Source organism: Zootoca vivipara, chromosome 6, assembly GCF_963506605.1.
Source record: "Zootoca vivipara chromosome 6, rZooViv1.1, whole genome shotgun sequence".
In the NCBI taxonomy this organism is placed as follows: domain Eukaryota; kingdom Metazoa; phylum Chordata; class Lepidosauria; order Squamata; family Lacertidae; genus Zootoca; species Zootoca vivipara.
This window is the reverse complement of record NC_083281.1, coordinates 7,362,624-7,470,865: the sequence shown is the minus strand read 5'-3', so window position 1 is coordinate 7,470,865 and position 108,242 is coordinate 7,362,624. Positions and strand designations below refer to the sequence as shown.

The 108,242-nt window shown below is 48.2% G+C and overlaps 4 protein-coding genes across 6 annotated transcripts; all 4 read left to right on the top strand.

Annotated features, from left to right (window-relative positions):
• Positions 1-12,008: 12,008 nt before the first annotated feature.
• On the top strand, positions 12,009-20,707 carry LRG1 (leucine rich alpha-2-glycoprotein 1). Its single transcript, XM_035120683.2, has 2 exons — positions 12,009-12,206; positions 15,584-20,707. The coding sequence occupies exon 2, from the start codon at positions 15,590-15,592 to the stop codon at positions 16,586-16,588; it is 999 nt and encodes a 332-aa protein (XP_034976574.2). The 5' UTR covers positions 12,009-12,206; positions 15,584-15,589; the 3' UTR covers positions 16,589-20,707.
• Positions 20,708-25,046: 4,339 nt separating this feature from the next.
• On the top strand, positions 25,047-47,767 carry LOC118086455 (perilipin-3). Of its 2 annotated transcripts, XM_035118069.2 has the most exons (8): positions 25,052-25,739; positions 31,559-31,628; positions 32,496-32,691; positions 34,691-34,773; positions 37,408-37,705; positions 38,993-39,192; positions 41,161-41,292; positions 45,771-47,767. In XM_035118069.2, the coding sequence occupies exons 2-8, from the start codon at positions 31,569-31,571 to the stop codon at positions 46,212-46,214; spliced, it is 1,413 nt and encodes a 470-aa protein (XP_034973960.2). In that variant the 5' UTR covers positions 25,052-25,739; positions 31,559-31,568; the 3' UTR covers positions 46,215-47,767. The 2 variants fall into 2 exon arrangements, with proteins under 2 accessions (XP_034973961.2, XP_034973960.2); XM_035118070.2 differs by lacking the exon at positions 41,161-41,292 and having other exon boundaries at positions 25,047-25,739.
• Positions 47,768-51,759: 3,992 nt separating this feature from the next.
• On the top strand, positions 51,760-71,329 carry LOC118086456 (perilipin-3). 2 transcript variants are annotated; one of them, XM_035118073.2, is made up of 8 exons: positions 51,760-51,908; positions 56,072-56,139; positions 60,573-60,768; positions 63,016-63,098; positions 64,531-64,828; positions 67,255-67,454; positions 69,364-69,492; positions 70,427-71,329. In XM_035118073.2, the coding sequence occupies exons 2-8, from the start codon at positions 56,080-56,082 to the stop codon at positions 70,769-70,771; spliced, it is 1,311 nt and encodes a 436-aa protein (XP_034973964.1). In that variant the 5' UTR covers positions 51,760-51,908; positions 56,072-56,079; the 3' UTR covers positions 70,772-71,329. The 2 variants fall into 2 exon arrangements, with proteins under 2 accessions (XP_034973964.1, XP_034973962.1); XM_035118071.2 differs by having other exon boundaries at positions 70,424-71,329.
• A 1,529-nt stretch (positions 71,330-72,858) lies between these two features.
• LOC118087724 (protein Shroom2-like) lies at positions 72,859-102,926 on the top strand. Its single transcript, XM_060275369.1, has 10 exons — positions 72,859-76,756; positions 79,293-79,458; positions 79,569-79,810; positions 81,492-82,040; positions 85,155-85,307; positions 89,227-89,334; positions 91,980-92,259; positions 99,637-99,830; positions 101,254-101,406; positions 102,276-102,926. The coding sequence occupies exons 1-10, from the start codon at positions 76,736-76,738 to the stop codon at positions 102,708-102,710; spliced, it is 2,301 nt and encodes a 766-aa protein (XP_060131352.1). The 5' UTR covers positions 72,859-76,735; the 3' UTR covers positions 102,711-102,926.
• The last annotated feature ends 5,316 nt before the right edge of the window (positions 102,927-108,242 follow it).

The following is a 108,242-nucleotide window of genomic DNA, read 5'->3' as shown; positions in this document are numbered from 1 at the left end:
CAGCATGGCAGGAATAAATTAAGTTGCCGGCGTCCCCAGGTGTCTCTTGGAATCCGGCATTAAAAGGCGATGTAATAAATAGGCCGAACACGGTCGCGATGAGCCTTGTGTACAATAAACATCGCAGAGCGTCTGGCTGCTATTACTCCATATTTAAATTGCAAACATTACAGCCTATTAGGGCACAATGAGGCTGCAGTTTTCGCCTCTCGCCAGCCTCGAAGGACAGGCACTTATACCTTTGGAGAATAGCGCGGGTTGTCGTCGCTTTTGCGCATTTAAGAAATGGTCTGCGGCAGCCATCCTGCTGCCACCCCTGTTCACCGCAACCGCACAAAACTGAGGAGCTCCTCCAAGCAAGGTGTCAAGGACTGGCTGGAGGAAGTGGAGTGGAGGGGGGCATCAGATGGGGAACCCCCAAGGGATGATAGCTCAGAGCCAGGGGAGTGGTGGTGGGATGACGGCAAATGGTCAGAGGGAGAAGACTTGGAGGTGTCGGAAGCTGGAGGGGCAACAGGGTTTAATGAGCAGGGAGTGTCTGTGGCAGAGGGCAGTGCGGGCTCAGAGGCAGCAGAGGAGGAATCATAGAATCATAGAGTTGGAAGAGACCACAAGGGCCATGCAGTCCAACCCCCTGCCAAGCAGGAAACACCATCGAAGCATTCTTGACATATGCCTGTCAAGCCTCTGCTTAAAGACCTCCAAAGAAGGAGACTCCACCACACTCCTTGGTAGCAAATTCCACTGCCGAACAGCTCTTACTGTCAGGAAGTTCTTCCTAATGTTTAGGTGGAATCTTCTTTCTTGAAGTTTGAATCCATTGCTCCGTGTCCGCTTCTCTGGAGCAGCAGAAAACAATCTTTCTCCCTCCTCCATATGACATCCTTTCATATATTTGAACATGGCTATCATATCACCCCTTAACCTTCTCTTCTCCAGGCTAAACATACCCAGCTCCCTAAGCCGTTCCTCATAAGGCATCGTTTAAGGAGGACCAGGAGGCAGAGATGAGGCAGGCTGGTAAAGAAACCAGGGTGTCTCCCTCTCCTGCTGCGACCAGCTCCCCTCCTGCCTGGTCCCCTCAAAGTCAAAGAGGTATGAAGGAGGAAGAGCATAGATAGACAATATGGAGGAGCCTCAGATCGCTTGGGGGAGGAGGAGCCTTGGACAGCAGGGAAAGTCCTTGCATCTGCCAAAAAAAGAGATGCGGGTGGCACTGTGGTCTAAACCACTGAGCCTCTTGGGCTTGCCAATCGGAAGGTCAGCGGTTCAAATCCCCGCCACGGGGTGAGCTCCCATTGCTCGGTCCCAGCTCCTGCCAACCTAGCAGTTCAAAAGCACACCAGCGCAAATAGATAAATAGGTACCGCTGCAGTGGGAAGGTAAATGTCGTTTCCATGCGCTCTGGTTTCCTTCACGGTGTCCTGTTGCGCCAGAAGCGGTTTAGTCCTGCTGGCCACATGACCCGGATAGCTGTCTGCAGACAAACGCCAGCTTCCTCGGCCTGAAAGCGGGATGAGCGCCACAACCCCAGAGTCACCTTTGACTGGACTTAACCGTCCAGGGGTCTTTTACCTTTGCATCTTCCACTTTGGGGCAAGACCTACTGGGATGACCAAGCCTGAACTGTTTCAGTTTCTTTGGATAGAGAGTTATCTTCACCGACACTGGTGTTTTTATTGCTGACCCACATTCCTGACTCCAGCTCCTGGCACAAGTGTGGGGGGATGTGTCCTGAGGTCTAGGAGCCAACTGTGGCCCTCCGCTGGACACTGCCCAGCCCCTCAGACTGTCCGCAGGCCACGTCTCTTTTTTAGTTCACTACCTTCCAAGGTAGGCTGCTCCACTGTCAATCAGTTCTCACCACTAGAAAGTCCTTCCTAGTTGGAATCTCCTCCCCTTTCCCCCCTTTTTTTCCCTCCATTTGAACCCATCAGTTTGGGTCCCACCCTCTGAAGCAGTAACAGCAGCAGCAGCGAAAAAGCTTGCTCCATCTACCAAGCGACAGACAGCCTTTCAGGTATTTGCAGGGGGCCAACGCATCACCTTCTTTTGTCCAGGCTGAGCAGACTTAACTCCCTCAACTCTTCCTCATAGGGCATAATTTCATATATATATATATATATATATATATATATATATATATATATATGGATATATGGTTTTCAATTAAAAATTTACAGTCACATATCCAACATACAACACAGAAACAAAATTCCAAGGAATCTCCTGGACTCCCCCACACACACACACACACCTTTGTGGGTCTTATTGTTCATCATTTCCTCCATCTTTTATAATAATCCCAATCTTTTACCTCTGCATTGCATCAAAAATTCACCGTTAAACTACAAGTGTTATTCCAATCCTACTAATGATTTTAACTGTTTACAATGGTTTTTAAGAGAAGTTATAAATTCCCCCCATTCTTTATTAAAAATTTGGTCGTCCCGGTTTCTGATTCTTCCGGTCATTTTAGCCATTTTGGCATAAATCCATCGAATTGATCTGCCGTTCTTCTCCACCATAGGGCTCAATTTCCAGGCAAGCTCGCATTTAAGAACAAAATGAAAATGAAACGAATGTGATGTAGCACATAACAGTATAATTTAAAAGCAACAACATGAAAAGCTGTGTGGCATACGAATAGTAACCGTCGATGGCAACTGAAGCAGGGGACTCAGCTACACAACTGCAAATATGACATTTTAAGTAAGTTTTCAATGAATTATATAAATGTGACACTAGATGGCGCTAGCGAGCTCATGACAAATTCAATATATTTTTCAAAACTTTTTTTAAAAGCATTTTCACAGCGTTTTTTTTTTTAATATGTGTCTAGATTCCACCAGGCTAGGCCTTTGGAATCGGATTTGCTTGCCCGCGAACTAGCAACATTTGAGCCCTACTTGTATGACCCTTCAACCGTTCAAAGTGTTACAATAACAAGAGACTCAAAACAGACGAAAGCTCGCACCCACTTTCTAAACATCTGGAAAGGCTTGCCTAAACAAACAAACAAAAATGTCTTAAGCAGGTGCCAGGAGAGTACAGTGAAGGCACCTGGCTGATATCAAGTGGCAGGGAGTTCCAAAGTTTATGGGCTGCCACACTTTTTTTAAAAAATGAGCCAAATGTGGAACCGGTGTTTTGCAGCACTGGTGGCAGTACCGGTTGATCGAAGTGGTCGAATGGGCCTCATCCTTTCAAGCGTAATCTGTTGGGGGCGCAAGTGCCAGCGGGGGGGGGCGGCGGCTGGAGCCAAAAGTGGGTGAGGCATCCCACACACACACACACACCTCCCACTTCCGACTCTATTTCTTCCCTGCTAAAGGCTGCCCACCCGCCCTGCCTGATCCGCTGGCTTTATGGCGCACCACCCCCGGTTGACAAACCAGTTTAAAGAAATCCGAGCGACCCGTCGCCAAGTATGCCGGTTTGTCTGTGCGTAACGCTGCACTAGCAACCCGCCCCCCCCCAAAAAAAAACCCCGCACACATCCATTGCTCTGTATCAAGGTCAGAAGGAGAAGGAGACAAAACACTCTGCTACCCGGGCAGCTGTCTGCATGAAATGGATTTGCTCCGTAGCCAGGCGAGATTGAATTTGTGTTTCGTTTGGTGTGGGGCGAGGGAAAGGGGGGGGACGGTTCGTCCCTGATCACAGACTATATGGATGGCTCACTTAAGAATGGAAGGTGATTTTAGCCGAGCTATAAATCTCCAGCTGGATTGCTCCCTCGGAGCTAGTAAAGAAGAAAACAATATTGCTAACACAGTGAAATGCTTAATAGAGGAGCCCGCCAGAGAAGGAGGATGGAGGAAACAGGGCCCTGTGTGGGATGGAGATGCAGCAGCCATGGGGGGGGGGAACTGGGAGAAGGGACCTCTCTGTTTCCCCGCACACCAGATTGCTGCCGGGGGGGGCAGGGGGACTGTGCCCTGAAATGGATCCTTTTATTGGGACTCCTTTTCTGGAACTGTCGTGCGGCACGTGGTTTGGGCTCTATTCAACGAGTCCTTTTTCCCTTAAGAAGCTCTCTCTCTTCCTGAATTTCTCTTTCTCCCCCCCCCCTTCCCGTTTTGTTCTGTTTACTTTCATATTTTTTGAAATAAATTTTAAAAATTTAAAAAATTGTCCAGTAGCACCTTAAAAGGTAAAGGACCCCTGGATGGTTAAGTCCAATCGCAGACAACTCTGGGGTTGCGGTGCTCATCTCGCTTTACAGGCCGAAGGAGCCAGCGTTTGTCCGCAGACAGTTTTTCCGGGTCATGTGGCCAGCAGGACTAAGCCGCTTCTGGCACAACGGAACACCAAAACCAGAGCAGCGCATGGAAACGCCATTTACCTTCCCGCTGGAGCGATACCTATTTATCTACTTGCACTTGACGTGCTTTCGGACTGCTAGGTTGGCAGGAGCTGGGACAGGGCAAAGGGAGCTCACCCGGCCATGGGGATTCGAACGGCCGACCTTCTGATCGGCAAGCCGAAGAGGCTCAGTGGTTTAGACCACAGCGCCACCCGCGTCCCTCACCAGGTTTAGTCCTGCTGGCCACATGACCCAGAAAGCTGTCTGCGGACAAACGCCGGCTCCCTCGGCCTGAAAGCGATCAGTGCCACAACCCCATAGTCACCTTTGACTGGTCTTAACCATCCAGGGGTCCTTTGCCTTTACCTTTTTACCTCTTGCATCCTTAAGCTGGTTTGACACACTGAACAAGTATCTAATAACAAAGGCTGCATTTTGCATAGCGTCGTAGGAACGTGGGTCGCAAAGCCTGCGCTGCAACTAGTAAACGAGTAAATAGACGTGTGAACACAGCCTTAGAAATACTGCAAGATTCAGTAGGACTTAGGGAGTGTGTTTTGAAGAAAACTGCAAGGGGGCCACCTTGTGGCCAAGGATGAATATCGACCAGTCCCCTATGTGTTAGGTATGAATGAATGAATCCTTATTTGCGTCAGCCATCGGCCATAGCAATAAAACAACAATACGATACACAAAGAATAGAAATAAAAAGTCAATTATATAAAATACATTTTAGGGTTTTGAATCAATAGTCAAATAGTGGATGTTGTTCTGATTGCCCCAGCTAAAAACCTTGCCACCTTTGCTGTCACCTGCTCATCTTGATCCGCCAAGAGAAAGGACGCTATAGCAGTGGGTGGGCACAGGGGCCCAGCAAGGGGGGAGATGGGGCGGGGCGCCCTGGGTTCCATTCTGGGGAGGGTGACACTCGCTCCCGCCCCCCCGTGAGCGAGCAGCCAGCCGCCCCCCGGTAAAAGCCTCGCTCGGCAGCTGGCTGCTCACTCACTTCCTCGGCGCACGCTTTGCTTCTTCCTGCTGGGGCGGAGGCGAGGGTCAGGCCAGGGAGGGGGGGCGGCGGCGGCTGACGCTACTCCCTGGCCCACCCCTCACCCAGGAACAAGCAAAGCGCGCACCGAGCCAGTGAGTGAGCAAGCTGCAGAGCGAGGCTTTTTTAAAAACCTCGCTCCACGGCTTGCTCGTGGCTTTCCAGCGCAACCGCTCTAGCGCCGCGATCCTCTGCTCGTGGTTCCGCAAGCGGAGGATCCAGGGCAGCAGCATCCCCATATGGCGCTGGGGCAGTTTGCGGGCGGCTCCGGAGCCGCGACGCCATGCATACGTGCTGCAAGGCAATGCCCCATCCCCGGGGGCACGCCCATGGGTGCCAGAACGCCTTCATCTGTCCCTGGCTGGGCGACCCGGAATGGGCAATAAAAGAGGGGCGATAATCTCATTCCTCAAGTCTTTATAAAGAGTGCAAGCCAGAAGGGCATGTGCCACCGATTCGCGACTGCCACTCCACAGGGACATGTGTGTGTTAGGTAGTTTGGACAACATCTACTGTAATCTTTTTCTTTCTATAATTTTTATTTACCATAATTTTCTGTTTTACATTCATTTAGACAACCTTAAAATATCAACGACTTCCCTTGTTCTCTTTCCATGGTTCATTTCGCATATCATAAATCCCTGCATATTTTACAAAAACTAAACCATCCAGTATTCAATCATTACATCCATCAAAACTTATTTACACTGTTGAATTTATCTTAATGCTGCCAGCGTTTTCAGCTGTACACGATTCACCCCCATATATCCAATAAACATTTTCCAATCTTCTCTAAATGTATGTTCATCTTGTTCTCTTATTCTATATGTTAGGACTGCAAGCTGGACATATTCCATCAGTTTTTGTTGCCATTCTTCTTTAGTTGTGATTTTGCTCGTTTTCCATTTGGGGGCTAACAAAACACGGGCCGCTGTAGTGGCATACGTAAATAAATATGTAGTGGCATATATAAGAAAGGACAACATCTAATCTTTTCTCTCCTTCCACTCTTGCCTCCAGAATTATCCTTTCTAGGATCAGAGTGCACAGGGACACAGGTGGCGCTGTGGGTTAAACCACAGAGCCTAGGACTTGCCGATCAGAAGGTCGGCGGTTCGAATCCCCGCGACAGGGTGAGCTCCCGTTGCTCAGTCCCTGCTCCTGCCAACCTAGCAGTTCAAAAGCACATCAAGTGCAAGTAGATAAATAGGTACCGCTCCGGCGGGAAGGTAAACGGTGTCTCCGTGCGCTGCTCTGGTTCGCCAGAAGCGGCTTAGTCATGCTGGTCCCATAACCTGGAAGCTGTACACCGACTCCCTCGGCCAGTAAAGCGAGATGAGCGCCGCAACCCCAGAGTCATCCGGGACTGGACCTAATGGTCAAGGGTCCCTTTACCTTTACCTTTAGGATCAGAGTGCAGTTAGGTGCAGCTAAGAAAGGACAAAGGGTGATGGTGTCCATCAGGGACATGGGTAGGCAAACTAAGGCCTGGGGGCCGGATCGAGCCCAATTGCCTTCTCAATCTGGCCCGCGGACAGTCCGGGAATCAGCATGTTTTTACATGAGTAGAATGTGTCCTTTTATTTACAATGCATCTCTGGGTTATTTGTGGGGCCTGCCTGGTGTTTTCACATGAGTAGAATGTGTGCTTTTATTTAAAATGCATCCCTGGGTTATTTGTGGGGCATAGGAATTCGATCATTTTCTCCCCCAAAATATAGTCTGGCCCCCCACAAGGTCTGATGCACAGTGGACCAGCCCCCTGCTGAAAAAGTTTGCTTACCCCTGATCAGCTGCAGCAGTATTTGGGGTGCCCCCAGGGGGTCCCCCATCCCTGACTCACAAGACAGTTTATACAATAAACACAGCCAAACAAACAATGTCAGGCAAAACCCACAGGGGTCAAAAACATACCGGTCAAACTTGCAGGATTGTAGCCCACTTGAGCAGTTTAGCAAACCTAGATTTATTCGCAACGACCCCAGGATTTAACTCCAGGAGGCCCAGCTGGTCTTGCTCTGCTTTCCTTTGGACCCCCACCAGCGAGGCCGAGAGGGGGGGGTCTTGGTCATCTGGGCAGCCCAGGACCTCCAGACACCCTGCCCAGGCTTGCACTTAGGGAGGTCACTTAGTCGCTGCTCACGGAGTGGTTTGACTTCACCCCATTGTGTCTCGAGACAGACAGATCCTGAGACGGAGACTGCAAAAAAAACATGTACAGAGTGCTAAGACTGTTAGGCCAAAACTGAGGGTTTCTCCCTTCACCAATGAAGTTTGCTGGCTGACCTCAGGCCAGCTGCTGTTCCTTAGAATCATAGAATTGTAAAGTTGGAAGAGACCCCCCAGGCATCATCTAGTCCAGCCCTCCAGAGCAGCAGGAAACAAGCGTGCTCCCTCCTCCGTGTGGCAGCCCAGCAGATATTTGAAGTTGACTGTCTCCTCACAGGCTCCTCTTTTCCAGGCTATACATACCCAGCTCCTTCAACCCTTCCTCATCACCAGGCTCGGTTTCCAGACTCTTGGTCAGGGGTCAGCAAACTTTTTCAGCGGGGGGCCGGTCAACTGTCCCTAAGACCTTGTGGGGGGGCTGGGCTATATTTTGGAAACAAAATATGAACAAATTCCTATGCCCCACAAATAACCCAGAGATGCATTTTTTAAAAAAAGGACACATTCTACTCATGTAAAAACACCAGGCAGGCCCCACAAATAACCCAGAGATGCATTTTAAATAAAAGGCATAGCTGCCAAGTACCCCGTTTTCCCCGGGAAACCCCCGTTTTTACTTACCTTTTCCCGGTGGTCCCCCATATCACTTCGTCTCCCGTTTTTCTCTGTTATTTTCTCCTGCCGGCGGTCATTTTTTTCTTTCTGATTTGCCCTTCTATGGGCACCAAAAATGCCCTCCGCTGGCTTCAAAAGTCGCATCTACGCATGTCCGGAAGTGTGTAGATGCGACTTCCGGTGTTGGCGGCGGCCATTTTTGGTGCCCATAGATGGGCGGAGCGACACCGGAAGTTGCGTCGACGCACTTCCGGTCATGCGTAGAAGCGACTTTTGAAGCCGGCAGCGGCCATTTTTTGTGCCCGTAGAGGGCAAAGCGACACCGGAAGTTACGTCGACGCAACTTCCGGTGTCACACGGCTGCCGGTCCCGGATTCTGCAGTCCGGGACTTGGAAGATGTTATGTACTGAGCTGAATCATAGAACAATAGGATCCAGAATCAGCAGTCTTATTGGTCCGCAGGAGCCACCCAATCCAACTCCAGGTGGAAGTGAATCCGCAACCTGATTGGCCTGCAGGAGCAGCCAATCAGGCGGCTGGCAGAAGTGAATCCGCAACCTGATTGGCCTGCAGGAGCAGCCAATCCGGCTGCTGGCAGAAGTCAATCCACAAACTGATTGGCCCACAGGTGTAGCCCTGAAGTAGCCAATCACGCAAAGCCCATTGTGTAAATAATGTATATAAGCAGATAGTTTTGGGGAAAGGGCATTCTTCTTCTCTTCTTCTCCTTGATGACTACGAGCTGAATAAAGAGCATGAAATTCACTCTCGACTCCGAGTATATTTCAGAAGGTAAGATAAAAGGACACATTCTACTCATGTAAAAACATGCTAGAAGGCGATTGGGCCGCATCCGGCTCCTGGGCCTTAGTTTGGGGACCCCTGCTCTTGATCATCTCAGTCGCCCTCCTCTGCTGCACACCTTCCAGCTTGTCAACATCCTTCTTAAATTGTGGGGCCCAAAATTGGACACAGGACTCCAGGCAGAATAGAGCGGGACTGTGACTTCCCTTGATCTGGACACTAGACTTCTGTTGATGTATCTTGGTGTGTGCGACCAGGTCGCTGGACTCCAGGGGGCTGCTTCAGTGCTCACCTGTTCCCACATGCCCCCCCTTTCCCACTCAGGTGTGGTTGCTGGGTGTCAGATTCTGGTAAGGAGCACAGTCGACTCCCCTCGCCTCAATCCTGGCCCTCTTCCAAGAGATCAGAGACTATTTATGTATGCCACAACCGCAGCTAGGACTTTATTAGCCCCAAAATGGAAATTACAAGAGATACCGACGATCGAGGAGTGGCAGACGGAAATGATAGACTATGCAGAGTTAGCAAAGTTGGCCTGCGGGATCCGTGACCAGGGAGAGACAAAGTACCAAAGGGAATGGAGTAAATTCATTGAATATATGGAGAAGAACTGTAGAAGTTTAAAGACACTTGCAGGACTGAAATACAGTGGTACCTCGACTTACAAATTTAATGCGTACCCAACGCACATTCGTAAGTCGAAAAAATTCGTAAGTCGAATCCCATAGGAATGCATTGGGAGAAAAAATTCATAAGTCGAAGCAACCCTATCTAAAAATTCGTAAGTCGAAAAAAATCCTATCTAAACCGCATCCAAGATGGCGGGCGGAGCTCCGTTCATAAGTCGAAACATTTGTAAGTCGAGTCATTCGTAAGTAGAGATACCACTGTAAATTCTACGAACAGGTTTAAAATGTGGGTAAAAAGGAACTGCGAGATGTTGTTGTTTAGTCGTTTAGTCGTGTCCGACTCTTTGTGACCCCATGGACCAGAGCACGCCAGGCACTCCTGTCTTCCACTGCCTCCCGCAGTTTGGTCAAACTCATGTTCGTAGCTTCGAGGACACTGTCCAACCATCTTGTCCTCTGTCGTCCCCTTCTCTTGGGGCCCTCAATCTTTCCCAACATCAGGGTCTTTTCCAGGGAGTCTTCTCTTCTCATGAGGTGGCCAAAGTATTGGAGCCTCAGCTTCACGATCTGTCCTTCCAGTGAGCACTCAGGGCTGATTTCCTTCAGAATGGATAGGTTTGATCTTCTTGCAGTCCATGGGACTCTCAAGAGTCTCCTCCAGCACCATAATTCAAAAGCATCAATTCTTCGGCGATCGGCCTTCTTTATGGTCCAGCTCTCACTTCCATACATCACTACTGGGAAAACCATAGCTTTAACTAGACAGACCTTTGTCGGCAAGGTGATGTCTCTGCTTTTTAAGATGAACTGCGAGGAAAGAGTGAGTAATAAAGACGAATGGCGGGAGGGAGGGAAGTCACAGCTCGGCAGAGCGAACTGAACTGAGATGAGGGTATATAAGAGGAATTGTAATTGTGTTTTTATGTTTTTTGTTTATGTGTTGTTTGTTTATTTGGAAAATTGAATGAAAATTATTTATTTGGGGGGGGGGAACGAATCCTGGCCCTCTTCCCTTGTGTTACAGCAGTTGCCGGAGGCGAGCAGGTTAACAAGCCATGTGGAGACCAATCACAAAAGCGCCCATTCAGTCCATGCAGCTGCTCAAACTTGGCCCAGCCACTGCGTCCATCAGAGGCAAAAAGATTCTGATCTCAGCTAGAACAAACTCACTGGAGGGACGAAGGCACAGCTCTGAGCAGCTTAAAGCAAAGGGCTGGAGGAATCTGTGGACATGCGATCGTGGGATTTCAGAGATGGGAGATCCCTTAGCCCAAATCTTTGCTGAATGCCGGAACCTTGCAGCGGGGTGAACTAAGCGACCCTCCTCCAACTCTGCAATTTTTTGGTTCTGTGATTAAGGGTTTGGTGTGTGCTTTTTTAAGAGGGATGGCTCGGTTGGTAGAGTAAGAGCCTCTTCATCCCAGGGTTGTGGGTTTGAGCCCCGCTTTGGGTGAAAGATTCCCGAGTTGCAGGGGGTTGGACTAGATCAGACATCCCCAAACTGCGGCCCTCCAGATGTTTTGGCCTACAACTCCCATGATCCCTAGCTAACAGGACCAGTGGTTGGGGAAGATGGGAATTGTAGTCCAAAACATCTGGAGGGCCGAAGTTTGGGGATGCCTGGACTAGATGATTCCCCGGGTTCCCACCTAGAAATCTGAGGTTCCGTATCGTGAATGTGTGGAATTAGCTGCCAAATGATGCGGTGGTGACATTAATGTGTAAGGCAGGCATCCCCAAACTGTGGCCCTCCAGATGTTTTGGCCTACAACTCCCGTGATCCCTAGCTAACAGGACCAGTGGTCAGGGATGATGGGAATTGTAGGCCAAAACATCTGGAGGGCCGAAGTTTGGGGATGCCTGGTGTAAGGGGTCTAGGCATGCAGAGAAAAAGGACAAGAAAGGGTTAAGTCAGGTGTGCCGGTTAATTTTGGGGGGGGGGGTGTCCTGCACCTGCAACTACTTGAGCATGTGCGAGTGAGTCAGAAAGCCTGTGACAGTGTCTCAGCACAAACTAAAGCAGGGGTCAGCAAACTTTTTCAGCAGGGGGCCGGTCCACTGTCCCTCAGACCTTGTGGGGGGCCGGACTATATTTTTTGGGGAAAATAAGGAACGAATTCCTATGCCCCACAAATAACCCAGAGATGCATTTTAAATAAAAGCACACATTCTACTCAGGTAAAAAAACACTGATTCCTGGACCGTCCGCGGGCTGGATTGAGAAGGCGGTTGGCCGGAACCAGTAATGAGGTCCAGTATATGCTAAATATTATTTTTGTTGTATGAGAGTTTGGGCCTCTTTCCTAAAGGTTTCACTTTTCTTCGTAGCCACTGGTTTCAGGTCATTGCAATACCAGTTTCTGCGTCCTGAAACTCATTTGAGCTCTGCCCCTTTCAGATTTCAACAGAGTGTTTCCCAACCAGATGATGCAACCCAAACCACAAGGGCCGTCGTGTGCTATTTCTGAGAAGGCTCTTGTTCCCTCCCTTCCTCTTCAACTTCCCAGGGGTGGAGAACCTTTTGGGGGACCGGAGACCTCCTTGCGTCAATCCCTTGCTTCCACGATAAGGCAAAAGTAGAACAGGTCCACTGTGGAAGGGTTAGTTTGCTGGGCGAAAGCGACCAAGCTGCAGGTAAGAGACCCTCGACCTTTCTTCTCCCTGTCCTTCGTCCTGCACCAATGTCCCCTGGCTCATCTCAGCTTCCAAGAATCTGAATTGTGGAGGCTTCAGAACAGGGAGAACGCTATGTCAAAGCGAAGCTGCGGATGTGGGAAGAGGGAGGAACAACAACTACATGCAAGAGATTTGAAGGGTCTGGACATATTCTTCCTTCCTGTGGCTGCAAAATGCAGTACTTCTTGTTGTTTCCCCAAGTTTCTGGTTTTTACGGTTCTCCGGGGTATACAAGTGTCTTTCCCAACCTGGTGCCCGCCAGATGTTTTTGACTGCAGCGGGGCATGTTGTATTCATAGTAGGACTGAACCCTCTGGACCAGAGTTTCCCAAACTTGAGTCCCCAGCTGTTTTTAGACTACAACTCCCATCATCAGGTCAGGGATCATGGGCCTTGTAGTCCAATGGAGACCTAATTGGACTGGAGACCTAAGTTTGGGAACCGCTGCTCAGACTGTCCTTATGACAGTGATGGGCAACCTTTTGAGCTTGGTGTGTCAAAATTCGCCAAAAAAACGAGCATAACTCAGGTGGTGTGTCACTTCGAGAAAAAAAACATAATTTCACGATATTTATAGTTTAAATAACAAAAAATGTATAATTGTAATATATAACTGCATTTAATAAACCAAAAACTAATTATTTAACCTAACCAAACCAAAAACCCCTTATTTATCACAAAGTGCCCAGAGTTGTTGAGCTTTTTTGGGGGAGCTGCTGACCAAAGTTTTGGAGGGGTTTTTGAGGGGGTGCAAAAGTTGCTTTGCTTTGGGGGGGTGCCCCAAAGCTGCTGTGCTTTTTTGAGGGAAAGAGAACAGAAATAAATGATGAATAATACCTTCACTGGAACTAACACGCAGCACCGACATAGTCTGCCAAAGCGCCAAAAAACCCAGCACAGAACGGGTTAAAAAATGAACGTTGTTACACCCAATCATAGTCTGCCAAAGCACCAAAAAAACCCAGCACAGAATGGGTTAAAAAACCAATCTCTGGCTACCAGCAACAGCGGAGACAAGCTGTAGGAGGAGCGGAAGAACAAATGGGGGGGAAACAACAACAACAGCGCGAATGGGCCGATGGGGCGCGTGCCAGCAGTGAGGGCTCTACGTGTCACGTCTGACACGCGTGTCATAGGTTCGCCATCACTGCCTTATGAGGTTCTTTCAGCCACTCAGTGGGGATACATCATGCCTCCCAGATCGAGCACAATAGCAAACATCCTTTTAATACTGAGTCCTCATCCTGAATAGTGAGATTTTCTACCAAGTCAGACCATTGGGTCTCTCTACCCTGACTGACTCTCCAGGATTTCAGGCACCGTTTCTCCAGCCCTGCCTTGGATTGAACCTGCGACCTTCTTCCTGCATTGCTGGGGGTTGGGCTAGATGACCGCCGGGGACCCCTTCCAACTCTGCGGTTCTAGGATTCTAGGATTCGTGCAAGGCATGCGATCTAACCCTGAGCCAATCAACAGAAATTGGCGGACAATGTTTCCAAAGGTATTTGGTGCTCCGTACAAGCTCCTGCCACCCCCGCCCACTCGCCTCCGGTCAACAAAGACAGAATAAATGAACAAAAAACTAGAGATGTGATGCAAAAGCACTCAGCTGGCACAAGTCCTCCGAGCTGGAGAATTTGCAATCAGCTGGCCACAGAACATTGCGGAATTTTACAAGTGGGAGGGAGAAGCAGAGGAGGAGGAAGAGCCTTTTTTTTTAGAAAGAACAAGAGGGAAGAAGTTCATTTGCCAGCCAGCCAGCCATTCCCTTCTCTAGAGAGCTCCATTCCCTCCTCACACACACCCTGGCTGCCACATTCTGTTCCCGCACTCAACACTCAGCATTCTGCGGTCACCACTACTGTGATCGTCGTGACTTGTGGCCAATGCAAATATCACAGGATATATCCTGGGAACTGTAGCTTAGTGCTTAGTCCCAGAGGGTCTGGTTGGGCCCTTATACCTCTGTTATGCTTAGGACTAACACAGGAACACCACAGGGATGTGTGCTTAGTCCGCTCCTTTATACTCTTTATACATATGATTGTGTCGCTGCCCACCCTAGAAATAGGGTTATCAAATTTGCAGATGACACAGCCGTGATCAGGCTCATCTCTGATAAGGAGGGTGACTATAGAGATGAGGTAGAGCAGCTGACAGAGTGGTGCAGAGTTAATAACTTGCTCATAATGTACTTTTTGAGAATTTTAAGGAAGAACCATCTTCCACAAAAGCTGCTGCTTGCCTTCTATCACTGTGCCATACAGAGCGTGCTCACGTACGGTTTATGTGTGTGGTACGGAAGCTGTACTTCTCAGGATAGAGCAGGGCTGTGTAGAATTATTAAAACAGCAGAGAGCATTATTGGCTGCTCACTCTCCACCTTAGAACAAATCTACACCACCAGGTGCCATAGAAAAGCACTAGACATATCAAGAGATCCAACGCACCCTGGTCACCATTTCTTTGAGCTCCTGCCATCGGGACGGAGATATAGAACAATGCAGGCAAGAACGAGCCGTCTCAGGAACAGTTTCTTCTCTAGAGCGATTTTGGCCTTAAATGGAAAGCCTGGACTTTGAAGTCATCTTATTTTACTTTTTATTTTGTATCATATTTACTGTTTTTAATTAGGTTTTGTAGTAATTTTGGATGATGCGGAATGCTTTATCTGAGTGGATGTAGCAACCGAGTAATTCCGTTGTTCCCGCAAGGGGACAATGACAATAAAGATATCTTCTCTTACCCCTCTAAGAATGACAATTCCCAGCACCCTTAACAAATGACACTCCCACAGTGTGCTTTAAATGTGCAATGTGCTTTACATGTACGATGTGGATGTTGTTGTCTGTCTTGCTATGTTTCTCATCCTAGAATTGCAGAGGTGGGAGGGGCCGCCGGGGTCCAACCCCCTGCAATGCAGGAATCTTTTGCCCAACACAGGGCTCGAACCCACAGCCCTGAGATTTAAGGGTCTCATCCCAGCTTCATCCACTTTATCCACTCTGCCCAAATGATAAGTTTTGCTTTCTCAAGCTGGGCAGGGGACCATGCAGGTATTTACAGGGATGCGAATGAATGAATGGAATCTTTATTGCTAAAAGCTATAAGGCGTCACAACCGGTCACAATGCATAGAATACAAATAATTGATTTAAAACTGAACAACAACAACAGCACAGCAAAGCAAACACACAAAAATGCAAAAATCAAGAGCTCCACATCTCACACTCCCCCTTATGATACTTGTCTTGGTGCCTAGCTCTCAACTTACTTGCAGCCAAGGCAAATTCTCAGGGATGCAAATAAACTCTCTCTCTCTCCCCATCCATACAGAGTCACATGATGGATTCCTCAGTCCTGATCTTTATTGTTTGCGTGGTGTTATCCCTCCACTGCTGCTGCCTCCAGGCTCTCCAGTGCCCCCCTGTGGCCACCCCAAGCAACATCACCGAGTTTTCCTGCACCTCCCCGTTCCTTAGCCATTTCCCAGCTGGCTTCCCTGAGCAGACGACCCTGATCTCCGTCGAGTTCACGAACATCTCCAGCATCGGCGAGGATGCACTGCTGGGGTTGCCCAAGCTTCAGGAGCTTCACCTTTCCAACAACAGGCTGAAAGGCCTTCCCAGCGGCATATTCTGTGACCTCCCGGAGCTGCACACCTTGGACCTCACAAGCAACCTCCTGGAAGATCTGCCTCCGTCTATATTTGAGAATTCCAGCTCGTTGAACCACCTGTTTCTCAAGATGAACCAGTTGGCCAACTTGCGGCCACAGTGGTTCCAGCCGTTAAGGCGGCTTGAGACCCTGGATCTCTCCAACAACCAGCTGAAGGACGTTCCCCCCTCCTGCTTCAGCAAACTGGAGAATTTGACAGCTCTGGACCTCTCCTTCAACTTCCTCCGCCAGCTTTCTCCGCAAATCCTGGAAGGGATGCCTCTCCTGGAGAGGTTGGACCTAGGAGCCAACCAACTCCACTCCATCGCAGACAAGACCTTCCAGGAAGTCCCACGCCTGGGTTTCCTCTTCCTCCTAAACAACAGCTTAACCCATCTCCCACCAGGAATCTTCGAGCCTTTGAGGAATCTGGATACCCTGTTCATCTCTGACAACCAGATCGCTTCCTGGGACCCTCGGTTCTCAGGCCAGCTCACAAAGCTCAGCCTTGACCTCGCCAGAAACCCATGGGCGTGTGATTGCCTCATGCGCGCCTTCGTGAACTGGGTGGTGCGTCATTCTGCCGTCCTGTACTCCAGGGAAGAAGTGGTTTGTGCCTCCCCCAAGAGCCTCGAAGGCCGGGTGGTGATGTCTCTCGGCGAGGCCGAATTTGGTGTCTGCTGAATCCTTACTACATAGCCAGGGGTTTGCAAGAGCCAGGCCCTGTCCCAAAGGAGGAGGTCAGGATGAATCTCCAAAATCATGTATTAGACTATTTGTCCCAGGATTCAGCTATCTGCTCAGGCAGTGAGAAGGGTCTATTCCCCCGCCACCAACTGTGCTACCTGATCTTTTTAAACTGAGAGATGCTAGAAATCGAACTCAAGACCTTGCACAGGCAACGCTGGGGTTCTGCCGCAGAGCTACCCTATGGTTCCTCTCCCCAAATTGCTGCCATGCCCTCATCCGCAATCTGCATTTAAAACAGTACAGTCAAACCTCGGCTCCCGGATGCCTCTGTTTTGGAACGTTTCGGCTCCCCAATGCCAAAAACCCGGAAGTAAATGCTCTGGTTTCCAAATGTTTTTCAGAAGCCGGACGTCCGACTCAGCTTCCGCTTGAGTACAGGAAGCTCCTGCAACCAGTCGGAAGCTGCGCCTCGCTTGTCGAACATTTCAGACGCTGAATGGGCTTCTGGAACGGATTACGTTCGACAACCAAGGTTTGACTGTATCCATACAGTCATGGCTTCCTCCGAAGGCTCTTGGGAACTGTAGTTTGTTACAGGTGCATAAGAGCTGCTGGGAAGTGCCTACTTGTCTCCCCAAGCTGCAGGGCCTCGAGTGGTTTAACTATCAATCCCCCTTCTAAGGGAACTCCAGGAATCATTGAGCTCTCTGAGGGAAATGGAGGGGGGGTCACCCGGACAACTCTCTGAACCTTTAGCAAACTACAGTATCCTTTGAGGGAAGCTAGGGCCATTTAAAGTGGTATGATACAGACAGTGGTACCTTGGTTCTCAAACTTAATCCATTCCGGACGTCTGTTCCAAAACCAAAGCTTTCCAAAAAAAACCAAGGTGCACTTTCCCATAGAAAGTAATGCAAAATGAATTAATCCGTTCCAGACTTTTAAAAACGACCCCTAAAACAGCAACTGAACATGAATTTTACTATCTAGCGAGGCCACCGATCCATAAAATGAAAGCAATAAACAATGTACTGCAGTCACACAATCAATCAATCAATCAATCAGTAGCTGAACTGGGTTCCACACAGTCACAAAAACGAAACGAAAAAGAGCTGCGAAAACAAAAACGGCAAAATAAATTGCAAAAAACAGACAGACCTCAGCGTAATACTCAAAACGGACGTGTGGCACTCAAATGGGAAGTGTAACACTCAAAACGGAGCACGTTCGGCTTCCGAAAAATGTTCGCAAACCGGAACACTTACTTCCGGGTTTGCAGTATTTGGGTTCCAAGTTGTTTGAGTACCAAGGCGTTTGAGAACCAAGGTACCACTGTACTGCTCTCAATGGAGACTTAAAGTGCAGAAGGAGTGTGACTTGGAGAAGCTCAGAACTCTCCCAGTGACACCCACCCTCCCCTCCTCAAAAGCCCTCAAAGCTTGTCTACAGGGGCAATGCTCCCATGCACAGAGTGTGCCACAGGTGGGGGAAAGTTCCATGCTCCTCACTCGCCAACCCCTCTTGCAGTTAAAAGCAGATCCCTCCTTCCACCTCCCAGGGGCAGTTTTAAGTCAGCGCAACTGGGTGCCAGCACCCCAAGGGCAGTGCCGGATTTACGTGTAAGCTAAACAAGCTGTAAAAAAAACTTAAAGGGAAAAAACTGGATGTACGTTTCCAAAATATAAGATAAAAAACAAATAAAATAAAACCTCCATCCAGCAACTCCTGCCAACCTAGCAGTTCGAAAGCACGTCAAAATGCAAGTAGATAAATAGGAACCGCTACAGCGGGAAGGTAAACGGCGTTTCCATGTGCTGCTCTGGTTCGCCAGAAGCGGCTTTGTCATGCTGGCCACATGACCTGGAAGCTGTACGCCGGCTCCCTCGGCCAATAATGCGAGATGAGCGCGCAACCCCAGAGTCGGTCACGACTGGACCTAATGGTCAGGGGTCCCCTTTACCTTTACATCCAGCAACAGTGTTTTGTGTTGTGTAGGCTCCTAGGATGTAAGTCAGGCATCCCCCCCAAACTTCGGCCCTCCAGATGTTTTGGACTCCAATTCCCATCATCCCTGACCACTGGTCCTGTTAGCTAGGGATCATGGGAGTTGTAGGCCAAAACATCTGGAGGGCCACAGTTTAGGGATGCCTGATGTAAGTAACGGACCCCGTCTGCTAGCCTGCTCCCTAAAACATCACTGGTTTGCTCACTTCTATATAATACAGTGTCTACATTCTACGTCGACTGGTCACATGGCAACATGTGCAAATGGCTTGAGATACCTATTAGGTCCATCAATTACCATCTAGCATAGATTCAACACAAAAAACAGCGGCCATTTGTTGTCAACGAAGGACAGCTGGACATATAAAGGGTCCCATTACCTTCAGTAGCTGAGGGCCTCATCAAACCTAAATCCGGCCCTGCCCAGGTGGCACCGTAACGATGATGTGTAACGGAGTGCGAGAGGCAGGGGGCGCTATGTTATTAGCGCCACGCAGGACGCCCCCAAAATCTGACAGCTCCAAATCTGCCGTTGCACCTCCCTCTCTCTACCACAGTTTAAGGCAGCACCATGTTTGAAAATTAGAGAGCATTCACACAATTAGCCATTGCATGGCCTTCCCAAATACATGCAGCCAGCTTTCCGACATCCTGCTGGCACTCGGCAGCTGAGTTTGCAATTAGAGGGAGCAAGAGTAATGGTATATTTATTTGCCTCCTCAGTTAGTGTGGTTCCCCCCCTCCCTCATTCTCCTTTTCTTTTCCTCTCCTTGGCCCTCTCCCCATTAAAAAAAGAAAAAGAAAGAAATGCTGTTAATTGGGAACAAAACGCACCATCTTATCCACGAATCTCTCTCGCCCGGAAATTTATTGTGAAGCTGCGCTCCCGTGGAAGTTTTAAATTAAACCCAATTGCTTAAGATGCTGGGCAATTTGCTGTGATTTAGCTGTGCAATAAAACCAGAGCGTCAAAGTGTATTCGCCAACCCAAAGGAGGCTGAGTGCTTTGTCCTGTGTCGGTCTGGTCTTTCGTCCCCCCCCCTTTCTTTCCTTAAATAAGAATAAACAGAACTGTTTGTGCACACAGGAAAGAATAAAATTAAGAATCAGACTTGGGCGAAGAATCCTCTTCAGCCCGAGGGCCGCATTCGCTTGCAATGAACCTTCTGGGGGCCGAATGCAAGTGTCAGGGTGGGGCCAAGGGCAAAATGGGGTGGAATTCTTATGCTTATGTGCACATTTGTGCCTCGAAACACTGCAAGGTCGTTTCAAGCTGCCTTTTTAGGTGGAGAGTGTGGGATGTGATACATAAGTAGCAGTCAAATACAACATTCCTTGTTTTCCTAGAGTGGACATGCGGAGGAATGTTTGGTCCAGCCAGTCGAGAACTTCCTGTTTCCTCCTAGCTGGGACCTACTTCCTTTTGCATGTGACTTGAGGCTTACTTTTGAGTAAACTTGGATAGTGTCGCACTGTGCGTTAGCAATAATTTTGAGGACCGCTCCCCCCCCAAAGAACCAGTCTTGCCTATCAGATATTAATATTAAAGATATTGGGCTGTAGCCAAATAAATCCTACTCAGAGCAATTAATGAAGTTAATGGATCTTAGTTAATTGTGTCCTTTATGGCTCTGCCCCTAGGAGGACTAACATTGGGTATGAGCCATGCAGACAAATTCTTTTCTATTATAAAGTTGCAATAGTGTACATTGTTGGAAAATTGAGATTAATTTTGAAATAATGTAGGGAAATGGATTTAGTGCGCTTTAATGATTTTGAGCAATGTTTGCATCAGCGTCTTTTGTAGAGTAAAACAAAATGGAAGCTATTTTGAGCATTACCCGGTATTAAAGGGAAAACAGGTCCAGTTCGTTGCTGTGTTGTTGTTTATAAAGTACTATTTTATTGATTTACAAAGCAGCATCCTATATGGGTCTGTTTGGAAACTGAGCCCTATAAATTCAATGGGGATTGCTCCCAGAGAAGTGGGCACAAGGGTAAGGAATTTGGGGCATACCCAGCTAAGTCCTACTCTGAGTAAACCTATTGGAATGGATAGATCAATGCGAGCCAGGCCATAGCTGCCAAGTCTCCCGTTTTCCCCGGGAAATCCCCGTTTTTCCAGCTGTTCCTATTTTTTTGTTTTTTCCCGGTTTATTCTGGCGTGGTGGCCATTTTGGAACTGGGCGGAGCATGCTCAGAAGCGACTTTTGATGCTGCTCTGCCCAGTTCCAAAATGGCTGCAGTGCGACTTCTGGCGTGGCGGCCATTTTGGAACTGGGCAAAGCAGCATCAAAAGTCACTTCTGAGCATGCTCCACCCAGTTCCAAAATGGCGGCAGCGCTACTTCTGGTCTGCTATTTCCGGCCCGCTCCCTTATTTCTCTGACAGCAACTTGGCAGGTATGGAGCCAGGCCCATTAATTTCAACAGGCCAATTCTGAGTAGGGCTTCAAGTGCATTAGAATGAAAGGGAAATATCAAAAACAATGCAGAAAATAATGTAATTGATTGTGTAACATTCACAAGACCAAAACACACACCGTTTATGTTTCGCCTGCACTTCTGTTCCTAAGGTCTGGCGATGCTGCCCATTTTGGCAGCTTCCATTTCTGACAGAATTCCCCACCTTGTGCCTGAAGGTATGTTGTGCCAGAGCTGTTTCTTCCAAAACAACTCCCTTTTGTCCAAAATGGGACTCTGTACCCTCCTGCAGATGGTGACAGCAGTCACGAAATTAAAGGACACCTGCTTCTCGGGAGAAAAGCGATGACAAACCTAGAAAGCATCTTAAAAAGCAGAGACATCACCTTGCCGACAAAGGTCCGTAGAGTTAAAGCTATGGTTTTCCCAGTAGTGATGTATGGAAGTGAGAGCTGGACCATAAAGAAGGCTGATCGCCAAAGAATGGATGCTTTTGAATTCTGGTGCTGGGGGAGACTCTTGAGCAGGGGCCAGCAAACTTTTTCAGCAGGGGGGCGGTCCACTGTCCCTCAGACCTTGTGGGGGGCCAGACTATATTTTGAAGAAAAAAAATATGAATGAATTCCTATGCCCCACAAATAACCCAGAGGTGCATTTTAAATAAAAGGACACATTCAACTCATGTAAAAACATGCTGATTCCCGGACCATCCGCGGGCCAGATTTAGAAGGTGATTGGGCCGTATCTGGGCGCCGGGCCTTAGTTTGGGGACCCTGCTCTTGAGAGTCCCATGGACTGCAAGAAGATCAAACCTCTCCATCCTGAAGGAAATCAGCCCTGAGTGCTCCCTGGAAGGACAGATCGTGAAGCTGAGGCTCCAATACTTTGGCCACCTCATGAGAAGAGAAGACTCCCTGGAAAAGACCCTGATGTTGGGAAAGATGGAGGGCACAAGGAGAAGGAGACGACAGAGGACGAGATGGTTGGACAGTGTTCTCGAAGCTACGAACATGAGTTTGACCAAACTGCGGGAGGCAGTGCAAGACAGGAGTGCCTGGCGTGCTCTGGTCCATGGGGTCATGAAGAGTCGGACAGACTAAACCACTAAACAACAACAACACCCTCCTTGCAGAGAGAGCTTCAGCAGAACAGAGGCAGAGGGGTTGCCATGGTAACTCGGGCCAGCAACACAAATGGAAACTGGTGGTTGAAGGCAGCGCCCTGCAGTTGTCATAGTCACAACTCCCAGGCTGCATCCATTTGGACCAGAAGAGCAGGGAACTCTTCCAGGTTTCAAATCAGTATTTGCTGGTGGGGCAGTGTGGGTGGGTGGGGAGTTCCCCCTGCGAAGAACCCACAGAGTCATGAGGTCTTGCAAACTGCAGCCCTCCAGATGTTTTGGCCTACAACTCCCATGATCCCTAGCTAGCAGGACCAATGGTCAGGGAAGATGGGAATTGTAGTCCAAAACATCTGGAGGGCCGAAGTTTGGGGATGCCTGCTGTAGTTCATCAGGAACCCCCCCCTCCTTCCCCTGTTTGTTTCTTACAACAGCCCTGGGGTGTAGGGCAGACTGAGGGGGGTCAACTGGGTCAAAGTCACCTGGCAACACAGCATCATGGCTTAATAAGGAATGAGTGGCAGACTTAATAATAATAATAATAATAATAATTTATTATTTATACCCCCACCCATCTGGCTGGGTTGCCCCAGCAACTCTCATGGAAAGCTTCCCTAAACAGGGCTGCCTTCAAATGTCTTCTAAAAGTCAGGTAGTTGTTTATTTCCTTGACATCTTATGGGAGGGGGTGCCACCACCGAATAGGCCCTCTACCTGGCTCCTCACTTCTCGCAGGGAGGGAACCGCCAGAAGACCCTTGGAGCTGGACCTCAGTGTCCGGCTCTCCAATTTCAGTGGCACCCTATACGATGCTAACATCCAGCACGTGTGCCCCCCCCCCAACACCTCTCACGCTCCATTCTATGGCATTTTGTAATGGTGCCCCCTGCAGCGCAGTGAGGCCAAACCGGTCGCACTACCCCAAAACCGCCTCTGAAGGAATCAAGCCCAGATCTCCCTTGTCCTAGACCTAGAGCATTATATTAAGCATGGTTCTTGCAGAGACATACTTCCAGCTTGACAAACATCCAGGATTTGATCATGTGAAGGAGTAATCGGAGACGGGAACTTGGCTCTCCAGAAGACCATGGGGGATTCCCACAGGGAGCGGGCTTCTTCCTGTGAAGAGGAGCATGTGGTTTAGGGGTCAGGCACTTGCTTTCATGCACAGAAGGTCCTTGTTTTAATTCGCATCCTCCTCCAAGGAGGTCTGGGAAAGGTCTCTCTTTCTCTCTCTCTTTCTGCCAGACATCCTTTTTTTTAATTGCGCGTTCATGTCAAATTGTGCACCTAAACATTCATGTCAAATTGTGCACCTAAACATTAGAAAGAACTTCCTGACAGTAAGAGCTGTTCAGCAGTGGAATTTGCTGCCAAGGAGTGTGGTGGAGTCTCCTTCTTTGGAGGTCTTTAAGCAGAGGCTTGACAGGCATATGTCAAGAATGCTTTGATGGTGTTTCCTGCTCGGCAGGGGGTTGGACTGGATGGCCCTTGTGGTCTCTTCCAACTCTACGATTCTATGATTCTATGATTCTATCAGGGTGGTCAGACGCGGTCCCAATTTCAACTCTGTTTTCGTCTGCAAATGTTTCATTTCCAGTCAAGCTCATGCTCGCGGGATCTTCTTGCTAAAGTCCGGTAACTGGTTTCTACCCCGCAAATGTTCTGGTACATTTACGCCCTGCTTTTGTCAAGCTGTAGCAGCCCACTCCAGACAGCAATAATCTGTGAGCCTAATTGGGAAGCGCCAAAGAACAACTATATCCACCAATAACACACCATTTGTTCTGTGAAGAACATGTTATATAAGAGAGAGAGAGAGAAATCTTGGCCTGTCTCAAGAGACAATGGAGCGTGCCTTCAGGGGCGGCATTTGTAGTACTGAAGTGACCTCCCCAGACAGTTGTGTCCAGAGGTCTTGTCCTCGCTGATGTGGTCCAAAGGAAAGCTGAGCAAGTTGTCTGGCATAGATGGGGATTCGAACTCTGGTCTCCCAGGTACTAGCCTGACATGTTTGTTTGGGCAAGCCTATCCAGGCATCTGTGGGACAGGGTGTGCTCCCGTCTCCTGCCAACCTAGCAGTTCGAAAGCACGTCAAAGTGCAAGTAGATAAATAGGTACTGCTCCGGCGGGAAGGTAAACAGCATTTCCGTGTGCTGCTCTGGTTTGCCAGAAGCGGCTTAGTCCTGCTGGCCACATGACCCGGAAAAACTGTCTGCGGACAAACGCTGGCTCCCTCAGCCTGTAAAGCGAGATGAGCGCCACAACCCCAGAATTGTCTGCGACTGGACTTAACCATCCAGGAGTCCTTTACCTTTTAAGGTGCTACTGGACAATATTTTCAATTTTTTAATTTATAGAGCGAGATGAGCGCGCAACCCCAGAGTCGTCCACGACTGGACCTAACGGTCAAGGGTACCTTTACCTATCCAGGCACCTAGGAACGCGGATGGCACTGTGAGTTAAACCACTTCGCCGCTTGGGCTTGCCAATCGAAAGGACGGCAGTTCGAGGCCCTGCGACGGGGTGAGCTCCCGTTGCTCCATCCCAGCTCCTGCCAACCTAACAGTTCGAAAGCATGCCAGTGCAAGTAGATAAATAGGTACCGCTCTGGCGGGAAGGTAAACAGCGTTTCCATGCGCTGCTCTGGCTTCGCCAGAAGCAGCTTAGTCCTGCTGGCCACATGACCCGGAAACCTGTCTGTGGCCAAACGCCGGCTCCCTCGGCCTGTAAAGCAAGATGAGCGCCACAACCCCAGAGTCGTTCGTGACTGGACTTAACTGTCAGGGGCCCTTTACCTTTACCTTTTTATCCAGGCATCTAGAATGTTGACATTAATTTGCTTCAACTTGCTTTTAAAGCTTATTGTTGGTTTCAATTATTTTTGAATGTTTTAAGTAGTTTGGGGTGTTTTTAACCGACATTTTGATTACTTTATTCTTTTTGCAAAAAGCTTTGAGGTTTGATTACGATCAAGCAAGAGCTAGGGTTGTAAAATAAACAGATACAGTAAATCGGGCTCGGTGTCCGATTAGACACTACGGCCCTTAACGAAGCGGGACCACATAAAAGTGATCTGCAATTTACCTGGAAAGGAAACCATATGCAGAGAGGGCTCCGGATGTTTTGCCTTCTAATGTGAAATGTGACCAGTGTCTCTTTAAAAAATACCCAAAACAAATGAAAACAAAACCACTATACTGTACTAATTCCAGCGCCATGTTACAGAAGCAGAAAACATTCAGACTAGCTACTGGTGACCATGCATTAATACCAGGTCCCTGCTCCTCCCACGCCCACCTGCGACCCACGTGCAAGACGAAGCTCTTTTAAGTGTATTATTGATTTCCTTTGTAACAAGTTCGCGACGCCACGTTCGGTTCCCCGCCGCGTTCCGCCGCTCCCCATTGGCTGGGCGTCGATTCCACCCCTCGCCCGATTGGTTCCGACGCGCCGCAATGTAGCAAAGCTGGCGGGCCCACGTTCTGTCCCCACCCACGCCGGTGAGTAGCGAGTCGAGTCACCTCCCCGTTTAGCTGCGTGCCGATCGTTGCTGGAAGACCTTCGTTGTTGCTTTGGATCCGGGGGTAGTTGAAAGGTATGGTCGTGGTTTAATTGTTTCAAGGTTAAAAAAGCAGTTTCTTGGGGGGAGGGGGGGTAAATGAAATTCCTGGGTTTAACGGGTCCCAGATTTGTTAGGGAACGATTTTAAAAACTGGGTGGGTGAGATTTCTTAATTTTAATGGGTGCTGATGCGTTGGGACTTGCTGGTCTACGGCTTCATACCGCGCGTTTAAAATACCCCATAGACTCCCTCCAACTCCCTCTTCCCCCTCCCCATCTCACAGTCCTGTAAAAAACTTGCGCCGCGGTTTTACGGTATACCTGCTTACCTGGGAGCAAACTCCATTGAAAACTGAGTTGGCATGCCTAGGATTGTACTGTTAGGAACTTGGGATCGTAAAAAAAACCCCAAACCCTCCTAATTCCTAGAAAAATTGATTGTATGATACAGTATCTCCTTTAATTATGCGTACATAAATTTGGCTAAATGTTTTGGGATTCAAAACTAGCAAATGAAAGATTCCAAAATGCAAATAGTATTGTTTTCTTTTTAAATGCAAAAATGGGATCAAAATATGCCTCAAAACTCCCCGTTTGGATATTTCTGGAATGCTTTTGTTTAAAAGTGGAGCGGGTTGGGGGCAGTTCACCCCCCTCCCCCTCCATCCTTCTAGGGTTTGCTTCCGGAGAAGAGGTCTTTTTTTTTTTTAAAGGAACTTCAGCGTGTTGTGAGGATGTATTTGCATGTAAAAGTGTTTTCTGTGTGGCTTCAATAAAAGGAGATCTTGGCTTCACTGCAAAGCAATTCAGAGTTTCCCAAAAGACACACACACCCCGCCCCTAGCTAATAACAAAAGAACCCATGGGGTTTTAACTTCCAAGGCAAGGAAGTTCGGCATTGGCAAGTTAATGAGTAGGCCTACCGTAAATAACATCTTGGTGATCCTGGTGAGAACTTCTAGCTTTCTTAAGCAACTTGGACTTCCTAAGAGGGCGATTTGGTCCTGGTGTTCAGCTGCAGTCTTAACAACCTTCTCTGCTCTCATTCAAGAGGTCAAGCGAAGGCATGTGCATTTAAGGAGAATTGAAAAAGCTCATGTGCTATTTAAAACACTTTTTTAAAAAATAAAAGGGAACCCTTTTCAATCTAAGGGGGCTGCACTACATGCAAAAGCAGGCAGAGCAGTTAATGCAAATCTTAACTTTGTAAAGTGTAGAGCAGGCATCCCCAAACTGCGGCCCTCCAGATGTTTTGGCCTACAACTCCCATGATCCCTAGCTAACAGGACCAGTGGTTGGGGAAGATGGGAATTGTAGTCCAAAACATCTGGAGGGCCGAAGTTTGGGGGTGCCTGGTGTAGAGACACTCCTTTGCTCTATACAGGCAAGAAGCAGATTTAGATCAGGGTATCGGCAACGTTTTTTGAGGCCGGGCCGGCAGATGTCTCGGAGCGTGCGTGCCCATGTGTGCACTCAAGCTATTTCCAGTGCTCTTCTGACTCGGAAGTCTGTCTCCGCGGTGCTGTGAGAAAAGAAAGCATGGAAACCCCACGCCGATCCACAGAACGGCCATGGGCTGGTTCCAAGAAGCTTGTGGGCCAGAATCGACCCACGGGCCTTAGGTCGCCGACCTCTGGTTTAGATCTTTAGATCAGGGTTGCCCATACTTGGGTCTCCAGCTGTTTTTGGATGGCAACTCCCATCATCCACACTGTGGTCAGGGACGATGGGCATTCCAAAACAGTTGGAAACCCAAGTTTGTGAAACCCTGTTTGGGGATGTGGGCTTATTGCAGGTGTGAGGGAGCTGTGGCTGAAATACAACTCCCATCATCACTAGCTAGCATGGCCAATGGCCAAGGGGTGATGGGCATTGGAATCGAGGGGCAAAGGCTTCCCACACCTGGTTTATAAGGACCCAAGTTAAAGTAGCTGTGATGAGTGAGTCTTAACTGCATATAATTAGCCGCCAAAGCAGGCATATACAAAGTCCAGTCCAGGGGTAAAATCATAAAGAAAGAAAAAAGCTCAACAACTTTGGTCAGCCCTCATGCATGTTCACTTCATCAAACCTGGCCCTCTTTGAAAAAAGTTTGGACACCCCTACAAGGGTGTGATCCTATGCATGCTTTTAAGTGGGACTTACTCCTGTGAGAGGGACGCGGGTGGCGCTGTGGTCTAAACCAATGATCCTCTTGGGCTTGCAGATTGGAAGGTCGGTGGTTCGAATCCCTGCAACGGGGTGAGCTCCCGTTGCTCTGTCCCAGCTCCTGCCAACCTAGCAATTCTCCCGGTCGGTGAATTTTGATGGGGAAGGAGGCAGTTGTGGTGTGCAAATTGCAATGCACAAGCATGCTCCGAGGTTGCAAGGCTGGGCCTGTACGTGCTCTGAGTCATCAAAGGCTGACCTTCCAGGCAGGAGGTTGTAAGCTGCAGGCTGTGTTCTCAAATGAGTAAGGCCCTTCTCTGCCAGAGGCAGGCAGCCCACTAGGGCAAAGTTGACTCTGAACGGTACCTGAGCGCATTCGGCTGACATGCCCAGGCGGGTCTGCGCTTGATCACACTTGTCACTTCTTGCCTCTGTAGCTCAGTGCTGGCATGCAGGCAATTTGTGCAGAATGGTCAAGTTTCAATTCCCTGTATCTTCAAAGTCAGACTGGGGCTCTATTGATAGAGCATGGGACTCTTAAACTCAGGAAGGTGTCCCCTCCCAACATTTCTATGATTTTATGATTCTAATACAGTGGAACCTCGGTTTACGAATTTTCGGTTTACGAATGCCGCGGACCCATCTGGAATGGATTAATTCACTTTCAATGGGAAAGTTCGCTTCAGTTTATGAACGCTTCAGTTTATGAACAGACCTCCGGAATCAATTGTGTTCATAAACCGAGGTACCACTGTAATAATAATTATTATTATAATTATAATAAATAGTTTATTATTATTATTGTTGTTGTTGTTGTTTAATAATAATATTATATTTATTATAATAAATATTATTATTATTAATAATAATAAATAGTAGTGGCACCCACCCTATGGAACACCCTCCCATCAGAGGTCAGAGAGATAAACAACTACCTGACATTTAGAAAATACCTAAAGGCAGCCCTGTTTAGGGAACTTTTTAATCTGTGATATTGGATGTATCTTAATGTTTGTTGGAAGCCGCCCAGAGTGGCAGGAGAAGCCCAGGGTATAAATAATAAATTATTATTATTATTATTATTATTAAATTTATTATTTATATCCTGCCCATCTGGCTGGGTTTCCCCAGCCACTATGGGCAGCTCCCAACAGGATCTTGGGGCAGGTGATTCACACTCACACACACACACCCTTGCTATAATAATAATAATAATAATAATAATAATAATAATAATAATAATAATTTATTATTTATACCCCGCCCATCTGGCTGGGTTTCCCCAGCCACTCTGGGCGGCTTCCAACAGAAATATTAAAATACACTAATTTATTAAACATTAAAAGCTTCCCTAAACAGGGCTGCCTTCAGGTGTCCTCTAAAAGTCTGGTAGTTGTTTTTCTCCTTTGACATCTGGTGAGAGGGTTCTTCCACAGGGCGGGTGCCAGTACCGAGAAGGCCCTCTGCCTGGTTCCCTGTAACCTCGCTTCTCGCAGGGAGGGAACTGCCAGAAGGCCCTCGGAGCGGGACCTCAGGGTCCGGGCAGAACGATGGAGGTGGAGACGCTCCTTCAGGTATACTGGACCAAGACCGTTTAAGGCTTTCAAGGTCAGCACCAACACTTTGAATTGTGCTCGGAAACAATGGGATTGTTAGTGTGGTGGGGAGAGCTGGATTGCACGCGCTGCAGCAGCAGCGGCCGATCGCGGGCCCGATCCGCTCTGGGGAGAGTGCGATTGCACGTGCAGCGGCAGCCGATCGCGGGCCCGATCCGCGCTGGGGAGAGTGCGATCATGCACGCGGCGGCAGCCAATCGCGGGGTCAATCCGCGGCGGGGAGAGCGCAATCGCGCACGCAGCAGCCGATTGCGGGCCTGATCCCCCGAGGCCGGCAGAAGGCCGGCCTTGCAGCGGCGGAGAGAGCCTGATCGCGCACGCAGTAGTAGCAGCGGCTGATCGCGCAAGGCCGGCAGAGCAGCAGTGGTGGCGAGCGCGGGGCAGCGTAAGTCGAAGAAATTCGTAAACGTGCGGTCATTTCCCCCCTTCGTAAGTAGAAAATTTCGTTTGTAGAGTCGTTCGGAAGTCGAGGTACCACTGTAGTTGTTTATTCCCTTGACATTAGATGGGAGGGCGTTCCACAGGGAGGGCGCCACCACCGAGAAGGCCCTCTGTTTGGTTCCCTGCAACCTCACTTCTCGCAGGGAGGGAACCACCAGAAGGCCCTTGGAGCTGGACCTCAGTGTCCGGGCTGGACGATGGGGTGGAGATGCTCCTTCAGGTATTCTGGGCCGAGGCTGTTTAGGGTAGGGATCAGCAACCTTTTTCAGCCGTTATATGGGGGGGGGGAATGAACGAATTCCTATGCCCCACAAATAACCCAGAGATGCATTTTAAATAAAAGGACACATTCTACTCATGTAAAAACACGCTGATTCCCAAACCATCTGCGGGCCGGAATGAGAAGGCAATTGGGCCGGATCCGGCCCATGGGCCTTACCGTAGGTTGCCTACCCCTGGTTTAGGGCTTTCAAAGTTTCTCAGAGTTGTTTAACAATTGATACCTATTCACAAGGAACTTCTCCTAACAACTCAGTTGTCGCCTCCCTTCCCACAATTGGCCTGCAGCTGTCAAGTTCCTGGACCACTTGTGACGTTTTCCTTGGAACCATGTCCAAGCTTTCAGTTTTTTGCATTTCAAAATAAACATTTTACAAACTTTATAAAATATCCAATGACTTCCCTTCTTCTCCCTCCATGGTTCATATTACATATCATACATTCCTGCATATTTTGCTAGAAACATTCAAATCAATTTTCTGCTTTTACATCAATCAAACTGTCGGATTTGTTTCAATGCTGCCAGCGTTTTCAGCTGTGTACAATTATTTCCGACATTCAATAGATATTTTCCACTCTTCTTTAAATATATGTTCTTCTTGCTCTCTTACTCTGTGTTTTAAGCCTGCAACTTCTGCATATTCTAACGTCTTAAGTTGCACACATAAATAAACTTTTCTGGCACCTGGGAATTTCTGTCTGGGTTATTCCCAACAATAAGGACTCTGTTTTTGGGGGGGAGGGAGCTAAATTTAAATATATATTTTTTCAATTCATTAAAAATCATTTCCCAATAATGTACTGTTTGAACCCCATAACGGAAGAAACCTGAGTTTCAAGTCTGGAAAATGGGTCAGGTTGGGCTTAGGTTTGCCAGGAATTAGAGAGCAATTTCCATTGCCACAGAGCTTGTTGGTTTGCTTAAGCAAAAAATACAGCGTGACCCATCAAACTTGGACGCACTGGTTTCTGTTCACACTGTAACTTGGGAACCATTGTTTCTTGTCCACTTACTGGGATTTGAAACAGTGGAAGGTTTCGCTTATCTGCCAAGCATCCAGGGAGCAATGCAGGCTTAAATTTTTAGACACAGCGACAGCCACCCGCTTGGATGACTTTAAAAGAGGATTGCACAAATTTGTGGAAGCTGTCTTAATTCAGTTTCCATTTCAGTAAATCAGAGCTGTCGATAGAACCATCTTCCATGAATTTGTACAGCCCTTAAAAAACAAAAAACAACAACGAAGGCCTGCTCAGCGATCGTCCTTCAGCGTATCATGTGTTGGGGAGTTAACTGGCCATTGTGGGGCAGAAGCGGGGTCCCTCCCCCTCCTGCCTCTCCTGCCAACTTCTTCCTCCTCTCTTTTAGCCGTGCCATCATGTCGGAAGGATGTCCCGTGAGCGACACGGCTCCCGAAAACCAAGAGCCTGATCAGCAGGTATGTGGGGTTGAGTCGTACCCACCCCACCCCACCCCCCGCAAGCTGGGTTTTGGCTTTTTCATTTTTGGAGAGAGGGTGGAACATTTTATACAGTGACTAGCTGCCCCTGCACGCATTGCTGTGTGTTAGTCTGTGAGATGGAGGGTAATAGACCCCCTTCAGATCCCCCTGAGCCTCAGAGTCCCCCTGAGCCGAGGCGAGATACTGTGGAGAGGGCAGGTTTCATCCCTGTGTCTCCCCCCACCCTGTTCTGACCCATTATCTATCCCTGCCCCCTATTCGGACCCCCACCCCCAGACAGGGCCCTACCTCCACTTGGCAATGTTGGGCCTTGTTGCTGCAAAAGGCCTGTTGGTTTGGCCTTCATGGATCTATGTGAGTGGTGGATCTCGTGGTGGAGGCAGGGTTTGTGGGTGTGGTGTAGATTTCACAGGAAGGGAGGGGTGTGGGAGGAGGAGCTGAGGGAATAAGGCCTCTTGAGGGCGCTGTTTTAGTTTGTGGAAAAGCAGGTGTGTACCTGCGCAGGTATGAGATGTGAGGCATCCGAGGTTCTGCGAACACTTTGGATCGTTGTGTCCAAATTTCAGGGGGATCGGTCAAGCGGTTACCGAGAAAAGTGGAGCCCACAGTTTCACCATTTTTACATTTTTATATATAGAGATACTAAAATCCGTTTTGTCAGCTAGGAATAGCTGGGAAAACGGGGATTTCCCAGGGAAAACGGGAGACTTGGCAGCTATGTCGGACATTCCGCTTCCAACGGAACACTTACTTCCGGGTTTTCGGTGTTTGAGAACCAAGGTACCACTGTAAATGAGCTACCCGAGTGATAATAATTCTTCTCTTTCTCTCCTGCCCTGGTAGAATGTGGTCAGTCGAGTGGTCAGCCTCCCGCTGGTCAGCTCAACCTTCGACATGGTCTCCTCGGCTTACGCCTCCACAAAAGAGACCCACCCCTACCTCAAGTCCGTTTGCGACGTGGCAGAGAAGAGCGTGAAGACCCTCACGGCGGCGGCTGTTGGCGGCGCCCAGCCTCTCCTGACCAAGCTGGAGCCTCAGAGTGGGTGGCACTGTCAAACTGCTGCTTTTTTTGCGTGCGCCGAGGTTGAGAAACGGCGGCCTCCTCGCTGTATGCTTAAAGCGCTGGACTTTCCCCCCAGAGGATCCTGGGAACTGTAGTTTGCACCTCACCACTGGCAAACCATGGTTCCCAGGATTCTTTGGCGGGGGAAGGGAGTCGCATGCTTTGAATATGTTCCTGGTTCATGGCGTGACATAAAAAGCAGGATCTCGTAGATCACACCCATACTGTGCATTTTGTAAAAAAAATAAGAACTTTCCCAAAAAATAAGTCCGGGAACTGTAGTTTGCTTCTCGCATCACGCCCCTGGCAAACTACAGTTCCCAAGATTCCTTGGTTGGTGGTGGTGGGGAGAACAAGAAGCAACTATCCTCCATTTCTGGATCGCTCATTTGGTAGAGCATGAGACTCTTTATCCCAGGGGCGTGGGTTCGAGCCCCACGTAGGGTGTTGCAGTGGGTCAGGCTAGATGGCACTTGTGGCCCCACCCAACTCTCCATATCTGCGATTCTGCAGATATATGGTGTGGATGTGACTTTAAAAAACAGGGTCTCGGAGAAATGTAAAATGTAAAGTACTACACTTGGGCAAAGAAAATGAAAGGGACAAATACAGGATGGGTGACACCTGGCTTGAGAGCAGTACATGTGAAAAGGATCTAGGAGTCTTGGTAGACCACAAACTTGACATGAGTCAACAGTGTGATGCAGCAGCTAAAAAAGCCAATGCAATTCTGGGCTGCATCAATAGGAGTATAGCATCTAGATCAAGGGAAGTAATAGTACCACTGTATTCTGCTCTGGTCAGACCTCACCTGGAGTACTGTGTCCAATTCTGGGCACCACAGTTGAAGAAGGATACTGACAAGCTGGAACGTGTCCAGAGGAGGGCAACCAAAATGGTCAAAGGCCTGGAAACGATGCCTTAAGAGGAACGGCTGAGGGAGCTGGGCACGTTTAGCCTGGAGAAGAGAAGGTTAAGGGGAGATATGATAGCCATTTTCAAATATATAAAAGGATGTCATAGAGAGGAGGGAGAAAGGTTGTTTTCTGCTGCTCCAGAGAAGCGGACACGGAGCAATAGATTCAAGCTACAAGAAAGAAGATTCCACCTAAACATTAGGAAGAACTTCCTGACAGTAAGAGCTGTTTGACAGTGGAATTTGCTGCCAAGGAGTGTGGTGAAGTCTCCTTTGGAGGGAGGTTTTTAAGTGGAGGCTTGACAGCCATCTGTCAGGAATGCTTTGGTGGACTTTCCTGCTTGGCAGGGGGTTGGATTGGATGGCCCTTGTGGTCTCTTCCAACTCTATGATTCTATGACCTCCAAACCGTGCATTTTAAGCGCAGGAGACTCTCCTCCCTGAACCATGGGAACTGTAGTTTGCCCTCACAGGGCACGAGCCACAGCACCCTTAACAAACTACAGTTCACAGGGTTCTCAGGAGTGGGAGCTGCGGGCACTGAATTTGTGACCGCCGCCTGCAGAAAAAGCAAGACAATCGCTAAGACGAAGGAATTCCAAAACCCTCCAAATTCCAAAGCGCCTCTGTTGCTGCTAAACTACAACTCCCATTCTCCCTGGCCATTGGGGGCTCATGGGAGTTGGAGTCTCACAACTTCTGGAGGGTCCACCCTGCTTTATTGGGGCCAACCCTATTGGGGGCAAGCCTTTGCATTCTTCAGGTGTTGAACAAAGCAGGGGTGCCGGGGTGGGGGGCTGACAAAGACTGTCCTCTCCCAGCAGGCCCCCAGTTCCAGACCAAAACCTTATTCAGCCAACTCTCCAGCTTCTCGGCTTTCACTAGGCATTGGGCACCCATGAGGACTAGCAGCTTGGCAAGGCATACCTTTACTGGAAATAAAAAAAAAATAGTTCCCTAGCCACTGCTGCCAAGATGGCCGGCATGCTTTCCCGAGTTGTCCTGTTCCCACATTGCTGGTTTTCGGAAGCTAGCAATATAATCTCTTTGTCTGTTTAGTTGCAACAGCCAATGAGTATGCATGCAAAGGGTTGGACAAATTGGAAGAGAGACTGCCTATTTTGCAACAGCCGTCGGAGAAGGTCAGTATTTTTTTCTTCTTCTTTCGTGGCATGCTCTGCTCAGTGGTACATTATCTCTGTTGAATGCAGAAAGCTCAATCCCAAGTTCCCTAAAACCATGGAGGGTTGCTGCCAATCAGTGTAGACAGTGCTGAAATCAGTGGACCTCTGGTCTGACTTTTCCTATGTATTTAAATCTGCCCTTTTTATACACAGTGGTACCTTGGTTCTCAAACTTAATCTGTTCCGGAAGTCCATTCCAAAAACCAAAGCATTCCAAAAACGAGGCGCCCTTTCCCATAGAAAGTAATGCAAGACGGATTAATCCGTTCCAGACTTTTAAAAACAACCCCTAAAACAGCAATTGAACATGAATTTTACTCTCTGAGACCATTGATCCATAAAATGAAAGCAATAATGTACTGCAGCCACACAATCAATCAATCAATCAATCAATCAGTAGCTGGACTGGGTTCCACACAGTCACAAAAACAAAACAAAAAACACACAAAACCGCAAAATAAATAGCAAAAACAGACACTCAAAATGGAAGCGTAACACTCAAAACGGAGCATGTTTGGCTTCCGAAAAATGTTCGCAAACCGGAACACTTATTTCCGGATTTGCAGTGTTCGGGCTCCAAGTTGTTTGAATACAAAGGCATTTGAGAACCAAGGTACCACTGTAATCATGGGGACTAGAATCCTGCATTGTTTTTTTAGAAGAACCACAGCTCATTGGAAGGCCATCTGCTCTGAATGGCGAAGTTGCCAAGTTCAGTCTTCGCTGCCTGAAACCCTGGAGAGATGTTGCCAGCCAGTGTAGGAAAAACTGAACCAGGTGTTTTTAGGCGATATGCAGAATAAAAACAACATTGCAATAAAAACGGCAAACACGTCAGTTGGCTGGCTGAGAACATCTGATTTGGAAGGCCTGCCTGAATAACGCAGGTTGGGGAAGACATCTTGAAAAATCAGCAGCGATGGCTCTTGCTGAACCTCTATTGGCAAGGAGTTCCGCGGGGCAGGGCCTGCCCCACTCAAGGTTCAGCCCTTGATATGGGTCGGCTGAACTTCAGAGCTGCGGGGACACCCAAAGTGCCCCAACAGGCAACCTTACCAATCAAGGAGCATAAGGGAAATTTGGGTGCCATTTTTTCTTTTTTGCCATATGACATATTCTGGACTTTGATCAGGAGGAATGCCCTTTGGAAGCTACTAAAACAGTGGATTAAGGGCCGTTTCCAGTGTTCTCTGCCTGCCAGCACAAGGGCTCTTTGCACTAGTGGACGGCTGAGGGTTTTTTTTTGCCTTTGTGCGACAGAGGAATGCAACACAACAGTTGCACCGGCAGAAGCACATTGTGCCACATGTTGCAGCTCTGGATCAGGCACCCCCAAACTTCGGCCCTCCAGATGTTTTGGACTACAATTCCCATCTTCCCCGACCACTGGTCCTGTTAGCTAGGGATCATGGGAGTTGTAGGCCAAAACATCTGGAGGGCCGCAGTTTGGGGGTGCCTGCTCTAGATTTAGGCCATGCAGACGGTTTGCCCACACTGAACCAAGGGGAGCGGGGACACAAAATGGTAAGAGATCCATTTGGGGGTAACCAAATTTCCTGTTGTGCCGTGATGTATGTGGGAATGTTTAGGGTGGCAGGAGAGGATATATTGTTTATTAATATCCTACCTAACTTGCGCTAGCAAGTTCCTTTATGTAGCAGAATTACATTCCCCCTTTTTTTAATATGCACAGCAGATAGCTGGTTGCTGGCTCGTGTAAGCCTCTCTCTACTATACAATTCAATCTGTCTCAGATAGAATTGTACTTTCCTGGTAAGTTCCCTTGAATCCCTCTTAAAAGAATAAAGAGGCCACAATCTTATTCAAAGTCAATAAAAGACGTTTACTCACATCAGTTCACAGTTGGATTCCTGAAGGCAGACCTAGTTACAAATACCGGTATGTACACGTGGTTCTACCCCATATGCGGGAATAATCTCAGTGCTTCTGCTAGCTGAGAGCTAGCAGAGCAGTCCTTTCTAAAAGCTGGTCAAACGAAGAAGGAAGTCAAAAAGAGAGAAGGGTGCTGTGTGACTTGTCCTTTTGTTACCTGGACAGGTAAGGCCACGCCCACCTTCTATCACATGCAAAAGGTAGGATGCTTCAGCCAGGAGAAACGGGAAGTTTTGACTGGCTGGACCAAACATTCCCTCGCATGTCTTCTCTAGCAATACCAGGAATGTTATACTTGACTGCCTCTGATGGATCAAATCCCACAATGTAAACAGCAACCTGCTTTATGTGCTCTTTTGCACAGCAAGATTCTGCTGGTGCAAAACTCTTAACTCGTCACTGCATTCAAGAATACCCTTGCAGCTGAAACGTCAGGAACATCCCATCGTATTTTATCTTGCAGAGTAGAGACTGACTCTCGCATGATGGGAACTTATCCCTGTCTGTGACGTAGGATTGCTTCTCCCCACAGGTTAGGGAGAGACAATACTTGCCTTACCCTGGACGCTAGCAACCCATGCTGCGCCACTGCTAAAGATTGAAATGGAAACATCCAACCATTTCTGCTGCATTTGCCAGAGTGAAACCTCCTGTCTGGCGCAAACTTCGGTGCATAGCATTTTGCTCACCATTTTCCAGGTGGTCGCAGACACGAAGGCGCTGGTCTCTACCAAAGTGACCGGAGCCCGGGACACTGTCTCTGGAACCCTCAATGGGGCGAAGGATGCTGTGGCCGGAGGCGTGAGCGGGGTGGTGGAAATGGCCAAGGGGGCCGTACACGGCGGCATGGAGATGACCAGATCCGTGGTGGCTGGCAGTGTGAACACCGTCCTGGGGTCCAGAGTGGGTCAGATGGTCGCCACTGGCATGGATGTGGTGCTGGGGAAGTCCGAAGAGCTGGTGGACCATTATCTCCCGATGACGGACAAAGAACTTGGTAGGTATCATCCTCATTAAGGGGATTCCTTCCTTCCTTCATTCATTCATTCATTAAATTTATAGGCCACCCTTCCTCCCAGAGTTGCTCAGGGCAGCAAACACACAAGCAGTAAAGCAATGAAAACATATTAGAAACCAATTCCTGGACAAATGCAGACTGGGAAAGATATCTGCTTTCGTGTTTTCTTTTCTTTTTTGGTTGCCAATTTTTATTGCAACACCAAATTAATTCAGATTAAGTTGACTTCCCACCTTGAGGTTTCAGTTCCCTCCCATACTTGCTGCTCAATGTTACATGCATTTCCAAATTACAGTGGTGCCTCGCTAGACGAATTTAATTCGTTCCATGGGTGTTTTCTTATAACGAAAAATTCGTCTAGCGAATCCCATAGGAATGCATTGAAATTTTTTTGAATATTTTTTTTTTGCCCATAGGAACGCATTAATTGAATTTCAATGCATTCCTATGGGAAACCGCGATTCGCTAGACGAATTTTTCGTAAAATGAATTCGTCTAGCGAGGCAACCTCCTCTCGAAAAAACCTTTCGTTAAGCAGGGCATTCGTTAAGCGAGGCACCACTGTACATTTCAAGAACTTAAAATATTTGAGCATTTTATCCTTATTTTCTTCGATTTTCCTCTACTGCTTCCATTTTCTTGATAGACCGCTGTGCTCGCCCGTTATCTGCATATTGTTTTTACATACGCCGCTCAGAAAGTTAGATGTTTTAAATAAATATTTAGAAGATGAGAGAGAGAGAGAGAGAGAGAGAGAGAGAGAGAGAGAGAGAGAGAGAGAGAGAGAGAAAGCACCTGCCTGATATTTAACAGGAGGGGATTATGTTTATCATACTATATTTATTTATAAGCTAAAGTAGCCCTCCTGTCTGAACGGGTAATCTGTGCTCACCATGAACCGTGATGTCAGCAGTTGGTCCTAGATGTCCCAAGTCCCTGATGTGCATGGTGGGAACTTTCCCCTGAACTTTCCCTTGTCTGTGACAAAGGATTGCTTCTCCGCACAGGTTAGGGGCCACAGTAATTTCCTTACCCTGGACGCTGGCAACCCACGCTGTACCACCGCTAATGATTAAAATGGAAACATCCAACCATTTTTGCCGCATTTGCCAGAGTGAAACCTCCTGTCTGGTGCAAACTTCTGTGCATGGCATTTTAAGTACTAGGCATTCAAACAAGCTTTTTATGCATATTTAACTTATACCTTTTACATATCTGTGGTGCCCTTGAAGCCGTAACCACCACCCCCCTCTCTCTCATTCCCAGCTGAACTCGCTACCTCTGTGGAGGGTTTTGAAATCGCCACCGTGGAGCAGCAGAAGGAGCAGAGGAGCTACTTTGTGCGCCTGGGGTCTCTCTCAGCCAAACTCCGTCACCGAGCCTACCAACACTCTCTGGGCAAGTTGAGGAATGCCAAGCAGGGCACCCAAGATGCCCTCACCCAGCTGCACCAAACCATTGAGCTGGTAAGAATGCCCCGAGAGCAGATCCAGAGCCTTTTATTCCTAATCTATGCTCTTCACACTCCTTAACTGGGCTGGGGGTGCTTATGTCTGGGGTGGCGGGCATGTGGTTTATTGGGATATTTTGCTATTGTGTATGAACTTAATAAATAATAGTGATTTACAGCTTGAGAATAATAGTGATTTACAGCTTGAGAAGTGTCCTTTTGCCTGCCATTGGCTGAGCTGCTATGACGTCACGTAAGGCACATTTCAGCTGCCCAGGGTGAAGGTTCCGGCGATGGAATGTTGGCAAACAATTAGGGAGGGGTTGGATTGAATGGGTAGGAGACACAAGGGATCTAGGGCATAAAGGAGAGTTTGCCAGAACAGGCCAGTGGTCTAGTGATCACCCAGATTCTTCTGGGAATCCAGCAAGCAGGGAACAAGCACAACAGCCGTTTCTGATTCCCAGAAAGCGGTATTCTGAGCCCCTACCACATCCGATGGTGGAGGTGGAACACAGCCATCGTCCCTAGGATCTGCCGATAGCCTTCTGGTCCGTGAATTTGTCCCATCCTGTCCCCAACCCTCTTTTAAAGCCACCCAAGTTGCTGGCTGTCGCGGCCTCCTGTGGCAGGGAGTTCCGCAGTTCAGCTGTGAGAATAAGGACTTTCTTTTGCCTGCCCTTCCTCTTCCAACACCCAGCTTCGTGGGATGCCCACCACCCTCCAATGTTGCGAGAGAGGGAGAAGAGCCAGTGTGGTGTAGTGGTTAAGAGCGGTAGACTCGTAATCTGGGGGACCGGGTTCGCTTCCCCGCTCCTCCACATGCAGCTGCTGGGTGACCTTGGGCTAGTCACACTTCTCTGAAGTCTCTCAGCCCCACTCACCTCGCAGAGTGTTTGTTGTAGCGGAGGAAGGGAAAGGGGAATGTTAGCCGCTTTGAGACTCCTTCGGGTGGGGATAAAGCGGGATATCAAATCCAAACTCTTCTTCTTCTTCTTCCTCTGTCCACTGTCAGGGGGCATCATGGTGGGTTGGGGATGGAGGTTCAGGACTTGGGGTGGTATATGCAGAGGGGGGACCGGAGTGAGATTTAAGAAGGCAATGTTTGAGGACCCTGGGGAGAACAACCACATGGACCGCAGAGGCGGCGTTGGAGTTGGTAAGCAATGGCCGTTTTGCATGGAGGCACAAAACAACCCTCCGTCCACATCGGGCCTTGTCTACACATAACTCAGAGCGCAGTGCTGGTTACGCCAAGGTTGCAGGTCCATTTGCCAGAGTGAAACCTTTTGAAAGGGATGATCTTTGGGGGTTCCGTCCAACTCCATGATTCTATAAGAGGTGAGGCTAATGGGAGTTGCCGTCCCACGCCATCTCCAGAGCCCAAAGGCTTCTTCTTGACCTATAAGCTATAGCAGGTTATGGGAGAACTGTAAGAGAGAGGGCTTGCAGAGAGCAGCCCACTCTGCTTACTTCCATCAGAGGGGAGAGCAGCAGCAAGAGCAGCAAGCCTGGGAGGGAAAACCAGGAACAGGAAGTGGTAAAGACGGGTCCAGGGCTCTGCAGGGACCTGGAGGCTCAGCTCCAGGTTGGAAGCAGGCGAGGAGCTAGCTTCAGCAGGGGCTGGAAAGGAGGGAGGAGGTAGAACGGCACCTCAGGAGCCTGGTTTGGGACCACGGAGGACCCGTAGAGCAAGGAGGAGGGGCGTTTGGATGCCCAGTCTTAAAAGGGGGGGTCAGAGCCCACGAGACACCATTGCGGGCTTCTGCCCCATGCAGAGCAGACATGATTTGAGACATCTCACCACTGTATATAGCATGCACAATAAAACTCTGAAAATCCAGAGGATGTGTGGAGTGCTTACTCGGGAGTAGCCAACACCCTTCTGTGACAAGAACGATCAGATTTTTATTTTATTTTTTATTTTTTTAAAAAGCAAGCTTCTGGTGCCGTTCCCCTCTGACCCTCTCTTGTCCCTTGTCAGGTGGAACATGTCAAACAGGGCGTGGACCACAAGCTACAGGGCGGCCAGGAGAAGCTGCATCAGATGTGGCTGGATTGGAACCAGAAGCAAGCTCAAAGTGATGAGCCGCAGAACTCCTTGGTACAGCCAGAGGTAGCTCCTCCCTTTCTCTCGGCGGGGTGGGGCGGGGGGGAGACCAGCCCCTTCTAAAAAAAACCCCCCAAAATCCCTTGAGACACAAACCTGCAATAAAGAATCTGATGCTCTACAGATTGACCTAGTCCACTATCAATATACAGGTGAAACTCAGAAAATTTGAATATCGTCGGAAAGTGCATTTATTTCAGCAATGCAACTTACTGGTTTTTTTTTATTTTAATTTTTACAAATACTTTCCTTTGGAAATTCCACAGTAATAAAACAAATAGTTACAATAATACAAAACTAACATTGCTATTACTGTACATTTCATTAATTACATTCCATTTATAATTGATCCGCCTAACAACAAATAATTACAATCACAACAAATAAAGGCTTGACATATCTTGCTATGCATGTCATGCATCTATCTCAATATTGGTTTCACCATTTAAGTTGCATTACTGAAATAAATGCACTTTTCGACGATATTCTTATTCACCTGTATGTGTATATTAGGGTTATAACTTTTTTATTTAAAAAGAAATGATGGAGAATGAATTTTAAGGAATTGTATTTATTCATTCATTCATTTCATTTATTTCATTTCATTTCTATACCACTTCATATTTTAAAGAAAAATCTCAAAGCAGTTTACAGCATATTAAAACATCAATAAAACAATTCAGGATCAAACATTTCTGAAGAAAGTCAAATATCGAGTATACCGTCAAAGCAACATAATTAACAGAAAACTAAAATATTATCTTAAAGATTTCAAAACATTACAAAGGAGGTCAGCTACAGAATACATATTTAACACAAACAAAGTTAACAAAAGAAATCGTAAACATTTTTTTAAAAAAACACCCATCGCTAAGTGGTCAAATAATGCACATTTAAAACAGCAATAAAAACTAACAAATTAATAAAACAATTACATTTGAGGAACAAGGCATATGTCGTAGTGAATGATGGTATTAAACAGGCACCCCCAAACCTTGGCCCTCCAGATGTTTTGGGCTACAATTCCCACCATCCCTGACCGCTGGTCCTGTTAGCTAGGGATGATGGGAGATGTAGGCCAAAACATCTGGAGGGCCGCAGTTTGGGGATGCCTGGTATAACAGAACAAATACCACTAGCCCAGGGCACAAGAAAAGGATGCCACCATATCCCAATTTTATTTGTATTGGTCTTGTTTGAAACCCTGGCCGATTTAATTAGAGACGATGGAAATATACAGCCGAACCGCTACTTATCACAGCCTCTTCTTACGGTACAGTAGTTCCAAGTCGCGACCGCGGCAAACCCAGAAGTAACCGGCGGGTTTGCCGCCGTTCGCACATGCGCAGAAGCAGGCAATCGCTGTTCGCACATGCGCACAACAGCGCCTCTCCCAGTGACCCGTTTCATCCTCCGGACAGACCTCCGGAACGGATTATGGTCACAAATAGAGGTTCCACTGTAAAAGGAATAAGCAATAAAGGAAAAGAGAAAATATGCTTATTTGCCAATGACACCTTGCTAACAGTCGAGAATCCGTTGGAAAATATGCAGGTAATAGAGGCACATTTGGGGGGAAAATTTGGAGAAATAACAAGGTTGCAATTTAATTGGTCCAAATCAGAGATGATGATATTTAACTTCGATGCAAAGTTGGAATCACTGTACAGTATATGAAATGTTACTACTCACAAGTATTAGCCAGGGCCGTCTCAACCAGGTCGGGCGCTGAGGCACGGAGATCGCTCTGGCGCCCTTGCAGCGTGCATCACGGCTTCCGCACGGCTTTGTCGTGCAGCGCCCCCCCTGCCGGCCTGGCACCCTGGCGCCCCGCACCACCAGGACTACACCTAGAGCCGGGCCTGTTATTAGCACTTTCAAAAAAAAACTTTATGGAGCTGTTTAGAACTTTCACTGGTGTCTGAAACTACCTAAAACTGTTTAGAACATTCTAGAGCAGGGGTCAGCAAACTTTTTCAGCAGGGGGCCGTTCCATTGTCCCTCAGACCTTGTGGGGGGCTGGACTATATTTTGAAAAAAATATATGAACGAATTCCTATGCCCCACAAATAACCCAGAGGTGCATTTTAAATAAAAGGACACATTCTACTCATGTAAAAACACCAGGCAGGTCCCACAAATAACCCAGAGATGCATTTTAAATAAAAGGGCACATTCTACTCATGTTAAAACTTGCGGATTCCCGGACCGTCCGCGGGACGGATTTAGAAGGTCATTGGGCCACATCCGGCCCCCGGGCCTTAGTTTGGGGACCCCTGTTCTAGAGGAATCCAACTGTTGGTCTGTATAAGAAAGAACAGGCAGTCAACGTGACGCGGGAACTTTATGGTGCTTGCCGCAGAAACAAAAGACAAACTACAACCTTGATTTACTCTTAAGCGGTAAGAAGTGGTGCACAATGTGCAAAACATTGTACCAGTATTAGAAAATTTGCAAGCACAGTTTTTCCTGTATTATATAATACACGCTATGCAAATTACAGAATTCATTATACAGCTACATCTACAAAAATCTATTTATTGATTTCAGGGTGAACGGCAGTTCATTCCTTTGTTTTTAAGGCCAAAGTTCATCTAACTAAGCTACGGGAACATGAGGTTGTAGAAAAAAAGTTATAACCCTAGTGTATCTAGGGATGCACAATGGTATCAGTTTTGGTATCATTTTCTCCTTCCCCCTCCCCAATCTGGATTTCCACATCAGCTTGCAGGTTTATTTATTCTTAAAGTCCTCCTGAATTTTTGCCAGAGTTTTAGTCCAAATGCCTCTTAATATGTTTGTACTACTGTACATCTTTTTTGCGTGGTTTTGTAGATTTCGTACAGCACTTTCCCCTAACGTTATGTATTTTAATTTGTTGCTTGCAAGAATGTGTGACTTTTTCTGCTACAGTTTACCCCAGTACACAGTATACACATTACTTGTTACTTGGGGGGGGGGGGGTCTGTGGCTGGGGGCTTCAACGCTACTTGCAGATTCCAACTACCTCCCTATTTGTTTTTCAAAATACAGTGGTACCTTGGTTCTCAAACTTAATCTGTTCCGGAAGTCCCTTCCGAAAACAAAGCATTTCCAAACCAAGTCACGCTTTCCCATAGAAAGTAATGAAAAACATTTTCCCATAGAAAGTACATGTGAAAAGGATCTAAGAGTCTTGGTAGACCACAAACTTGACATGAGTCAACAGTGTGATGCAGCAGCTAAAAAAGCCAATGCAATTCTGGGCTGCATCAATAGGAGTATAGCATCTAGATCAAGGGAAGTAATAGTACCACTGTATTCTGCTCTGGTCAGACCTCACCTGGAGTACTGTGTCCAGTTCTGGGCACCACAGTTCAAGAAGGATACTGACAAGCTGGAACGTGTCCAGAGGAGGGCAACCAAAATGGTCAAAGGCCTGGAAACGATGCCTTATGAGGAACAGCTTAGGAAGCTGGGTATGTTTAGCCTGGAGAAGAGAAGGTTAAGGGGTGATATGATAGCCATGTTCAAATATATAAAAGGATGTCATAGAGAGGAGGGAGAAAGGTTGTTTTCTGCTGCTCCAGAGAAGCGGACACAGAGCAATGGATTCAAACTACAAGAAAGAAGATTCCACCTGAACATTAGGAAGAACTTCCTGACAGTAAGAGCTGTTCAGCAGTGGAATTTGCTACCAAGGAGTGTGGTGGAGTCTCCTTCTTTGGAGGTCTTTAAGCAGAGGCTTGACAGGCATATGTCAAGAATGCTTTGATGGTGTTTCCTGCTTGGCAGGGGGTTGGACTGGATGGCCCTTGTGGTCTCTTCCAACTATGATTCTATGATTCTAATGCATAGAAAGTAATGCAAAACAGTCCGTTCCAGACTTTTAAAAACCCCTAAAACAGCAATTTAAAGATGAATTTTACTATCTAATGAGACCATTGATCCATAAAATGAAAGCAATAAACAATGTTCTGTACTATAAAATAAATAAGACAGTATTGTAGATGATAAAAATTAAAATTATTTTCCCCCCTTACCTGCACTAATTATAAGTCATTGTTTGGATGGGGAGCTTTTATCCATTTCCGCAGTCACACAATCAATCAATCAGTAACTGAACTGGGTTCCACACAATCACAAAAATAAACTCAAACCGAAAAAGCCTCAAAAAACAAAAACGCAAAATAAATAGCAAGAATAAAAGTTTGACTTCTGAAATGTTTGAAAACCAAGGCGCAGCTTCCGATTGATGCAGGTGCCCCGGAAACAATAGCCGACAGCCGCATCGGATATTTGGCTTCTGACAATTGTTCAAAACCCGGATCACTTACTTTCGGCGTTTGAGAATCAAGACATTTGAGAACCAAGGTACCACTGTACAGGTAGATTTTGGTCAAAGGCCAAGCTTCTAGTCCTTCTTGAGGTGGAGCAACACCGGTTTCTAGAAGGGGGGGGGGACGTTGTGCAAGGTTGCCAACGTGGTTCCTTGTGTCTCCTAGGTGGAATCCCACTCTCTTGCCATGCTCCGGGGCCTTACCCAGCAGCTGGAGCTCTCCTGCGTCACCCTCATGTCCAGCGTTCAAGGCCTTCCTGCCGGCATCCAGGACAAAGTCCAACAGGTCCGCCACACCGTGGAGGGTCTCCACTCGTCCTTCTCCGGGGCTCGCTCATTCCAAGACGTGCCGACCGCCCTCCTGAGCCAGAGCCGCGAGAGGATCGCCAAGGCGCGCAGCTCGATGGATGAGATGTTGGACTACGTGGTGCAAAACGTCCCCCTCCCGTGGCTGGTGGGGCCCTTTGCCCCCAACCTGGTGGAGCTTCCAGATGTGCCGCGAGCCGATGGCGAGGAGGCAGAGGGAGTTGGCTCCCAGGCCCAGGAAGAACCCGTCGAAAAGCCTAAGAGCCTGCAAAAGGAGCCCTCCGAGCCGGAGAAGGAACTTTAGAGCTTCTGTGCCGTGCGTTTGTGCGTTCGAAAGTCTGCGGTGCCCGCAGAGAATCCTTGGGAACCGTAGTATTGCAGGAAAGTCGAGAATACAGAACCAAATGTTGTGGCTCTCAGCTCCCAGCAGCCCAGGAACATCTGGAGGCCCATAAGGTTCCTTGTTTCCCGTCTCAAAGACCTGGTGCTTTTTTTTGTTTACTTTTTGCAGAACTACAGTTCCCAGGGGTTTCTGGGTGAGCAGAGGTTCAAACAGCACCTGTTGTAATTTAGATGTGCCTTTTTGGAATGCTGAGTGGTGGCAGCGGCAACGGGGGAAAATGGTCTAAACAGTGAGCTGCTTTGTGTGTTTGACAAACACATCCCCCATCCTCTAGAAAGAGAATATTGTCCTATTCCCCCACTGCCCCTCCACTTAGGAGCATTTAAAGTCCCGCACAAATTGCTCAGAATTCTGAATTTTTGAAATGGATTACTTACCCAATCTGGGGGCCACTAGAATTTTTGGGAATTTACTATTTAAAAAAAGGGAGAGAAAAATGGTTTTCTCAAGCTAAGTTCTACTCAACAGTTGACCAATTTAAATTTACGGTCCAAAGCATGTCATGGTTCTACTTCTGAGTAGGACTGACAGTGGCTGCAAACCTGTTGAAACGACTGGAGCCAAGTGAGCCATGGGTGCATGATTTTCAGCTAGTCTGCTCTTGAGTAAGACTAACGGCCATGATCTAACACGGAATCATAGAATTGTAGAGTTGGAAGGGACCCACAGGGGTCCTCTAGTCCAGCCCCCAATGTGGGACTCGAACCCACGACCCCTGGGATTAGGGGGTCTTATGCCCTATCGAGTGAGCTATCCATGTGTGTGCCTTAGCTGCCCTGTAAATCTTGGTTTTCTAGGACCTTGAAAGGTAACATTCAGGCAATCCCAATGCTTTCAACGTAGGTTTGAACTGCTGTTTTAACTATTAGCGAAATGTCTTCTTCCTTCACTCTTGCCAACCCTGTTGTGGCTTTCAGTTTTTGACAATATTTCTCTTCCCTACCCCCCTCCTCAATTTCTCAAGTTTCTTCCCAATGCCATGGGGGTGTCGGTAGAGGTCTGACTCTCTTCGCATGCTGCAGAAAAAAAGACAACACCACATCAGCTCTTAATGTGGCTCCAGCATGAATCTTGCCTAGCAGCCTCAGTTGGTGGCCTTTCTTTTGTAACTGAGGGCTTCGTCACAATTCCTCTAGTCCTGCTGCTGCCCTCCAGGGTGGGAAACCGCTCTTTAGTGCTCATTCAGAGCAAACAGCCATTCAGGTTTCCAGTGGGCTGCTGTTTGTTCCTATTTTGAGCTAAAGAACAGGTTTTGTTTTTCTTCCTGGGTAAGGAAAAAGGCAAGGAGGCAAACCACTTGGAACTGTCCGAGTGCAGGTCAAGAGGAACTTTGGATGAGCCCTGAATCAGTGCCAGTCCCGAGAAATCCAGCCTGACTTCTGAAGTGCCGCTAACGTTTTTGTACCTCCGTAGAATTGTTTTACTTCCAGAATAAAGAAATGACTTCTTTTGAACTGTGGATCTCTCAGCGGTTTTTGATACCATCGACCAAGGTCTCCTCCTGGACTGTCCAGAGGAGTTGGGGGGGGAAACTGTTACGCAGTGGTTCCTCTCCTTCCTCCTGGGCCGTGTCCAGAAAGTGGTGTTAAAGGATGAGTGTTCAGACTGCTGGCCTCTCATTTGTGGGGTGCCTCGGGGCTCCATCCTCTACCCCGTGCTTTTTAACATCTATATCAGGCATAGGCAAACTCCAGCCTGCCAGATGTTTGGGATTACAATTCCCATCATACCTAGCTAACAGGACCAGTAATCAGGGATGATGGGAATTGTAGTCCCAAACATCTGGAGAGCCGGAGTTTATGCCTGATCTATATGAAGCCACTGGGAGAGATCATCAGGGGGTTTGGGCTGGGCGTTCATCAGTATGCGGATGATACCCAGCTTTGCCTCTCTTTCAAATCAGAACCAGTGAAGGTCCTGTGAGAGTGTCTGGAGACGGTTGAAGGACGGATGGTGGCTAACGGGTTGAGATTGAATCATGACAAGACAGAAGTACTGTTTTGAGAGGACAGGGCGGGGGGTGGTGGTGGAGGACTCCCTGGTCCTGAATGGGGTAACTGTGCCCCTGAAGGACCAGATGCGCAGCCTGGGAGTCATTCTGGACTCACAGCTGTCCATGGAGGTGCAGGTCAATTCTGTGTCCAGGGCAGCTGTCTACCAGCTCCATCTGGTACGCAGGCTGAGACCCTCCCTGCCCGTAGACTGCCTCGCCAGAGTGGTCCATGCTCTGGTTATCTCCCGCTTGGACTACTGCCATGCGCTCTACATTGGGCTACCTATGATGGTGACTCGGAAGCAACTAATCCAGAATGCACCATCAGATATTATTATTATTAGAGTGGCTTCCTTCGAAGCAAGGAAATGTGCAACATCGTGTTCCACATAGTGACCAAGCAAATGCCCCCATGGGAAGCCCATAGCCGGGACCCGAACACACTGGTGTGTTCTCCTGCTCCTGGTTCCCGATACTCAAAGACAAGCTGCCTCCGATCTTGGAGATGTCTCACAGATGTCCTGACTAGCAGCCACTGATAGCTGGATCAGGCCAGTGGCCCATCTAGTCCAGCATCCTGTTCTCAGAACTTGAGCATCATAATCATAATTATTATTATTATTTTTACGCTGCCCATCTGGCTTGGTTGCCCCAGCCACTCCAGGCAGCTCCCAACAAATAAAAAAGCATAATAAAACATCAGGTATAAAAAGCCTCCTGATACAGGGCCGCCTTTAGGTGTCTTCTAAAAGCCATGTACAGTGGTACCTCTACTTACGAATTTAATGCGTTCCAAACGCACATTCATAAGTCAAAAAAAATTGTAAGTCGAATCCCATAGGAATGCATTGGGAGAAAAAAAATCACAAGTAGAAGCAACCCTATCTAAAAATTCGTAAGTAGGAAAAAATCCTATCTAAACCGCATCCAAGATGGCGGACGGAGCTCCATTCGTAAGTAGAAACATCCGTAAGTAGAGTTGTTTGTAAGTAGAGGTACCACTGTAGTTCTTTATCTCCTTGACATCTGACGGGAGGACATTCCAGAGGGAGGGTGCCACTACCGAGAAGGCCCTCTGCCTGCTTCACTGTAGCTTCCCTTCTTGCAGTGAGGGAACCAGCAGAAGACCCTCAGAGGGAGGACCTCAGTGTCCGGGCCGGACGATGGGGGTGGAGATGCTCCTTTAGGTATACTGGGTCATTGAGGGCTTTAAAGGTCAGCACCAACACTTCGATTTGTGCTCGGAAATGTCCTGGGAGCCAACGAAGATCCTTTAGAACAGGTGTTCTATGGTCCCAGCAACCCAGTCTGGCAGCCGCGTTCTTGTCGCTTCCGAGTCACCTTCCAAGGTAGCCGCACAAAGTGCATGGCAGTAGTCCAAGCAGGAGAGAACCAGGCCACTCTGGCAAGACAGTGCGCAGATGGGCAGAGTCAACCAGCATACCAGATGGAGCTGGTAGATTCAACATCTCCCTCCTGGGGTTTTCAGCAACAGGAATTTGAAGGCATATTCAGACAAGTCCCTGCCTCATTTGTTTGTTCTTGCGACTATGTTGATGGTCAATAATAATAATAATAATAATAATATATTTCCATGCCACCTATCTGACTGGGTTGCCCCAGCCACTCTGGGTGGCTCACAACAACAATATAGGAAAAACACAATACAAAACTTCCCTGAAAAGCTTATATGCAAAGCTTTATATTTTTAAGAAAAGAATCTCAAGGTGGTTGCAAACATACCTCAAAGCGTCAGATAAATCAATTCAGAATGAAACATCGCTGAAGAAAGTAAAATATAAAGTATACATTCAAAGCAACGCAATGAACAAAATAACATTCTCTTAAATGTTTTCAAAATAAAACATTGCGACACAAGCTATAGCTTAGGGCCCCTCTCTCTTGGGGGCCTCCAAAAAAAATTAAAAGGAAAAAAAGATGTACATTTCCAAAATATAAGAGAAATAACAAATAAAACATGCATACAGCAACAGTGTTTACTTATGATGTAAGTAATGCCCCCCGCCTGCTAGCCTGCTCCCTAAAATGTCACTGGTTTGCTCATTTCTATATATAGGGTGCCTACATTTTGCAGGTGCAGATGGCTTGAGATACCTACCGGTATTAGGTCCATAAATTACCACATTGCATATATTCAACACAAAAACCAGTGAAAAATTGTTGTTGACAAAGGACAGCTGGACATATAAAGGGCCCCATTACCTAAATCCAGCTCTGATTACGAAGGAGGTCGAGCGCAGAATGCTCATTGAACGCAGCAAAGTTAACACACACAAAAGTTTCGCTTGATTGTTTTGAAATGAAACATTGCTAAAGGTGGCCTCTGGCTTTTTCAGCAGCCTCTGCTTTTGTAGCTGGAGTCAGTCCGGGTCCCACCCTCCCAGGCCAGGAGAGGTTCTGCCAGACTCACAGCCAAGATTATGGCCAAGTCTCTCTTCTGGCAGGATACACAAACTTAGCATTTGAAGTCTCCTCCCATATCACAGCCTCTGCACCTGTGGGATTTCTGCCTGCAGTGCTGTAAGATGCCACGCTTCACACTAGCACCGGGAGTTCTCGCCAGGGTCAAAAGGAATGCTATAAAGAAGGTTATCTCTGAGCATAAGCAGAGTGATGGTTCCCCTTTCCCTGCACTCCACAATTTATCTGTGTCTCTGGGCGGACTCGAGAGTTGCCGTTTCCACCCAAATCGTAAGCACATCTTTACTCAGAAGGAAGGCTCGCTGTTTTCCAAGACGGGAGCTACTTACAGGGAAATTGTGCCGGCTACGGCCTCTCGCTGTCATTGCGGGCTTCCCGACCCAAGGACTCCCTACACTACAGGGCTTACTCCAAATTAAAGGAAGCATAGGATTGCAACCTAAGATTATCCGCTTGCTTTGCATATAGGGTTTCCAGACTCAATAGAGGACAGGACTTCTGTGCCTTTAATTGCCCTGCTCTCTTTTGAGTCTGGAAACCTTAAAGAGAAACCAGAATTCACATGATGCTTGGAAATTAAACAAAGGGTCTGCTGGTTTCTCTTTAAGGTTTCCAGACTCAAAAGAGAGCAGGGCAATTAAAGGCACAGAAGTCCTGTCCTCTATTGAGTCTATTTGCATATCAGCTTCACAGTTGTATCAGGAACCATTTTTTAAGATTTGATTTTTCACCAAGAGGGAATGAAAGCAATGCTGTTTTCATTTAGCGGGCTGGGAACCACTAACCACCCCAAGAAAATGAAGCTGCGAGAGGGTTGCTGCCCCGGTTGGATTTCTGCCTGCCAGTGCAGGGAGAAAGCTGCTACAGAGGATCGCAACGTCGGCTCCGAATTCACCCACTTCCACTTTCATTTCCTCCAGCGGGGGTGGAGCTTCGCTTCACTTCGCTCGTTTTGAAGCAAACTTTCCAGAACTGGAGGAAAAAATCGCCTTCTCCCCCACCCTTTGCCTCTGGCCCCACCCACATTCCGGAATTCACATGATGCCTGTTTGCTTCCTCGCACACAGCAAGGGAGGGGAGTCACTCCGGAGTATATTTGGAGGTGGGCGCGGTCGTGTCTCTTACAGTTGCTGGAGCTGAAACTCCGTAGGACCCATCAGGTGAGCTAAAAGTCTTGGTAGTTTCTTTCTTTCTTTCCTAATTCAGGTCAGATACTTCGATTTCACTATTCATCTCTTCTTTTAATGCTTAGTATTATCTCCGAGTCTGTATTTGTAGGGCTGTAGCTGGATTTGAAATATTTAGCTGCCTACCACAAGTTTTGGGGTCATGGCCAGCTTTTCTATTATTATTGCAAAGTCTAGGGATGTAAAGCTTGCTTTGTTGATTGAGGTATCCCCACATCGCATTTCCCTGCCTCCACGAAATGCTGGGAACTGTAGCTGAGCGCTCATTCATAGCTGCTAAGTTTTCCCTTTTCTCGCGAGGAAGCCTATTCAGCATAAGGGAAAATCCCTTAAAAAAGGGGATAACTTGGCAGCTATGGCGCTCATATAGAGCTACAGTTACCAGCATATTTCGCAAACTACAGTTCCCGGGATTTAGGGGTTAGGGTTAAATGTGCTTTCAGTATGGGGGAATGAATGAGTAAGGCTTAAAGTGTAAAGTAGAGGCAAAAAAGGTCCTCATTTCACATATAGAATTTTAGAGTTGGAAGGGACCCCGACGGTCATCTAGTCCAACCCCCTGGAATGCTGGAATCTCAACCGAAGCATCCCTGGCAGATGGCCATCCAAACTCCCTAAAAACCTCCAAGGAAGGAGAGTGCTCTCAACTGACCTGGAGTGAGACCTTGGGCTGTTATGGTTAGTAATTAAAGGTAAAGGGACCCCTGACCATTAGGTCCAGTCGTGACCGACTCTGGGGTTGCGGCGCTCATCTCGCGTTATTGGCCGAGGGAGCCGGCGTACAGCTTCCTGGTCATGTGGGCAGCATGACTAAGCCGCTTCAGGCAAACCAGAGCAGCGCATGGAAACGCCGTTTACCTTCCCGCTGAAGCGGTACCTATTTATCTACCTGCACTTTGACATGCTTTCGAACTGCTAGGTTGGCAATTACCCATTGACAAATGTTATTACCCATTGACAAATGTTAACACCAGCTCAAAACAGCTTGCAGTCTCAGAAATAAGGCAGTCGTGCCTTGGATCCTGAATGCCTTGGTACTTAGACGTTTTGGCTCCCGAATGCCGCAAGTTTGTGAACATTCTGTGGAACCCAAACGTCTGACAGGGCTCCGCGGTTTCTGATTGGCTGCAGGAGCTTCCAATCAGAAGCCGCGCTTTGGTTTCCGAACGTTTTGGAAGTTGAACGGAGTCCGCTCGACTTCCAAGGTACGACTGTATATAAAATTGCGATAAAATGAACAGAGCTACTGTATGAAAAAGGCTAATTCTCGCCTGGGCCAGCATCCTGTTCTCAAAGCCATCATTGCTAGTAGCCGTCGATAGCCTCTGTGCCTTCCTAGGGAGACTTGGGAGAGGGGCAGAAACTAGATTTCTGCATTGTTGGGTTGTGCGTTACTTGCAAAAGGAATCGCTTGTTGTTTCACCTGCTTAGGAAAATGCTTTAGACCTACCTGCTCAGGGCTGCACTCTGCATTTGAAGCAGGATTGTGCCGTTTTAAGCAGCCCCATCTTCCTTCAAAGAATCGTGGGAACTGTAGTTTTAAGGGTGTTGAGAGTCGCTAAGAGTACCCCCCCCCCGCTCTTTCCCCTCCCAGAGCTACAATTCCCAGAGTTCTCTGGGGAAAGGGATTGATTATTAAAGCACTCTGGGGGGGATTTTTGTTTGAAGAGGGGGGTCATCTCTCAGCATCCTTAACAGCACACCCGACTGTTGAGATTGGACTCCTTTCAAACTCAACCATTCTGTGATTCTAGTTTTGCCTTGGGGTGATCTGTCCTGGCTGCCTTTGGCTCATGGCTGATCCTCGTAACATGCTCTAGCGCATGTTCAGAGATACTCCTATCTTTTTCCTCCACATGCAGCCATGCTTGGATCTCTGTCGGCTTCCAGGCTGTCGCTATTTGGGGTAGGGTTCAGTCGCACAGTGGCAAGCTCAAGTTGCACAGTTCGGTGAAAAGCACAGAATACCTTTTTGTGTGTGTGTGCTAAGGAAAGAGATGAAAAGTAACACAGTGGAAAGTGCAAAATGACGCCTGGCTGTGACTCTTGTCTATCCCCTTCGTAAACAAATTGGAAGGAAATGCTTGGTAAACGTCGTCCGGGCAAGCCTGTGGCTAATAATAATAATAATAATAAATGTATTACTTATACCCCACCCATCTGGCTGGGCCTCCCCAGCCACTCTGGGCGGCTTCCAACAGGATATTAAAAACACAATCAAACGTTAAAAACTTCCCTTCAGGTGTCTTCTAAAAGTCAGGTATAGTGGTACCTTGGTTTACGAACTTAATCCATTCCGGCAGTCCGTTCTTAAACCGAAACCATTCTTAAACCGAGGCGCGCTTTCCCTAATGAGGCTTCTCGCCGCCAGTGCCCTTCCACCGTTCGGCTTCCGTTCTTAGACCAAAGTAAGGTTCGCAAGCCGGGACGCTACTTCCGGTTTTGCAGAGTTTGTCAGCCAAATTGTTCGTGAACAGGACTGTTCTTAAACCAAGGTACTGCTGAAGTTGCTTATTGCCTTGACATCTGATGGGAGGGCGTTTCACAGGGCGGGCGCCACCACCGAGAAGGCCCTCTGCCTGGTTCCCTGTAACCTTACTTATTGCAGGGAGGGAACCACCAGAAGGCCCTCGGAGATGGATTTCAATGTCCGGGCTGGACGATGGGGGTGGCTACAATTGCTTTGTTAAACATTGGCTATCCGGTTCACCTTAAAACAACTGCGATGGGTTTTGTCACACCAAAGAAAAGTGTGCGATGTCGAAACAGCTCTGCTTGAGTAAATGGTGGGGAGTCTTGCAAAAGTTAACTTTTTGGGTGAAGGTTACAGTCCTTCCCATCCCAGAAAATGTGGCAAGGGTAGTTGTCTAGGCTTATGTCACCACGCAGGGCTTTGTCTTGCCAAACAAAGAACTTCTGAGTTGGAGGTTGTTTGCCAAGCCAGCCCACCTCCCAAAAGCAAATGATTCTCGTGAGCCTTTATACTGAGTCAGGCCATTGGGTCTTACGACACCCAATGGCATCAACTCTCCAGGGTTCTGGGTCCAAAGCCAATTCTGCTCCGCCAAGCTTACAGCGTTTCTCCAGGACTCCTGAGTGGCTCACAATTGGTCCATTGCCATTCGGAGTCGGTGTTAGGTTCAGTTCTCATATCAAATCATACAGAGCCAGAGTTGGCATTTTGCAAAAGGAAAAAAAAAACACCCAGTGCCAGGTTGAAGACCTCTGCTCCAAACAGGGTGGATTTGATTTAAATCAAATCGATTTAAACCACGATTTAAATCACCAGTCAGTAAGATTTATTTTATTTTTTACAGAAAGACTCATTCTTGCTGGTATAATCTTAATATTTCCAACCGGATGAAGGTTTTGTTTTTGGAATAATAAATTTCCAGAGTGGTTTTCACAGTTATAGCAAAAATTACTGAATTGGTTATACTATTAGTATTTTCTTTTCTGCTGTACTTTATTGGAAGGAGAAAAGCAATCATTTCCTTCATAACAATTTAAACAATTTATTTAACTAAAACAATAGCATTATAGCATAGGTAACCATGTTTGTTAACTGATGTGGTTAAACATTAAAAAAAAAAACAGACTAAGTTTTAGCACACGTGAAAAACTTAAGATGAATAGCCTTTGGACTATAATGTAACTTAAAGAGAAAATCTTTAGAAATATTTTTCCTCCAAAAGCATTTTAATTTAAAAATCCAGTTTAATTTTTTTTATAGAAAAAAAACAGATTTAAAATTTTTTAAATCCAATTTTTTAAAATTTAATCATTGATTTTTATCCACCCTGACTCCAAAGCACATTTCCCCCCCCATGTGGTGCACAGATTTGCAACTAGGAAACCTTGAGCCAAGTCCAGCCCCAAGGCCGGTTCCTTGTCAAGGAAAAGAGTGGGGTGTCTTATTTTCTTTTTGTAAAGAGACTTGTAAGCAGCCCACGTCAAGGGCAGGCGTGATTCTTCCCCCAATCCCAAATCGACCTTCTGGACCTTCTGAGCTGCTAATCATATGTGGCTGCCTTATCTCCTGACCTCCAACCAGGGAATGTCTTTGTGGCCCTGGATTTTACCCCCAAGATTATCTCTGTATGTGTGACTCAAGAGAGTTCCTTATTACTTCTTAGCTGCAAGAATGTCGTCTTCGGAAAGTGCTGCTGTTGCTTCTACAGTAACCGAAGAACAAGACCCGAAAGTAAGTGGCTGGTTTTGTTTTTTCCAACGATTTGTGTTTTGTATAGTTCAAACCTTATCACAATTTCTATTTGGCATGTCTGTTTCTCCGTTTCCTCCAAAGAGCTCAAGGCAGCGACTCTCCCTCTCTCTGCCCCGCTTTTAATCCTTCCCGAAAACCTTCCGAGGTTGATTTTGGCTGAGGGAGAGTCCTTGGCCCCAAGGACACCCACCAAACTTCCTGGCTTGAGTGCAAGATTTGAACCCGGGTCTCCTAGTCGGGCACTCTGACCGCTACACCACACTGCCCCCCCATCAAATGCCAGTGAGGGGTTCCTCGGCACACTTGGCAGATCCTGGCTTACGCAATTGCCAGAGGCCCAGGGCAGGGTTGGCGGCAAGGTCTAAGAGGGACAGAGTTCGAAACGCGTGCAGGAGACTGCATTCGGATCTTCCCCAGAAACAATGGAGGCTACTCTAAAGAGTAGAAAGCTTTAAGCACTGGAGCTCAAAATCCCTGCTTAAATGTGATTGCAGCAAAAAGTGGCACAAAGGCAGCCCCATCTCACGGGAGCAAAAGTCAAGTCCCGGCTGCCGTGCTTGGACTGGCCTGTTTCCAAGGAATTGCATTTGATGGGCTGCCCCAGGCCTGACCGTCTTGCAGAGCGAAGCTGAAATAACAAAACTGTCTGGTTCTATTTTAGAGGTTGGGCAGTGGCAAAGGTCAGCACCAAAACTTTGAATTGTACTTGGCGATGGCAGCCAAGTAGCAGATGGATAGACAAACAGGGCACCTCTGCAAACATTTAAAGCGCATTACTCCTGCGGAGTTCACTCTCCCTTCCCAAGAGTTTGCGCTGCAATTCCCAGCTCCTTTAAACTACAGTTCCCAGGAATCTTTCCTGGGGGGTGGGGGGTGGAGAGAGAAGTCGTGTGCTTTAAACACACATCGGATGTGCTTAAATGTATTTTTTGTTTTTTGTTTTTTAATTTTAAAATAAACTTTATTTAAATTTAATTTAAAATACATTCAGGACATACTCAAAGAGAACACAAACAGACCAAATAATAATATACAAAATCATATGTAAGAAATAATAATAAAATAATCTAAACACAAGGATAATCATCTGATGATGTAAGTAATCAGAAACAAAACCATAAGTGTTCTCAAAAGTACTTAAGCACTAAAAGAAAGAAGAAATAGGAAACAGAAAAGGAAAAGAAAAAGAAAAAGAAAGGAGAAAGGAGAAAGGAAAAACAAGAAAAAACATACATTCATTCCATCACTCATATCCACAAATCCAATGTTGGTATCCTGTTATTGATCAAAAATCCCGATCCCATATCTATAATCCTCCCACTAAAGACTTCCACTTATCTCTACCTCAGATTTCTTTAGATATTATTCTCTAAGCACTGCATTCCCAGTTCTGTATAATTGTGCTTAAATGTATTTTGGTGTACTGTTGCATTGCCAGTCGAGGGACCTCCAAGCACGGCTGGTGTTTTAATTTTTGTGCGATGATTTTCTTATTAGAACCCTGCCCATCTGACTGGGTTGCCCCAGCCACTCTGGGCGACTTCCGGCATATACAATAACACAATAAAACATGAAAGATAAAAAAACTTCAGGTGTCTTCTAAAGTTCCTCTGAACTTTGCCATTTTACAGCATCATTAGCCTGACTAGCCAACAGTGACTTTTGGTAGCCCTGCGCAGTTCATAGACGACAATTGATTCCATTGTGAGGTCGGCTGGGCCGAGAGATGACGGTGACTGGCCCCGGCTTGAGCCAGAATTCGAACTCGGGACGCTCTAATCACTGTCTACGCATGACAGCACAATTGTCTTCCCTCTGCCCATCGACTTGCATGCCACACTGCCCCGGTTAACCACAATTTCTAGTTTTTCTGCAACTTTTATTGAGGGAGAAGCGCTATGCCTAAACTCAGAATGCCAAATCTTTGGCAACTGTGGGCTCCTATGGAGAACTGAACTGCTCTTCTTTAATCTTTTCTGATTTCTACGTTCAGAGGCTCCCAGTGGACTAGAGGCCAGAGTTCGAGTCACGCTGCGTCATGAAACTCATGACTCCCATGCTATCTCTCGCCCCAACCTACTTTATGAGGTCAAATGTCCAGGTTGCACAATCAGGATTGATTGATTTGTTTCCAAGGGGACTGCATTGTGGCAACCCACCACTGGAGACTTCTGCTGCGGCAGCATGGGAAAAACCTCCTTTGCGCTAGTTTCCTTTTGCAGAATCTCTTCTCTCGGATAATATTCCCTCCTTGCAGCCGCTAAGATCCTCAGAACCCCAGCTGGCTTTGTGGAATCATAGAGTCAGAAGGGACCCTAAGGGGCATCTATTCCAACCCCCAGCAGTACAGGAATCCATCTCTTGGGTTCGCAGAGTCCCTGGTGCGATTCTCGCTGCTAGGGAATCCCTGTTTCATCATAGGATACCTTTCCTATTATTGCTTTTGAGAGGTGAGGGCAGATCAGTTTAGGCCTGCCCAAGGGGGTCCAATTCAGCCCCAGGTGCCATCTTCCACAATATCTCAGGTAGGTACAGCATGAGACTCTTAAACCTCAGGGTTGTGGGTTCAAGTCCCGTGCTAGGTGAAAGATTCCTGCATTGCAATAAGTTTTTGAACTAGCTAGTCCTTCCCAACTCTGCAATTGTATGGTTGACTATGCCCCCTTTAAACATGTTTGTAGCAGGGGGAGAGGGGGCATTGTTGGCTGGTTTTTGTTTCGTGCTCTCATTTTGTATCGTGTTATGAACTTCCCTGTGATCTTCAGAAGAAGGGCGTTACACGAAATAAATGCAGAAATAAATTAATACCCATTGAGATTTCAGTGGGAAATTCTCCCAGTCTCCACCACCACCGTAAGCAATGTATCGTTTCACAAATATATGCATTTTTTAAAATGTGCCCTTTCTTGTACACCGTTCTTACCTGGATTCTATGTTTAAAGGAGAAGGGGAGACAGGATTTCCCCCCCCCCCAAAAAAACCCACTGACATTTGAGGCTGAAACAAGAGCTGGGCTGTGTGGCCTGTCCTAAAACCTTTTGCAAAAGGGGGCACTGAAGGGTTTCACAGAATCGTAGAATCGTCGAGTTGGAAAGGGACCCCAGGGGTCATCCAGCCTGACCCCCTGCGATGCAGGAATCTCAGCTAAAGCATCCACGACAACCTCTGCTTAGAAACCTCCAAGGAAGGTTCCCTGGCTGGTTAGGCACTTGGACTGGTGGTTAGGCACCACAGTTCAAGAAGGATACTGACAAGCTGGAACGTGTCCAGAAGAGGGCAACCAAAATGGTCAAGGGCCTGGAAACGATGCCTTATGAGGAACGGCTTAGGGAGCTGGGTATGTTTAGTCTGGAGAAGAGAAGGTTAAGGGGTGATATGATAGCCATGTTCAAATATATCAAAGGATGTCATATGGAGGAGGGAGAAAGATTGTTTTCTGCTGCTCCAGAGAAGCGGACACGGAGCAATGGATTCAAACTACAAGAAAGAAGATTCCACCTAAATATAAGAAAAAACTTCCTGACAGTAAAAGCTGTTCGGCAGTGGAATTTGCTACCAAGGAGTGTGGTGGAGTCTCCTTCTTTGGAGGTCTTTAAGCAGGGGCTTGACAGGCATATGTCAAGAATGCTTTGATGGTGTATCCTGCTTGGCAGGGGGTTGGACTGGATGGCCCTTGTGGTCTCTTCCAACTCTATGATTCTAAACCGCACTCAAGGGATTTTGAGAGATGCCGCAGGGCTTTCCTCCCCGTACCCGCAGAGAGAAGGGAGGAGAAACCTCTTCCCCTCTTGCCGCCAGCCTGCTTTTCCTGCTACATTCGCTGCCCTTGCCCTTTCCTCTCCAGGGTCTGTTCCCTTAAACTCACACATATCTCTGGACCTCTTTCCCAAGAAGAGCCTGCTGGATTAGTCCAGCATCCTGTTTTGAGCCAGGAATGCCGTTTGGCTCGCCTATATGATTCAGCCAAGTTTCTAGTCCTCAACTAGTCCTTCCATTCTTTTTCTCCTCCTCCCTTCCCCTCCCCAGCCCCCCAAAATATCCTGGTCAGGATGTAGCAGGCATGGCCTTGATAAATCTTGCCTCACCTCTTTCCATACTTTAATGCAATTGTTCTGGGAAAGCGCTGCAGTTTTTGTGTGTTAACCAAATATGCCAACTTTTCTCCACCCCAATGTCTGTTTTGTTTTGCAGACCCTCTTGATGCGCCGGGGTTCTTTTGCCAAGATTTTAGTTTTATAGAAAACAGCCAAGTCTCCAAATAGTTTTATCTCCCTTCGTACCGTCTTCGTGTTTCCCAATGGATGATCAACAAATAATAACTGTGTTGTCTGCAAAGGCCCTAAATTTATATATCTACGTTATATCTTCCATTCTTTTTCTCCTCCCTCCCCAACCCCAAAAATCCTGCTCAGAATGTAGCGGGCAGGGTAGCCAACCTACCACTGGTCAGTTCTGCCTACAACATGGTCTCTGCAGCATATACTTCCACGAAGGAGAGCCACCCTTATGTGAAATCCGTCTGCGACGTGGCCGAGAAAGGCGTCAAGACCATTGCTTCAGCGGCTGCCAGCGGTGCTCAGCCCATCTTGAGCAAACTCGAGCCCCAGAGTGAGTGGCCTGCCCAGTTGCCGGGAGGCGGGGGGGGGTTGCCGTCCTGCTTGCTCTGGTGGCAACGCTGCAGTTTGCACTTCAGCTGTGTTTTGGAGGCGAACGGGGGACTAGGGCCGTACAGTGGTACCTCAGTTTATGAACACAACTAGCGTCATTCAGCCCGTTAAGTAAACGGGCGCTAGCCGGGCGGGAACGGAGGGGAAGCCCTGGGACCGCGCAGGCGTCGCCTCCGCCGCCGCCTCCACCGGCGGGGATGTGCGTCGAGGTCTTATACAGTGGTACCTCGGTTTATGAACACAATTGGTTCCGGAAGTCTGTTCATAAACTGAAGCGTTCATAAACTGAAGCGAACTTTCCCATTGAAAGTAATGGAAAGTGGATTAATCCATTCCAGACGGGTCCGCGGAGTACTCAACCTGAGGCATACTTAACCCGAAGCATGGGTGTAATTGGTTACGGAAGTCTGTTCATAAACTGAAGCGTTCATAAACTGAAGCGAACTTCCCCATTGAAAGTAATGGAAAGTGAATTAATCCGTTCCAGATGGGTCCGCGGCGTTCGTAAACCGAAAATTCGTAAACCGAGGTGTTCATAAACCGAGGTTCCACTGTATTAAGAATATCCAGCCCTGTGGTGCAAAGCTCCCTCTGGCACCCCTTCCCCCGCTTTCCCAGAGTTTTTTTTTAGGGAGGACGGCACTGCCGGCGGGGCTGGAGGAGGCGGGCAGCGGCTGGAGGGCAGCTGCTCCGGCGGGGAAGAGGCGGAGGCTGGACACGGCACCTCCTGGCTCAGCTGGCCGCTTCATGCCGCGGTGGCCACGGCAGACAGAGGCTCCGGGCCAGGCGCTGCTTCGGCAAGGCATGGAGGAGGCAGGCAAGGGCAGTGAGCTGATGCCAGGAGGCACCGCGTCCAACCTCCGCCTCTTCCCTGATGCCCTCCAAAACTTGGCGCCCAGGGCGCTTCTATGGGTAAGACACCCCTGTGGGTGACCTTGCCTTGATGAACCTACGGTCTAAAATCCAGGGTATGTCAAAAGCCCAATTGCTTGGTTACAGGAGTGCCAACTTGGCCCCACGACCGTGGGTTCCCAGGGCCATGGGTAAACCGCCGAGCCTCTTGGGCTTGCTGATCAGAAGAACAGCAGGTTCGAGTCCCTGCAATGGGGTGAGCTCCTGTTGCTCTGTCCCAGCTCCTGCCAACCTAGCAGTTCGAAAACACGCCAGTGCAAGTAGATAAATAGGTACTGCTCCGGCGGGAAGGCAAACGGCGTTTCTGTGCACTGTGGTTTCCATTACGGTGCCCCGTTGCGCCAAAAGTGGTTTAGTCATGCAGGCCACATGACCCGGAAAGCTGTCTGCGGATAAACACCGGCTCCCTCGGCCTGAAAGCGAGATGAGCGCCGCAACCCCATAGTCGCCATTGACTGGACTTAACCATCCAGGGGTCCTTTACCCTTACCTTACCTTGCATGTCCCCGGCCCCTTCATGGGGAATTTTGTGGGTGCTTGAGAACCCATGGCCCCAGGGAGTTAGCAACTATGCTTGGTTGAAAGCTCTGGAGAACATAGTTATTATCTTTTATATAATTAACTTGCAACCTGAAAGGAAGCCCAGGGCAGCAAACTGACTCCAGGATGATAACGATGATGATGATTAAGATGATAATTAATATTTCACCCATCTGACTGGGTTGCCGCAGCCACTCTGCAGTAATCAAACATAAAAAACCTTCCCTAAATAGGGCTGCCTACAGATGTCTTCTAAATGTCAGGTAGTTGTTTATTTTATGACATCTGTTGGGAGGGCGTTCCACAGGGAGGGCGCCACCACTGAGAAGGCCCTTTGTCTGCTTCCCTGCAACCTCGCTTCTCGCAGTGAGGGAACCACCAGAAGGCCCTCAGAGTTGGGCCTCAGGGCCCCCTCTGTGGGACCCCCCCCATCAGATATCAAGCAGCTGGGTAGCTCTGCAACCTTTAGAAGACATCGGAAGGCAGCCCTCCATAGGGAAGCTTTTTAACGTTTAATGTTTTATTATGTTTTTATATGTTGGAAGCCGCCCAGAGAGGCTGGGGCAACCCATTCAGATGGGTGGGTTATAAATATATTATTATTATTTTATTATATTTAGGATGTGGAAATGGGTGGGGAAAGAAAAGTATACTACATCGCCAAAAGAATTAACAATTACAATTCCATATATTCTTGTCTAATATATAGATACTATTACTATTATTCCTCATTCAGTTTCAACAGCCAACGAGTTTGCCTGCAAAGGGCTGGACAAGCTGGAGGAAAACCTGCCGATTCTTCAACAGCCCACCGATAAGGTAAATAGCGATGTCCTTCCTGGAGGGCAGGACTGACTGTTCCCTCTTCCTATGTCCAGGGAATTCTGCAATGTGTATTAACTCTGCAACATCCTGACTGGGTTAAACAAGTTAGGGAAGCGTCCCAGAGAGAGATTAAGGTGGGGGCGGGGCGGACTTGCTGTTCATTTTTGTTGTTGTTGTTTAGTCGTTTAGTCGTGTCTGACTCTTCGTGACCCCATGGACCAGAGCACGCCAGGCACTCCTGTCTTGCACTGCCTCCCGCAGTTTGGTCAAACTCATGTTCGTAGCTTCGAGAACACTGTCCAACCATCTCGTCCTCTGTCATCCCCTTCTCCTTCTGCCCTCAATCTTTCCCAACATCAGGGTCTTTTCCAGGGAGTCTTCTATTCTCATGAGGTGGCCAAAGTATTGGAGCCTCAGCTTCAGGATCTGCCCTTCCAGTGAGCACTCAGGGCTGATTTCCTTCAGAATGGAGAGGTTTGATCTTCTTGCAGTCCATGGGACTCTCAAGAGTCTCCTCCAGCACCATAATTCAAAAGCATCAATTCTTCAGCGATCAGCCTTCTTTATGGTCCAGCTCTCACTTCCATACATCACTACTGGGAAAACCATAGCTTTAACTATACGGACCTTTGTCGGCAAGGTGATGTCTCTGCTTTTTAAGATGCTATCTAGGTTTGTCATTGCTTTTCTCCCAAGAAGCAGGCGTCTTTTAATTTCGTGACTGCTGTCACCATCTGCAGTGATTAAGGAGCCCAAGAAAGTAAAATCTCTCACTGCCTCCATTTCTTCCCCTTCTATTTGCCAGGAGGGGATGGGACCAGTGGCCATGATCTTAGTTTTTTTTGATGTTGAGCTTCAGACCATATTTTGCGCTCTCCTCTTTCACCCTCATTAAAAGGTTCTTTAATTCCTCCTCGCTTTCTGCCATCAAGGTTGTGTCATCTGCATATCTGAGGTTGTTGATATTTCTTCCAGCAATCTTAATTCCGGCTTGGGATTCATCTAGTCCAGCCTTTCGCATGATGAATTCTGCATATAAGTTAAATAAGCAGGGAGACAATATACAACCTTGTCGTACTCCTTTCCCAATTTTGAACCACTCAGTTGTTCCATATCCAGTTCTAACTGTAGCTTCTTGTCCCACATAGAGATTTCTCAGGAGACAGATGAGGTGATCAGGCACTCCCATTTCTTTAAGAACTTGCCATAGTTTGCTGTGGTCGACACAGTCAAAGGCTTTTGCATAGTCAATGAAGCAGAAGTAGACATTTTTCTGGAACTCTCTAGCTTTCTCCATAATCCAGCGCATGTTTGCTATTTGGTCTCTGGTTCCTCTGCCCCTTCGAAATCCAGCTTGCACTTCTGGGAATATTAACAACAAGCAGAATATTAAAAACACGATAAAACATATGAAACTGTCCTCTAGATCATTTCGGGCACCAAAGATCTGGTGACCTCCACCATGACGGGAGCCAAGGACGCCATCAGCAGCACGGTCTCGGGTGCGAAGGACGCCGTTGCCAGCACCGTGACCGGGATGGTGGATCGAACCAAGGAGGCAGTCCAAGGGGGCGTCGAGATGACCAGGTCCGCAGTGGCCAGCGGAGTCAACACAGTGATGGGCTCTTCCATGGGGCAGATGGTGACCAGCAGTGTGGATGCTGTGCTGGGTAAATCGGAACAGCTGGTGGACCACTACCTTCCCATGACGGATGAGGAGCTGGGTGAGGCCCTTCACGCTTTCAGCTTTCCACAGAGTTGGATTAGACCCTGGTGGTCATCTAGACCAACCCGGGAAGAGTCATAGAATCATAGAATCATAGAGTTGGAAGAGACCACAAGGGCCATCCAGTCCAACCCCCTGCCAAGCAGGAAACACCATCAAAGCATTCTTGACATATGCCTGTCAAGCCTCTGCTTAAAGACCTCCAAAGAAGGAGACTCCACCACACTCCTTGGCAGCAAATTCCGCTGCCGAACAGCTCTTACTGTCAGGAAGTTCTTCCTAATGTTCAGGTGGAATCTTCTTTCTTGAAGTTTGAATCCATTGCTCCATGTTCTTGAAGTTTGAATCCATTGCTCCGTGTCGCTGGATTGTCTCCCAAGGCTGACAATCTCAGCAGGCTGGGGTTACGGGGCAGCTCGCCTGCGACCCGCTTGTTACCTGGGGTTTCTAAAATGGGCTTCATTTAGTGCTCCTGGGGGAGCCCTGAAATTCTTAACAAGAGCCCTGCGAGGGAGACCGCTTCCGTCTCCGCAGAGGGACTGATTCAGCTGCAAACAAGTGAGACTTGTGACAGAATATGAGGGTGCGTTCTGTCCTGGGAGTAGGAGTGTTCCTGTTCAGGGTTCCTGCCAGCCCCTGCCCTCTTTCCACTGCCTTTCCCATCTGGCAACATATGTACCCGGTGTGGTGTAGTGGTTAAGAGCGGTAGACTCCTAATCTGGGGAACCGGGTTCGCGTCTCCGCTCCTCCACATGCAGCTGCTGGGTGACCTTGGGCTAGTCACACTTCTTTGAAGTCTCTCAGCCCCCCTCACCTCACAGAGTGTTTGTTGTGGGGGAGGAAGGGAAAGGAGAATGTTAGCCGCTTTGAGACTCCTTTGGGTAGAGATAAAGCGGGATATCAAATCCAAACTCTTCTACCCCTTTGGTTTCAGATTTAAGAATTGAACACCAGCGCCGTCCGTTAAGAGTTTGGGTGTAATCTTTGACACCTCCCTTTCTATGGAGGTGCAGGTTGCAGCCATAACAAAGGCGGCATTTTTTTCATCTCCGCTGAGCTAAGCAGTTGGTCCCTTACCTCTCTCGCCCTGATCTGGCCACTGTGATCCACGCAACAATCACCTCCAGGCTTGATTATTGTAACTCACTCGACACAGGGCTGCCCTTGAGACTGACCCATAAACTCCAGCGGGTGCAGAATGCCACGGCAAGACTCCTTACGGCGTCTTCGCTGCGGGATCACATTCACCCAGTGCTATACCAGCTGCACTGGCTCTTGGTGGAGTACAGGATCGGGTTTAAGGTGCTGTTTTTAACCTTCAAAGCCCTATACGGCCTAGGACCCTTGGACCTACGGGACGACCTCTCCTGGTATGTCCCACGGAGGACCTTACGGTCTTCATATAAAAACATCTTGGAGATCCCAGGCCACAGGGAGGTTAGGCTGGCCTCGACCAGAGCCAGGGCTTTTTTGGCCATGGCCCCGATCTGGTGGAACGCTCGGTCACAAGAGACTACGGCTCTGCGGGATTTGACATCTTTTTGCAGGGCCTGCAAGACAGAGCTGTTCCGCCAGGCCTTGGGCCAAGGCACAGTCTGACCCCCCTCCCTCCTTCTGTAATGCTCACAGAATTCTAGATCAATGGTTGCTATTGAATTGATTCTGAATTGATTTTAGAATGTATTTTAATTGACTGTGCGATTTTATGTGCACTGTGCTATTTTTATCTGTTGTTAGCTGCTCTAAGCCCCGCTTTGGCCGGGGAGGGCGGGATATAAATAAAAATTTATTATTAATAATATTAATATTATTATACTCCTCCGGAGTTCATGCTTAATACCTTACTTCGGGTCAAGGAGCCACTATAGCTGCTGGAGGGCTGTGAAAATTCGAGTCCCAGGCTTTTTAGATTCATCTACTCATGTACTACGGGGCGCGGGTTAAACCACAGAGCCTAGGACTTGCTGATCAGAAGGTCGGTGGTTCGAATCCCCGCGACGGGGTGAGCTCTCATTGCTCGGTCCCAGCTCCTGCCCACCTAGCAGTTCGAAAGCACGTTAAAGTGCAAGTAGATAAATAGGTACCACTACAGCGGGAAGGTAAATGGCATTTCCGTGTGCTGCTCTGGTTTGCCAGAAGCGGCTTTGTCATACTGGCCACATGGCCTGGAAGCTGTATGCCGGCTCCCTCGGCCAATAGAGCGAGATGAGCGCCGCAACCCCAGAGTCTGTCACGACTGGACCTAATGGTCAGGGGTCCCTTTACCTTTACCCATGTACAATTTGAAATCCAAGTAGAGCCAGATGTGGATTCCCCCCCCCAGCTCTCCTACCCCACTAGGGTTTTGCCTCAGGTGCCAAACCGTCTCTGGCTGGCCCTGAAGAGTTTCCAAGAAGACACTTAAATGCTTGGGTTTTCTCCTAGCTAAGCTGGCCACCTCCGTCGAGGGTTTTGAAATCGCCACCGTGGAGCAGCAGAAGGAGCAGAGGAGCTACTTTGTGCGCCTGGGGTCTCTCTCGTCCAAGGTCCGCCACCGAGCCTACCAGCACTCTCTGGGCAAGCTGAGAGATGCCAAGCAGGGCACCCAGGATGCCCTCGCCCAGCTGCACCAAACCATCGAGCTGGTAAGAAGCATTCTGGCTAGAGCAGGCGATGGGGCAGCCCAGATATTGCCGGGCTCGCAACTCCCATTAGCCCCGGCCAGCATCATGGTTGGGGGTAGTTTGTTTATTTCATAAATTTATACACCTCTTGGTTCTGAAAACTGCAACCTCCAAAGCCGTTTGCAGAAAGCTGAAGAGAGAGAGAGAGAACAACATTCAGCTCTTGCAAGATTTTTCTTAAAGCACGCTATAAATTCATTAAAGTTTGGAGGGTTGTGTTCAGTTGCTCAGAGTAGACCCATCGGAATCAATCAGCCCGTTAGTGGCCGTTGACTTCAGTGGGTTGAATATGACCTGGAATTTTTTTATTTTTAAAAAATTGAAATCATTTTTTATGATTTTACAAGTGTAGAGTTATAACAATGCAAAATACATATCCATATTTAGAGATTTCTCTGAGTCTCTAGACTTCCCACCTTTCCCCTCCATGGGTCCTGTTATAAACCTTTTCAACTGCATATTATTTCATCATCCAAATTTTAGGTGTCTCCATTTTATCTGTAGTGTCTTCTACATTACAAGTGTTACTGCAGTCCTGCTAATGTTTTCATCTGCTTACAGTGGTCTCTCAAGTAATTTTGTTTTTAAAAATTCCATTCTTTATTGAAGTTTTGGTTTTCTTGGTTCCTGTGCTTCCTGGTCATAGTTTTGCCATTTTGGCATAATTCCAACAGTTTAGTTTGTCATTTTCCCCTGGTAGAGACTTTGTCTTCTTTCCATCTCTGGGCTAATAACATCCGCGCGGCTGTCATCGCGTACATAAAAAGCCTTTTCTGCTCCTTTGAGATCTCTGTATCTACAAGTCCTAATAAAAAAGCTTCTGGGTTGTTGTTTTTATATATAAGTTATTTTAAACATTTTTTTTCAATTCATTGTACCGTCGTACCTTGGATCTCAAACACCTTTGCTCCCAAACAAATCGGCTCACAAGCGATCGAAACGCGGAAGTGAGTGTTCCGGTTTTCAAATGATTTTCAGAAGCCGAACGTCTGGTGCGGCTTCCGATTGGCTGCAGGAGCTTCCTGCAGCCAATCAGAAGCTGTGCTTTGGTTTCTGAATGTTTAGGAAATTGAAAGGACTTCCGGAATGGATTCTGTTCGACTTTCAAGGTACAGTGGTGCCTCGCTTAACGAATGCCCTGCTTAATGAAATTTCCGCTTAATGAAAGGATTTTTCGAGTGGAGGTTGCCTCGCTAGACGAATTCGTTTTATGAAAAATTCATCTAGCGAATCGTGTTTTCTCCCATAGGAATGCATTGAAATTCAATTAATGCATTCCTATGGGCAAAAAAAAAATCAAAAAAAATTCAATGCATTCCTATGGGATTCGCTAGACGAATTTTTCGTTATAAGAAAAGACCCGTGGAACAAATTAAATTCGTCTAGCGAGGCACCACTGTACGACTGTTTATCATTTCCCAGAATGCTTTTATTACCTTGCACGTCCACCACATAATAATAATAATAACTATTATTATTAATTTATTATTTATACCCCCGCCCATCTGCCTTGAGATGCCTTCTAAAGGTCTGGTAATTGTTGTTCTCTTTGACCTCTGGTGGGAGGGCAGATAGTTGTTTCAAAGTCAGGTAGTTGTTTATTCCCTTGACATCTGATGGGAGGGTATTCCACGGGGAGGGTGCCACCACCGAGAAGGCCCTCCATAACTTGGCTTATCGTAGCGAGGGAACCACCAGAAGGCCCTTGGCACTGGATCTCAGTGTCTGGCCAGAACGATGGGGGTGGAGACGCTCCTTCAGTATACTGGGCCGAGGTCGTAAAAGGTGTCTGGAAACTCTTCTTACCCTGCGAAAGAGTCTCATGGCTGCAAAAGGGGCTGCTGTTGATTGTCTTCTTCTGTCCTCCCAGATGGAACATGTCAAACAAGGGATGGATCAGAAGATCCAAAGTGGGCAAGAGAAGGTGCACCAGATGTGGAGGCAATGGAGTCAGAAGCAGTCCCCCGAGCTGAGCCAGGAGAACGTCCCTGAGCCTGAGGTACGTAAATCACTTTCGGGAGGCCCCTGCGAGATGCCCCAGCCTTTGCAAAACCTTGACGTGATCTTTTTTTGGGGGGGGGGAATATATGATAAGAATAATATTGGAGAAAACTGGGTATTGAAACTTGCTTAACCTAAATCATATATCCCAGTTTCCAGCGGCCCTTTAAAGTACGTGTCACGCAGAGTATACGCAGTCAGAAGTCGACCTGGCTAAGAAAACACTACCAAGAGCGTAGGGAATTATCTCCCTTATATGAAATCCCTTACTAGCTGCACACTTGTAAAAGTATACAGATGAAAATATAAACAGTTGGGTTTCTTTAACTGAAAAAACAAACTGACTCAAAGAAGTATCTGAAGAAGTGTGCATGCACACGAAAGCTCATACCAAAATAAAAACTTAGTTGGTCTTTAAGGTGCTACTGAAGGAATTTTTTTATTTTGACTCAAAAGAGACTTTAAACTAAAGATGAATGCTTTCTCTCTTAGCAACTTTATCTACCCACATTCCAACCTTCAATCCATTCCAAACCTCCCACAAACTCCCACATAGCTCCCATTAAACTACCCAAGAATTAACAGCAAACTAGCTTTATAACTAAACAACTTTCATACTAAGATTCAACTTGGAATCTCTTAAACTGAGAACAACTGAAAATCAACTAAGTATTCTCCAACTACGGTACTGATCTCACTGAGAGATAACAGTTCTCCTAAGAGATACATTCAACTGAGAGAGTGATCTACTAAAAGATACAGAAAGCTTTCTGGCAGAGCCTTCTATACAAGGAGCAGAGCCCACGCCTGTGAACAATTAACAGAAATCACCGGCACCTGTTTCTCTTAGACAGCCAGTATTTACATTAGACAGGCTCTAAAGTAACTTGACTATTCAAAAAATCCAACATGATATTGCCCTCTTCCAGCAGATGGAGACTCAAGCCTTGGAGGTCTCCCGCAGCCTGGCCCAGCAGCTTCAGTCTGCCACCATGACGTTGGTCTCCAACCTCCAAGGCCTCCCGGCCAACCTCCACGAAAAAGTGGGCCTCCTCCGCCAGAACGCCGAGGAGATCCGCCTGGCCTTTGTGTCTGCCGAGTCCTTCCACGACCTCTCCGGCACCATCTTGGCCCAGAGCAGGGAGAAGGCCTCCAAGCTCCGCCAGCTGACCGACGAGTTGATGGACCACGTGGTGCAAAACGCCCCCCTCTCTTGGCTGGTGGGACCCTTTGCTGCGTCCGGCAAGGCGGAGGCAGAGGAAATAGAGATGCAGTAGTAGTAGCATGCAAGAGTGCCAGACCTTTTGAAGGCCTTGAACCAAGGAGAAGACCCCAACTCTAGGACACATCCATTTAGTTTGGGAGACGTAAATTTGAGAGGGAGTGTTTTGAGGGGTTAAGTTACTGTTTTTGCCTCTTTCTTCAGTTAGGCACCAGCTTAGCTGAAAAGTCATCTTGGAGCAAATTCCTTGCACGTGACTAGTTTTTTTTTTGTACCAAATTCCCTCATTCTCAAGAAGGGGTACTTCTTGAGATTGGGGTGAACCGCTATCTAGTTAAGAGCAAATCCCATTTTCTTCTCCTTTCCTCCCAAAATACTTTCCTCCCCTCTGAGTAAAGCTTAATTGACTGATCCTGAATCTCAAGCCAACGGAATAGTTGGGTAGAGGTGAAATGAGATGGCAGTTCGGCTTCCTCTCAGCCATCCATGTGTCCTTAAAAGATTGTATTGTGTATGTTCCTTTTATGGAATTTGTCCCTTCCACGACTTCCTCCTAGCTCCACGTGTCACATTATGTACACTCAGTGCCTTGATTCGTAAATAAAACACTTGCCGCATTGAAAATACGAGCCGTCTTCAATTAGCAGGGAGGTGGGCAGCAGTCTTGCTACATCGACAGTCCATGGGGGCCACCTGTGATGGTCCCTTGGCGGACTTGCTGGCATCTCCAGAGAATGCTACTTCCCATGGCCTCCAGGGGGAGGTGGAATAGTGAGGACTAGAACCTTGATGGCGGATGACATGAGGTGGAAAAGATGGGGTGGATCCTGCATACAGAAGAATGGGAGGGATCAAGTTGGCTGAACTGAGGAAACTGGAGGAAGTTGAGGACTTGGGCCAGCCCAGAAAATGTCATAAATGTGTGGGGAATGTTAAGGATTGTAGGAAAGGTAAGTATTATATATTGAGTAAGTATTATCCGCTAGCGAGTGATGTAGCAGAACAGATTCCCCTCAATATAGCTGGAAGCTAGTTTGCAGATTCGTTTGAATCTTTTAGTTAAGATTATTTCCTGGTGCCCCCTTTACAGTGATACGTCCGGTTGCAGATAGGATCCTTTCCAGAGGTCCGTTCGGATCCCGAGGTTTCCGCAACCTGAGCACCACTTCTGCGCATGCTCGCCGGCGAAACCCGGTAAAATACTTCTGGGTTTGCCGTGCGCACATCCTGAAGTTTACATAACCAGAGGGTTACGTAAACGGAGGTACGATTGTAATCCCTCCTTAAAAGAATAAAGACATGAGAGTCTTTCTGAGTAAAATAGCAAAGAGCTTACTCACATTTCAGTTCATGATTTGATCCCTGAAAGGCAGGCTTTTCTTAGGGGTTGCACAATAAACTATGAGTTCATCTCATAGAATCATAGAGTTGGAAGAGACCACAAGGGCCATCCAGTCCAACCCCCTGCCAAGCAGGAAACACCATCAAAGCATTCTTGACGTACTGACTTCCGGTCTGGCGCCATTGGAGAGCCGACGGGGAATTTTCAGGTTCCGAGGTTCCCGGTCACTCAGAGAGGGGGTTGCGCCGCCCGAGTGAAGCGGCCACCCTGAGAACCCCCGAATTTGGCTTTTCGGGGACGTGGGCATCCAGCAGAGCTCTTTTGAGCCCAGTTCGTCGCCCGAAAACCCCTTTTTCTGAGGGGTGACGTGCGCAGGCAGAGCGGGACGGAGCCCTGGGTTACATTGCTACTTCTGAGACGTTAAGCTCCGTGCCGGCGACAACGCGCGCCAGATACCTCCAAAAAGAAAGAAAATTTTTTTGGAACTGTAAGTACATTAATTCTATGATTTGGAAAGAATTTGGACTGAGGAGGGGAACCTAAAAGGTAATGGAGGTCGTTCCCCCCCCCCCCACGAGAAATCAAGAAGCAATTGCCGAGCCTGCAGCTACAATGCTGGAACGGGACTCTGGATTTCACTAAAAAGCATTTCAAACCCCTTCCCAGTGGCAGCGGAGCCAAGGGAAGGTGAGGGGTTTTTTTTCAGTTGGATTTCCGCATTTTTGGACATAAAAAAGAACAAGCTCTCCGGTAACGGGGTGGCGGAAACCTGGATGCATCGGCCAGCTAAGGGGGAGATTTCCTCTCAGGCACAACAGCCTATGCGCCATATTGTAACCTGTAACTTGAGAAGACAAAGGACGAAGCTAGTCAAAACATTTGGACATGGCGTGCGAGAATGGGATACAAAGTGTATGGGAAAAAATACAAGAGGTGAAGACAGGAGTTAAAGAGCTTGTAAGACTAACAAACCAATGTATCGAAACCCTACACCGACCTCTCTTCGTAGACAGCATTGAGACACAGACTGCAATCGACGAAAATAAGAATTCGGGCTGCTCCGACCCCCTCCCCCCCCCCTCCGCAATCGCCACGAAATGCAGCTTTGGGCAGCAATAAAGAAAACAAGTAGCAAATATATTTGGGGGTAGGAGGGGAATGAAGCAAATCTATTCGGGGGGGGAGCTTCGGGGGGGGGAAGCTTTTTAGTCTTTCAGCTTCTGTCTACCTTTTCACAACTCCTTCACACAGTGAAATCGGTCAAGTAAATAAATAAAAAAGCAAGAGTGCATTCCCCTTCTTACTCAGCAGAAAGCTGGTTGCAAACCCATGTGAGTTTTTTTTTTAAGACAATGAGCAATTCAATCTGGCTTACTCAGGTTGAAACGTGTTCTAATATTTTCCTGCTAAGACCCCTTGAATCCCTCCTAAAAGAATAAAGACACCACAATGTTGTTCATAAACAATAAAAAGAAAGTTTACTCATGATCAGGCAGTGCACAGTGTGATCCTGGAAGGCAGGCTTAAGGCTTAAAGTTACAAGCATATACAAACAGGTTTACCCCATATGTAGGTTGACCTAGTGACTGCAGTTAGTAGTCCCGGAAGTTTGCAGGATGAAAGGAAGATGGAAAAGAGAGAGGCAGCATGCCTTGTCCTTTTACCAGGTCTGGAAAGAGCATGCCCACCCACTAGTCACATGCAAGGAAGGATGCTCCAGGCCAGGAGGAACAGGAAGTTTCAACAGGCTGGACCAGGACATTCCCTTGCATGTCCACTCTAGCAAAACAAGGAATGATGTACTTGACTGCTCTCAGGCTTTTGGGTGCCAAACTTGTCTTCCAATAAGGTAAGAACACAAGCTGTGGTCTCCAGGGACGAGGGTTTCTTAAACCGCCATGTCCAACAGGTAGATCGTGATCTACCAGTAGATCACTGGACGTCTGTGGCAGATCACTGGCTCCCCCCAAAGAAGCTCAAAAACTTTGGCTCCCCTATAAAAAGCTCGACATTTTTGCCCTGCACCCCTTAAAAATGTGGCTTTCCTCCTCCCTAAAAGAAGCTCAACAACTGTGACCTGAACCCCTAAAAAGGGGGTAGATCACCGCCAGGTTTTAACTCTGTGAGTAGATCTCAGTCTCTTGGGAGTTTGCCCCCCCTGCAATAGAACACACCCAAAGTGAAGAAATATTGGAGGAAATAAAGAAGACAGACCGAGGGCTTTCTAATATTTGTAGTAATGACAAATTGCTAAACTAGAGAACTATTGTAGAATATTATATTATTTGGAGAATCTTCCTTGCATTGAAAAATTAATGAACTGGAGATCGAAGACTGGGGAAATCAGCTACCATGTTTCTCCAAAAATAAGACACCGTCTTATATTTATTTTTCCTCAAAAAAAAAAAAAACCACACCACGGTGGCTTATTTTCAGGGGATGTCTTATTTTCGGGGTATGGCGTATTTTCGGAGAAACACGGTAGCAGAGGCAGGAACACCTGAAGGCCCTCTGCCTGGTTCACTGCAACCTCACTTCTCGCAGGGAGGGAACCGCCAGAAGGGCCTCAGAGCTGGACCTTAGTGTCTGGGCTGAACGATGAGGATGGAGACGCTCCTTCAGGTATACTGGGCCGAGGCCATATAGGACTTTCAAGGTCAGCACCAACACTTCGAATTGTGCTCGGAAACGTACTGGGAGCCAATGCAGGTCATTCAGGACCGGTGTTACATGGTCTCAGCAGCCACTCCCAGACACCAGTCTAGCTGCTGCATTCTGGATTACTTGTAGTTTCCGCGTCACCTCCAAAGGTAGCCCCACACAGAGAGCATTGCAGTAGTCCAAAAGCAGGAGATAACCAGAGCATGCACCACTCTGGCGAGACAGTCTGCGGGCAGGGAGGGTCTCAGCCTGTATATCAACTGCTTCCGGATGCAACTTTAGCATGTAGAGGACCCCTAGCTCCTGTGGGATGGGGGGATGGGACAAAGAAAAATATACCCAAGGAAATTCCTCCTGATTCCTGCTTTTGGGGCAGAAGGCATTGGGAGACCAGATGCCCCATGGGCTTTTGAACCACGGAAGCAGAGTTGAGTTCCTCTTTGTCTAACATAACACACATGTGGCTCATTTGGGGGGCCTTTTTCTAATCCAAAATATGTGGGGATTTTGACACTTAAATGTTCCCCACAAAAGCAATTTGTGTAAGTACAGTGGTACCTCGCTAGACGAATGCCTCACAAGACGAAAAACGCGCAAAACGAAAGCATTTTGCGATTCCAATGGAGACTCGCAAGACGAAGTTTCCTATGGCGCGCTTCGCATGACGAATTTTTTTCGTCCCATAGGGTGCCTCACAAGACGATTTTTTTTACCGTCTTGCGAGGCACCCTATGGGAAACCGCACTTCAATGCGTTCCTGTGGGAGCCGCTTCACAAAACGAATTTTTCGCTATACGAAGCGACTCGCGGAACGAATTAAATTCGTCTAGCGAGGCACCACTGTAGTTTCTTGCCCCCAGGGCAGTTTCAGTGTGGCCGAACGTCTGTGGCAGCTGAGGAAAGAGAGATGCAGGCAATAGAAGCCAGCATTCTGCCTAGCGGCTCTTCGAAACGCTGAATAAACAGGTGGCCCCAAGGCAGACTGGCGGCTGGTCTTCTGGACATAGTGCCATTCCAAGCCCCGCCGGTTACCTGCCTTTTTTTCCTCTCCGCTTTGCGGTTGTGACGGTTCCAAAGCGCCCCCTTGGAGGGAGAGCAGGGGTGGTCCAGCGCCTGATCTGTGACGTCACACCTGTGACATCACACCGCGTCACAAGGGGGAATGTATGGAATGGTGGGGGAAGCTGAGCTGTGCCGCTCCTCAGCAGGGAGGCTCCAGGTCTCCTCTACCTGCATGGGAAATGATGTTGCCCTGGTGATGCCATGATTTGCACCCTGCCAGTTGGGCAGCGATCATGGCAGATAGTGAGTAGGAAAGCAGGCTGGCATCTCTCTCTCTCTTGCTCTCTGGATTATGGGATGGTTGGTGATGATAGGCCTGGAACCAACTCTGGGTGTGGCCTTCTATATGCACCTACCTGTCGAACCTGCTATTTACCTTCCAGATTCGACAGGTAGGCTCGAACTCACCAGCTTCTGCCTCATGGCGCAAACTGCAGCTCGCTCGGAAGTTTCCAGCGCGGGCTAAGATTTAAACCCCACACAAAGGGGGCTTGTCTCTTTTACAGAGTAAAAGCAGTCTGGTGCTGGCCTCGAGGGAAGAGGTGGGAGTCAGGATCCAAGCGAGGAGGAGCAATGAGAAGTATCCATTCTAAGTCCAGCTTCAGAGTTAGGGATAGATAGGTTCGCCATATTTCAAAAAGTGAAAATCTGGACACAAAAGTTGCTATTTTTGGCCAAAGTTGAGCTTTTTTTGGGGGGGGGTGTTATGTCCAGGAAATTCCAGGCGTTTGGCAGGCCTAGAGATAGACGTGCCATTTTGGTTCTTTTCCTTTCTCATTTCCCCAAACTTAAACCCAGTTCCACATGTTAGCTTTTTTCAAGTGATTCTTATCAGGAGGCAAAAACTGGGTAGTTGAGCCCTTTAATTTGTTCCGTGCTTTGGGTCTAGTTAGCTCATCTGACGGACATCATGTGACCTCAACATCAGAAGACCCTCCAGTCAACACACCTGGCATGAGGTCGCAAGAGGATGAGGTTTGTATGTCACAATACTTTCCCTTCCGAAAATAGGGAACCCCAATCAGACCGCTTGGTCCCTATGGCTCATTATTTGGCGACACCAGGGGTCGCCAAACCATCATTTGTGGGCACTCACAGCAACGAAAAGAGGGCAACGAAAATGGTCAAAGGCCTGGAAACGATGCCTTATGAGGAACGGCTTAGGGAGCTGGGTATGTTTAGCCTGGAGAAGAGAAGGTTAAGGGGTAATATGATAGCCATGTTCAAATATATGAAAGGATGTCATATAGAGGAGGGTGAAAGGTTGTTTTCTGCTGCTCCAGAGAGGCAGACACGGAGCAATGGATTCAAACTTCAAGAAAGAAGATTCCACCTCAACATTAGGAAGAACTTCCTGACAGTAAGAACTGTTCGACAGTGGAATTTGCTGCCAAGGAGTGTGGTGGAGTCTCCTTCTTTGGAGGTCTTTAAGCAGAGGCTTGACAGCCATCTGTCAGGAATGCTTTGATGGTGTTTCCTGCTTGGCAGGGGGTTGGACTGGATGGCCCTTGTGGTCTCTTCCAACTCTACGATTCTATGATTCTATGATTCTATCCTTCACTGGGGTTCCCAGCCTAGGGCCCTGGACTCTGAGCAATCCCATAATAGCCCCAACTATGCTTGTGGGTTGTTGTTGGGTTTTTTTGCCAAAGTTTAAACCTCGGGGAAATGGAATGCAGCTAATGAATGAAGTCAGAACTGTGGTTGACATGCCAGTTGTTTGCATGCAGGAATCCCCCGGCTGTTTCCCCCTTGGAAGCACTTTCCCTGCTTCTGTCGTATTTTCTGGGCAGAAATCCAACAGTTTGAGCCAGTGCCGGATTTACGTATAAGCTAAACAAGTTATAGCTTAGGGCCCCACTCTCTTGCGGTCCCCCCCAAAAAAATTAAAGGAAAAAGAAACTGGATGTACATTTCCAAAATATAACATAGAAAACAAATACAATAAAACCTACACACAGCAAACATGTTTTGTGTTGTGTAGGCTCCTAGGATGTAAGTCATGTCCCCCGCCTGCTTGCCTGCTCCCTAAAATATCCCTGGTTTGCTCCTTTTTATATATAGGGTGCCTACATTCTGCATGGACTGGTCGCATGGCAATATGCGCAAATGGCTTGAGATCCCTGTTAGGTCCATAAATGACCATGTAGCATACATTCAACACAAAAAACAGCGACAATTTGTTGTTGGCAAAGGAGAGCTGGACATAGAAAGGGCCCCATTACCTTCAGTAACTTAGGGCTTCATCAAACCTAAATCCGGCCCTGTTGACAGGCGAGTTGTTTGAACATGGGAATCCCTCGGCAGCAGCTGTTTCCCCCTTTCCTTAATAATAGTAAATAATAATAATAATAATATTGCAATTTTTCTGTCGAGGGAGACCTGGGCTACCTTCCGGCCACACTCCTTCAAGTCACAGCGAGCACAGACAGCGCTGCCCCACAATGCTCCGCGGTGCTGCGGAGCATTGTGGGGCAGCGCTGTCTGTGCTCGCTGTGACTTGAAGGAGTGTGGGCGGGCATGCACATGAGGTGCCATGGAGCAAACCTGTCGGGGCGGCAGCTAGGGCTCCCTGGACTGCAGCGCCGCTCTGCCGTTTCGGCCGAGCAGGCAGAGGTGGAGCACAGGTGGCAGCGCCCCTGCCTGTCGCGCCGCGCCCTCCGGCTGCCCGCTGCGCCTGGCCCTGCCCAGCGGAGCACGAGGGGCGCCGGAGGGACCGTCGCACCACGGTGCCCGATACACTTAAGACGGCCCTGACTGTACTTATATACCCAAATGTTCTGCCACGATTTCAATTTTTTGTTTTGATTTTCTTTGCTTTCACTTTGCTCCCTCACTGAAAACATTACATATACCGTACTTTTACGTGTATAAGACAAACTTTTTTATATACTAAAAAAGAATGTTTAAAAAGGTGGGGTACTCTTATACACGGTGGCAATCTCCCTCCATTTTCTTAATTTTGAGTTCCCCAGATGTTTGGGGACTACAACTCCCATCATCACTAGCTAACAGGACCAGTGGTCAGGGATGATGGGAGTTGTAGTCCTAAAACATCTGGAGGGCCGAGTTTGCCTATGCCTGCATTATATATATATATATATATATATATATATATATATATATATATATATATATATATATAAAACACATACAGAGTGCTTTTTTTCTGGGGGGATGCATACCCCTAAACATTTTGCGAATCTTTGTACTTTTGTCCATTTACTGCATTTATTTTTCCCGATTTGAGCTATAGAATGGTGATTTTCTTGAGTCAAAATGAGAGTACCCCTAAACATTTTTTTAAGAAAAACAGCACTGTTTGTGTTTGTGTTTGTGTGTGTGTAGATCGATAGATAGATTGATAGATCGATAGATTGATAGATCAATTCGATTAGATTAGATTAAGGGATTGGGACTGTAGTGCTTTTGTCGTTAAGAAGCAGAACCTTGTTTTTTGGGGGGTTGTTTGGAGACTCTGCAAACCAACCACCTCACCTTTATCCCTCAGCTTTCAGATACAAGCTTTCAGATCTTGCACAACCCAAGCTGGCCTTCCGACGCGACAGACCCTCACAGCACAAGTAGCATTCTGTGTGTCCCCGATGAAGCCATCAGGAGGATTTCCACCAGGACCAAGAGCAATAGCCTTGCACCCTCTAACACGAGGTATTTAAGTGAGTACCAACCAGACTGGCAGGCGAGCGAAGACGGGGAGCTGGTAAGCGGCGTCTCCCGAGATGGGCTCGCGGGCAAGAAAGCTGACACGGTGTGCTTTTCCCCACAGCCACAGAAGCTCAAGCGAGACTCGAGAGGCTGTCCTTCCAGGGCGAGGAGCTGCTGGGCACCAACGAGAACGAGCTTGTGATGCAGACGATGCTATCAGAATATGAGCTGCTCCCGGGAGCGGAAAATAGCTTTTCTCAAGAGGGACCAGGGAGTGGGCTGCAGCGTTCTTTCGAAGACCAACTTGCCGCTTCCAGGCCTCTCGAAAATAAGATAGCGTCCCACCAGGAATTGCCAGATGAGGTACGTTGATTTTTTAAAAAATCAGCTAGGTGGGGACCAGGTAGGGATGTGGTTTGGTTCACATTTATAGGAATGGTACACAGGCTGAGACCCTCCCTGCCCGCAGACTGTCTCGCCAGAGTGGTGCATCCTCTGGTTATCTCCCACTTGGACTACTGCACCGCGCTCTCCATGGGGCTACCTTTGAAGGTGACCCAGAAACTACAACTAATCCAGGATTCAGCTACCAGACTGGTGACGTGACAGCGGCCGCCGAGACCATATAACACCGGTCCTAAAGGAGATACACTGGCTTCCAGTATGTTTCCGAGCACAATTCAAAGTGTTGGTGCTGACCTTTGAAGGCCTCAATGGCCTTGGCCCAGTATACCTGAAGGAGTGTCTCCCCCCCCCAATTGTCCAGCCCGGACACGGAGGTAGAGCTGCGAGGGTCTTCTGGTGGTTCCCTCACTGTGAGAAGTGAGGTTACAGGGCCTTCTCGGTGGTGGTGCCCTCCCTGCGGAATGCACTCCCATCAGATGTCAAGGAAATAAAAACTACTACTTGACTTTTACAAGACATCTGAAGGCAGCTCTGTTTAGGGAGGTTTGTAAAGTTTGGTGTTTTAATATTCCATTGGGCAACGCGGGTGGCGCTGTGGTCTAAACCCTAGGGCTTGCCGATCAGAAGGTCGGTGGTTTGAACCCCCACGACGGGGTGAGCTCCTGTTGCTCGGTCCCAGCTCCTGCCAACCTAGCAGTTTGAAAGCACTCCAAAAAGTGCAAGTAGATTAATAGGTACTGCTCCAGTGGGAAGGTAAACGGAATTTCCGTGCGCTGCTCTGGTCCGCCAGAAGTGGCTTAGTCATGCTGGCCACATGACCTGGAAGCTGTACGCCGGCTCCCTCAGCCAGTAAAGAGAGATGAGCGCCGCAACCCCAGAGTCGTCCGCGACTGGACCTAACGGTCAGGGGTCCCTTTACCCTTTACCTTTAATATTCCATTGGGAATTTATTATTATTATTATTATTATTATTACGGTATTATTATTCTCAGTAGTGGCTCCTGCCCTTCCATCAGATGTCAAGGAAATAAACAATCTTAGAAGACATCTGGGGATGCAGGTGGCGCTGTGGTCTAAACCACTGAGCCTCTTGGGCTTGCCGATCAGAAGGTCGGCGGTTCGAATCCCCACAATGGGATGAGCTCCCATTGCTCGGTCCCAGCTCCTGCCCACCTAGCAGTTTAAAAGCATGTTGAAGTGGGAGCAGATAAATAGGGACCGCTCCGGCTGGAAGGTAAACAGTGTTTCCATGCGCTGCTCTGGTTGGCCAGTCATGCTGACCACATGACCTGGAAGCTGTCTGCGGACAAACGCCGGCTCCCTCGGCCAGTAAAGCGAGATGAGCACCACAACCCAGAGTCGTCCGCGACTGGACCTAATGGTCAGGGGTACCTTTACCTTTTAGAAGACACCTGAAGGCAGTCTTGTACCGGGAAGTTTTTAATGTTTGATGTTTTATCATGTTTTCAATATTCTGCTGGGGAAACGGAGCCAGACGGGCGGGGTATAAATACTAAAATGATTGTTACTGCATGCTCCCAGGATATTTATTCTACAGAACTTGTCACTTCTTTTAAACTCCTTGGTCAGAAGCTCTGCGGTGCCAGTCCATACTTAAAAAGCGATTTCTTTCCCTTAGGAAGACGAGGACTGGAAGGAAGCGTCGGCAGAAAACCTCCCGGAAGAGAAGGGTTCACAAGAGTGGGTGCTGGCGTCTTCGCCTCCACCAGCACCCATGCTACCACCGCCACCAGCAGAAGGGGAGTGGGTGACCCCTCTAACAGCCCCAGAGAGGGAATGGGTGCCCCCTCTGACACCTCCGCAGAGGGGGCGAATGAGCCCCCCAGTGCCAAGAGATTCTCTGGAGAGCGAGTGGGTGACATTCTCGAGGACACTTGTAGAGAGGGAGAGGGAGACCCCGCTGACTCCACCAAAAGAGAGGGGGTCGCAAGTTTCTCTGCCGCCACCCCCTCAAGTGTTGCCTATCGTTCCACAGCCACGGAAGGAGGACCCTCCGCTAGCAGCGTTCATGGAAATAGCCGCCACGCACCAGCCGCTGCTGCCAAGCCCTGAGCCCCAACCAGAGAAAGTGAGGACCCCCCCTCGGCAGACGTCAGAGGAAGAGCCGCTTATCCCCTGGGCAACAGCCTCAGATAATGAGTTTTCGGTTTTCCTGCCGGTGGAAAAGGTACCGTATTTTTATCATTATTTTTTGGGGGGGGAAAATATTATTTCTTAGGACTGTTACTTCTTCAGGAGACAGTAAGCAGCAGAGGGAAATCAGGGGAAAGGAAGGAAATTGCAAAACAACAACAACAACAACAGCTACAACAACTCATTTTTGCTTTGTTATTTCTGCTGGTTTTGACCGGAATGAATCCTCTCAAAGGGCCTTTGGAAAAACAGGTAAATGTTTGGGTGGCGCGAGTACCTTGTGTACGGGAAAGTAGAGGTACACAAAGAATTTCTAAACCATATTGTACGGAAATCACTTTATAAAGTATGGAAAAAGTATAGGTGGGTATTAGAGCCCAAAATACCCCTCTGGGTCTCACCCTTGGCGGTGGCAGCGATAAGAAAAAAGAATACAGAATCAACCTGTCCAACGTATTAACAATTAACAATGGGAAAAAAGGGGAGCTTAAATTAAAACCTTATGAAGAAATTGGCGAGTATTGCAGCTTGTTGTTTAGTCGTTTAGTCGTGTCCGACTCTTCGTGACCCCATGGACCAGAGCACACCAGGCACTCCTGTCTTCCACTGCCTCCTGCAGTTTGGTCAGAATCATGTTCGTAGCTTCAAGAATATTGTCCAACCATCTCGTCCTTGATGGCAGAAAGTGAGGAGGAATTAAAGAACCTTTTAATGAGGGTGAAAGAGGAGAGCGCAAAATATGGTCTGAAGCTCAACATCAAAAAAACCAAGATCATGGCCACTGGTCCCATCACCTCCTGGCAAATAGAAGGGGAAGAAATGGAGGCAGTGAGAGATTTTACTTTCTTGGGCTCCTTGATCACTGCAGATGGTGACAGCAGTCACGAAATTAAAAGACGCCTGCTTCTTGGGAGAAAAGCAATGACAAACCTAGACAGCATCTTAAAAAGCAGAGACATCACCTTGCCTACAAAGGTCTGTATAGTTAAAGCTATGGTTTTCCCAGTAGTGATGTATGGAAGTGAGAGCTGGACCATAAAGAAGGCTGATCGCTGAAGAATTGATGCTTTTGAATTATGGTGCTGGAGGAGACTCTTGAGAGTCCCATGGACTGCAAGAAGATCAAACCTATCCATTGTTAAGGAAATCAGCCCAGAGTGATCACTGGAAGGACAGATCCTGAAGCTGAGGCTCCAAGACTTTGGCCACCTCATGAGAAGAGAAGACTCCCTGGAAAAGACCCTGATGTTGGGAAAGATTGAGGGCACTAGGAGAAGGGGACGACAGAGGACGAGATGGTTGGACAGTGTTCTCGAAGCTACGAACATGAGTCTGACCAAACTGCGGGAGGCAGTGGAAGACAGGAGTGCCTGGCGTGCTCTGGTCCATAGGGTCACAAAGAGTCGGACACGACTAAACGACTAAACAACGAACAACAACAGCCATCGAATATCTGATGTTAGCCACTCTGAGCCCGGTTTTGGCAACGCGACTCTTTTATGGCAATGCGACTCTTTATTCAGACAACTTGCTGACTGGAAATGAGAAGCACCTCTCCGCCCCTGCCTTGCCTGAGTCTTCTCTGAACCACGATTCTCAGCACAACGATGTCACCACTTCCTCCGTTTTCCAAGCCACAAATATCTGCAAGTTCTTCCCGCAGTGCAGAACTAGGAAACTGCCCAAGAAGTCTCACATTGAAGCAACAAGGCTTGCAAGCTGGGCCTCCAGAAGGACTCTCCCCCCCCCCAAAAGAAAAAAAACCCTGATGCAAGCACACAGATACTCTCAGAGCGCTTGCCAGTATAAATGCACCGAGGCAAACGAATTATGGTGCTGGAGGAGACTCTTGAGAGTCCCATGGACTGTAAGAAGATCAAACCTATCCATTGTTAAGGAAATCAGCCCAGAGTGATCACTGGAAGGACAGATCCTGAAGCTGAGGCTCCAATACTTTGGCCACCTCATGAGAAGAGAAGAATCCTTGGAAAAGACCCTGATGTTGGGAAAGATGGAGGGCACTAGGAGAAGGGGACGACAGAGGATGAGATGGTTGGACAGTGTTCTCGAAGCTACGAACATAAGTTTGACCAAACTGCGGGAGGCAGTGCAAGACAGGAGTGCCTGGTGTGCTATGGTCCATGGCGTCACGAAGAGTCAGACACGACTAAACGACTAAACAACAACAATTTGAAACGCGCAGAGAAGAGCAAATAAGAAGATAAAGGTAGGATATGAGAATTAATTATTGATGGGATATAGCACAACTACGAGAAAAGTTAGAAAATGGAGATCATGCACGGGTGAGGGGAAGTGAGGGGTGAGGGGGATTTTGGAAGTGTTTATTTCATTGTATGGGAAAGACTGAGGGCACAAGGAGAAGGGGACGACAGAGGACGAGATGGTTGGACAGTGTTCTTGAAGCCACCAACATGAGTTTGACCAAACTGCAGGAGGCAGTGGGAGACAGGAGTGCCTGGCGTGCTCTAGTCCATGGGGTCACCAAGAGTCGGACATGACTAAACGACAACAAATGTGATGTTTATGGCATGGGCGTACCCAGCTTGGGGCAGGGGGGCAGCTGCCCCCCTAGAAGCAGGGCAGCTGGAGAGGACAGGCAAGGACGCTGCCTGCTGTGCTCCGCCTCAGCCTGCTTGGCTGAAGCGAAATGGCAGCAGCGGCAAATGAGGTGCCGCGGAGCATTGTGGGGCAGCACTTTCTGTGCTGTGCTCTCTGTGACTTGAAGGAGTGTGGGCTGAAGTTAGCCCAGGTCCAGGTCCAGGTTTCCTTCAACAGCGACAGTTTTGCTGCTGCTGCCTCGTGCTAGTCACTGCTGCCATTAAAGGAGCGGGAGAAGCAGGAGTGCAAGCGTTGGTGGCTCCATGTGCTGCCTTGGAAATGGCCCCCTTTCCTCTGGGGGGGCGTGGATGTTGACCATGCCTCCTGGAGGGATCCTGGCCACGTCATTGCCAGCCAGCCAATTGGGTGGCTGGGGGGCGTGGCTGGAGGTGTGGCTGGTGTGCGCCCCCCCCCCAGTTTTGATCCTGGGTACGCCCATGGTTTATGGTATTGTATGTTATGTTTATTTTATGGTTTGTGTATTTCTTTGTTCTCTTTTTGTGAAAATTCAATAATTTTTTTTTTTAAGGAAATAGCCGCCACGCATCAGCCGCTGCTGCCAAGCCCTGAGCCCCAACCAGAGAAAGTGAGGACCCCCCCTCGGCAGACGTCGGAGCAAGAGCTGCTGATCCCCTGGGCAACAGCCTCAAATGAGTTTTCGGTTTTCCTGCCGGAGGAAAAGGTACCATATTTTTATCATTATTTTTTTGAGGGGGAGAAATATTATTTATTAGGACTGTTACTTCTTCAGGAGACAGTGAGCAGCAGAGGGAAATCAGGGGAAAGGAAGGAAATTGCAAAACAACAACAACAACAACAACAACTCATTTTTGCTTTGTCATTTCTGCTGGTTTTGACCGGAATGAATCCTCTCAAAGGGCCTTTGGGGAAACTGCCCAACGGGTAAATGTTTCTTTTCTATCAGTCATCCTGGTCTGGAGAGCAATGCCTAATGGCAGATTTAGTCTCCTCAGGAAATCTTGAGGTGGGTTTTATATCCCCACAGATATAAAGGGGGGGGTCTCTCCTGAGAACAAGGCACCTGAGAACACGTAGAGTTCGGCTCCTGAGTCGGTGTCAGAAAAAGACACCCCTCCCCCTTGATAGTCCAGAGTCACCCGGATCCCCCTGGGCTCCCAACTTGGGGACTGTTATGTATTGAGCTGAATCCTAGAACAATAGGATCCAGAATGCAGCAGTCTGATTGGTCTGCAGGAGCCACCCAATCCAGCTCCAGGTGGAAGTCAATCCGCAACCTGATTGGCCTACAGGAGCAGCCAATCAGGCTGCTGGCAGAAGTCAATCCGCAACCTGATTGGCCCACAGGTGCAACCCTGAAGTAGCCAATCACGCAAGGCCCATTGTGTAAATAATAATAATAAATTCCTTCAGTAGCACCTTAAAGACCAACTAAGTTTTTATTTTGGTATGAGCTTTCGTGTGCATGCACACTTCTTCAGATACACTTCTTCAGATACACTGTGTATCTGAAGAAGTGTGCATGCACACAAAAGCTCATACCAAAATAAAAACTTAGTTGGTCTTTAAGGTGCTACTAAGGGAATTTTTTTATTTTGCTTCGACTCAGACCAACACGGCTACCTACCTGTGTAAATAATGTATATAAGCAGACATTTTTGGGGAAAGGGCCATTCTTCTCTTCTTCCTCTATTGCTACTACAAGCTGAATAAAGAGCATGAAATTCACTCTCGACTCCGAGTATATTTCACTGGCGACGAGGATGGGATCCTGCTGAGCTGACCGCCATCACGCACTGCACCGCAGCACCGCCCCCTGCCGCACCGCTGCATCGCACCGTGCATCCAGGCTCCAGCTCCAGGACCCAAGGAACCCAGAATGGCAACCAACAGCAGCTTCTCGTCATTCAACCCAGCATCAGGAGACTGGGAAGGGTACGCCACCCATTTCCTCCTAGAAGTGAAAGAAGTCACCAACGACGCCAAGAAGAGGGCGACATTCTTCAGCGTCTGCGGAGAGGAGATGTTCGAAATCGCCCGGGCTCTCCTTGCACCTAGAGATGCTGCTACCGTTTCTTACAAAGCAATAATGGAACGACTGAAGGGGCACTTCTCGCCGCAGCCCTCGGTGGTAGCTTGCCGAAATGCCTTCTACGCAAAGCAGCAAGCCCCCGGGGAAACCATAACTGGGTTTGTGACCTCCATCCGCCAAACTGCCCGGTTATGCAACTTCTCAGAGTTGGAGAACGTGCTTCGTGACCGCCTTGTCAGTGGCAATGAGGGGAGATGAAGGCTCTGGATCCCTCGCGTCCCAACACAGAAGAGCATGAGTTGCCGAATCTCTCAGGGTTCTTGGGTACGTCTTGCTTCCGGTCTCCCCATCTCACGCTTCTCCGATCCTCCGACCGGAAGAGCTCCGGATGGGCCATGTCTCCTTCCAGAGTGACCTTTGCTCTCTGGAGATTTCTGGGCGACTGGGCGTCTTTCTGAATCTGTTTTCCTGAACAGCAGAGCATCAGTCGTTCGGTCGCATCCTCCACAAGGCGATTTAGATCGCAGGATTCCAAGATCCTGTTCCTCAGCTCTGGAGGGAAAGGCAGTGGATTCTCCGGACAGTTTCTCATATTCTAAAGGAGTTTGCTCGCTGGCTGCTGACACTTTCCCTCCATCTCCTGGATGATCCTCTCAAGGGAGGAGAGTTTCCTGGAGAGTCTGGCCAGCTCCTCATCCCTTCTCCACCTCTTTCACATGAGGCAGCAGTCGTTCTTCTCGCTCTTCCAGGAACTGGCGCAGTTGTCTAAACTTCTGCACCATCTTCAGCCTCTCCGTTTCCGTTAATTTGAGGAGGTCTTTGCATTTGTTGTCCAGGTCTGCTCGGCAGGCCAGAATCTCCTCTCTCTCCTTCCTTAGAATCTCTAGCCGGCTACAGATCTCTCCCTTGCATTCCTCAAAAGCCTCCTTCAGAGGAATGACCTTGTGATTTTCATACGCATTTGATCTGTCACGCACCACACAGATGGGAGCTTCGTGGACTTTGCAGAAGACTCCTGGGGCTCCTCGCAGGCTCCTCTGAGAGCCAGTGTGGTGTAGTGGTTAAGAGCGGTAGACTCGTAATCTGGGGAACCGGGTTCGCGTCTCCGCTCCTCCACATGCAGCTGCTGGGTGACCTTGGGCTAGTCACACTTCTTTGAAGTCTCTCAGCCCCACTCACCCCGCAGAGTGTTTGTTGTGGGGGAGGAAGGGAAAGGAGAATGTTAGCCGCTTTGAGACTCCTTCGGGTAGTGATAAAGCAGGATATCAAATCCAAACTCTTCTTCTTGCTCCTTTTCTTTCTCCTTTTTCCCCTCCTCAATCTCCGAGATTCTCGATTAAGGCCACAAAGTTTGCCAGTTGCCGATTGGAGAGGAGGCTTCTCTGCCGCACTCTTTCTCTGCAGTGAGGGCGGGAAGCTTCTGCCTCAGATCCCCCACAGCACTAGCTCAAACAGGACCGGCAGAAGTTGCGCCCACACACTGTGGTGGTGATCACTGGAGCCTTAAAATATTCCAGGCAGATGGAGCAAGTGGCTTCATTGCAAAGATTCTGGAAGGGACGCCCAGCAGGAGAAGCCATGGCTTCCTCGTGCCAAGAAGAAAGCAAACTTTGACTTCATCAGTTTTCAACCCACTGGCAGTTTCCTTTCCTGGAAATGACTCGGAAACTAAGTGACCATGTGATTTTTAAAATATATATTAAAATATATATATTTTAATGTCCCCATGTCTTTGCAGTTGCTGAATGTTTTCTCAAGTAGCAGGGAATGCTGAAAAGGTGCCCTACTATCAGGTTGCCTGTCTTCAAAAGAATGGGGTCTGAAGAGCAGAGGGGCAAGCCCCTCTTAATTTATGGAAGGTGTGTGCTTCTAGAGCAGCGCTTCCCAAAACTTGGGTCTCCGGCTGTTGTTGGACTACAACTCCCATCATTCTTAGCTTGCAGGACCAGTGCCCAGGGATGGTGGGAGTTGTAGTCCAACAACAGCCGGAGACCAAAGTTTTTGGGAAACGCTGTTCTAGAGCAAGGATAGGGGACATCTGGGCCCCGCCGATGTTGTTGGATTCCGCTTGATCTTTTAGTCCAGCAGCAGGTACACTTCGGAACTCCCTGCCTCTTGATGCCGAGCACCTTCACTACACTATTTTCGGTGCTTGCTAAATAAAAACAAATAGACAAACTCCCAGTATGGCCCAAAATTCAAGGATTTTTTTTTTTTGAGAACTTCTACTGCAGGGAAATATTTGGGGTGATTTAAGAGAGTCGGAATGCCGTTGGGGTTGCTGCCCTGTACTAATTCAGATGTGGTTTACATGTTTCGTATGTGTGTGTTTACCTTGTGCACCCATGAAAACCCATTCCATTTTCTACACCCCAGAATTTGTGTCCCAATAGCCCTCTCCCTCCATGAATTTGCCTAATTCTCCTTTAAAGTCCTCCAAGTTGGTGGCCATCACAGCATCTTGGGGCAGTGAGTTCCACAGTTTGACTTTGTGCTGCGTGAATAAGGGCTTCCCTTTTTCCTGCCCCGAATCCCCCAACTTTCAGCTCCTCTTTTCAGCGCTGTCCCTTTCATTCATTTTCGCTTCCAGCCTGAAGCAGCCGCAGAGAAAGTCTCTAAGGAAAAATTGCTAAGGAACTACGAACCTCCCATGGCCTCCCGCTCGGGAAAGGAGATTGTGACCCAAACGGAAACTAAGGTAGTTTTAGGCCAGCTAGAGCACGGTACTGTTATTTTTCCATTTCTTCTATGAACCACTTCCTATAAAGCAGCGTTTCTCAACCGCTGTTCCGCGGCACAGTAGTGTGCCGTGGGACGCTGGCTGGTGTGCCGCGAGACGCTGGCGACGAGAAGGGCGATTTGCTGCCCTGTCACCTGACTGGCAGCCGCCATTAGGGGCGCTGACCCGCCGGAAAGGAAGCCGGCCGGGTCACGACGGGGGCGGGGCGAGCGCAGCTCTCAACAGCCACCACCACAGCCTGCTGCTGTTTGTCTCGCTCTCGCTCCTCTTGCTGGCGGCACCCGGGGCTTGGTCGGCGCGGGAGTGAGCGGCCTCTTCGGCAAGGAGTCCTGCAGAAGGTGAGGTGCTCTTCTAGCTAGCCCAGGGGTCGGCAACCCGCAGCTCTGGAGCCGCATGTGGGAGCCTCAAAAGGGAGCCTCACCAAGAAGCCCCAGCCCACGCAGACAGGGACCGATCGGAGGTCGGTCCGTCGTTTGTTCCCTTCCGCTGCAGAAACTCCGCCGCCGGGGCTGCGCGCACGGGGAGAAGGCGGCGAGTGGCTCCGCCAAGGACATAATGCAGAACAGACCCGCAAAGGAACCCCTCAACAGTCTTTTGCCATTAAACTCCAACTTTTACACCATGCACTTTTTGCACCCGTGTGTGTAATCTACCTCTCTCTGAGGACCGCCAAGAGATAGACAAAGTGGGCTCCAGCCTTTAAGGTGCCACGGAAGACAGCCTCTCTGTCTTGTGGGCTTTTCTTTTTTTAAAAAAAAAAACCCAAGAACTGCAAACTAACTAACGCCTCTGCAAATGGACGCACCACCCTTCTTCAGTGGCATGCTTTACGTCTCCCCTCCAAACTAAACTAAATACAGGGTGGCACAGAGTTGGTGTGCCGCGGGATTTTTTTTTCATAGAACAAGTGTGCCGTGGCCCAAAAAAGGTTGAGAAACACTGCTATAAAGCATCTCAAAACGATTCCACAACAAAAACTTGTATTTAAAAACTGCACATATAAAGACAGTTAAAACCATTGTATAACGGGAGTGCGTGGCGCTGTGGTCTAAACCACTGAGCCTTTTGGCCGATCGGAAGGTTGGCGGTTCGAATCCCCGTGACGGAGTGAGCTCCCATTGCTCGGTCCCAGCTCCTGCCAACCTAGCAGTTCGAAAGCATGTCAAAGTGCAAGTAGATAAATGGGTACCGCTACGGCGGGAAGGTAAACGGCGTTTCTGTGCACTCTGGTTTCCGTCACGGTGTCCCGTTGCACCAGAAGTGGTTTAGTCCTGCTGGCCACATGACCCGGAAAGCTGTCTGCGGACAAACACCGGATCCCTCGGCCTGAAAGCAAGATGAGCGCCACAACCCCGTAGTCAGGTTTGACTGGACTTAACCGTCCAGGGGTCCTTTACCCTTTTTTTACCTTTATATAGCCCTAATCCCTGGCATGGCTCACGAATTCTATGAAACCAAAAAAAATCAACTGAATTTTAAAACCAGTTTTGAAATTTCAACCTGCCATCTTGTATCCAAGGATAGACAAAATCCTGCTCCCTTGATCTCAGAAACCACCATGCAATATTTGCTTACAATATAGAATCATAGGTGAAGGTATAGAGCAGGCATCCCCAAACTTGACTCTCCAGCTGTTTTGGAACTACAATTTCCATCATCCCTGACCACTAGTCCGGTTAGCTAGGGATGATAGGAGTTGTAGCCCCAAAACATCTGGAGGGCTGAGCTTGCCTATGCCTATCGCACACTTCTTCAGATACACTGAAACAGAAGTGTATCTGACGAAGTGTGCATGCACACGAAAGCTCATACCTATGACAAACCTAGTTGGTCTCTAAGGTGCTACTGGAAGGATTTTTTTTATTTTTTTTTGACTGCGTCAGACCAACACGGCTACCTACCTGTAACTATTCCTAATAAAAGTTGTTCTTTTTTAAAAAAAAACATGAAATATATGAAAGGATGTCATATGGAGGAGGGGGAAAGATTGTTTTCTGCTGCTCCAGAGAAGCGGACACGGAGCAATGGATTCAAACTTCAAGAAAGAAGATTCCACCTCAACATTAGGAAGAACTTCCTGACAGTAAGGGCTGTTCGGCAGTGGAATTTGCTGCCAAGGAGTGTGGTGGAGTCTCCTTCTTTGGAGGTCTTTAAGCAGAGGCTTGACAGGCATATGTCAGGAATGCTTTGATGGTGTTTCCTGCTCAGCAGGGGGTTGGACTGGATGGCCCTTGTGGTCTCTTCCAACTCTTCTATGATTCTATGAAATTCCCTCTCGTCAAGAACAAATTGTACCGCCAAGTGGCACGAACGCAGAAACCCTCCATTCAACAGCACCAGATTTAGAATGTTTCGGGCCGTTCCCCTGCACAGAACATCAAGCCAAAGGGGTGAAAATAATAATAATAATAATAATAATAATAATAATAATAATAATAATAATAATAATAATATGCATATTTATATGGGTACCTACTGGGAAGAGCCATTAAAAAAACAACTGTACTGGGGTATTTGGGGAGGGAGCGGCCAATGTTTGTCCTCGCTCAGGGCACCGTATTGCCTAACCCTGTCCCTGCTCCTAACCTCTCTTAACCTCCTAGGCCTGGCCTGCGAGGGTGGACCCAGCCCCTTCAGACATGACGCGCTTCAAGCCCAAAGCGGCCGTGTTCACCCAGAGGGGAAAGGACAAGACGTTTCACAACGCCATGGAAGACATTGCCTCCGAGATTCAGGATGCCAGCACTTCCTCCATGGCAAATAGCATCAGCTCGTTTGTGGAGTCCCCGGTCGGGAAGGTCTTTGCAACAACCATCGACCGAGCCCTGGAAAAGTCTGAGCAGTGGCTGAATTATTATCTTCCTCCACCAGACACCAGCCCCGGTGAGAAACGGACACCATGTTGGGAGCCAAGGGTGTTTGCTTGTTTGTTTGTTTAAAACTTGAGTAGGCAAACTAAGGCCCGGGGGCCAGATCTGGCCCAATCGCCTACTCAACCCAGCCCACAGACGGTCCAGGAATCAGCATGTTTTTACATGAGTAGAATGTGTCCTTTTATTTAAAATGCATCTCTGGGTTATTTGTGGGGCCTGCCTGGTGTTTTTACATGAGTAGAATGTGTCCTTTTATTTAAAATGCATCTCTGGGTTATTTGTGGGGCCTGCCTGGTGTTTTTACATGAGTAGAATGTGCCCTTTTATTTAAAATGCATCTCTGGGTTATTTGTGGGGCCTGCCTGGTGTTTTTACATGAGTAGAATGTGTCCTTTTATTTAAAATGCATCTCTGGGTTATTTGTGGGGCCTGCCTGGTGTTTTTACATGAGTAGAATGTGTCCTTTTATTTAAAATGCATCTCTGGGTTATTTGTGGGGCCTGCCTGGTGTTTTTACATGAGTAGAATGTGCCCTTTTATTTAAAATGCATCTCTGGGTTATTTGTGGGGCCTGCCTGGTGTTTTTACATGAGTAGAATGTGTCCTTTTATTTAAAATGCATCTCTGGGTTATTTGTGGGGCCTGCCTGGTGTTTTTACATGAGTAGAATGTGTGCCTGGGGAAAAGGAAGATGGGGCGGTGGGGGCGGACCGCCCCGAGCGGCGCGATCCCAGGGGCGCCATCACGGCTGCCCACCCCGCCCCCAAAACACGCGCCCCTCCCCAAAATGCACGTGAGGTGGCGTCACGCTTGTGGGTGGCATGACACCCCTTGCTGGCCCGCCCCTCGCCTCCGTCCAGGGAGAGAGCGTGCCGCAGCAGGGAGTGTGTGCGCTGGCTGCGCAAGCCCCTGCAGCACCTAGCAAGGTTTTCGCCGGGCGGCTGCCGGGACCGGCTTCCTCCCTCGGCTGACGCGCGGTCTCCCTTCCTGCTGTCACGTGCTCTCCCTGGGTGGATTTGAGGGGCGGGCCAGTGAGGCAACGCTTGTGATGCCCCTCGACTCCGCAGCAGGAAGGGAGAGCGCGCGTCGGCCGAGGGAGCAAGCCGGTCCTGGCAGCCGCCTGGTGAAAACCTCGCTAGGCGCTGCAGGGCTTGCTCAGCCAACGCACACTCTCCCAGGATGGAGGCGAGGGGCGTGCCAGCAAGGGGTGTCACGCCCATGCGTCATGACGTCACAACACTACGGAGCGGTGCCCCGCCCTGGGGGGGGTGCCTCTGCTTTGGCGCCCCAGGTGCCAAAGCGGCAAGCAATGCCCCTGATGTGTGCTTTTATTTAAAATGCATCTCTGGGTTATTTGTGGGGCCTAGGAATTCATTCATTTATTTTTAGTTGTTGTTTAATCGTTTAGTTGTGTCCGACTCTTCGTGACCCCATGGACCATAGCACGCCAGGCACTCCTGTCTTGCACTGCCTCCCGCAGTTTGGTCAAACTCATGTTGGTAGCTTCGAGAACACTGTCCAACCATCTCGTCCTCTGTCGTCCCCTTCTCCTTGTGCCCTCCATCTTTCCCAACATCAGGGTCTTTTCTAGGGAGTCTTCTCTTCTCATGAGGTGGCCAAAGTATTGGAGCCTCAGCTTCAGGATCTGTCCTTCCAGTGAGCACTCATTTATTTATTTTTTTCAAAATATTGTCCGGCCCCCCACAAGGTCTGAGGGACAGTGGACCGCCCCCCTGCTGAAAAAGTTTGCTGACCCCTGGTTTAAAGCAATGTTGCATATTATTTTCCCGTTGTTCTCTGAATACAGTGGTACCTTGGTTGTCAAACTCAATCTGTTCCAGAAGTCCGCTCCAAAACCAAAGCGTTCTGAAACCGAGGCACGCTTTCCATAGAAAGTAATGCAAAACGGATTAATCCATTCCAGGCTTTAAAAAATAACCCCTAAAACAGCTATTTAAGATGAATTTTAGTATCTACCAAGACCATCTTAAAAAGCAGACATCACCTTGCCGAGAAAGGTCCGTATAGTTAAAGCTATGGTTTTCCAAGTAGTGATGTATGGAAGTGAGAGCTAGACCATGAAGAAGGCTAATCGCTGAAGAATGGATGCTTTTGAATTATGGTGTTGGAGGAGACTCTTGAGAGTCCCATGGACTGCAAGAAGATCAAACCTATCCATTCTGAAGGAAATCAGCTCTGAGTGCTCACTGGAAGGACAGATCCTGAAGCTGAGGCTCCAATACTTTGGCCACCTCATGAGAAGAGAAGACTCCCTGGAAAAGACCCTGATGTTGGGAAAGATGGAGGGCACAAGGAGAAGGGGACGACAGAGGACGAGATGGTTGGACAGTGTTCTCGAAGCTACGAACATGAGTTTGACCAAACTGCGGGAGGCAGTGCAAGACAGGAGTGCCTGGCGTGCTCTGGTCCATGGGGTCACGAAGAGTCGGAAACGATTAAACGACTAAACAAGAACAAAAATAAGAAGACCATTGATCCATAAAATGAAAGCAATAATCAATGCACTATACTATAAAATAAATAAGACAGTATTGTACATTTAATTTTTTTAAAAAAATTCTTACCTGCACTGGTGATAGTCATTATTTAGATGGGGGGGGGGCCTTTTATCAGTTTCCACAGTCACACAATCAATCCATCAGTAGCTGAACTGGGTTCCACACAGTCACAAAAACAAATGAACCGAAAAAGCCTCAAAAACAAAAATGCCAAACTTAAGCTGTTCCAGAAATCCGTTTGACTTCTAAAATGGTCGAAAACCAAGGCGCACCTTCTTATTGGTGCAGGCACCCCGGAAACAATAGCTGACAGCCGTATTGGACGTTTTGGCTTCCAAAAAACATTTGAAAATCAGAACACTTGCTTCCGGGTTTTCCGGGTTTGGAAAACAAGGTTCCACTGTAATCTTGTGCTTGGTTGCAAATCACCTAAGGGTAGCTGGCTGGCGGGGGTGGGGGTGGGGATGTTAATCCCCAGTATCATCATCATTTAAAAATAATAATTTCAAAACCATTGTCCTACTCAGGCATCTGTCTCCTCATCTGCTTACTTAGGTTTACAGCCTCTTCGAGGAATGATTCCCAACTATTTTTTATAATTGCAGTTTTTACATTGTTGTTGTTGTTGTTTAGTCGTTTAGTCCTGTCCGACTCTTCGTGACCCCATGGACCATAGCATGCCAGGCACTCCTGTCTTGCACTGCCTCCCGCAGTTTGGTCAAACTCATGTTTGTAGCTTCGAGAACACTGTCCAACCATCTTGTCCTCTGTTGTCCCCTTCTCCTAGTGCCCTCAATCTTTCCCAACATCAGGGTCTTTTCCAAGGATTCTCCTCTTCTCATGAGGTGGCCAAAGTATTGGAGCCTCAGCTTCAGGATCTGTCCTTCCAGGGAGCACTCAGGGCTGATTTCCTTAAGAATGGATAGGTTTGATCTTCTTGCAGTCCATGGGACTCTCAAGAGTCTCCTCCAGCACCATAATTCAAAAGCATCAATTCTTCGGCGATCAGCCTTCTTTATGGTCCAGCTCTCACTTCCATACATCGCTACTGGGAAAACCATAGCTTTAACTATATGGACCTTTGTCGGCAAGGTGATGTCTCTGCTTTTTAAGATGCTGTCTAGGTTTGTCATTGCTTTTCTCCCAAGAAGCAGGCGTCTTTTAATTTCGTGACTGCTGTCACCATCTGCAGTGATCAAGGAGCCCAAGAAAGTAAAATTTCTCACTGCCTCCATTTCTTCCCCTTCTATCTGCCAGGAGGTGATGGGACCAGTGGCCATGATCTTGGTTTTTTTGATGTTGAGCTTCAGACCATATTTTGCGCTCTCCTCTTTCACCCTCATTAAAAGGTTCTTTAATTCCTCCTCACTTTCTGCCATCAAGGTTGTGTCATCTGCATATCTGAGGTTGTTGATATTTCTTCCGGCAATCTTAATTCCGGCTTGGGATTCATCTAGTCCAGCCTTTCGCATGATGAATTCTGCATATAAGTTTAATAAGCAGGGAGACAATATACAACCTTGTCGTACTCCTTTCCCAATTTTGAACCAATCAGTTGTTCCATATCCAGTTCTAACTGTAGCTTCTTGTCCCACATAGAGATTTCTCAGGAGACAGATGAGGTGATCAGGCACTCCAATTTCTTTAAGAACTTGCCAAAGTTTGCTGTGGTCGACACAGTCAAAGGCTTTTGCATAGTCAATGAAGCAGAAGTAGACATTTTTCTGGAACTCTCTAGCTTTCTCCATAATCCAGCGCATGTTTGCTATTTGGTCTCTGGTTCCTCTGCCCTTTCGAAATCCAGCTTGCACTTCTGGGAGTTCTCGGTCCACATACTGCTTAAGCCTGCCTTGTAGAATTTTAAGCATAACCTTGCTAGCGTGTGAAATGAGCGCAATTGTGCGGTAGTTGGAGCATTCTTTGGCACTGCCCTTCTTTGGAATTGGGATGTAGACTGATCTTCTCCAATCCTCTGGCCATTGCTGAGTTTTCCAAACTTGCTGGCATATTGGGTGTAGCACCTTAACAGCATCATCTTTTAAAATTTTAAATAGTTCAGCTGGAATATCATCACTTCCACTGGCCTTGTTATTAGCAGTGCTTTCTAAGGCCCATTTGACTTCGCTCTCCAAGATGTCTGGCTCAAGGTCAGCAACCACACTACCTGGGGTGTACGAGACCTCCATATCTTTCTGGTATAATTCCTCTGTGTATTTTTGCCACCTCTTCTTGATGTCTTCTGCTTCTGTTAGGTCCTTACCACTTTTGTCCTTGATTATGGTAATCTTTGTACGAAATGTTCCTTTCATATCTCCAATTTTCTTGAACAGATCTCTGGTTTTCCCCATTCTATTGTTTTCCTCTATTTCTTTGCATTGCTCATTTAAGAAGACCCTCTTGTCTCTCCTTGCTGTTTTTTGGAAATCTGCATTCAGTTTCCTGTACCTTTCCCTATCTCCCTTGCTTTTTACATTAGCCCGCTTAAATGCATTCCCCCTCATTTTCTACTGTCTAAAACAGGGCTCAACAACCTTTTTCAGCAGGGGGCCGGTCCACTGTCCCTCAGACCTTGTGCGGGGGGGTGGGGGTGGTGGACAATATTTTGCAGGGGGGAAAGAACGAATTCCTATGCCCCACAAATAACCCAGAGATGCATTTTAAATAAAAGGGCACATTGTACTCATGTAAAAACACACTGATTCCCGGACCGTCTGCTGGCCGGATTTAGAAGGTGATTGGGCTGGATCCAGCCCCCGGGCCTTAGTTCGCCCACCCATGGTCTGAGAGGTTCCCCCCAAAATACCCTTCCAGAATAGGCTTTGCTCTTTAGCTAAGAACACGTGAGATAGACCATATAATTTTGGATTTCCCTGTCTTCGAACACCTTGGAACTTGTACGTTTTGGCTCCCGAATGATCGAAAACCAGGAAGTGAGGGTTCCAGTTTTCAAATGTTTTTTTGGAAGCCGAACCTCCATTGCGGCTTCTAATTGGCTGCAAGATGGTCCTGCAGCCAATCAGAAGCTGCGCCTTGGTTTTTGAAAGGTTCCAGGACTCCCGGAACGCATTTTGGCTGATTAGCATTTTCTATGTGCATTTTCAAATGTGTTTGTGGAAAGGGGCTTGTTGGTTTATTGTTGTTCTTATTACTTGTGTTCTTGTCTTGTACTTTTAAGTTGTGAACCGCCACATGATTGTTTAATTAATTAATAACAACAACAACAACCTACCTTGCAAGGTTGTTGAGAGGATGAAATGGGGAGAGAGGGGCCTTGAGCCTTCTTGGAAGAAAGGTGGGATAACCAGGCAGGGAATCAGGCAGAGGGCCTTCTCGGTAGTGGCACCCGGCCTGTGGAAGGCCCTCCCATCAGATGTCAAGGAAATAAACAACTATCTGACTTTTAGAAGACATCTGAAGGCAGCCCTGTATAGGGAAGCTGAGGTTTTCTTATGTTTTTATATCTGTTGGAAGCTGCCAGAGTGGCTGGGGCAACCCAGTCAGATAGGCAGGGTACAAATAATAAAACTGTTGTTATTTAGTAAAATGAATAAAAATAAATTTAGGAAGGAAGCTGTGGCAAGCTGGTTTCTGGAGCTGACATCTTAAATGGGCCAGATAGTTCTTAATTGCAGTGTGAATGAATGAATCTTTATTTGCGTCAGCCATTGGCCATAGCAATAAAACAACAATACGATATACAAAGAATAGAAATTTAAAAGCAATTATATAAAATACATTTTAGGGTTTCGAATCAATAGTCAAATAGTGGATGTTATTCTGATTGCCCCAGCTAAAAATCTTGCCACCTTTGCTGTCACCTGCTCACCTTGATCTGCCCAGAGAAAGGACACTGTGGCAGTGGCTGGGCGACCCAGAATGGACAATAAAAGAGGGGCGATAATCTCATTCCTCAAGTCTTTATAAAGAGGGCAAGCCAGAAGGGCATGATATGACTGGACCTAATGGTCATACCATGGGCAAAATTTCCTTATTGTGGCAAGTTGTTCTAGTGCTTTATATCATTTAAAGGTAAAGGGACCCCTGACCAGTAGGTCCAGTCGCGGACGACTCTTGGGTTGTGGCGCTCTGGAGTTGCGGCGCTCATCTCGCTTTACTTTAGATGCCAACAAATTAGACTGCTTTACTAAAACCCAGGTGTAGGGACCCAGGTGGCGCTGTGGTTAAACCACTGAGCCTAGGGCTTGCTGATCCGAAGGTCGGCGGTTCAAATCCCTGTGATGGGGTGAGCTCCCGTTGCTCGGTCCCAGCTCCTGCCAACCTAGCAGTTCGAAAGCACGTCAAAATGCAAGTAGATAAATAGGAACCGCTACAGCGGGAAGGTAAATGGCGTTTCCATGTGCTGCTCTGGTTTGCCAGAAGCGGCTTTGTCATGCTGGCCACATGACCTGGAAGCTGTACGCCGGCTCCCTCGGCCAATAATGCGAGATGAGCGCGCAACCCCAGAGTCGGTCACGACTGGACCTAATGGTCAGGGGTCCCTTTACCTTTTACTAAAACCCAAAGTGAGTAGCTGTTGTGGTGATAAACCACAAGAGCGAAGTTTTTGATAGACAATTTTAGTCCGGGCGCTCTTGTGACAATCTTGCAGTACTAGGGATATTAGACCGGGGGGATTTGAAGTTAGGCGAAGCCAATAGTTAAGTGTCCTGCGGCAAATCCGTAATTCTACCAGGGGAAGATTAGCCTCTAGGCGCAATGATGTGTTTGGGACACAGGGTGGGACAGAGAAAATTTGCCTTACGAACTTTGATTGGACCGCTTCCGTAGATCCAAGGTGAGTGCCAGTCCAAATCTGAGCCCCATATAATTGAAGTGTCTTGCACCTCCTATCCGCATGTTTTTCTCAGCTGACGCTAGCGTGAAGAAAGAAGAGCGTGACACGTCGAAAGACGACCTCTGCAAGGAGGGCTGTTTCATGAGGATCAGCCTCCTTTCCACCCAGCTGAGAAACCGGGCCTTCAGGTTTGTGCTGCACCGGCTGAAATCGACCCGCAAGAACACCAACGAACAGCTCTCGCGGCTCGATCAGGTGTTGGACATGGTAAGTGAGGCTGAACATCGGGCAGAAGCGGCTCGCTGCGAATTCTCCGCAGTTCGGAACTCTCCGCCGTTATGTGCTCCAAACATTTCCCAAGTTAACTGGGAGCAAATCTGTCAGTTTCTCCTTTTTCCAGTCTCGTCATGAACCTACCCAGGCACTGAGATCTTCAGGGGAGGTCCTTCTCTCAGTCTCCCCATCCTCACAGCCATGCTTGTTGGGGACGCAGGAGAGGGCCTTCTCGGTGGTGGCTCCTCCCAGGCAACTTTGGAACTCCCTCCCTAGAGGAGCCAGGCGGGCTCTGTCCTTGCTGTCCTTCCACTGGCAAGCTGAAAATTTCCTTGTTCCAACAGGTCTTTAGGAACGGACTGTGTTTTAGGAAAGGGCTGGTGCCATCCTGTGTTTTTATTATTGCTGTTGTTTTTACTTTTAACAGATCTTTTTATTGCTGTTTTAATTCAAGTAGTGCTTAATGACTTTTTTATTTTTTAATAATTTTTATTAGGTTTTTTTGATAATTTTATACATTAAAAACATGACCTGTTCAAACATTCAAATACAAGAGTGGCTGGGGAAACCCAGCCAGATGGGCGGGGTACAATTATTTTATTATTATTATTATTATTATTATTATTATTATTATTATTTTAAATAAAAGGGCACATTATATTCATGTAAAAACAAGCTGATTTCCGGACCATCCGTGGGCTGGCTTGAGAAGGCGATTGGCCGGATCCGGCCCCAGGGCCTTAGTTTGCCTGTTGTTTAGTCGTTTAGTCGTGTCCGACTCTTCGTGACCCCATGGACCATAGCACGCCAGGCACTCCTGTCTTGCACTGCCTCCCGCAGTTTGGTCAAACTCATGTTCGTAGCTTCGAGAACACTGTCCAACCATCTTGTCCTCTGTCGTCCCCTTCTCCTAGTGCCCTCAATCTTTCCCAACATCAGGGTCTTTTCCAAGGATTCTTCTCTTCTCATGAGGTGGCCAAAGTATTGGAGCCTCAGCTTCACGATCTGTCCTTCCAGGGAGCACTCAGGGCTGATTTCCTTAAGAATGGATAGGTTTGATCTTCTAGCAGTCCATGGGACTCTCAAGAGTCTCCTCCAGCACCATAATGGGTAGTTTGCCTACCCATGATCTATTCAGACCAGGTCTCTCCATAGTTTTCAGTTTCATATTTTCACAATTTTTCTATTAAACTTTCAAAAGTTTTAACACACATATTTCAATACATAAATGTGTCTTTTTCTGACTTCCCGCCCCATCACAGAAGGCCAGCCAATGCAGCTCCCAGGAAGCAGACGCCCTTCAGGTTTTAGCATGTTGCAAAGTAAATGGATTTCTGTGCAAGCCAGAGTACTTCTTGTTATGTCACAGCAGTAACCTCCTCTCTCTTTCTCTCTCTCTCTTAATTCCCCCCCCCAGCTAGATCAGTCCCTTAGCCCGGGCCCTTCCAGTTTCCAAAAGGTCTCCGAAAGCTTGTCAAACATTTTGCCGCAGTGGACTACAAAGCTGGAGGCCGCCTCCCAGAAGCAGCCGCCCGGTGGCATGCAGAGGTCGCTCTCATTATTGCCTGAGGTATCTTGGTGAGGAACGGAGGCGTCCAAGGGCAAATTGGCCAATGGGCTGGGCGTCTGCGGAAACAGCCCTTCTGGCGAGGGGGAAGCTGAGAAGCACTATCAACCTCAGGCTGCCTCTAGTGGCGAGGGGTGGAATTACAGGAGCAAGCCGTCTTCCTGAGATATAAGGGGCGGAGCCTGAGAATGAAGGGTCAGTCAAAGGGAGTGTTAGAGCAGGACTCGTTCAGTGGCATAGTGTGGGGAGGGCCACAGGGGCGCAAAATTGCCAGGGGTGCACAGTTTCAATACAGCTCTGCACTTCCGTAGCTGGCTTCTCCATGTGAACCAGGAAGCGAACTCTCCAGACAATGGAACAACTCTTCATTTCTTATCTCTGTGGCTGCAATCTCCTGTGCGATGTGGACGCCATTAGGCAGCCATGTGACACCAGAAGTTGTGTCGAAGTAACTTCCAGTGTCGCTCTGCCCATCTATGGGCACCAAAAATGGCCGCCGCCGACACCGGAAGTCGCGTCTATGCACTTCCAGACATGCGTAGATGCAACTTTTGAAGCCGGCGGTGGCCATTTTTGGTGCCCATAGAAGGGCAAACCAGAAAGAAAAAAATGGCCGCCGGCAGGAGAAAATAACGGAGAAAAACGGGAGACGAAGTGATACGGGGGACCACCGGGAAAAGGTAAGTAAATACGGGGTTTCCCGGGGAAAACAGGGTACTTGGCAGCTATGATCCTCCGTCCATTTCCCTCCCTCCGCATGGCTCCATGCACTGGCAACCCACGCTATGCCACTGGCCTCAGTTAGGTGAAGTTCTCCCTGTTCTTCCATGGTGGCCTTTGCTCCACTTAAAAAGGGCTCTATCCTCTTTCAGCAACTGGAGATGAAAGCTTTGACCATGACCCGGGTCCTGGCCGACGAGTTGTACACAACCTACCGCAATCTCCTGCCGCATGTCGCCGAGCTCCCTTCTCACCTCCAGGAAAAAGTGACTCGGGTCTACGAGAGCATGGAAGAGCTCCACTCTCATCTGTCCTCCGTCGCCTCCCTCAGGGAGCTCCCAACCTACCTGATCCTACAGAGCCGAGAGAGAATCAACACCGCCAGGGAGAACCTGGACGAGCTGCTAGATTACATGGCCCAAAGCCAGCCAGGTCAGTGGCTGTCCCAACCGAGCACTTCCAGGATAGGGGTTGCCTTGCCGTCGGCTGGGGCCACGCCACCGACAACGGGGAACGTCGAAAGGAAAGGGGAAGAAGGAGGGTCCACGTCCCGGCAGCGTTCACCACCTCGCCCGTCGTCTTCGTAGTCAAAAGATTTCCAGCTCTAGAACCAGATGAAGAGTGTTCCTCCATGGAACTGAAGCTTTTGGGTTACTACAGCTCCAGCTGCGGGCTACTACAGCTCCGGTTTCGTGCAACCCAGGAACCGTTAACCCCACGGAAGCCAACTTCGCCAGCACCATCCTCCGCCTGTGATGCAGGCAACTGATCCCATTGCAATTAAAGGTCTCTCCGAAACAAGACTGCGCTTGCGTACTCCTTTGGAAAAGGTTCTGTGCTCCCAGCTTACCTTCCAAGTCCCGGACTGCAGAATCCGGGACCGGCAGCCGTGTGACACCGGAAGTTGCGTCGACGTAACTTCCGGTGTCGCTTTGCCCTTCTATGGGCACCAAAAATGGCCGCCGCCGGCTTCGAAAGTCGCTTGTACGCATGTCAGGAAGTGCGTCGACGCAACTTCCGGTGTCGCTCCGCCCATCTATGGGCACCAAAAATGGCCGCCGCCGACACCGGAAGTCGCGTCTATGCACTTCCAGACATGCGTAGATGCGGCTTTTGAAGCCGGCGGCGGCCTTTTTTGGTGCCCATAGAAGGGCAAATCGGAAAGAAAAAAATGGCCGCCGGCAGGAGAAAATAACGGAGAAAAACGGGCGACGAAGTGATACGGGGGACCACCGGGAAAAGGTAAGTAAAAACGGGCTCCCAGTGTGATGTCGAGGGTCTCATCAGCTAAGCTGGGAGGCAGGTACAAGCAGGGTGAAAGGAGAGGGTCAGTTTGTGCTGAGGGCTGCGAGGAGCCTGGTCAATCTGTTGGGGTCCTCTGGTAGCCTCCTCTGGTAGCTCCTGCAATATCACCCCCTGGTCATACAATGATGCTGCCGTGACGCACCACTTGTCCATTCGTTTCTAAGTTCAATTTCTCCACATTTCTGCATCGCTTTTATTTTATTTTGAATTTAAAATTCTTAGGACAAAGTAATAATCATAAATAAATGAGAATAAAAGTGTGCGCCCCAACACTGAGACCATTCCATTATAACTATCCAACCTCCCAAAATTTCAACACCTCTTGCGATGGTTTGACCCCCTTTTCCATTTTAACGGTACAAATTCTACAAACACCCTCCATATCTCCTCAAAATCATTCCTCCTGCATATTCCTCGTCTTACCTTAATGGCACATGTTAATTTCTCGACGGCCATCTTTAGCATATGCGCCACCGGGGGGTGCAAAGATCCGCCCAGTGCCCCCCCCAAAAAATTTAGTTTAACCCCCAAATTAACTTTTGTTATGCTTATGTCACTATTATCATTTGATAAAGAGCGCTCACGCCTGCGCGGCTCCAAAAGGAGGTTTGTGTGTGTGTTTTGTTTGAAACCAGCTTTTCTAAAGAAGACAAAGAACACATTGGGAGTCGGTGTAAAGACTCCACGTGTGCGCTGATGGTCATAGGGAGGTGTCTGAAAAATGAGACGGGTGGCATTGTGCGCATGCGTGGCAGAGCCATCTCGGACACCCTTTCATTGTGGGAGCAACCTTATTTCTAGAGGAGCTGGGAGGGCCCTTACGAGCGCACATATACGAGTTCTTCTTCCGGAGCCTGTGAGTGCTCCCGTCACTAGATAGGAGCATTCTCTTTCTGTCTGTCTCTCCCTCTTTCCTGTCACTCCCTGTGACGATGTGTCCCACTCTCTCTTACTATCAATGCGACACAGGAATTCAGAGGGGAAAACACCACCCTCTTCTCCTGTCGCCTCAAAAATAAACCCTTTTTACTTATGGGGTTCCTTAGTAAGGAGAACCTTCCAGCTTACGTGGCCTGGTACCTTAAGAAACTCTAGGCTGTCCGATGGAATAACCTCTTGCCTACAGTAAAGGGTCTCTCTCAGTCTGATTCCCTACTGTAAAAGTTTGCCCTTTTCACTCTGGCAACTTCTTGGCGCCTCAGGTTACCCTACTAAGCCTCCTCCGTTTAACTCCAGGACACAAACTGCCACCTCCCTGCCTGAGGTGAGTTTTGCCCTCTCTTGAGCCACCACGGCTGTGAGTCCTGGTACCTCGCTGGAATAATAAAGACGAACCTTTTTGGCAAAACAGAGATGAAGTTTTATTGTCTTAAAAGCATAAGTTTTTCTTTAACGTGTCATGTATTTATCTGCCTTGTTTCAGTTGTACAAAAAAAAAACTCAGTCAAACATTTAACTTCAAGTTTTCCTAAATCTTATCTAAATTCCCAGTCTCCTGACCTCTCCACTTTCTTCATATCACACCACACCCTCCTCCCTCTCCCTCCTAACTGACCAAACCGACACTCCCTCCTTTTTGAACCGGGCACAGTCCCGCCCCCATCAGAATTCTATGTCAGTCAGGCTGGAGGTGGCTTAACTCTTTGCCAGCCAGGTAGGAATAAACATTTCAAAACTGCGTCAATTTGTCACACTCCCCCTCCTCCCGGCTTTGGTGAGCGGCAGGCAAGTGGCGTGAGATCAGTCGTGTCAAAGGTGCCACTGACCCCGCTGCCACATAGCAGCTCTATATAATATGCTTAGGCGGCTTCAGCGGCGGATGCCTGGTGCCCCCCAGAATTCGGCGCCCAGGTGCCCCGCACCCCTTGCACCCCCCGGGTAAAGACGGGCCTGAATTTATCATTACCAGCTATGTCCCACACCTCTTCATACCCTTCTTCCATTTTATATTCTGCTTGCCCCCTTCCACTTCCTGGCTATAATAATTTGTGCCACTGTCAATAAATTTGTGGGCAAGTCCTTCATAACCTGTGAACCTTCCATCTGCATCATTTTTGAAGAAAATTCATCAGCATTCCAGCGTGACTTTCGGCTAACGTGCAAATTTTCTGTATGCAGTTTTTTTGGCCCAATAGGTTACATGTGTATGCCAGAATCCCACCCCACTCAGGAACCCCTCGAACAGGTTCTGTAGAAAGATGAGATCTTTTGCATGGAGTCACTCATGAATCAGGGACCCAGGTGGCGCTGTGGGTTAAACCACTGAGCCTAGGGCTTGCTGATCCGAAGGTCGGCGGTTCGAATCCCTGTGACGGGGTGAGCTCCCGTTGCTTGGTCCCAGCTCCTGCCAACCTAGCAGTTTGAAAGCACGTCAAAATGCAAGTAGATAAATAGGAACCGCTACAGCGGGAAGGTAAACGGTGTTTCCATGTGCTGCTCTGGTTTGCCAGAAGCGGCTTTGTCATGCTGGCCACATGACCTGGAAGCTGTACGCCGGCTCCCTCGGCCCAAAATGCGAGATGAGCGCGCAACCCCAGAGTCGGCCACGACTGGACCTAATGGTCAGGGGTCCCTTTACCTTTACTCATGAATCACCCTAAGAACAGGAGCCAAGCTTGCTGAATCAGGCAAGGCTTTATATATCATTACACACCACCCCAATCTCCAAGTGGTGCAAGAGAGCATGATATATTCATGTTGTACTCACAGCAGACAAATGTATTCACAGACGTGGGTGGCGCTGTGTAATGGTGTGTGTAGCTTCCTCACGAGTAAGCGGCTCGCGGCTCCAAACCCCGAGCTTGGTTTTTACAGGGTTTTATTATATACATACCGGTATGGATAAGACAGAACATCAAAAAGCATGACTGTACTAATCCGATTCAGAATCCGGAAGTGCCTCCCTTCGTGATTTCCGCCAGCATAACCCCCTGAACCTCCTCCATTGGTCCCTCCTCTTTCCCCCCCTCCCCTGTTGGGGTGAGGGTGCTGGTGGAGCCCCCTCCCCACTAGAGCTGATCAGTTGAGGGACCGCCGCTGCGGCTCCTGGAGCCTCCTCCCCTTGACTGCTTGGGTCCGCCCTCTGCAACACTCCCTCTGGAGCTCCCATCTCCACAACATCCCTAAGGGTTTGAATCTCCTCCTGGGCCTCAGTCCCGCCTTCCGGAGGAAGCTGCCAGACGCTAGGCGCTGGGGCTCTGGCAGCGTCCGAGACCCCTCACTCCGACCCACCAGGCTCTCCGCTGACCCCTGGTGGTCCCCTGACACCCTGTGGTCTAAACCACTGAGCCTCTTGGGATTGCCCGTAAGAAGGTCGGAGGTTCGAATCCCCGCGACAGAGTGAGCTCCCGTTACTCTGTCCCTGCGCCTGCCGACCCATCAGTTCGACGGCATGCTAGTGCAAGTAGATAAATAGGTACCATTGCGGAGGGAAGGTAAACGCCATTTCCGTGCGCTCTGGTTTCCGTCACAGTGTCCCGTTGTGCCAGAAGCGGTTTAGTCCTGCTGGCCACACAGCCTGGAAAGCTGCCTGTGGACAAACGCCAGCTCCCTCGGCCTGAAAGCGAGATGAGCACCGCAACCTCATAGTCATCTTTGACTGGACTTAACCGTCCAGGGGTCCTTTACTTCTTCTTTTTTCCCCCAGCAAATGGGCAGCTGGGGCTCATCAACCTAGGAAGGGAGCCCATCTAGGAGAAGGAAAACTCTGATCCTAAACCTCCACTGCCTTATGGGACATCTTTGGGAGAAGGATCAGGAGTAAACCCAACACATATCCAGAGCGGAGTCCCTAAGGCGGTTGGATGATGCCTTGTCCGCCTCCTTCTGGCAACTCCTGCAGCCAAGCTGGTGCCAAACATCTGGCTCTGCTTTCCTTTGGACCACATCAGTGAGGCCGAGAGGGGGGGGGTCGTCTTGTCATCTGGACCACCCAGGACATACCCTGGGGAGGTCACTTCATTGCTGCTAACATACCTTCTGTTCAGTTACTGTTAATTGGTTCTCATGGGAAACTTACAGATTCTTGCTTCATACAATTAACTCAAGGCAGTGTCAATTTACTCTTGGCAGAAAGCCAAGGTCTGCCTGGCCTGGAAACTACTCTCTGATTGGTTAATGACCAGCACTGAACTCTGTTATCTAGGAATGTTAGCACAGTTGTTTCTTGTTGGGTGTTAGGAGTAGAAGTGCTGCGTATGGTTGAAGAGAGAGAGACAGAGAGGATTTATTTTGCTTTGCTTTGTATGCAGAAACTCTGCTGGTTTTATTTTCTTTTAATAAATCCTATAAATAGCTATTCTGCGTCTAGCCGACTAGTCATTTCCACCTCAACTAGCTTCTGCGCTGTGCAGGAAAACTCTGCTACGTTTGGGCTAAAGCCACTAGAGCTATGCCTGACACTTCAAAATTCTAAGAATTTCTCCCATGAAAACAGGGATATCCTATTCTAATTCTGATAGTAAGAGCTGCTCGACAGTGGAATTTGCTGCCAAGAAGTGTGGTGGAGTCTCCTTCTTTGGAGGTCTTTAAGCAGAGGCTTGACAGCCATATGTCAAGAATGCTTTGATGGTGTTTCCTGCTCGGCAGGGGGTTGGACTGGATGGCCCTTGTGGTCTCTTCCAACTCTATGATTCTATTCTCCATCAGAAAGCTTCTCCAGTGTTTAGACTCATAGAGTTGGAAGAGACCACAAGGGCCATCCAGTCCAACCCCCTGCCGAGCAGGAAACACCATCAAAGCATTCTTAACATATGGCTGTCAAGCCTCCGCTTAAAGACCTCCAAAGAAGGAGACTCCACCACACTCCTTGGCAG

Coding starts and splice junctions, on each gene's coding strand:
- LOC118086455 (XM_035118069.2), top strand. CDS start 31,569: ATGTCGGAAGGATGTCCCGTGAGCGACACGGCTCCCGAAAACCAAGAG. Junction 34,774..37,407: donor TGCAACAGCCGTCGGAGAAG/GTCAGTATTTTT, acceptor ACCATTTTCCAG/GTGGTCGCAGACACGAAGGC. Junction 41,293..45,770: donor ACTCCTTGGTACAGCCAGAG/GTAGCTCCTCCC, acceptor TGTGTCTCCTAG/GTGGAATCCCACTCTCTTGC.
- LOC118086456 (XM_035118071.2), top strand. CDS start 56,080: ATGTCGTCTTCGGAAAGTGCTGCTGTTGCTTCTACAGTAACCGAAGAA. Junction 63,099..64,530: donor TTCAACAGCCCACCGATAAG/GTAAATAGCGAT, acceptor ACTGTCCTCTAG/ATCATTTCGGGCACCAAAGA. Junction 67,455..69,363: donor TGCACCAAACCATCGAGCTG/GTAAGAAGCATT, acceptor CTGTCCTCCCAG/ATGGAACATGTCAAACAAGG.
- LOC118087724 (XM_060275369.1), top strand. CDS start 76,736: ATGAGGTCGCAAGAGGATGAG. Junction 85,308..89,226: donor TTTTCCTGCCGGAGGAAAAG/GTACCATATTTT, acceptor TTTCGCTTCCAG/CCTGAAGCAGCCGCAGAGAA. Junction 89,335..91,979: donor TGACCCAAACGGAAACTAAG/GTAGTTTTAGGC, acceptor TTAACCTCCTAG/GCCTGGCCTGCGAGGGTGGA.
- LRG1 (XM_035120683.2), top strand. CDS start 15,590: ATGATGGATTCCTCAGTCCTGATCTTTATTGTTTGCGTGGTGTTATCC.